We start from the raw sequence: 107,176 nt of genomic DNA, 5'->3' as shown, positions 1-107,176 counted from the left end.
CTTACCTGTCATTGAGTATTCTTACACTGTGGTATAATTGTTCCTTTTACTTTGGTAAATCATCTCAATATTTGTTAAATACATACTTGATAATCGACACTTACATATTAATTTGACATAATCTAGAAAAAATTGAAAAGTGAAAACACAAAATTCACATGCATTCAGAATGCCAGTTTACTATACTTAGAGATATTTATTTTAAGGTTAATGATTCAGTAGGATGGCATGCTTGAAGAAAAAAATTATATGTGCAGATTTGGAAAACAGGAGCATCCATTCCCTGAGGCTGCACAGTGACACTGCCTGTGTAAAGAGGCAGGTCTCTATTACAGTAAACAGACTGCACTATAGGTACCTGATTCTTTTTTTGTACTGGCTCAGATTTCTGGCTTTTCCACAACAGTTTTCAGAAAGAAATATGTTAATCATTATTTTCTTTGAATTCTAAAAACAAGAAACAATTCGGTCTTTTATCAGTATTCAACATGTAGGTGCTGCTCATCTCACAAGAAGCCCTCCAGCTGTTGCTTTTTGTTGGCTGCTGGAGTTTTGTGTTGTCTTGCTGAAGAAACAGCTTGTGTCCTCAGTGACTTAAACCTCCACACCTCCTTAAATCTTTTTAGAATTGAAAACAACAAACAGCACAGAGAGTAGCAACAAGAGGTGGTGTTACTTTCAGATTAGTTGGCTTCCATAAATAAAGTATTTCATTATTATTAAAACATTTAAAATTTAAATTTAGTAATGTATATTGTTGCAAAATGTCTGATTAGAGCCTCCATTGTTCTACTTGAGGGTTTTGAAACCCAGTATTACCTTTAAATGAAATTATGCACTTATTCACAAACTTTACTTTTTTGATTGGAGTATTTTATATATTAAAACCGTTTTGCCTGGCACATCAAATTATTGCTGCTCAGTAGCACAGAACCTTTTAATACTGGTAATAATACTTTACTAAATGTCAAATTGAGACATACATTTTAATTTAGCCCCACATTCTTAATCTTGTCAGAACATTAAAGGGGACTAGGAATACCCCAAGCAATTCACAATATTTCTGGAGATTTTCAGTACTTTGCGATGTGAAGAAATGACAGCTTAAAGCTGATTTGTATAAGTCAAACCATTTCCCCAGCATCCCTAACTATAAATAACCCATTTAGATAACAAGGCATTTAGATTTTGGGTCAATAGCTGAACACTTACTTTATTGCAGCATCCTACTTATGGAGGATATAAAATGACACCCCAAACAGCCTGCTGATTTGAAGGCGTGAGGGACAGGGAAGTAAATTATCAATAAATGTAGCCTATGGTTTTTTACATCAAACTATATTTTTTTATTTTTTTATTGAAACTGAAATTGTAGTAACAGATGTCTTTAAATGTATTTCTAACTAGTGTCTACTAACTAGTGTGATGGACCTTAAAGGAGTATTCAGTTACTAAATGATGAACTGCATGTCCTACAAAATATAAACGTACATGTCAAGAAAAATGTTTCAAATGAAGGTATTTTTTATTCCGTCATAAAAAATAATTTTAGCATATAAAAGTTATGTAAAAGTATTTCAACATCTAAAGAAACACATGCTCAAGTTCATTATTATACAGCAAAAAAAGAGATGTCAAGAGAGATGTTCATTTTGGAATGAAACCCTTCAACCAGACTGCCCTGTTTATATTATCTAAATGGCACAACTGCCTCCTTCAGGCACTTTACTTTTTAATTTCATACAAATCAATGCATTAGAGATAAGGCAAAAAGGACTACATTAAAATCATGTCAATATTCAAAAGATTGGAAAAAAGCATGTAACATATTCATGTAACTCTGCAATGTTCAGCAAAAGAAATAAAAAACATTGAATAAATGAACATTGTAACATTGTTCTGAAACAACAGCAAAGCTTAATTGAGTTGAGTTCTGGTTAGTTCAGCTAAATATACATTTAAACTATTACTTATACTATAACTGTGCTTTTGTAGGATTCTTTTTAATGAGAAAATGTTACATCCTGAGATGATAACTTTCTATAATACAGCAAAAACTGGAATACGCTTGAACTCTGTATACAGACGTGCATTTAAACACACACACACAGCTTTTATTCATGTGACTCCTCTTGTGCTCCATTTGCAGCAGATAGCTGATAGAATCAATAAAGTAACTGTAATGTCATGTCAAACTAACTGAACATTAGAGATGTCCATAACAGAAAAAAATGCTTCCTTAGAAAGCAGACACGATCAAATGTAAATTCTTAGCCACTGTGTTACAACAATGGCTACATTGATTCAAGTGTACATGTGACGCTGCCCCTGGCAAATGAGATGGTAACCAACTTATGTAACTCTTTAAAGGGGCTGTACTTGATATTCAAAACATCAATATAGAAGTAAAGAACTATTTGCTGTGTAAAGATATAGCATATGGCATCCTGAGCAGAGGATGAAGTCACTGTTCCTCTGTGTGTGTTGGGATCTGAGCTTCTCTGTTCAATATTTTGATAGCCGGTCTGGCCGCAGGTGCATGTTAGTGCATGTGAGTGCCTTGTGTGTCGGTAACAGACGCAGAGGGTCGTGACAAAACGTTGGTATTTGACGAGTAAGGGAACAGTCTGTGAGAGCTTTATGGACTCAATCCATGACCAATTTGTTTCTGAATATCAAGCACAGCCCCTTTAAGTAAGAATGCTGATGGCATTATACTGAAGGCGGTGTACAAAAGAGGAAGCTCCAGCAGCAGATCAGCAGTTACAGAGTAGGGGACTCTTAAAGTCTGCACCGTGCCTGTATGCCACCCTGTCTGGTGAGGTATTGCAGAGAGAATTGGGATGGAGCCAGACAGAGTGTCAAAGCTGAGGAGTGACCTTTGACCCCTACAAGGCTCTGATTCCACACCTCAAGTCTCTAGCAATGAGACTCTTTTTCATCAACAGGGAAGTAGCCATCCTTAGTGGGAGGGGATTTCTGATGGAGGCTGTCGCGGTCTGCTGCGAAGATGGCCAGCAGCTTCTCCTGCTCCAGTTTTGTCTTCGGTAAATCAGTGGAAGGAGTGGTCAAGAGAACAAGGCGCTGTAAATGAAAAATGTATAAAATTATGAAAAACTTGCCAGGTCAAATCTCATTTTTAAACCAAATATTTAATATTTTGTAACTGACATCTGACTGACAGTCTTACTAGTAACATTATTAAAGAGATTACTCAACATCAGTAATGCAATAGCCTATATGGCAGAAAAACTTTTGTGCTTATTTTATTAAAGATTGTGCTTATTTGGTAAACACCTTAACAACAATAATGCCCCATTTAAAATTATTTTTTTCTTTTAAATAATATAATTGCCATATTTAGGCTTTATTAAAAAAAAACTAAAAACAATACATAACTTTAACAACTGTTCTTACCTAAATTATTACTTGATTACTTGACTACAATATTGACCCATTGTGGCCTCATAAAGTTGTTATGGTGCATGTGTTAGTACATGTGTTAGTGAATGTGCTAGTTCGGCAAATATGGAGCAACAATAGCATTCATTTGGAGTTTCTGTTTCTGTCCACCTGACGAATGCAAGTTCAATATTCACCCATCATCACCAAGTCCTGAGGGAAATATCTGGCTCTTTAGCTGCTAAATGCTCCACTGTATTCATCTAGTTGCTAACTCAGTTTGTCTGCCATTTGGTGCTGGGCAGGTAGTGTACGGTGGGTTTATCAGAGCTTTGAAAAAGGCTGTCTGCTGGAAACAAGGCCAATGAGAGTGGTGACACTGAACCAAACAGTAAAGTTGTGAAAACAAAACAATGAGCTGAAAGATGCATACATGCTCAATAGTAGCAGCTGCAGGGTTGGCTGCTAATTCTCTGTGGGTTCATTACTAAGATCGACCCCTTTCACATACACATTATCGATTGATGAGAGCAGCCTTAACACAATTTATTTGCCAAGTATTTGTAATCCTGTGGACTACTTTCTTTTCTTACTTGATTCTTCTGAAATGACAAGTGGCAAAGCCAGTTATTTGCACTTAAAAAGGACAGTTTATAGGTAAAACATACCTCTCTCAGTGATCCAGGGGTGTAGTACAGTTTCATTGCTACCCAGAGAGGGATACACAGCATGGAGGACAGGGCCAGTATCCAGCCAATCCCATATCCCCACCATGGATATACATATTCATTGTTGTACTTCAGAGGTGAGTACTTGATCAAGGCGAAAGCAAAGGTTCCCTGATAACAGACACAGAGAGAGATATGTCATGGTTCTGGATGGGTGTTGACTATGTTACATACTTTATATTTGAAATGCTAATAATGATTTTAAGTAGATAGCTGATAATAATCCATCTTTAACCTTAATTTCAATTACTTTATTTTGTTTTGTTAAGATATAGATAAAGTAGGCTTTATTTGACCATTTGTGGTAGTTTGCAAATTAAAATGTATTTTCACTGTTGACCAGCAGAGGCTGCTTGGGAGGGCAGTGTGAAAGCATTCATGTTGAAAATGAATGTAAGACCCACAATGCATGTTGCAGGAGTGAAGAAAAGCCAGCAATATTTGATGACAGGGCTGGGGCGATAGCCAATCATGTCCTCTATGTTGTCATAGAAACGGTCGGCACCTGTAATCGGGGAGATATGAGAGAAACGCAGTGGAGACTTACATCGACATAAAACAATCATCTATGTCTAGACTCTATATGAACCGCAGAAATGTTTAAAGAAACACATTAGTTATGTTCATGATTGGCAGAAATGAGCGCTGAGCAACCATAAGATATGCTTTAAAACAGTAGGCTACTTTACTGTGATTTCATTGACTGAAATAACACTCAAAACACTCTCACACAAACTCTTTGACTCAAATGTGTGAGCCATAGAAAAAGGTTAATTCTCAGTGATTGGCTGAATGTAGAGGGCAGTGTGGACTGGGATGAATAGTGCCTAGTGAGAATAAAGCCTTTGTAGTTTAAATCCCCCCTTTTATGCATTCCCAAATAGTCTGCCTAACACACTCACCATAAATCCAAGCAATGCAAACAGTCTCAAAAATAGCCACGAAGAGCAGGCAGACCCCACTGGCTGCATAGTAGTCAAAGAGCTGGAAGATGTACATGCCACCCTGTGGAGACAGACATGGGTTTAAAACTAGGTATAACTACCAAAAGAAAACCTCCAAGCTGTCATATAATGAGGAAAAACTAAGACTGCATTAGCCACTCATTCATTTTGTACTTGAGGACAATTCTACAAAGTGTAACACAGCAATTATTTTGTGAAGAAGACCATAATCAAACAAGACACAGTTAAAGAAACAATTGGCTGGGCAGGAAGGGAGTATCTGCTGTTTATGTGGACTGAAGGCTGTTAACAAGAAGCTGTAGTAGGTAGAAATGGGCAGTTTCATTTTAAAATACTGTAAGTGTGGCATGCTTAAAATCTCAGAAGACAAGAAAGTCTTCACTGAAACACAAAAGATCTTCAACACCACCAGTCCAACCAAACCACCATTTGTTATCCTCTTTATTATCTTAGAGCTGGTTATTTTAAATGTAGGTATTGTTACTATGATTATCCAATATTATGTTGAAAATAAAAATTCTAAATGTTAATTCGGAAATCTGGTTTAAAATAAACAGGGTTTGCATATAAGCTCTGGATGTAGAGTTACCCTCCTTTGGGCAAGATTACATGTTCATTCTGTAAACGTATTGTGTAAAAACATTATGAAGTGAGGTCCCTGAGACCAACCTCTGTCAGCATGATGAGCCCCAGGAGGAAGGACGCCACAGCCACTGCCAGGATTAGGAGTTCTCTGCGGTTTTTACGCCGGAAGGTGGCCGGATACATGTCCACCATGGCTGTCACCAGGCTCTCCACACACACAAACTAATAAAGAAAAAGCAAGAACTGTGAGACATTATACATACAATACCAGTCAAAGGTTGGACACGCTTTCTCATTCACTTGAATGGGAAAACTTTTGCATGATACTGTAAGTGTATATGAGTGTATACATTTGTTTGTGCATGGGAGTATGTGTGGTGCTGACCTATTAAAGGTCCCATGGCATGAACATTTTTAACATTAATATGCATTCCCCCAGCCTGTACTGATCCCCCAGTAGCTAGAAAAGGTGATAGGTGTAAACCGAGCCCTGGGTATCCTGCTCTGCCTTTGAGAAAATGAAAGCTCAGATGGGCCGATCTGGAATCTCCTTATGAGGTCATAAGGAGCAAGGTTACCTCCCCTTTCTCTGCTTTGCCTGTCCAGAGAATTTGGCCCACCCATGAGAGAGAGACATCATGGCTTTCAAACGAGCAAAGTGGCAGTTGGTCAAGTGTTTGTGTGTGTGTGTGTGTGTGCGGGGTGCATATGTTGGTCTCACTTGACTGTCCAGTCCCAGAAAGACGATCATGATGAAGAAGCAGCAGGCCCATAGAGGGGAGAAAGGCATCATGGACACAGCACGAGGATAGGCTATGAAGGCCAAGCCTGGACCTGAGTTGAACAGAATTTACATGTAATTGTTTCATTAAAATTACCATTATTGCTCATGTGAATCCTATGAAAGGATGTCATCAATATCATTAAAACCATAGAGGCCATTGAGAGGCTGAAGGAAATCCATCAATCCAAGTGGGAGCTTTGCATACATCTGTTCTGACTTATATCTTTCAAAAAATAATTCTACCAAAGTACTGTAAGTCAAATAGAAGACCATGTCTCAGATAGAGTACCTTAAACTGTTTGTTTTTTAAACATTAAAAGAAAAACCAACCAGATTCAGCCACTTCTGAGATGGGCACGTTCTGCTCGTAGGACATAAAGCCCAGGATGGAGAAGATGGCAAACCCTGCAATAAAACTGGTACCACTGTTCAGGAAACAGAGGGACAGGCAATCTCTGGAAATAACACAGAGAGGGGCATTTAATGATTAGAAATCGCATGTGTAAACGGATTGAGAATGGTACCCAATATTGTCCAGACTAGAGATGTGATTCCCTTTTATACAAAGATAGAATGTCAACCATCAACAAAAATGGTAGTGTAAGGTTGAACAACAGGTTCAATTGGACTGTCATTTAAGACGGCATAGTCAGGTAGTGCTGTGCAGTTAATCATAATGCCTAGTGCGTTCTCATTACAGTCCTTACTTGTAGCAGTTGTTGTTGTATTTGTTGTAGCTTCCCAGAGCAGTGAGGCAACCCAAGCAGATGGCATAGGAGAAGAAGATCTGAGTCCCAGCATCCATCCATACCTTAGGACAGAATACCAACAAGATATTTAAATGCACAAAATAATAATAATTGAAACAATACATAAACTAAAATAGCTTTTTTGTTTCAGTTTTTTGTTATGTTGACTTTGGAAAATTAAATTCTATCTGCTGTTGAAAAAAGTAGCCTACATGCTGAAAGTGTTTTAAACTCTGCTGAAGATCTATACATGTACAAGAGTCAACTTTATAAATCTTTTAGAGAAACATTGTACATTTATTCATACTGATTCAACCCACAACTTACCAACCTAGCTTCCCTTATAATTGAGCTGTCAGGGCTTTCTGAGCGACATCAGCTCTCACATACAGAATAATTACGATATATAACTGAACCATCAGCTGATCATGACAAAACATACAAAGAATAACCGGTTACCACACTGTACATTTTCATCGTAGCCTGCATATTTACAACAGATTAATACAAATAAAAAGTGATGTATTGCTAACGCTCCCAGAAGACTAGGTTCACTCTGCTGTGTGGAAGCGGATTGCAAACCCATACACATGAGAAATGACTGTCTGCTGTTAGTTAAAATAACAAGGAAGGTGTAGCCTACCAGTGTGCATATTGACAAGGACCATTTCATTAACAATACAAAGGTAATATGATTAAACACCAAATTATTACTACATGAAGTGTCTGGGACTGCTCTCCTCACACAGCCTCCTATGTACCCTTCATATTAAAAGAGTTATCGCCACTCCCACCATCCCATCTCTTTTTAAAAACACCATCTAACACCCAATGCATCTATTAAATCCTGAAGCTCTTTACCCCAAAACTCACCCTCTTAACCCCTTCATCCTGACATTACCCATCCAGCAACCCCTATTTATCCATCCCTGTCTCTCAGAGGCATAAAGTGCAGCACTTTTTTACCCTCTCTTTGAACACTCACTCACACTCCAAAATTCAAATGAGGTTTGTCTTTATACTTGCAATTCTGGTGAAGTGCTCCCAGGGCACTGGGGCATGTTTTAGATAGCTGGCAGCAAGCCCTGAAGATCTGATTGACTGGGGGTCCAACCAACAACATAAGCTCTGGACACAACATGACACAAAGGCAGGTATTCCCAAGGCACCAGCTCCACCAGCCTAGCTTGTCTTGGCCTGCACACACAGGGCTTGTATTCATCCCCAGAGCCCTGAGAGGGATTTAAGAGGGCCCCTCTTTTAGATTTTCACACTGGTTGCAATCTAACGGCAAGGAAGGACATCATTGTAAAGTCCCTGTTACCACCACCATTCCCAATCCACTCTCTTCCCTTCAGAATGGAATATGTCCTTGACGTTCTGCTGGACAAATATTTAAATGATACTGTCCCCTCAAGACAAATTGGTGGCAGCACTGTTTATAAAAAAAAAAATCGTAAAGGAAGCTATGTTTGTGTTCAGTGCAAAAGTAGGAAGTAATGTGATGTTATTCCCATAAAATGTCACAGGAGTGGATAGATGGATGCAAAAAGTGTCCCCGGTGTTTAGCCTTGCATTGCCAGACCTTCCTCTACCGGTGATAGGATTCACGTCACCTTAAACCTGCAGTAACAATTTCTAGCCACTAAGAGGCAGGGGAAACAAGCTATGGACACAACACTGGTAATTATCACCATTCAAGTTGGTATGGCAAACCTGGTAGCAAACTGTTGCCTAGTTGACAAATTAAGTCCAATATTCACTCCCCTTTTAGCAATAATGGAAAGGATTTACAAGGACCTCATTTAATGACAGGGTAGCTTTTCTGAGCGATCAAATTCAGACAAGATTTAAAAAACTTTCAAGCAAATAAATACTAACTCAAATGCTGTGAAATATGTTGTTAATAAAAAGTTTTCAATGCCTTAACTTGCAACACAACCAATAAAAATCATTCCAGAAATATCAACTTCCTCCACATAGATGGTCCTGATTCAACCAGCAATTTTTGGGACGATGGTCAGCCACTGTATCTCTAGATCACAGTTACATTCAACAACTGTTTTGCTAGGCTAGCAGATGTCACCTGTTTTTGTTTGTGTTTCTGTGAATGTCCAACAAAAGCAGACTACCTGTGGGTCAGACAGCCGTCCCAGGTCGGGGTAGAGGTAGAAGTGGATTCCCCTGGAGGCTCCAGGCAGGGTAACCCCTCTGATCAGCAGGACCACCAGCATAGCATAAGGGAAGGTTGCTGTGAAATAAACAACCTGCAGGGAAAAAGCAGTACTTCTTAATCAGACATGTATGTCTACATGACTTATAACCAATAGTGTGTTCAGGCTAAAAAGTAATTTTTAGTTGATGAGTTATGAGGCTATTCAGCCATTGTGGTTAACACTGATTGTGCTAACAGCAGAGTTTGTGCATAATGAATTTCTTCTGCTTCTTTAAACTTTGCAACGCTTTCTGCTTGTGTGAAGACAGATCTAACCACACCGCAAGCGTATATGCCAATGAAAATCAGAGCAAAAAAGCGTACAAATGTTTTTAAACAAGGAGTGCTGCAGAATATGATCTACTAATACTGTCTTAATCCTATAGTGAATGAAGGAGAAGATTCACCCTGCCAGTAGACTTGACTCCCTTCCAGATGCAGAAGTAGCAGATGACCCATGCAACGGCCAGACAGATAACTAGGTCCCCATTCAGAGAGCCAATGTGATCAATACCTGAGGAAATTCTCAGCACTCTTCGCCTGGGGCAAGAACACAAACATAAGACAAACATTTGATTTTTTTTCTAGTCTTAGAATTCATTATATACCACAATCACAGACTTTATGTTCACAACTTTTCCAGTAGAGCATTTTGTCTATACTCCCAGTAGCAAAGAAGCTAAGGGTCTAAGCTATTCAAAAGGCCTTGTAGAAAAACCAGTAGTAAAAGTTGTATCTAGTCTAACAATCAACCATTTTTAAAACAGGATGGAATACAAGATTGAATTACTTGGTTGCATATTTTGTGAACTTGTTGGCACCTACAAGGCCATTTGAGGACATGGACAAACAAAAAGGCACTTACTCCCAGAACTCAATGACAGGAGAGGTGGTGTTCTCATGGTGATTGATGGAGCTATTCCCCCTCTGAAATGCCATACAGGAATCTTGAATGAAAGGAAAGACAGAAAGACATTCAATGCTGTGAAGAAATCCAAGCTTTCTCTAAGGTTTCCAAGTTACACACAGGCAAGTGAAACAATGCCACCACTGAGGCGGAGGAGTGAAATGGTGCAGGAACTTTCACTTCCTTAGGATACAATAAAACTATAAATTAATGAAATGTTGAAGAAAAACACCAGCAAAAAAACAAACAATATATATATATATATATATATATATATATATATATATATTTATTTATATATATATATATTTGTTGTTGTTGTTGTTGTTGTTGTTGATTGGTTTAAAAGAAACAACACTAAAAGTCTGTAGCCATGCTAGCGGTTCAATGCTACTATGCTGTATGATGTTTAGCGTGTATAATGTTTACCATCTTAGTTTGTGGTGTTAACATGCTAACATGTGCTAATTAGCTATGCACAGCTGGAGTTGATGGGGATGTCATTAGTTTTAAGGTATTTGGTGACGAACCAAAGTATTGGTCAAATTAAAATTTGTACCAATGATAGCAATAAAGTCAGGCACTTATGAAAGTTATTATAACTAAGGGGAAAACAAATATGACGGCAATCCATTTAATAGTTGTAGAGACATTTTACTAAAAATCAATCAATCAATAGGAAAAGACAAAAAATCACCAATGCAATGTGGACAATGCATGTATTTTTAAAACTCCATGGCAATCCATCAAATACTTGTTGTAGTTGTTGAAATATTTTAGTGTTGCCCAATGTGTTGGACCGATTGCCACCACTGCCACCCACGTGTGGGTAAAGATGCATAAGCATGTCAAGATGGAGACCTGATTAATGATTACACACGGAATATGTCTAGCAAAAGCACATCTATTGCCTTTGGTATAGGGCCTTGTGGCTCACCTGTGTTCCAGGTGTTGTTGCAGGAGGCCCAGGGCAGATCCCAGGTGAAGGACTGGGACAAATAGAAGACGGCCCAGGCTAACACGACGATGTAGTAGACGTTAAGCAGAGCAACAATCACCTGGGTGGCATAACCCACTCCTGGAACAGAAAAAAAACACCAAGATTATGATTAAACAGTAAAATGCTGCAATTATTGTAACTTCTTTTTGGCCAAAGAGAAACTCTGTCTCTGCATTATGTCTTTGACAATGCCATGAGAATAAGTGTGATTGTGTAACATGAGGCTATATGTTTTATTATAGGTATGCTTTAATAAAGCTGTACATCATGTATTGAGAAACTTGTCTTGGAGGTCAAAAAGCAGCTTTGATGCCATTAAGCGAGCACACCTGGAGTCTCAGTGAGCTCACAGTGTTGTATTCAACAGTAGTCAGAGAATTGCACGTGAATTCAAATTAACGTGCAATATACTTGTAGCTTCACATGTAAGCAATTAGTGTAGTTTATCCCAAATGAGAAATAATTTTGAATCAATGACAAGAGCTCCCTGGCAGTTCCATTCACTATTGACAAAGAGACATAATTTAACCTTGGAATTTCCAGCTTCATTAAACCCATCGCTCACCTCTGCTGCCTTTTCTAAATGACTGCATCAGAGTGCAGTAAATTAGATGCAGGGTAAACAGGCAAATTTTTTAGGTTAAGCTCTTGCTTCAACTCATAATTGCACACCTGACTCGACTCTTCACCAGCTGTCATCCTGTATGAGTTATGGTTATGGCTGATTACAGACTTATTTGAAGGCAGACAAATTCCACATTAGCCAGCATTGGTTGCTTGCCAGCAGTTACAGCTACAATCATTACCATGCCACATCTGTATGGCATTCATACTGGTTATTTGACACACATGGGTGCACACAAAATCACTTATATACTGTACAAGTGCACTGAAAAGTATACATGCACATAAAAACCTTATACAGTACACGTCTGACATTCCTTTTTCATCCCACATTATTGCACACATATATTTAGATGTATCCCATGTGGTGCACAAGAAACTCATTGTTTCAGAAATACATGCAAACTGTGATCATTAGATCATTTCAAATTTACATTCAAAACATCATGAAGATGGATGCTTTCCCAAACATACACTTTTACAAAGCACATTAAACATAAACAGATGTTGGGAGTGAACGACAGTAAAACTTGACTGTGGCTGATGAGTTTGATCTACTCTTGGTGCTTAAAAAGTGTTTTTAACATGATTAAACATCCATTAAATTATCTCTCTTAAGAAAATAGGTAGATTACCTTCAAACAAGGGGCAGATTTTCCTCCAGCAGGTGATGCCTCCCTCACTGGTGTACTGACCCAGAGCCGTCTCCAGGAAGAAGACCGGGATGCCACAAGCAAACAAGAAGATGAGGTATGGGATGAAGAAGGCACCTGTATAAGCAGCATGCAGATTAAATGAACAGTTCACTCAGATGCTTTCAATATGTCCTCAAGCAATGTAAAGTAGTAGAGACTGGTGCAAATTGTTTGAATTTAAAGAATTCTGCTGGTATAAGCAAAAGCCATGATACAGAGTCATGCAAATATTATGCTGGTAAAGTAAATATGAAATTATCCATACAGCCAAAAGAATCAAACTAGTTCACTTCCTATGGGACATTAAAGATCCAAGATTTTATTGTGTGCCAGTTTTGTTTTTTGTCAGTGAGCTCTTATGTGTCAGACATTACATGCCAACATTTGTCTGGCTATTTCCCTCTTTTCAGTGAACCATGACCCTCATTGATCAATCCTTAGAATAGATTACACATTAACCTGTGTGTTATCTCCTCTTAAACTAATTCAAAATTTCCTCTGAGAAGCTTAATTTTGCTGTCACACAATTGCATGCAAATGTTAATATGGAATTTCTATAAGCCTTCTGTGGAATAATTTAAGATTTGTTCAACCCTGATGAATAAATGCAAAAGCTTTTATGTTGAAAAGGCCAGAGATAAGTAATTCCAACACTCACCTCCTCCGTTCTTATAACAAAGGTAGGGGAAACGCCAGACGTTCCCCAGGCCAATAATTTCTCCGGCCACTGACAGAACAAACTCAATCTTGTTGCCCCACTGACCCCTGTCTGTCATCTTCTCCTCTGTACTGGGCACAATGTCCAGGGACCTGTTGTGCCCATTAGAGGGCTCCACCTTGGACGTGTTCTCCATGTCCCCTGTACCCCCAAAGGGTAAGAGTGGAGAAAAAAAATTACTAAAAACTAAAATTACAAAGAAGAAATGGAGCAAAAGACATCATAATTTTGTTCATCCTGAGAGGCATATCTGATTGCTTTGCTTTGTTGTTGTTTCAATGTCAATTGTAAGCAAAATCACAATTGATGACAGTTCAGTGTCATCACTGTTATGCATTGTGTTAATCAAAACTCTTTACATGTGTAAAACAAGAACTTTAGTTAGTGTTTTAATAAAAATCCAAATTATGAATATTGACACATTTTATAAAATGATAAAAGTATGACCATATCTTCACAATATGATTAAATGCAAGTGACAATCTCAATGCAATAACATATTAAATTACCTCCCTGCCCTTTTTACAGTTCTTTAGTCAAACAAAAATAAGTCTGGGGAAAAAAAGTTTTTACAAAGTTTGGAAACTAATTTCTATGGTAGTTATATATGTTTTTAGAGACTTCCAAACATCCAAAATGATTTGAATTAGCACCACTTGCTCAGTAGGTCTAAAATTGTATCCATTAAGAGGGCTCGGGCTAATTTATAATGCAGCTTGCAGTCTTCTGCACTAATATCCAAACATATTACCCCAGTACCTAAATCATCTTATTGGCTCCCAGTGAAAAACAGAACCATTTTCAAATGTCACCCCACAGTCCTTAAGGGACTTCCCAGTTTGGCTGCAATTGGACCTATCAGGTAAGTATAAAGGAGATCTATCTGAGGATTAAGTGTACTTAAGACTGGAGGGAGCAATTTCAGGACCTTGGGTAGTTCTCAAGAATAATTCCCACTTTGGAAGTGATGTTCCAAATATGGCTATGTTTGTTTACATGAGCTATGATTTATGTCACTACTTTTTCTGTATCGGATGAGATCAATAATAGCTTGACGTAACGTGGCCGTGTTAGAAGTTTAGTCAAGCTCTCGGCCAGACCCTGTTTAGGGGCCAGTACTGCTGAAAGAATGTCTCTCTGTGGAGGAAACAGACAACTCACTGACTGTGCTCACTCCTGTCAGGTTGCATTAACAGGCCTCTCACCAGTCCTTCTGTTTCCCTTTTCCCTCTCTCAAGCACATCATGATCGTTGTTGCAGTCCGAATTCAAACAAATTGTTCATTAGTCTGCAGGAGACTTGCTCAAGCTAATTCAGTTACAATACTACATGTGGACATCAAACCTCCTTCCCTTTCTTCTTTCACATATCCACACAAACAAACACGTAACATGATGTGTGACCTGGTCTCATGGAAGCAATGAAGCTCCCTGTTTTTTTTTAGTTCAATTCTGAAAACAACACAGGGGATGGAAATGTCATTTAGCCAAGCCTTGTGTGAAGCCACTTTTAGAAATGTGATCTTCCTGGCAAAGGGCAGAGGTGCAGCACAACTTTGACTCTGTGTGCTGTGTGCATGGGGTTTGAGGTTGGACCCATTTTAGGAGCCAACATCTTCAGCACTGGAGCCAAATTGTGGTCTGAGGTAAAAATAGAGCCCCTTGTTTTCAGAAGGTACTTGGTGGGAATGAAGGCTTGGTGCAACAAAAGCTGTGGAGCCCCACCGCTCTGTGCAGGCAAATGAGAATTCCTCACTGGCCTTGCAGCCAGATCACAGTTTACCTCACTTTTTCACAGTTTCTTTGTAGATGCCGGGAAGCGCAACACACAAGCCAAATACCTCACTTCAAACACAGTCCTTTTAATAGGTGAGACTAAATATTAGCATTATTTATAGTAGCATAGTCAGGCTGAAATAGATTTCATACGTACATGCTTATAGAATGCCAGAGAAGAGGCACACTGTGAGAAAATATGCCAAGATTGAGAATGACCTCATTGAGGCACAGTGGAGCTTTATCCCAGGGAACAGTGCCAACTTCACCTCTCACTGAAAAGCTGTGGACTGACTGAGCAAGTGACTGACAGACTGACCTGATGAATGATTGAATGAATGTGTGACTGACATGGTGCAAACTGGATAGTTTTATGAACATACTCTATAAAAATGGATGCAGCAAATTGTCTTTTTTATTTCAAGCATTCTTCTTCCTTGTCAAAACCTGGCGCCTACATTACCCACAATGCAACTCGGCTGATAGATCAATCAGACATTAGTACGGTACGGTAGCTTTATTCATAACATAAATATACGTAGGCACACAAGCCTGAGGATAGGAAATAATGGCATCTAATCACTTGCAGGTCATAGTTACATATTCCTAATGATGCTGACACTCCTACAGTTGGATTATTGCAGGCTAATGCATAACTGGATTAGTTACATAAGGTAGGTAGAATTCAATGTCACACATCTACCTGCACCATAAAGATTTACAGTCGCAGCATGACATGTTAAAAACTAATTGATGTACGTCTACATGAATGTTAGAATTAATACATCTGGTTGGTGAAAAAAAACACAAAAATAGAAAAGCAATGGCATAAACTGTGAATAAAAACGGCATACATGTTTTAATCTATGATTTATTAGTTTGAATCATGGACCTTTGTTCAATAATCTGCTTAATTTTCCTTCTAAATAATGTTTTAAGTGTCACATGTCTGAAATGGTGAGCATTGATCTTTTCGATTGCAAGAAAATATCCATGATCAAACGATAAAACTTCGTAGAAGCCATTTTCTCTGATAGACAATTTATCTCTGTGAAACAATCAATGCAAAATAAGCCACACATGCTTATTAATTATTTATGACTGAGGATGAATTACATTGTATACAAGCAACTTTTGTCTTAGATCAACAGCACATTTAGTCCCATTTTGTCTTTTTTCTGAAAACAGCATGGGACAACATGATTCTCAGCATGGAGTGAACTGTGCTGCATAAACATTTGGTGAATATAACAGCAAAGTTATAAAAGCCAAGTATTGATTCCCAGAACTGCACACAGTCTTTGCACTGGAGCATGTTAGTAATGTTTTAATACTGGAGGCCTTTCATTAGCTGGACAAAACAATCAGTGGGTTATTTCTCAAAGAAACTAAGTATGACAGAAATCCTTTAAACAACAGCCCTCACTGAGCTCTATGGCCAATGAATTCAATGAAATACATATTTAAGATATCTATGGATATGTTCATTATATCTAATAAATATCAATAAGTTCACTTATTATCCATATCTGACTGGAAAAGAAATCTAATCACATTATTGATAATCAAAGGCACTCACCTTTCATAATGTTGTACAATATCAGTTTCAAGAAGAGAGTGGGCCACCAAATACAGGCCTGCTGCTGTTTTATGTTTCACCATATAACATTCATGGAGGGGCGGAGATCTGAGGAACTGAAAACTTTGGTGCAGCCCGCAGTGAGATTTTCCCTCTGAGTTGCCCCTCTCTGAAGACCCCCCTCCCTTTATCCAATTCCATTCAGACACCCCACACACACACACAAACACACACACTCACTCCCCACAGCACACTAGAGGTCTGTGCTGTTTCAGCATGGTGGGCTGATTGCGTAACCTTTTGACACACACATTCTCCCAGGGCCTTTCTGTCCAGAGAGCAACCATGGATGGGGGAGAGTCTGGTCACACTTGTATTTAGGTGGCCACTCAGATTTTATGTCAAAGGCATGCACAGATGTGTATGGATATGAGATGTGCAATAATCTCAAATATGTCTAAAGGTTGGTTTGAAAAAGATTTAAAGATACAGGAATGCATCATCCATAAACCCTGTACATTTTAAATAAATTGTGCATTTAAATAAGAGCCTAAATATTTTAGTGGTCTTTTCTGACTGAGTGTAATTAAAATATCATTCTTGCTTCATGAAGCCCCTGCTCCAAAAACATCCTTAATTCAGCCCCCGGAAAAGAGTCTTTATTCCCCCCACAGACCCAGTAGCCCATTCAGAACATTTTCCCACAGCAGGGGTCCATAGTGGCCTGGTTCAAGGCATTTGTTAGAAGGTCACAATCCAGAGGGTCTTTATGGAGGTGGGGACAGGGGGAGTGATGCGCTTCTGCTTTTCCTGTCTGAAATCTCCCGTAAGCTCCCCACCCCCCACCTCAAATCAAATTATAATTCAAGACACGAACACATTGGCTTTCTATAAAAATGAAGCTGTCTCCCTGACTTTAGTTTTGTGGCAGTTTAGACTTTGAATGTATGGCGGGCCAATCTGTTTAGCCAGTTCAATAATAACTATAAAAAATACTGTAAGTCAACAAAGTCTTTTATTTTAGTGCATGTTCTCACCTACAGTAACTTGTTAAATTTTAGATCTCTCTGCAATTGTGTGTGTAGCTCTGGCCACATACAGTAGACTACATGATGTTGCAACCCATCATCACAAATACATCTAATTCCATTTGATAGTATATTCTCTTTACATTAAATTAATAGTTAGACTTTTTGGGAAATAAGCTTATTCCCTTTTTTTGCAGAGAATTAGATGAGGTGATTGATACAGCTCTCAGTATCAATCATTTCATCTAACTCTTGGAAAGAAAGCCAATTACTCTCTTTACCAAAATGTCAAACGTCCTTTAAGATAAGTATGGGACATTGGATGTGCCTAAACAAAATCCCTAATAACTTACATACTGTATACAGAACAATATTGGTTCAGCTCTGATTAAAAAATACAACTATTCTGGATGATAGGTACAAAGCAGGTAAAAAAAATAAATCCTTTCAGCTATTATTATTCAGTGGTCCTGTCATTTAAAGCAAAAGTCTACTTGTGCAGCTTGTGTTCCTTTCTTCCAAATCTGCTCATCCAGAGCCATTTTCATGCTTGTAAATCTCCATGGGGCACAAAAGAAGACAAAACAACAAAAGGGGGTTCATTACTGAAATGTATTTCTTCATTCTCTCTGCAGCTTCCTGCTGTTCTATGACTGTACTGTATGGCCACAGGTCACTGCTCAGATTGTAGTGTGCCTGCTCTAAAGGGTCCATCTTGTCTTTTCAGATCAATCTCAAATGTGCTGGTTCAATTAAACGTGTTAAAGCATCTGGTTTAAGATACACATTTGGAAAATCAAACAAATTTTAAAGCATTTGGATGGATGGATGACCAGATTACAGTTATACAGTACACCTCTACTCTTTACTCCACTTTTAGGTTCCTGCGAAATCAAATGATCAGTTGGTTGCATATGCAAATATTTACTCAAACCTTTTCCAAGAGGGGCCCTGTCAAGTAAGGGATATCCTAAAAAGTAGAATTTTCTTTTTTTTTTAAACATATCTTAACAGAAATTAAGCCACATAACAAAATACCCACATTTGTAAAATGTTGCTGACTGCTACTTCCTTTCATTTTGTGGTGGAAAACGTCTGTCTTTGACAGACAGCCAAGGATTAAATTGATTAAATCTTTTGATGGTTAAAGTAGGTAAGAGGTGTGTACACAAAGAACACAGTTTCCAGCTGTTGTCTCATCCATGTAATTCTTTTACAAGTGAATACCAGCCGAGATTTGGCTGTCATGTTACAGTTTCAATCATGCTCCACAAGAATAACCACATTTAATAACTATACGTAAAGAAGGTTCAGTTGCAATTGTATTTTGCTTTACTTTTGTTTCTATGAAATATGTTCTGATATGTGTAGTTATCCAAACATGATACTGACACACTATAGCAAGGCTGACAAACACTTCAAAAGATTTGAAATCAATAACCAGTGGTGTCATGTTATGATGTCATGAATATGGTAAATAATGATTTCAAACAACCAAATTGATATATTTAGTTATGGTTCTTCTACAAAACTTCTTTTATTATATTTAGTATAATTTATGCCAACTTTTACTGTGGGATGTCCAAGAAAAACCCAATACAGGCCAGTTAGAGAATTTCATTGTCATCTTAATTTTCAAACCTACAGTTCATCAGTCTGAGGTGAATATGTATTGATCTTTATTAATAATAATAATAATTCATTACATTTATATAGTTTTTTTTTTAGATCATAGACACTCAAAGTGCTTTAATAGGATAAATAACACCCACCCCTCTGGTACGTTGGCACAAAGATGTCTTTCAGCAGATACTTCAACTCAAATGTCTCAGGTGGGAGAAATGTTGTATGACGTGGTAACATGCTGTAGCATATGCTATTTAGACTTAAGGGGAGACACCAATATAATTTTCAGTGCTAATTTCCATCTATCCCTGGGTATGTATGCTGTGCACTTATAATATAAAAATGATAATTCCACATAACACTAATAAGGACACATGTTGGACACTCCAGTGCATATCCATCCAGAGAGGCATGATTAGCTTTAAACTGACTAAAACTAATACTCACTTAAAAATTTTTTGTGAAGAAAAGGAAAGGTTTTAGTAAATGTTTCCGAATGATCTTGTTTGTCTTATTTCTCCATGAGCTGTTAGAATAAATTGTTTAAAGGGTTTTGGAGCTTAACCATTCAGCATCTTCTGTAACAAGCATTGGTCATAAACAAAGAAATTCAATTAAAGCTCAATATGTTTTATTTTTCGTTTTCTTTTTATTTCTTCAGAGCTCGTTTAAAAGTTAATAAGGGGGTTGGATTGTTGGCTCTGTGTGCTCGTGACCTTGCAAGGTCATGCTCACCAAGAACACAAGTCCGTTCATTTTCTTTGGTATTTTTGTCATATAGCCTACAAATTAGCAGTGGTAATTGCTGGGTAACATGTTTGTTGATATTGTCCAATGTCAATTCTCTATTTGATAATGTGACAAGACGATATATGCTAGTTTATACCCACAATCTGTCAAGACTGACAAGCTAAGCACATCTGCAAGCCAAGTGAGCAGTCATGCCTTTCAAACATAAAAGTGGCAGTAACAAGTGTGCACTAGGGCGCGTCATAATAGCGAGCACTGGGGCCCCGTCGTAACTACTTTACGCCACTAAACTACAGATATTCTTTTTTTTTGTGATCTCATACAACTGAAACCTTTATGTCCCACATTCTGATATTTTTGGCTCTTGGACTTACATAACTACCTGCTGTAGATCTGTGTTGTTTGCTAGAATGCTGCTCTTTTTTTAGCCTTATCTTAAAAGTAAATAAAGTACAGGACTTTGGTCAACTTTGTTTTTTACCCTGGTCTTCAAACTGAGATAGATAGTGATCCCGGGACCATTAGTAGCAGATCAGTATCTGAAAAATGTTGAAAAAACACACCTGGATGGATACTTCAGCAAACCAGAGAAGTAACTATCTGCATGTATTTATGTACATATGATTTTGCCACATTCAATTCAAAGGGGCTTATTTTCAAACCAAACTTTATTTATAGCAGTAGTTGATTTCAAATCAGTTGTAAGTAACAATTTAATCTCTTTAAATATTGTGAATCTCGCATGAAACTCATAAACATCAACTTAACAACTTTGTCATTTGAACTGCGTGTTAAAAGCATTCATTTATTTGTGCTATTCATTTACTGTGAGCTAGAGCCCTCTAGTGTTCCACTTGAAAATTGTATTTTGTAAAATGTATTGGTGCTCGGGCAAAACATTAATATTCATCATGAAATGGGTATTCTGGATGGTCACTCCACCTGTGTTGAAACAACAAAAAAAGTGTTATGTTATTATTTCTGAGCATGATGATGAGGACGTATTAGTCTTTTATAAAAATGTTCTTGCATTAGACAATAGAAACAACACGACACATAATGTACACTACAATTAATTACATATTTTCCTATCAAAGCCCATACTTACATCAGCAGCTCTACAAAGCGAATATTTTTGTTCAGTGCTTCGATGGCTTTCATTTCTTCCTCAGTGAGTGAAAAATCAAATATCTGGAAGAAAATATGATTTTTTTTTTTTAACTAAAATGATTGAAATTAACTTATGTATACTGTATGAAATTAATTATGGCACCATAACTTGAATTAAACACTATTACAATGCACAGTTTATACTATAGTATGATACAAAGCATTTTGGTAAACCCACCTGGAAGTTGTGTTTGATCCTCTCTGGGCTGAAGCTCTTGGGGATCACGACAACTCCTCTCTGGACGTTGAAGCGCAGAGCCACCTGGGCAGTACTCTTGTTGTACTTTTTCCCAATGGATATGAGCAGCTCGTCCTCCAGCAGGGGAGGGCATTTCACATTCACCCTTAACCAGAGACAGAAGAAAATACAAATGATGTCAGGACACAGACTTTTATCAACGTTTTTATGTTTAGCATCCTAAGAGTTGAGAGTTTGGTAACAATAATAAGGTTGCAGTGTCATATAGGAGGCTGACATGTTGCAAAGATATATATATATATTTTTTTATTTGATTTTGGACATTGCCAAATGATAATGATCTAGGTTAGGTTCTTTCCATGACAAGGGTTATGTGACGTGTTACTTTCATTGCAGATTTATAGTCTATTGACTTAGCAGTTCAATTTTGTTATTGAACAATTCAGTTCTAATCTTAAAGCCGAATGAATCACCAGTGTTTCCCCTAGAGATTTTAGATTTCAGTGTTTTGTGATGTCTAAAAAATGAGTTTTCACCCTTCCATGTATACAATACCAGAGGGAACAACACATCAGCTGTCAGCTAAAAGTCATTTAAATTAATAGTGCATATCACTTTAAACCTACATACCAGGATGCATCTCTGGAGGAGCCAATTGGGCAGTAGCCAACAATCACAATGTCATTCTGACGACAGAACTCCAGAAGCTTGGGTTGTGTGAAATATGGATGGCATTCAACCTACAGGTAAGTGAGAGGAAAATAAATAATTTAAAAGAAAACTGTCCCAAAGTGGTCTGACATCACATCAGTGCGCTGTGGTCTTACTAGCCAGAATACATTTAGAAATGGAGAGGAAAGATCCACTCCTTTCAATACAATTAAAGCTAAATAAACATGTCTTTTGAGACAGTCTTTTATACTACTTTGTGACAAGGCGTGTCATCTAAGTATGTTGAGTATAAAACAGACTATTTAGGCAACTCTAAATACACAGCTAAGTACACAGCTATACTGCACCATCTAATAAAACGTGTTCCAATGTGGAAATGTTAGCAAGAAAACTTAGCCCTATGTAAGTATGAGAAGCTAAGCAATACTTCTTCTTCTTCTTCTTCTTGATTTCCAATAATACTACTATCATATACTAGTACGACATACACTATGCTCTCTCTGTTGTCAGTGGGGGTCTAAAGAGACATGTTGGGGTCACCTGGTTGGACACAGGCTTGTGTTTGAGGCCGGGTTTGTTCAGCAGCAGCTCCAGCTGTCTGCGGTTGAAGTTGGAGACTCCCAGAGATTTAACCAGCCCTGCATCTTTGCAAGCCTCTAAAGCCTATTGAGAAGAAAAGATTTACATCCTCTCAAAGACTGTTAGTGATTATCTTTACAGACTTACTGAGAGATTGGAGAAAAATATAGAAGCACAGTGAAGAGGAAAAAACAGATCTTTGAACAGAGCTTGGCTGTTTATGACACTGTCCTTGACAGTTCCTGATGCTGCAGCAGAGAATGTTCTGGCATCGACCTCTAAGTATGAAGACATGTGGTTTCTCTTGATTCATTGTTTTAATGTTACACTGTCATATTTGAAAGCGTCAGATCCTTTAAGTTGGAGAAGGAGCAACCAAATGTATGTGGCACACCTCAATTAACATGTTCATTGTCATGTTATTAGAAACTTCAAGTTAAATGTAAAGCATTCCAAAACAAGATCCATGCAATTAATCTTACTGCTATGAAGGCTATCATATTCAGTTTGTTGAGTCTGTGTCTAAACAGTGACACAGAACCACCAACTACCCCTACCAGTTACTGGTAGTATTGATTGTTTATTATTAATAGTATAAACCAACTAACTTACAAAGTGTATAAATGTTATTTTTTACGTACTTCATGTTTCTAAGTTACAGTTGTATAAACAAGAAGCAAATTTTTTTTTTTTTAATAAATATGTTAAGTGAGAAAACTAAATGTACCATATCCATACATTACAAACAACAAGGAGGAGAAGAGCGACGTCATGAAAAAGCAAGACCATCCACTGGGAACTCAACAGAACTCACCTCCCATGTTGCACACAGGTCTGTGTGGTAGTAGATGTATTTTCCATCTTTGTCTTTTGGATAGAACTCATTTCCAGGCTAGAATTTAAGCACCATTCAATATTTTGCATTAACACTTATTACTTAAATATTCGTGGCGTGATCTGGTCATGTATAAACTGTACAAATACTCTACAAAGTGAAGGTGTAGTTGGCTTCAACTTGACTGTTTAGGTTAATTTCACAACTTATACACATATATGAATATGGCCAAAACACTGATGTCAACTTTAAACGCAGTAGTTGCCCAATCGTAATCAAACATAAACCTAGCTGTCTGATCTTTTCTGAAACCTAAAACTAAACATGAGCGACGTTTTACACATGGGTTATGCAGCTACCATGCATAAATATAAAGTTTCATAAAATTGTTTTAGTATCTTATCTAGTGCATAACAAAAAAAAATGATCATAACTGTCTATTAGTTTGTGAACAGTCACGCAGATGTGTTGCATTCTTTTTTAATTGTATTCTTTTTTAATTTAAAAAAATGGAAGTATCTTACTTCAAACTATCCTGTTTAATAGAGTAGATCAATAATAATAGTACTATCCAAACTAAACACTGCCAGTGGGACATACATATCTAAGGGCAATGTTCAGACAAATGGCTGGCTGATAAGTGAACTGCAATCTATTTGTGCACTATATAGAAACCTTGAAGGCCATAGGAAGCTCAATGATGTAGAGATCCACATAGTCTAGTTGTAAGGCTTTCAGAGTCCTCTCCAAAGTTGGTCTCACCAACTCTGGTGGATGAAATGTATTCCAGAGCTGAGAAAGATAACACAGAACTAATTAGAAAGCATTCAAATTAAATAAAGATGAATAAAACACATGACATATGACAGAACTTATTACCTTTCCGCTGTAAAAGATGTCCTTTCTTTGAACGGTTCCATCGGCAATCTTCTCTCTAATGGCTTGACCCACTTCGTGCTCATTGAAATACACCAATGCCCCATCAAAGTGCCTGTAACCCACATCTATGGCCAGCTTGACACACTCAAGTGCTTTGCCTTTGGGTGTCTATCGTAAATCCACAGAAAATGGAAATATTATTTGACCTGGTGAAGATTGCGTTGTGCTGTAGTTTGTGGTAATATGCATTCCTGTTTGAATAATCAATGCATGTTCACATTTTGCTGTTAATGTTTATCAATCATTGCAAGTTATAAACAGCGGCACTCCTACATTACGGAGAGATCACAAGCCTAGCTCACATACAAATCTAGAAACACACAGATGATATTCTTCTCACCGTTCGAGGGTCCCCATAGGTGCCCAATCCCAGCAGTGGAATATGGTTCCCGTCACTGAGAGGGATACTGTGGCTTTCTGCTGTCAGATTCATGTGTGTAAAGTAGTGGATACACTGAAGTGCTCTCCAGCCTGCCTACTATTAATGAAAGACCATGAACTTTGAACCCTGACTTAACTTGTGTTAGTGGCTTCTTACTGAGAGCATTTGCAGATAAGTGCCTAAGTGCAGATAAGTTAAACCCTGAATATGCTGGACATGTGGCACATTGTGCTGTTTTAGAGGTTTTAAACAGTGTTTCCCTCACATGAGAGAATTGATCAAGTCATATTCCACCAGAAAGCTGAACCACCCTCTTCTTATGTAAATATTGTCCAGCTTTTCAGCATGCTGAGTTATATAACAACTAAGCAGGTGCGCTGTTATTATAGCTATAGTTCAAATATACAGAATTCAAAAGCAGTGCCAAAATAATTTAACTTATGCATGTTTTTATAAACAAACTAAGTAATGATTAACCTTATCAATCATAGCGTTGGGTGGTAAATTGTGCAATGTCATTACAATGCCAATACATGTGTAATATGGAATTTGATTGAAGATGATTTTTGCAGTAATATAATTTACGCACTTTCAGGCATATAGGCTGATATAGCCTAAAAGTCAGTCATTTTTAAGAAAATAATGAATTAATAAATGGAGAATTGAAAAATGTTACGTTAATTATTTTATGAGCACATAGGCCAAACGTTTTAGTAGTGGTGACGCCTGATCTCTACTACGCATTCAGTTTTTAGGTCAGACCATAGACAGTTAATATATACAGTCTATGGGTCAGACAGAAGTGCCCAATGTAACGCAATGAAGAGTAACGTTCCCCGACGTGTAACGCAGTACTAGTGTCTTATTAACTACAGTAATGATATTTATTTAAAAAAAACAACCTTTACTGGTTAGTAACGGACTAACTTGCAGAGTAACAGACATCAGTCTTTGACCGGTGGAGCTTGTTCTCCATAACTCTTATTAGAACGCGCACTGTTTAACCCCGCCCCTCTCGTGCCGCAACGAGCGCGTGCGGTGCAATTTGAGCAACACATCCTATCTCACAACATCTGCGCCACTACACCCCTACGCGGAGGTATTGTAGTCCATTTTTTATCTTTCGTGCTACAGGTTTGTGCTCCAGTCGATACATTGTCGTTTTACGAAAAGGTAACATATCAGCAGAATTTTTTTTTATATCAACATCGCTGTGTTTAAAAAAAAAAAACTGGCGAGTGAGAAGGAACATGCAGGTGTGAGAATATGCGCTTAGTCTTGTCTTAGGAAAATGACTCTTGAGCCTGGTCTGGTCTGCTCACCTGTGTGGGTGCATATCGTATACACAGAGAGATCCAGCCTTGAAGGCTAAAAGTGCAGCAAAAATGGATGGGCACACAGAAACACAGGAGAGGAGGGATGCTGCTGCCGTTGTCGTTGAGAACGAAGCTGAGAGCAAGCAAGTGCAAGAGGGAAAGTCCGATGCAACCGGACAAAATTACCTGGACACTTGCCCTGTTTGCCATTTGAACTTTCACAGTCGAGAGCCCAAACTTCTGCCGTGTTTGCACTCTTTTTGCAAGAAATGTTTGCCTTCGCCCTCGAGGAATTTGGCCATGGCAGAGCCACCAAACTCCCAGGTTGACGGCGCGACCAAACCACGTGAGTCAGTTTGTTTACAAACAATGATCATGGATCAATTAGGGCATCACTTTCCCTGCATGCAAGGACGTGACAATTCATTGTGGCTCTGTAAGGCTGTTGTGTTTAAGTGTGTGTAAAACATTTGATTTTACACACATGGACTGCCTTTTGACTGATACATATTTTGTTGCCATGTGTCAGTTATTTTATCAAAAAGCACATCCATTTCCAATTTGACTGATTTAGACCAACGTGTGTGATCCTGTTTGGTTCCAGTGAATGTGATCCGCTGTCCGGTGTGCAGGCAGGAGTGTATGGAGGTAGATGTGATGGAAAACGCCTTTGTGAAGGACTCAGTTGAGGCTCCCAGCAGCACAGTGGAGAGGCAGGTCCAGGTCAGTGACACAATGCTTTACCATATGGGGGCAGCCTTGTTACTGGTTTGTATGGTCATGGCTATACTATTCCTACATGATAAGCAATGGCATGTGCCTTGAGGGCTGAACTGCAAAAATGGAGGTAGCCTATACTTGAGGTGTGTCAATTACTTGGATATGTCTTTTGTCCACTCTGACACCCTTTTTGCCAGTTAATCTAATTTAATTTGCTTGATCAAACAAGGCCCAGCATCTCTCCCACACCTTGTTACCTGCCCACCTAAAATGTATCGGCCTCTGATGCTTGTCTCATCTACCTGTAGCTCTGTATGACCTGTGATGACAGCACTGAAGCTGCCGGGTTTTGTGTGGACTGTGTTGAGTACCTCTGTGCCACATGTGTGGAGGCCCACCAAAGAGTCAAATTTACCAAAGACCACGCCATCAGACAGAAGGCAGAAGTATCAAAAGGTATTCTAACCAGTGTCCTTATCTTGTTGTTTTCTTCTGTGAAATACATGTACTTGTGGTGTTTCCATGACAATAGAAAGCTATTATGGGATGAGTGCTGCAGATGTCACACTTTCATCTGGGTTCAGTATAGATCTTATAACAGGAGGGCCTTGGTAGCCTAGTGGTTATAGCTCATGCCATATAGCCTTAATTGACTCTGGCCTTTGGGCTTTTGTTGCATGTCATACCCCTCTCTTTAAATAAAAAACAATAAAACAAATAATTCAATGGGGTTAATACATCAAAATCAAATGTTGTTTCTTTTTATAGGGTAGTCCGTATAACATTATCTGACATACAATGTCAAACATGAAATCACCTGTGAAACATTGGCACTTGGTATTACAGCAATATTTTACATTCTTACACTCTTGACTAATGCTGATATTGTTCGAAATAATCTTTGAGCTTATCTGCCAGAGTATTTAATGGCCCAAATGATAATTATACATTTTACACAGCAAGCGATCATTGAACCCCATTTGAAAGCAATTTTGTGGAACTGGTAGCAATTTAAACCTTGGTTAAGTAATGAAAGACATTTCTCATTAAGTGCAGCAGAATTCAAATTCAATTAAAAGATTTAGATGTGCACTTTGAAAAGAAGCAAAGGTCAAATGCTTTTTTATAAAGGATGTCAAATGTTTGACTTGCCAATTACCCAGACTGAAGGGCCACATGATTGTTTTTTTCAGAGGTCCATGGTATGTCTACTCAGAGGCCGATGTTCTGTGACATCCACAAACAAGAGCCACTGAAGCTGTTCTGTGAGACCTGTGACCTGCTAACCTGTCGTGACTGCCAACTAGTCAAGCATAAGGACCACAAGTACAGTCACAATTTACAATATAACATAATATAATTATATTATATAAAGGTTCATACACCTATGTATACATTTCAGTTTGGTTTGACATTACACTTAACAATAAAGTGCCATTTAATGTGATTAACATGCATTTACTATCTGACATTTGAGTTTGCATAAAAAAAAGCCATATATTGATACTAAAACCATACTGTTATTGTACACTCTGCAGAAGTTTTACTGAATAGTTTTAGGAGTGCTGCTGTACATCCTTTCATCCGTATCACCCAGTTGAGAATGTTTATTTTGGAAATTGCCTTCTTTTCTTCCTTCTGGAGTAGTTACCAGTTCCTTGAAGATGCTTATAAAAACCACAAACGGCACATGGAGAGCATGACCCATCAGCTGCAGGAGAAAAAGAAACTGATTGAAGACATATCAAACTCCATAAACAATGGGTGTGTATATTTCCCCACACCACATGATTACACATATCAAGTACGCAAAGTGTATCCATCCAAAAGGTTGAACACACTCATAGTTTATAGAACTGTTTACATTTTTACATTCACAATGGCCTCCAAATCTCATGAACAATAAAACCTGTTTAAGGATAAAAGAATGCCAGTAATGATGAGATGTCTCCAAAATGTGATTTGAAATACTTATTGTTAATTGTTAATTGTTAATGTTTGATTTTGCATATCATTTGTCAAATTTGAATACCTATTCATAGTTGTAATGCATGCTTTTCAGACTTCTTCAGGTTGATCAGAACCGTACGTCTGTACATAATGAAATAAAGAAATCCATCTGCAGTTTGATTCTCGAGATTAACAAAAAGGGCAAGATGCTAGTTAATCAGCTTGAGGTAAGACAAACGCTTTTACAAAACAATGCTGTTTATTAGTTGCATGCTCTAGACCTGTAGCTTGCTGTGGTGTTGTTTCCAGAAGAACATTACTTGCATGTAAACTCAGTTGACTGTCTTACCCTGAGGCCCAGAGTGCATTCCCTCAAGCTGTTTGAACACTGCAGATGATTACTTATTCATGTTTTCCAGGCTGTAACAAAGGATCATGAGATTGTCCTGCGAAAACAGCACGAGGACATTGGCTATCTGTCCAGACACCTGGATCATGTCATCAACTTCACCAAATGGGCCACAGCCAGGAATGGGGGCACAGCCCTCTTATACTGTAAACGTTTGGTATGGCTTGTCTGATCATTCATTCACTATCACATCATAGTCTTGTTTTTTCAACATGAAACTCAGCTCAGCTTTGAAAGCCGGTTAGATGCATGGTTGTGTCTTGGATGTGATGAAGTGGGAGCATATGCCTTTTGTAACATACACACAATTCCTCCTTTAAAAATTATTAATGACATCCCATCTGTTGCAGATTCTGTTTCAGATTGGAAACCTCCTGCGGGCAAAATGTAGTACCTCGTTCATACCACAGAGCACTATACGCTTCCAGAGTCAATCCTCTTATTGGGCTTCAAATGTTGATCTGGGTAAGACATGAACAAATATTTCTGATACAGAGAATGGATTTCTTTTAGTCTTGAAACAGTTTTTACTTGTATTTGACTTGGATAACATCAACATGGAATAGTGAACATTACACGTGCTGTGTGCCTAGACAGCGCACCAGAAGATGTTTTCTTGGTTCCAGCCTTTTCATAGTGAGAATTTGCTTTTGTTTGTTACTGATTACTGTAAATTAAATATCTCTGTCAAATCAGGCCATTTAAAAACATCACATGGGTCTCTAGGAACGCGTGAGGGGCATTTTTCAATATTTCTTTACAACACTTTCCCAAACTTTCTACTGCACTACTGCCCACACTTTCTCTTTCCCACAGTTCTCTGCAGAAGTTTTGTCTGTAACCTACTGTGTATTCCGTATCCCTACTTGTTATGCACATCCTGTCTCTGTGTGTATGTTCCCTCAGGCTCTTTAGTGGTGGAGAGTGTCCCAGGCCACCAGCTGGGTGGTTTTCAGGGTATCCCTCATCAGCTCTCGCACGCTGAGCAGGGCCCCTCAGGCTCACCCTACAGCTTTGCCCTGGGAGCACCCCACAATACTCTGGCTCAGCTCCAGAGGCAGGTGGACCAATCACCCCCCACTATTTTTTTTTACCTTTAATTTTTTTATATTTTTTTTTTTCCCCCCCCCCCCCCCCACCCCTACAAGCTAAACTCAAAACCCCCCCCCCCCACATTAATAAAAATATTTTTTTAAAAAAACAAACCACCCCTCTTCCTTTTTAATATTTTCCTTTACAAAAATAAAACCCCCCCCCCCCCAAGGTTTATGGTGCCTCCTCCCAAACACGTCAGCCCAACTAGCAGCTTACCGAGAACTGGGTTTACGCCCCAGGTTGGTGTGCATTTCTGTGTGTTAGTGTGCATGTGTCGCTCATGTCCGTTTGACTGACAAGCCCTCTTAACAAGCACCGACAGTGGATGGCATTGTCCTAAATAGAGCTGACAGCCTTCACATCCTGGCTAATTCATGTCTTTCCTTGTCAAGATGGGTTTTAGTCTTAGAAGAACTTATGACTCAAAATCCTAATACAAAACAGCTAAATCTGCAGTGTAACAGGAGCCAACATGTGACAGAGGACGGACCCAAGATTCCATAAGAAAGGGTTGATAACATCTCGTCATCCAAGTTGTTTAGTCTAGTTCACAGGGTGTTTAGGTTCCAGCTCTGAAGTATAGGCTCATTCACAGGACAATACTGGCGTGTGAAGTGCACACATAAATTGTGTGATACTGATGTGAACAAGCTGTTATGGCTGCATAATGAACTCTCAAATGTTATCCGTAGTAAAGAAATATACCAGTAATTTTGCATGTTTTACTGTATACTTAAAGGAATATGCCACCGTTTGTTGAAATAGGGCTTATCACAGTCTACCCTGGCTGTAGATAGGTGGGCCAACACATTTTTTGTCTCAGTGCAAGTAATTAGGTTGTTTTTTTGTCTTTTGTTGGCTCACTTTTACTCACAACATGCTAACCGGCAACATAGGATTCCATTCACTACGCTAAGCTAACTAGCGGCGGCGCTGCCGTTGTTGCACCGGACTAAAACTATGCATGCACAAAAAATGCGTTGGCCCACCTATCTACAGCTAGGGGAGACCATGATAAGCCCTATTTCAACAAACGGTGGCGTGTCCCTTTAATGATACTGCTGACTATTTTTCAAAGCAGGCTGTAGTCATACTGCAGTAGGTTTGTATATTGTGTTCTGGGTACTGTCGCTGTTATTTTTCTTTATACATCACTATGGTACAATCAACTTAAAGATATTTAAGAATAACTGAAAAGTCTATAATTTAAAAATGTAGTAATAAAAACTGCTTTCATTTTTGTCAAGAGCTACTTTATTGTTATGTTGTAGTGCAGCTGTAAGTGCAGATTCATTTGAAGAATTACTTTTTAGCCAGGGGTTAAATTTGGCCGGGGCTGTCCGGGACTCAAACCTGCCACCACCTGCCACCCACCATAAATCGGAAAAAAGACAGACAGCAATCAGACAGACAGCACAGATGGCAGAGAGTTATAGATGGATGGCAAGGCAGGGAGAACAATGGGTTTAACAACAGAATGTTAATTGCTATGATATTCTGCTTAAACAATGTTTTGCTTTTACAAAATTATATACATATCAAACCACAGAGTCCCCCTCACATAACAAATCCCAATTTAACCTGCTCATAGCGTTGATAAATAGAAAAGCTGACATGATGAGGCAAGTTGATTTTATTACTGTTGTGAAATAAATTAAAATCAAACCTGGAAGATTTTTGCAAAAACAGTGACTGCTGCATTCTCTAAAGAGTGTTTAGTATTACAGCAACTGAAAACATCCTTTGAAATTTTAAGTATTTCTTTATAACATTCAATTTCCATGACTTTAACATACAAAAACTCAGTTTAGGTGTGGATTGATCAGATGTTATCGACATGTATTGACATTTTGTAGGAGGAGAAGCTGGACCTGAAAGGTTAAAGCTAATATTGAACAATAATAAGTCTCAGTCAGAGTCTTTTGTGTTATGAGTTTAGTCCTCTCTGTTCTGGTTATTGCCACGTGGTGTCGACCCACGCAGCCAGCAACAGAGTAATGAAAGCGCAATGTTTCCTCTCCACCTATATCATCACATGGCATGACAGGAATGTAGGATGAAAATGACTGCAGCATTTCTACCCATCTTTCTGTTTCTCCATCTTATAGCCTCTGAGGGGAATGGGAAGCAGCTCCAGCTACCAACCCAAACCTATGGACGTATTTTCCTCTTCACCTCTGTACACCCATACGACACCACTGGCCATCAATGGTGGCGTCAGTTCACCTCAATCAGGACAGACGGCAAGTGACCCCATCCATTTATGTAAACTACATTTGTGCACATTATATTTGCAATTAAGTAAACAACATGCAATGTTGTGTTTAGATTGAGCCTACATATCTGAATAGGAGGAACGATTCCGGTTGTCCGATATATATGCTGAAACCAAACTATCCCCAGAGCCTGCCACCTTCTTTGCTCCACAGAAATGGTCTGTATGTCTGTGCCATTTGTATGTTTGAAGCCTATATGTATTGCTGTATTCATGATAAAGGAAAACTGATTTTTATTTCTCTCTCAAGGACAAGGACAGCAGAATTCTCTAGGGTACGTTGCTGTATCCCAGGAGGAGAAAACAGGGTAAGGAAACAGCTGCACACACACACACACACACACACACACACACACACACACACACACACACACACACACACACACACACACACACACACACACACACACACACACACACACACACACACTCACAAAAGCACAGATGCTGTCCCTCTGAATGTTGTGTAGCTCTGAACAGTACTGCTTTAATATGATCCCACTCTCTTTGTGCCATTGGTCTCTCCAGTGAATTTGGCTTTATTCTAATTGGTTTATGCTTTGTTCCCAAGGACTTTCACCTGGAAACCGCCAGAAACACACCAGGCTAGTGGAGCAGTGGGCTCAGCTGTCAAGAAAAGACGAAGATCGTCCCCAGTGCCCATCATTGTCATTAAAGATGAGCCTGATGATGACAGTAGCTATGTAAGGAGACAGTAGGTTATTAGTACAGTCCAATGACTCTACCATATAAACTGTAGACTTGAATTTTGGTAGATGCAAAGCTGCAAAGCTTGTTACTGTAGCAAGATGTTTTAATAACCAACACAGAGTTTGAATTTAAAAGACATTTGCAGTTTATTACAATTTGGACATATTTTTGAAGTTTTGGCCATAACCACAGTAATATTGAGATGTGAAAACACAGAGACTATTGCTACAATGAAGTAAGATGGGGAAAGAAACATAAGCAGTGAGACAGGTTGTAAACAAACCTCTTTATTTGAAGGTAAAAGCCAAAGTCAGTAATAATCCTGCAGGCACAACTATGCCAATTACTCTAGAGTAAAGTTGTGTCCACTTACTACATATTGGTTATATACTGGAGCTGTTTTTTTTTGTGGATTTCAGGTACAAGCCAACCATAGAGCAAGCCTCCCTGACAGCACAGGTGACCAACCCCAAATCAGTGGCCAAGGCGAGGGGAACAAAGTCCTGACTCCTCTTCAAAGCACAGACGACAAACCCCAGAGCCCTTTACAACCCTCAAGCAGTCCATGGGTCCAGAGTGAGACTAAAGCTCCAAATCACATCCGTTCCCTGGGAGAACCGCAGGTAGACCAGCACCAAGCTCCGCTGAAAGGCTCTAATGAAGGCTTGTGTGCTGCGTGTCAGACTGGGGGAGAGCTGCTGTGCTGCCATAAGTGTGCCAAGCTTTTTCACCTTTCGTGCCATGTTCCAACTCTCCTCACATCTCCCAGGCAAGCTACGACAGGGGAAATGAATCAGTTTATGGTTTCAGATGAAAACCCCATAGCTCCTGTTTCTTTTGATTTTCATGTTTATACTAGAATCAAGGAAACAAGTTGTTTTCACATTTTGGTGTGAGGTTTTTAAATAAGAGCAGCATTACGCACTTGTTAATTTATTTTTCTGCTTACTGGTTTTTGTATTGAGTCTCTGGGCTGTTTCTTTTCAGCGGGGAATGGTTTTGCTCTTTCTGCCGTGACCTGTTAGTGCCTGAGATGGAGTATGATTTTGAAAGCAAACCTGAAACCAAATCAGTAAAAAAGGAGCCAGATTCTGAAGGAGGATTTCCCCCTTTGGACAAACAAGTCAGTACTTTTTATTTATTACAGTGATTTTGTTACAATAAAGATTAAAAAATTATAGTAATTATAGTAAATAGTACTAGTAAAATAATATTTTGGATAGTAAACACCCCACCTTACCTCTGTACCCCCTGTACCTCTGTAGTTGTATCCACTGTGAACACAGTCATATTTCTTATAACTATATTATGTAGTACAAGAATATCATTTAAGAATGATAGAAAATCTAAATTTGTGTTGTTTTTTTAACACAATTGTGTGTGAAGCAATATATTTTAAAAGCAATATGTTGCTTAATGCAGTGTTTTGTAGTGATTTAACAACAGCAGTATTTGGGCTGACACAAAGCAGATCATTGTCAGATTTTCGGTTCTGAGAGGTCAAACCTCACCAATGTGGAACTTGTGTCAGGTTCAAATGAAATAAATAAAGTAAGCAGATGCAATAGACTGTGGATTGGAGAACTGTATTTGGTTATTAGTTGTATTAAGTCAATTGTCTTTTTGTACCGCTGCAGAAGTGTGAGAGGCTGCTGCTGCACTTGTTTTGCAGCGAGCTGAGTTCGGACTTTCAAGGGTCTGTATCCCCCTCGGTGAGTCTAAAAGTTTGGCTGGCGACAGGCGAAAGGTTCACAGGATTAATGTCACATGGAGTTACTGTAACTGTAATTTTAATGGTGTGTAATAAGCAGTATTTCTCAGTAAATACTGTTACATTATGAAGCAGAGCAATTCAGTCAGGTACTGTAAGTATAAAGGGATTTGTCTTTATCACACAGAGTTTGTACTGTTTGCTATTGCAGTGGATTACCTTTAACAATTATACACTGTACATTACAGTACATACAACACTGTATTTATGTGTATTTAACACTTATCAGGAACTGCAGTGCACATTTTTGGCTTGAAATACCTCTGGTTATTATAAACCTTCATGTAACAAAATGGGATACAAATACTTGACCTCTTGTGCACAATGCTGACATGTAATACTTGTATGTATATATGAGATATTAATCATGATTTTACGTCAACATCTTCCCATGAAGTTTTATTGTATTATTATCTCTCCCTTTCTAAATACTGTAGGTACGTGCTAATAACAGGCTGACTATAAAAGGACCAATGGATCTTTCCGCTGTGAGAAAACGACTGGAAGCCAAGCAGAGTCTGTGCTACCAAAGCCCTGCAGAGTTTGTAGCAGACATCAGGCTCGTCTTTGGCAATCGAGCAGTCCTCAGTGAGGTATTCTAGAAATAATTGTTTTCAAAAAGCCATTTTTTTCCAGCATTATTCAGTGCTTAACAGCTGGTAATAAAATGCTTTGCCCTCATCCTTGCTTCTACTTGCGCGGCAGGCTGACACAGAGGTCGCCATGGCAGCCAGGAAACTTAAAGAGCTGTTTGAAGAGCACCTTAGGGTCATCTTCCCTGACAAGACCTTTCCAGAAATCAAACTGGAGATGATACCTACTGCCCCTCCTGACTCTCAACTCTCATCTCTTGACAATATATTCCAGCATGCAAAGCGCCAGCGCACATATTCAGACTCCCAGGATACCCCAAGCTGTCCCAGTGGAGAGGGAGTAGCATGAAAGCACACATCTTCTTAAAGTGCCCATATTATGGAAAAAAACACTTTTTCTGGGATTTGGGGTGTTATTTTGTGTCTCTGGTGCTTCCACACGCATACAAACTTGCGGAAAAAAACATCCATGCTGTTTTAAGTGAGATAAGGGTTTCTGAATGTGTCCTGCCTTCAGTCTCCGGGTGAGCTGGTCAAAATCAGCACGGCTTTCTACGAGGTGGCTAGCATGCTCGCTGGTTCTCAATGGCAAAACACTGCTAGCACAACACACAATAGTTCACCATAATCTACAAAAGAACTACTTGCATGTCCCTCAAAATACAATTATGAACCTGAAATGAGCATAATATGGGCACTTTAATTTGTGAAGATATTCAACAACACTGCCAGCACCAGGTAATATGTGGTGTGTTCCACTTTATTACAGACATTTATAATACACAATCACCCTCAGGTCACCTAAAATGTTTTGAGTGGTAAATTATTAAATTATATTGCAAGCAAACAACTATGATACAGGGCACCAAATCAGTTCTATTTTCTGGACTAAGCTGCATTACAGCTGTTGCATTTACTCTGAATCTGACTTATGCTAAAAGTGCATACATGCAACACATGCAGGTGTTTACAGCATGAAGCTGAGCAGCTATTATCGTGAGCAGTCTTTTGTTTTGGTTAAAGGTGCTCTAAGCGATGTTGAGTGACGTTACTTCTTGTTGACATTCAAAGTATTTTCAAACAAAACGAAGACTAGCTCGCTCCTCCCTCCTCCTCATCCCGTTCCCTCCCTTCTGTTCTAAAGCGCATTACCCCCATCCCCCTAATCCTTCTTATCTGTTATTGGCTGAACACTGGAACACGGTTTGTGTATGTTGGCATGGTCCAGGTTGGACCACTTAAATTGTTGGCGTGTGTGGACCCTAGGCAGTCTACAGAGACCGCGCTTTTTTACAGTGTGTTTAGGGGACCGGCAGCTCGCAGATAGCGAGATGTTTGCTGTATGTGACAAAACATTTTGTAGCCTAAAAAACGCATGACATCGCTTTGAGTACCTTTAAGTTGTCAATTCAAGTTGTCAAGTCTGCTCACAGTAGATACATCCATCAACACTGAGCTAATGTGGCCAGGTCTGGTGCGTTTTTCCTGTTTATTTCTCCATGTGTAAATATAGAAGTGATCAGAGGAAGGATGTTAATCCTCAGCTTTGATGTCTGTGGTCTATTTTATGGGGAATAAGATGTGTTATGGAGCCCCTCCAGGCCTGTAAAATTAAAACATCAAAGGAGTCAAAGCTGCTTGAATGAACCCAAGACTGTTTAAGATGTTATTGTCACACATCATTACACAATAGTTCAGCCTGGTGTAATTTGTCAGGCTTTTATAGTGCAGAACTACAGATCTAATGTTGTAAAGGGAAATTTTATGTGCATTTATTTATGTTTATTTAAAAAAAGAATAAAAAAAAAAGCTTTTCGGATTATATTGTGAAAGAGTGAGCACAGTGCAAATGTTATGTGAGACTCAGAGATACAAACTCTTTTATTCCTCTTTCCATTCAGGCACTCAACTCAACTAAGAGGAGGTGATAGCCCTTGTTTATATTAATGACCCCTTTATTTATTTTATCTTTATTTTTATTTATTGTTTTGAGTTCTTGTAATTCTGTTTTTACTTTCCTTATCACTCCAATGCAAATTTTTATTCTTTAACTCAGGCTCAAGCTGCTGTTTTTATTTGTGTTAATTGTTGTGTTTTGTGTTGTATATTCGTCATGTGATGTCTTCCTGCTGCATACTAATTGCCCTTTTGGGACAGAAAATAAACTGAACTGAACTGACTCTGTAACATTTCTTCCACACACTCACCATTGTGAACAGTTTTATTATAATATCCAAGAGCCACAACATTTAGCCATAAACCTACTTGCATGCAAATCAACTTTTATGTGTTTACAGGTTTCAATAAAATATGATAGCTTACATCTGAGTAATGATTCTGGGTAATAAATAATGTCATAAACCCCCTACACACTATAAATGCATGTAAATGGAGTCTATTAATGTCCTACTTAAGAATAAGAAATGTATTACTTCCCTCATTACAACAAAGCCACTTTCTCCTTTAACAAGTTTCTACAGTTGTGTTGACTAGCAGTGAACAAGTCCTTCGGGCCCCACCGGCCAGGCCTCTGACTGCCGGCTGTGTTAGTGGCCCTCTGCTGATTGACACAGACGTGGCAAGACAAGCTTTGTTGAGCTTCAAAGGAACTGTACTGCACCCCCCACAACAAGATTAACACTGTTTGAATGCGACCTCGGCCACTCCAATTTCCTCCACCTATGAGCTGAGAGGTCAGCTCACGCTGCTGTTTCTTGTTAAAGCCCAAATCTAGATTGGAGGTGGAATGGAGGGCTGGTAGTTTCTGGAAAGCAGGCATGATAAGTAGCCCTCAGATGTTCACTGTGCTTTTAGCCAGCCAGGCTTAAAGCCTGCCACTGGCCCGGCTCTCATTTCGGACATTCTTCATTCGTAATATGATGCCTATTATCTATTTTCTACATTACACTAAGACAAAGATAAGATTAAGGACAGCAGTAAAGGGGTGCTCTTTGTTGTAGTAATAACTGCAACATCACAGAGGGAGGTCGCCACATCCTTGACTGATAATGTAATTGTCTGCAGGAGCCATATCTGTGCTGCTATAGCAACAGCCGCCTACTTTTAACCTATAGGCCCTGCACAGTTTAAATATTCCAGGACCATATGCAGAAAACATGCTAATCCATTACTATAAACTCCATGTCTGCTTTTGTTGTTGCCAGGGTTAAATCGCTGTACTGTTAGTGTGGCACTGTAAGTGCAGATTAATTAAAAAATATGTTTTCACTTTACCGTGCAACTGTAAAGTAAAAGACATAAAATAAAGGCAGACATGTTCACTGTGATGGATTACCTCATCAAGCAAGTTCTCTGCAAGCTCATTTTTACACCATAGAGGGATGATTTTTTTCCAAATGGGTTTTATTGTGGAAAAAAATTAATCCTGGATACCTACATTGAAAAATTCAAATTCAATTTTCTAAATAAGGAAGATAAATAACGTAACATTTAACCTTAAATCCCCACTCCATATCCTAAGACAGCTCTGCAATAGTGGTACTACATAGTGAAATCAATGGTGACACGTAACACATTGCTGGTAACACATTGCTTGTAACATGCATAAATGCATATTAGCATCAAAACACTGGTGTGGTCTATTAAAATGTGGTTTTAAGGAAGATTGTTGACAGTACAACAGAAATGTAGACTGTATTGGACTGAAGAGCACAGAGATTGAGACTCAACTTGTCACACACTACACTTAAACAGTGCAGTTACCATTTATAGCTGCCATATACTTGTTGGCTTTCTTGTATGCCTGTGGTGTCCTGATATCAAGTCCTTGTAGATGTTTCTAGACTGGCTAGACTGTTGGTGGAGACATGTGGCTCTGATTAGAAGATCATTTAACCTCTCTCTGTCACCATGCCCAGAGTCAGTAGACTGATTGAATTTGCAGAGGGCTTTAGTTGGTACAAAATGTTTATAACGCAGTCTAGCAATTATTTCTCCGCTCCTTGCCAATTCCGGTAGACTTGTGTGTGTATGTGCATGCACGTGTGTGTGGCTTGTTTATACCCAGCTCCTTCCCACAGTTCATGATCACTTTGGCTCACAGTTTGCCTACATCTGTGGCATGTTACAAATGCTTTAATTCATTAACTTTGAGGGAAAATGCCTCATTTTCTTTGGTACAGCTGTGAAGTTAAGTACACAAAACATAGGCAAAGTAGTTAGCCTACAGGAACCTTAAATACCACTGTGCAGATACATTTTTAAGGGGGATTCAAATATAAGGGAGCATGCAACATCACAAAGCCAGTTTCCATTTTGATCTATCATCTTTCTTAGGGTGCAGCAAACTCAAATGTAGCAGTGAATACATATAGTTATTTGCAGGCAATGACAATTTTTATTTATATTGTTTTATTCTCCCTCTTTCCTCTAGAGAGATCCAAAAGGTTTCAAGGCTTACAGACTGGACATAGCCACAAGATATTTTTAAGTTACCCCAAAACTGGCTCCAGATGTTGAGTAATCAGTACAATCATTAGTCACAGAGCGAAAAAGTCTACTCTGCTATTGATGGCAAGACAATTTCCATGTGTGCATGCATACCTTGCAGCACAGTAGCCTGAAGTCACTTACAATTGCTCCTGTAGGCAGTAAAACCCATTTCAGCCCACAACTCCCTTATATTTCAGGTCTTATACTTCCAACTCACATACATGCGTCAATTATATAAAACCTTTTTGAAAGGATAGGCCACGTGTCAGAATATAGTCATCAATTACAGTATAAACTCACTTCTTCTAATCTAATCTTTTATGTGAAGCACTTCGAATTGCTGCTTAAATGTGCTCTATAAATAAACTTGCCTCGCCTATAACCAATCTGTAGCCTAAGTCTCAATAGCGAAATTATATTTTTTATTTGTAATATACTGTAAATGAGCTTACGATGAATGGCTTTCATTTTAAGTTCATACTGGGTGGGGGTGGCTGATTTGATTAACAATAAGTCGCTGTCTGTGGCCCCAGCCCGCCCCTCGCAGCGTCATAATTGGACGCTCATTCCTCCAGTCAGCTGCAACTGCGACTCACTCAGCTCCATCACATCTACGTCTTTTCCCGCGGACTCGGTCTTTCCTTTTTTTTAAAGGAACACTGCTGTTTATTTACACATCCTGCAGAAAAACCAGCATAGGCAAGCTCAAAGCTCTCGGACACCTTTTATTTCCCCCAGTTGAATCTCTCTTTCTCATTCAATGGCTCCGTGTGTGGTGCTGCTCTGCTCTCTGTTCGGAGTTCTCCTTGGCCAAGGTAAGTTACCTTTCTGTAAAGATCCCTACTACGTGACGACTTTTAATTAAGATGAACCACGCCAAGCCAAAGAATGTTATAGGCAGCTATTTTAAAGGCAGCTATTCATGCTGATGTGGGTGGATATTATATATTGCGTGCTAACTTTTCACATGGATTTGTCAAGGTATTTACAGTAAGAATGAAAGTGATGATAGGCAAAGAGTGAGACCCAGGGAGGTGATGAATTTGTCACAGGACTAGTTGGGGCATGTGATAAAAGCACAGTTCACAAAGCTGGGTGCTTCAAAGTGTTGCAGGTTTGTATTGAAATGAAGTAGGGTTAACATTGTAAAGGCTATATATAACAAAACGCCCTGATAACTGCTTTAGAAGGTTTTTCTGTTTCTATTGTTTTCCCTCTCAACTTACAATGAAGTTAATGATATTTAGTGTTATATAAAGTCATGTCTTAGCAGCTGTAAACTCTTTGCACACTGCATTGTGTAGGACAGAAATCCAGATGCTACATATTTACACAACTTGAAAATGTCATCTCAAAAAGTAAACTGTGTCTTTAACGCTCTCTTTCATTCATTACGTTTTTGTTTAGGCTATAGCCTACATGCAACTTGATTTATAAAGTGATACAAGAAGATGTCACATTAAGAGTGTTACAGTTTCGCATTTAAGTTGTATGAATGTATGTTTTTCTGCCCTGCAAGTCAAAGGCCAAATGCCTTGATATGCTGTGATGCTATGTCAGAACGACGAGTGTCTCACCAGGACAGGGTGGTCCCGACAGAGGAGTGTGATTTATACATATCCAAATGTGCATGGTGCCCTGGTCACACATTTCTTTGAAGGGGTTGGTGTCACAGATCAGTTTGGAGTAAAATTCAGATAGATAGATAGATAGATAGATAGATAGATAGATAGATAGATAGATAGATAGATAGAGTGAAAAACATCTACGTCCTGTGTCAAAGTCTTTTCATATCACTAAGATTGACAGAGACCTCCAAATAAAAGCCTCAAGTGCAGCCTGTGAAAGAGATGTACACTGCTGTTGTGATATCTGGCTAAGGCTAACTACTCTGCCTGGGCGGAGCTCCACCAGTGGGCTCATTAAGCCGTGTTTACATGAGGCGTCTAGACGCAGGCAAGCCATGTGCTGCTCTGCCAAGAAAGAATGGCCCTCACAACCAGCACTGCTATCCAAGATGGAAATCAGCCCTGTCCAGACAGACAATGCATCACAGAGACAGAGACTGTATTCTAGGCCGGAGCACGGCTGCGCATGGTTTGCCTCTTTTGATAAAACAGCACCACACAGTTTTAAGGCACTTCTGGTATTTCAATTTAGGTTTGCTAGAGCAGCAGACAGTGGTGGCGTTGGAATGACTCTGTGATGCCTTGTGGGTTAGAGTTAGTTATCAGCAGAGTGCAACTGTGGGGAGAAATCTCTGGGACAGAGCAGTGTGAGCTGTTACAGTATGAGACCAAGTGTCATTTAAAATATACAAACTGCATACTTCAATACAAGAGTATTTGACACCTTTGTATAAGGCCTTAATGGCACTCACTGCACATTTATATCCAAATTGTAATTACGTAAGCTAAATGTTTTGTCTCGTTGGAATATCTTGGTGTTACTTTGCAAACAGATAGAGGTCTTAAACATTCAGAGACAGAGACACTACAACAGGGCCCACTTGGTAGGCCCATGTGAAAAGCTTTTGAAATGCCATCTCGTTTCATCCAGCTGCTACAAGGTTTATTGGCCCGAGGATTCTGGGATTTGCCAGACTTCCAGAAATCAGTAGTGAGTCAGCTAATGTGGCTGCCTAGTAATAAATCCTCTGTCCATATTCACTCCTGTCTGCCAGTTTAATCATCCTTTTTGTAGTAGCAATGGTCACAATGTTTTAATTCTGTGCTTCGCTTTTCTGTAACCTACACTGGGGAAATGCCTTCCTTTCTTGAGGAAAAAAACCCACATATTTTGATTATAATAAACTCTTAGTCATTGTTATATCTTGCCCCTACTTAGTGCTGGGGCTGTAGAACTGGGTTTACACAAGGCTGCAAACTATTCAGAGAAGTTGAGGGTTTTATTGCAATTGCAATGTTATTACAAAGTTTATCAATGCAGAAAACTGTTTGTGGTGATGACTATTCCTGCTTGTGCTTCATATTTGATTTAGTGGTTATAATAAAATACCTCCAGCACCTCTGGGAGAAAGCAGCAAATCTATAAAACTGAGGACTGCTATTCCAGACACTTGTCCTCCCAACGTCATCTAACTTATTAACTGAGGTTGTTGACTCTTGCCAGACTGGTCACGGCAGACGCTGTGTCTCAAACAGATGGATTTGTTCAGTGCATTTCACAATCACTATTCCCAATAATTCAGAGCATTCAGTCACTAACCAGAAACAACTTGTATTATATTACAATTTTGTATTATATTACAAAAATTACAAAAATTATTTCACGGTGAGTTTGTTTTTGCTTTTTTATCTCTGAGGACTTGCTCTTAATAACAATTCGGCGCACTTATCCTGGTTTGAGCCGAAGGCAAAAAAAGTCCAAGGAGCTGATCTGCCAAAGCTATTTCACGTTTGGCAGATCACACAAACCACAGGCGAATGAATGTACTTGATGTGATTGGGACAGCTGATTGTTTACAGAGTCGAGGCATTCCTCACTCTCTAATCCACATGAATAAACAGCTAGATCACCACAGAGTTGGGTGTGCTCCATTTAAAAAAAAAAACAACAACCTCTCTTGTGTCTGCAACAACATATCCATCATTCATTGTCTTTGGCAAAAAAAGGCCTTCGAGCAATTCAAATTGCCAGACAGATTTTGAATTTTGTTTTTCCATCTTTAGAGGACAAAGGCAATATCCCTTTTTGTTCGGGTTAGATTTCCAAATTCGATCATCCTAACCCTTTTTAATCAACATTAATCACTTTTATTTTTGCCAAAAGAAAATGGCTGTCAAAGAAATAATGCTTAATGTCATAAAAGAATGCTTAAATCATTAGATATATTTTTTCATCATGAACAGCTTAAAGGGCTCAAAAGTAGCCTCAAGCGAGTGTGGTAACCACCTTGTAGATATGCAGGCAGGTGTGATAAGTGCAGAGGCAGCAGTACTCCGTCTGGGCTCTATCTCCTGCAGTGATTATGTTGGTGGGGGTCCCCTCACTGCGGCAAAACAGACACTGCCAGATATGAAAATGTCCCTCTGACAGTGCACGGTGAATGGGGTGTGCACCTCTTCACCTGTTCACACAGACTCACCTTGTGTTGTTTTTTAATGTTTGTAGGAGTGGAGCAGATCTCCATAGAGGACTGCTGTAAAGATGGCCAGAAGCGTGGCAATGATAACGAAGAGTGTGTGTCCCTCTCTCTCATCTCTGGGTCAGATACATGCAGGTGAGCAGGCGCTATCTGCTACTTTGCTCTCACTGATTGCAAATCTATACACCACAAGGTTTATGGTTGGTTGGTTAGGGGCTTATTCAGATTCACAAGTCAGTAACTCTTGCACCCTTTGTCACAATCTTTACATTTTCTATTTGCGCCACAGAAGCTCCTGCAATATTGGCCCCAAGGGATTTGGCCTGTACCATGTATGGGATGTCTGTAGGCCTATGAGATTGCTTTACCTTACTCCCGTAAATCTCCATGCACATTATTCACTTCACATGAGAGCAGGAAACACTAATAGTGATGGGATAATAACAGGTCTGCTGGTAACCCTAGAGGGTGTGCTGCCACAGGTTCAGGGCCTATAACCCAGGGAGATCTTCTGCTGTGAACACTGATGGCAAACACATTTACCGTAGCCACCCTAAGTGATCCTAAATTTGTCTAAATTATAGTGTGTGGGGAAGAAGGGAAAAGGGCAGAGGTTTGTGGGGGAGCAGGGTGGAAAAGGGGTGAGGGGGGTCAGAAGAGGGGCTGTTTCCAAACCCAGGAAATACCTTAGAGGTGAAACGCGACATAGAGGGAGGATGGAGGGAGGCAATAACAGGAAATCTGAACGATTTCTTCAGACACCAAAGGGGAAAAACAGTATGAAAGGAAAAGAGGGGAGAGAAGAGAAGAGAAAAGAAAAACAGGAGCACAACTGTGCCCTTAAAAGGTTCTGTAGAGGAGGTGTGCGCCTTGAAGTGAATTTGAGATCTACACTAGTTTATTTGGAAAGAGATTTCTGGTAAGAGTTGATAAAGAGGCTGGTTGGAAGCAGAGAGGAGAGGTGAGGGGGTGGCGTTTTATGCTTTCTGTCTTGTAAAAGTGCAGTGAGACAGATATCCAGACACCCACTCTTAGCTGATTGGACTGCACTAACAGACAGCAAATGCTAGACCAAACAATACAAATCTGATCAAACAGAAACATTAAGTAACTGATATTTTGATAATAGTGGTCTCATGTGAGTGCCTGTGCTTGTTTCAAATATTGCTTTTGACATTTAATCAGCCATCATAGTAATATACAGTCTTTTATTGATCTCTGTAGAGATATATATTTTATGATCCTCATTTGCACAGAGCTCCGAGGTCAAGGTTGCCTGGAGTACAACTTGTCTCTCACTTAACATTTTTAAATCTGTAACATGTCATCACTGATTTCTAAGGAAATGGTGGTGTGATCCTGTCCTGGTGATGTCATTTACCCCAAGCAAACTGTATGTACTGGCAACTGTTAGTCACCCAATTAGCGTGCAACTTTCTGCCATTCTCAGAGCACACAGCATGCTTATCTAAAGGGACCAATTTGTTTTAGTGATATTATACTAAAATACATTTCTTCAAAAAAACACACAATCCCATCCCGAGTAAGGACATGTGGAGGTGGACAAATGTTTATCATGGGACTGGAATGTTGGTTAAACAACAGAACAATGGCCTTGGGAGTGCTGCTCAACCTAGTTCAAGTCTAGTAATGTCAGCATTGCAAAACACAATAAACATCCCATGCCTTCCTTGGAATCCACAGAGGACTTACTCAACCCATGCACTTATTCACGCATTTTTAGCATGACAACTCTGAGATTCCCATCAGGCTTGCCTCAGGCTAATTTTAATGGGCTAAACTTGAAGGCAGAGTTGTACTGATGCGAGGAGATTATTGATAGAGCTGAGAATAAATGCAGCACCTGTGTTTTGTGTTTTTTCTTGCTGACAGGATAGTGCAGGAGCAGTGCTGTGTAACAGTGCTTGAGGATAACATGTGCACCACTGGTATCAACATGGCCAAAGACCAAGGAGCCTGCGACTCTTTATTCACCAACACCTGCGAGACCAAGACTACAAAGGTGTGTTTGTACCTGTATGTGCACATACTGTACATACGTTTATATTTGTGTGTGTGTGTGTGTGTGTGTGTGTGTGTATGTGTATGTGTGTGTGTGTGTGCCTTACTAGCTGAAAATAGTTTGAATAGAGACAAAAAGAGTAAATTAAATCACAGTGTGCACCAAAAATCTCCCTCTACTCAATCAATGTACAGTACATCACTCTGCTGGACAGCCAGTTTAGAGGCAAATGATTGATGAGAGGGATGGTGCGCATTTGTATGTGTCTTTGTCTCTGTGTGTGTGTGTGTGTGTGTGTGTGCGCGCTGTGAGCAGGATGAGGCATGTCACTCCAGGGAGGAATGGAGCTTGTTGCTGTCAGATAGATTATAAATTCAGCTCTGACTCTAGAATCTTCTGCAGGCTCATGTCCAAGCACTTTTCAGTCTTTTTATCTTTTTATTCCTTCAGCCCAACCCTCAGTGTGCCTCTATATTTTCACAACATAATCTGCACATCAGCACATCAACAAGATAAATTCTTGGCAAAATGTAAAAAGGAGGGGTTGCAAGTTGGTGCATTTGCTTAAAAGGATGAGATAATTGTCAGTGGGACAGCTTGTCTTTACTTGATCGACTGTAAAGTCATACTTAAATGTGCACAGGTAAGTTAAATAAGACAAAAGATATGTATGAGTAGGAGATGGCTTCACCTACTCTTACTGGATAAAATAATGTTCAAGTAACCACATTCAGAATCAAAAGGTTTCATTACATTGTGAAACAATACAGTTACAATCAGTCCTCACCTTAAACCCTTAATGTTTCTGTAAACTTAGGACAGAAACCGAGAACGAATCCAGCAGATGGTTAGCTTAGCTTGGCATAAAGACTGAATGCAGAGGGAAGAAGCTAGCCTGCGGTAAAAAAAAGAAGAAAAGAAAAGTCTGCCTACCAGCACCTCTAAGGTTTACTACATTACATTATATGTCTTTCGTTTACAAAAACCAAAGTGTAAAAGTGACAATTTGTGGTTTTACAGTTGTATGTGCGTGACTATTTCTTGGCCGGGCAAAGTGACTTCCTAAAGTGTAGTCATCATGCGACCAGCGGAGAGACATCATGAAGTCCCTGCAAGAGTTCAGCACATAATTTCCCTTAAAACCACAACCTGTAAACAAACAAGGTAAAAAAAAATATTAATAAGTGATTTGAGTGAGTTTAGAGATGCTGGTATGTCGATTTTGTTACCTTTGAACTAGTCTGGCTTACTGGATGTACGGTGCCATAATGTATTTGCCCTCTATTCCAAAATAGATATGTAGATAGGAAGCGGGGTAGCCAGACACTGACAAAGCGCTGTGGAGGTAGGTCTGGCAATGTGAGACTACCTTTTTAGGTGTTTCCTCCTGTTGGCATGCGAAGCTAAGCTAACTGTCTCATGGCTCCAACTTGATACTTAAAGCACAGACGTGTGGTATCAATCTGCTATCAATCTAACTCTCTTAAAAAAAGCAAATAAGTAAATTTTCATATATAAGTGTCCAACTATTTCTTTAACAATGAGGTTGGGTCAATTCATATGTTGTAATGCAAGTTTTTTTTTTAACTCATCTTTTGGCCATGATAAACAGAAAGGCTATCCAGGCACTGGTTTTAGCAACTACAATAGTCTTTATTCATTTTTTCTTTATTTTAATTTTTTCTTATATTTTGGAATGCCCGGATTGCCTTCCAGTTTATCCTGTTTTTCAAGAGCACCTGACACATGTTTGATCTACGGTTGAGTCTACAGAGCAACCGGTCATGTCTTTTCTTTTTCTCTGTAACCATAACACTGAGATACTATCACCTTTAAGTTGATATGGTGAACTTGTTGTGTTATTTATTTACACATCCAGCTGTCCTGAGGGAAATATCTGGCTAAATACTATGTCCACCATAGTTGCTAACCTTGTCTGTCTGCCGTTCAGTGCATGGCAAATAGTGTACAGAGGGTTTTGGGACAGAGTCAAGGCCACAGAAACAAACACACAGAGACAAATGGAGTGGGAGTTAACAACTATATAACCAATAGAGTTGTCATGTTTGAAAGACTTGTGGCATGTGTTCTGTCGCGCTATTACCATCAATACACAAATACACCACACATGGTTACATTTCACGCATATAACCTCATTACCCAAACTAAAACTAAAACACACCCATCCCCCCCACTCTGCTCCTTTCATCCCCTTCCCCGACTGACATTACCAGGCTGCCATAATGATTGATTAAGCATGCTTCAGCCAGAGGGGATGATGCCATCTCATCACTGTCTGTCTGTCCGTCTTGCTTACTGACTTACTGCTTTTCATTTGTCTGTCTGAAGCCAGTCAGTTGGCATGTCTTTTCAATCAGCCTTCTTTTTTTTTCTGTCTGGTTGATCTGTCAATCACATCCTCCTCACTTGTCACTGTAAAAGCCTGTTTCATCTACCTCCAGTATTTTACCAACTAACATCATCCCACTATCTCCTTTTTGGTTTCACTTCCTCTGGTGCATCAGAATGGGGGTTGATAATCATCTATGACATGTCGTGTGTGACAAGTGTTTTTCTCTCCTAAGTCTGCATTATGCACCAAAGTTTATTCTATTGTATTCTACCCTGCGTGCTGTAGATGTGCTGTGACTGTTGTCTTCTGGGGAAGGCGACCCAGGAGCAGGGCCTACCCTGTGACCACAACCTGTCCGTGGGCTACCAGTGTGGCCTTGTGTCCCGGGCCTGCTGCGTGGATGGAGCCCCAGACAACCAGACCACAGCAAAAACTGAATGTGAGTGAAAAACCTCAAGCATGAAGTAGGCCAAATATTAAAAAAATTGCAAAGTTTGTTTGCATCAAAGCAGGCAACTAACTAACTAAACTAACTACCTACATACCTACCTACCTAACTAACTAACTAACTACCTAACTAACTAACTAACATTAGGGTAGAAAAACAGAAAGCACTGTGTTCAAACACATGCAATATCTCAAAATATTGGAGGATGGGCATAAGAATGAACAAGAATTATGTGTAAAAATCAAAGCGCCACGGTTTTGACAAACATAAGCCCACACTGCCCCCTGCTGGATGTATGTGGTCATGGTGATTTAGTCATTGCTTTCAAGGGAGGTAAACACAGATTAGGGTTTTAGTGTGTTGCTCACATAGACCATAAAAATTGCTCATGGGCACTTCTATTTTCTAGTTCCAACTTTCCAGTTGTGAGGATTTGTGGTTTTTATTTGTCCAGTTTAATAGTAAATTGAATATATTTGGGTTTTGGACTGATAGACAGACAGAACAAGACATTTAAAAATGTCACCTTGGCCTTTAGGAAATTGTAATGGCCATGTTATTCTATTTTCTATCAATTTAATAGACCAAAAAATATTTACTTAATTAAGAAAGTTATCAGCAGTTTAATTAATAATGAAAGTAATCTTCAGTTGCAGCACCGGAAACAAACTTGCAATATTTTGAATGGTCTTAGGGGTGCTTCTTAAGATAGAGATGTAAGGTGTTAAGATGTGTTTTATTTCTCTCATGCAGTACCAAACAAAGATGAAACCAGTGACAGTGGAGATAATTCAGTATTAAGTGATCAGTGCAAAGGTATAGTATAATAAGTCAATGAACACAATTTCCTACACCTAACTGATTTAATCTTGCAAATGCAGGGATCAATTGTCAACATGTTTGTTTCTATTATAGGGAAATGTGCTCATAACTGTGTGGGAAATGGCACTTGTTCCTGTTTCAAAGGCTACAAACTCAAGCCAGATGGAAAGAGCTGTGAGGGTAGGTAGTACTCTTAAAACTTGAATGTTTCCATTTGTGTGACAGAAGAAATTAGAGCACAGAGAAAGCTTTTTTGATACACAAAACTGTAATACTGTTTGTCACTATCGGAAAGATCAGCACAGTAAGAGAAGCTCTGCTTTCAAACACTCTCAGACATCAACGAGTGTTTGCTGGGAGCCAGCAACTGTCGGGGAGGAGAGCGTTGTATCAACACAGAGGGCTCATTCCGTTGCCAGAGAGAGGTCAGCTGTGGGACTGGCTATGAACTCACTGACAACAACAACTGCAAAGGTTAGTCACACTGTGCTTAGTTTGCATCTTTGAATGTGTTTCTATGTGTTTAGGTATTTGCAGTGTTTTTAAAGGCAATTTTCCTGTGATTTCTTTATCCAGACATTGATGAGTGTGAGAGTGGCATCCATAACTGTGGCCCAGAGTTCGAGTGCCAAAACACACAGGGTTCGTTCCGTTGTCTCCCTAAAGTCAAATGTGGTGCGGGCTTTATCCAGGATGCCCTCGGCAACTGCATTGGTAAGCACCATACTACAACAGCCCTTAAAGTTACAGTTGGTTAAACCTATGTCATATTTGCTCAAATTGTCACTATATCCTGACAGTGCTACATATAAAAATATATTTCTGCAAACATTTGAGGCGAGAAATAGGCAATGCAGTAACATTGACTTGATTTATATTTGATGAGCGCTGCCTAGTTTTACAGTTTGACCGCAGTTCACAAACTTGTGCACGTTTTCACCGCAGTGTCAATCAATACTTGTATTGATTGACACTGCGGTGAAAACGTGCAAATGCCATTAAGAGCTTTAGAGGGAGGCAGAGGAACCTGATGTTTTCACAGATTAGCTGTCTAATCTGCAGCTCTGAGGATATAGTAACAGTTTCAGCAAATATGGCAAAATAAAAAAAAAAACTGCAAGAAAATGTTTCACATGTATATTCTAGGTGATTTTAGTCACTACCTGTGCATAACTACCTGTGGAAAAAATAGGCAGATTAACACTGGAAAGCTAGGCGGATGCACACTAGACAATCTGCAAAAGAGATGGACTGGTAAATAATGCAAGACCAATCAGGGAAATTGGGAGCAGGTGAGTAAGTGGGCGGAGATGATCAGGTAAGGGGAATGGCGGGAAAGGGGTTACAACAGGGCAGGAGAGAGCGGCTGGATCTGTAATGACAGGGAGAGTTGTATGTAACCATAGAGCAGGTAATCGAATACATGTTTAGGAAGTGCCTGAGGTCATGACAGTTGTAATGACTTCATGGCCTTTGTCTAGAGCCACCTTTAGGCCAAAGTTTACATTCAAATAACTGTATATTCAGTTATAAAAGATAGACCAGAGCAATCTTTTCATGATTTTAACAATGTCATCTGTGTCCGCGTTTTCAGATATCAATGAATGTGTCAGCCAGACGGGCCCATGCAACCGCGGGCAGATCTGCATCAACACAGTTGGCTCGTACATCTGCCAGAGGAACTCTGTTAACTGTGGTCGAGGATACCACCTCAATGAAGAGGGCACACGCTGTGTTGGTATGGCTGAAAAACTCACCATTCCTAGAGAACAATATTACTAGTCTATAGCCACAACGTTCCACTTCAGGGATTGCTCCGTTGCCGTCGGAAATTCTGCCAGATTTCACTCTTTTCAGCCGGATGTCCGTTACTTTCCGTTTTGTTTGTGTTGGAATTTTAAACTCCGGTGGATTTCTGAGGACTATGGTTAATTGCTCCTCAGATCTCTGCAGGGGATCAATCTGAGTTTTCTGTTGCACGACTAAATCAACTTTTGAACGTACACGATCCACCAAAACAAGTTCCTTCCTGGCTTTTCCCTGTGCTTAGTGCCGCCCAACCAGATTGGGATTGATTTAAAGAAATGCCAATAAACCAGAGAACGTTTTTCTCCCATCTCGGAATGCTGTGTGGACTAGCCGAACCCTCCTCCGCAGCGCTGTGGAGGAAGGTCTGGCAAAGCGAGACTACAATGTTACTAACCTACCTGAGGTCCTTATCATGGTGTTCACTGTTCTTCGCATGCCCCTCTGCAGATATTGATGAGTGTAAGGGCCCTGAAAAGGTCTGTGCAGGTCATGGTTGTATCAACCTGATAGGCTCCTACCGCTGTGAGTGTGAGACTGGCTACATCTTCAACAGCATCAGTCGGTTTTGTGAGGGTAAGCAGCTGGTCGATCTCGCTTGATGTTCTCATATAAGTATCTTAATCCAAGTGTATTGTCTCCATGTAAACAAAACAGACATACTGTCTATATAGTGGTACTGGTCAAAATGTGTATAAGAGAATTTTGTAATATTTGGACTTTGTGTGTTAGATATTAATGAATGCAGGCACTACCCTGGCCGCCTGTGTGCTCATAAGTGTGAGAACACTCTGGGATCCTACCAATGTAGCTGCACCACCGGCTTCAAGCTAGCTGCTGATGGCAGGAATTGTGATGGTAAGACTGTCCAACTATCTAAATAGCAACTGTTTATACAGTATACAGTATGTGTAGTGTACCCTGTAGGCTATACTGCATATATTCCCAGTGACTGAAACATTAGAAACCCCTGATCAGCTCTGAGTTGGACAACCTTTTGTCTTTGATTTCAGCTGACACAGATATGTTCTACTACCTGCTATGGCATCAAGTTGTTTTGGTTTGATTGGTTAATTTATAACATTCTAATTTTAATATTTGTAAAATATAATGTATCAGACTTTGCCAGGGATAGGACTATAAAACCCCAGATTTATTTCCATTGATTTCCCAGGTGTTTTCACAGTCTAACAACATTTATCAAGAGTTAGATTCAATGTCTGACTTAAAAAATACACTTCTGCATTTTACCAGCCATTTTGGTAAAACTAGCGACTGGTAAAACTAACAAATGGTAGGTACCTTTTGAAAAACGTCCACCCTCCAGGCACTTACTGTACAATCATGCTTTTTTCAAAGTCTGTTATATTTCAGCCCATTCTCAGTATCCAGTTTACATGCAAACCAAGTGCGTAACTTTGCAAGCAACTATTTATGTTGTCCATATTGAAATGAACAGAGGAGGATCCACCTCTCTGCAGGTGCATAGTTTTTATTCTTCTGATCACTAAGCTGTACCACTTAATAAACTACTAGGACAGAGCTCATAATGGTCTGTAATCATCTTTTCTCTGTGCAGATTTAAATGAGTGTGAGAGCAACCCATGCAGTCAAGAGTGTGCCAACGTGTACGGCTCCTACCAGTGTTACTGTCGCCGTGGCTACCAGCTCAGTGACATAGATGGCATGACTTGTGAAGGTAAAATGGAACCTTTTTAACAGATACACTAGTATATTGTGAAAACATGTTTTATAGATCAAGGCAATTAGTCCTGTATTCAGTATGTTCTGGTTGCTATGGTGCTTTTGAGCTTGAATATATTATGTGTTAATATGAAGACTTAGCTTATGTGTAAGCAGCAATCAATATAGAAAACTGTGTTATATATGAAACAAATCAATCATAATCAATCAACCAATCAACATTTATTTATATAGCACTTTACAGTAACCAACAGGTATCCAAAGTGCTTCACATCAGAAACCAAGACTAAAACACACATATAACATATCATACAGTAAAAAGAATGACAAATAGAAACAATAAAATCAGAAAAGGTTACATAGAAATAGGAGAGGGAAATTGTCACACCACGGCTATGTATTAAAAGCCTTTCTAAACAGTAAGTTTAGACCTAAAATATATATATATATATATATATATATATATATTTATTTATTTATTTATTTATTTATTTTTTTTATTTTTTTTTTCTTCTTAAATTTAATCTCTGTTTTGACTACTTTGTATCTGTCTTGTTACATTTTTAGATATAGATGAGTGTGCCCTGCCCACTGGAGGTCATATTTGCTCCTATCGCTGTCACAACACCCCTGGCAGCTTCCACTGTTCCTGTCCTGTCAGTGGCTACACATTGGCACCCAATGGGCGCAGCTGCCAGGGTAAGCTATCGTACATGTGAAGTCTTATGTCAATTTTGATAAAATTCATTTTTTTGGGAATGTTTTTTGAAATCACATTTTTTGTTTTTGCGCTCACAGATATTGATGAATGTGTGACGGGAACGCACACATGCACAGTGAATCAGAGCTGCTTTAATGTGCAGGGAGGATTCAGATGCTTATCCTTCGAGTGTCCAAACAACTACCGGCGCGTTGGAGAGACGTGAGTATCTGGATTCTGTACGCATTTTTGCTAAACTGGACACATTTGTTAATGAACATGACTTTTATTGTGTCCTCTATGCTCATAGGAAAATGATAATAGACAGACATTAATAATACATCATCAACAGAAAACCTCACACACATAAACACTCACAGAGCAAGGTCCATGTTCCTTACAGTCGAGTCTGAATGGTCATCCTACCAAGAGCTAGTAGACAATGTCAAGCCTTTTAAACTGCCCCCTATTCATGTGTTATTAAAGGGTCCGCATGTCCAGTATGCTCAATGCTGGAATGACTTCAGAAAAGATTTGGCTGTAGCATGTTCTGTTGTTTTAGAATGATGAAATGCACACGGGTATTTTTTTCCATTAACTCAGTTACAGTAGAGGCTGTGTATGACCTATTCAGGCACCATTGACACAACTTCTTGCATGATCCCACAGAGGGCACCATGCCTGGCCTGTGAAGTATTTTGAGACTGATGTTCCTTCCACTGCATGCCATGCACGGCAAATTTAATTCACACCTGGTCTCTTTCTCTCTCCTTCTCTTTGTGCCTGTTTTGTTCTGTCTTGTCCCGTCCTGCCCTGCCCCCCACTCTTCTCTCTTTGCAGTCGATGTGAACGCTTGCTTTGCAATGACTCTGTCGATTGCCCTGCCATGCCCCTGAGAATAACCTACTACTACCTCACCTTCCCCACCAACATCCCCGTCTTCACCAACATCTTCCGCATGGGCCCCTCCCACACCGTGGCCGGCGATGATATCCAGATTGTTATCACCTCTGGCAACGAGGGCGGTTTCTTCAAGACGGAGCGGGTTCCCACCGGCGGCGTGATGTCGGTGGCAAAGCTCATCAACCAGCCGCAGGACTTCGAGCTGTCTCTGGAGCTAAGGCTGCGTCGCTACGGCACGCTCAGCACATACCTTGCTAAAGTGCTGGTGTTTGTTACCCAGGAGGAGCCCAGAGTACCTTACAATCCCCTACTAGAATAAACACAGGAGTTAACGTAGGGTTACACAAGTTACTACACTCTTAAAAAGGATGTGTCATGTTAAATGCATCTTCTTGTCGAGAAAATAATTCATCCTCAACAAAAAATCCAATGAAGGTGACCATTCAGTATGTTTATAGCAAAGCATAGTGATGCAATGTAGACTACTACATGTTGTAACATATATGATTGCAGAACATACTGCATAGATATAAACAGGTAAATATAAATTATATAATTTCTAATTGGTGATTATTATTAAGACCAGTATTCATCCTTATAAACACAGATCATTTGTTTCTTTCATTCATTGATTTATCTGATTAGGTTTAAGCCTGCCTAAAAACTTGGGTAAACTGTATGAGCTAATGATCTGATTATGGGCAAAAATAAGCTGTGGGCCCCTATGAACCCAATACCCCTTCCAATCAGCGAATTACTATAAATATACAAATGTATTTAACAATGTGGACTTTGTCAAAAAAAAAAACAGCACATTTTACTTGATATTATGAGATCTGAGAAGTGCATATTCTTAAAGGAATAGTTTGGGATATTATTTTAGGGAAAACTATTTTGGGAAATAGATGAGAAGATTCATACCACTATCTGTATGCTAATTATAAAGCTACTGCCAGCAGCTGGCTAACTTAGCGCAGCATAAAGAATGGAAACATGGGGAAACTCTAACTCTCAGCAAGAAAGAGAGTGTCAGTATCTTCAAGTGTATTTCTTCAAATGTCAAACTGTTCCTTTTCACAAATTTCCAATGTATCAAATTACTACAAACCACAGTTACTTTGGGGCTTTCGGGGGGAACTGGTCTTTCAGGATCCTGGGGCAGAGCTGCCCCCTTTGTCCAACAAATTATCCATCCATCCATCGCCATCCGCTTATCCGTGGTCAGAAGCTCCAGCAGGGGACCCCAAACTTCCCTTTCCCGAGCCACATTAGCCAGCCCTGACTGGGGGATCCCGAGGTGTTCCCAGGCCAGGGTGGAGATATAATCTCTGCTCCTTTCAATGCAAAGGAGCAGCTGCTCTACTCTGAGTTCCTCACGGATGACTGAGCTTCTCACCCTGTCTCTAAGAGAGTCACCAAATTACCCAGCTTTGTCTATTTCACTCTTTTTTTTCTAAATAATTACCACAAATTTGACTGTTCGACACTAAACGTTTGCTAAAGATGACACATTTTTTTGAGAGTTGATATGAAAAAAACAAACAATACAACACACAAAATCAGAAGAAAAAAAGCACCGTTTTTTTAGTACTGTAGCATTTTACATAATCAACGTTTTAACACTAGAATTAGGGATAAATTAGTTCCAACTGAATGAATCTTCTTGGAGGTAAAGCATGTGATAGCCACTAGGTGGCGTTCTCAGTCAGGCTAAATCATAAAATAGTAACGACCCAAGTCTGCCTACAACTGAGTGTAATTTGATGATGGTTGCATGATAAAGTCTGACGTTTTGCAGTACTTTATGGTTTATGTGTTGGATGAACAGTTTTCTATTAAAATTGAAATAGAAATAACACATGTTCAAGTCAAATCCAGTTCTTGATAATGGTGCATTGTGGGGTTTAATCAAATACAGCAAAGGGAGCAGCTGGAATGTGAAGCCACATCACAGATGAAGGCATGAAGACTTCCTCACATAGTTTCATATTGCTATTATTCCAAGAGCCTCAGTGAAGAAAAAAATCCATCGATACAAGTCTCTAGTAATGTAGCATATACTGTATTTAAAGTTAAAGGTACAGGACTGTACACATCTACTGTATACACAAGGTTTTTTTTTAATACAACACTAGATAACAGCATATTGTATTAATAATTATAGTAATGGTCTCCTGATGATTTTAAAGTTTTCCTACATTACTAATGTTTGTGAACACAGAGGCAATCCAGTCCTGTATTTTAAGTCAGCCAAGATGCACACACAAGTCAAATGTCCCATCTATAAGTCAAACCCTTCAGTTATATATTATATGTGCAGATAGGTCAAATTTCACTATTTATTAAGTCCATAAAGTAATTCCACACCTCTAAATTCCAGTAAAAAATGAGCTAGACTGGGCCTTTTAATGTATTGTTACTCCCACTTCCCAAACGTCAGTTACCTTGCACCGCAAATACGTCTTTCTGTGGCAGTTATTTTCATGCACATCTCTTTAGCATCCATTACATTTTAGGCTTAATGTAAAATGCACAGATTTCCACTGCATACTGCGGGTGTAAACCCCAAAGCAGACAGATAATCCAAATGAAGGCTGAGTAAGTGACATGCGATGGGATGCAGTGGCAAAGGAGAGGGAAATGTGCACCAGCAGAGAGTATAAATAGTTTGACATGCTGTGATGCTGCTGCCCGAGGGCTGCGGCTTATAATAACTGTAAATTCAGATGTCCTAGGTTCCTCCTGTCCTGAGCTGTCAGGCCAGTAAGGATGCACTTGGTCCCTAGCGGGGATATCCTTAAAATAAGAACATAGTGGTGCGCACAACGTTTTTTTCCTCCCCTTTGACATTGAGTTATGGGGCTCTGGGCTCTGGCCGGTGGTCTGAACAATTTGTGGTACAGCAACATCACCGCGCACAGAATGAATGATGCCCTGCAGTGTTTGTGTTGGGGCGTTATCAATGTGCCGACTATAAATAATAATTACCAAAAAAATAAAAGGCCCTATGCTTGACCAGAGGACTTTCATCCAAAAAGTCTGTTTTTCTTTCTGGTCTAAAAGTATTGGGGTTTTTCTCCTGGGCTGGGCCACGTGAGGCATGGGGGAGATGAAGAAGATGTACATTTGTGCGCACACACACACACACACACACACACTCTGACACAGACTAAAGCACGTTTGCATGCACAAAGGCACGCATGCACAAATAAACATACACATGCTTATCGGTATTTCGGTGCAGACATGCATTAACACACACATGGAGCTGTAATTAGTTCCACTTGCTGCCCCTGCTTTCAAGTGCCCGTCTGTGTGTAAGGGGGCAGTTCATCCTGGGTCATTATCTTCTCGTAAATTTACTCTCTACCCCAACAGAGCTTTCACCTCGTCCTCTAGAGCCCCGCTCGGGTCTTTCTGCAGCTCAGGCCGTGGTATTATAAACTAGGAGAACATTTTGTGGGTTTGGCGCTGGCCAAAGCAAAACTTGGACCCACCCGCTAATTGCTAATTACAAGCCCCTACCCAGTGGTGGCTTGACTTTTTGTCAGGGGCTTCTCTCCTCGCTGTCCATGGAAGAAGCCCTGCAACCCAAGCCGGGCCTGGTTCTTTGAGCTGCAGCCTATAGGTCCCCTGAGGAGCGCCAGAGATCCACAGCCCATGACTCACTATGTGGCTATATGGCTGCCATGCACATTAACTGGACTTATACATGGCAACTTGGCTGTTTTCATAACCCAATATAACCATGAACCCACTTGTCTCCTTTGTGAAAATCAAGCTTAAATTTAACATCTTGGATTTCGAAGTCAAGGCTTTTATTTTGTTTCAATAGCTCTCTCGTGATCACAAGTTCCTCATCGTTTCAAAGACACACTCTTGATTTACGAGGTTGTTAGTGCCTTAGAAAACTCTCTTAAAGTCTAATGTAGCAGACAGGTAGTGAATAGCGATACTTCAGGTGGCGTTAGCCTTAGGAACCAGCAGAGGCCCTACATTCCCTCCGACCTGTCACTGATTTGTCTGTGGAATAAACAAAGCCCTAAATAATAGGATGAGAGCTGCCCTGAGGAGAGGCTGGGGAGTTGTCTAGTCATGTTGCTCACAATTTAGGAGTCTTTTAGAACACTCCCTTGCCCCATAAATCCTCCTCAAGAGATTATCTGATGTGAAGCCGGGGATGCTCAGCAAATCCAAATATTTTCCTGAGCTGGTTGTGGATCATTCTCTGTGAGTGTAGTAATTCATTTCCCACACAGCTTGAAATAGTGCATCAGAAAAGCATCAATGGCAGCGCTAGTCTCCACAAGCTACAAAGGTTGGCTTTAGCATGAGCTTTGGCCATTGTTGGTTTATTATTCTTTGAAACCACATAGAATTTGATTGTTTTTGATGTTGACTGCTATATCCAGTATCCCTGTAGTCTTGTTCAGCTATTGTTTGTGTAGCGGCCATTGGAGTTGCCCCACTGAGTTCTAGATTACGCAGTGGGCTGCTCCCAAGGATGCCCTGTTATTGTGAGCTTTATACACCAAAGGCGGTTAACTCTGAAGTCTTTATATAGACATTACCTAAAGGTCAGAGGCCATGTGTGTTTGTGTTTTCTTTTTTTGTGGGTGTGTATGTTTGTTCTCTCCTTTAGAGTGGCGAGGCTTGAACGCTCTGACACCATTCGCTGTATAAAGTCCTGTCAGCCCAATGACGTCGCCTGTGTTCTGGACCCAATGCACTCCGTGTCCCACACCTTCATCTCCTTGCCCACCTTCAGAGAGTTCACAAAGCCAGAGGGTAGGTACAAGTTGATTTCTTATGTGCATAATGATGGACATTTTGGAGTAATCCAGATGGGCAAACATGTAGCAAAAGCAGTTCCTTGGGGAATAAACATGTCTTAAAGAATAGTTTTGGGAAATACACTTAGGCTATTCCTTTTTTAGCCAAGAGTTAGATGAGATAATCGATACCACTCTTATATGTGTAGGGTAATTATGAAGCTTTAGCCAGCAGCTGGTTAGCTTATTTTAGCATGAAGACTGGAAACAGTTATATGTAGCCTATTATAGCCAATTTAAAATCCCCACCTACAAAAGTTTAGTTTGTGCGTGAACGCTATATTTAGAATATTTTCACCGCTTTACCTTGCCGTCAGACTGCCCTTTCCAGTTTCCACAGTTTCCCCACTCTCTCTTTCAGTCGTTTAGTCTCCCTCTGCAAAAGTTCTTGTTCAGTATACCTCCGTTCATCGTTGTACTCTTGTTTTCACAGTGAATGGCATTTCCTCATCGCTGTCATAATCACTCTTTTTTTCTTCTATTTGTTTATTACATAAACTACAGAGTCTGTCCCAAACAAGGGGGTAAGCAAGCATCTGGCAAGCCTAGCTCCTATGGCGCCATTTTGATGCTAACAAGCACTCACCCTGCGTTAGCATCCCGTTGACTGCCATTCATTTTGACAGCGAATAACTTTAAGTCTGAAGCGTTTAAAGACTCTATTTGTCCATTGTTCATTTCTAAAGAAACACGACAATGTATAAAAGGCTCCATTACCTTGTACCGTAGTAGATGTTTTTGTAAAAATAGGCCAATGATTGTGTCATAACCACGCAACTTACTGTCGCATAGTAGAGGAATTACCATACGGTACAGGAGAAGCTCACAGGCAGTTTCGACTTACATTAACCGTTTAAGTTTAATTACTAATGTTAACTAGCATGTTAGTTAGCAATAATTAGCCTGTGCCTATTTTATCTCCTTACATATACCTACACTCTCTGTCTCTGCAAGATTGGGAATGATTGAGATTTGAACTTGAACTGATATTGATTTTTTTTAGTTGGGCCTTTTTTTAGCTGGCTAAAATACATTTAGTGACTGACCCTATCCACAGCAGCGCTCGTGTCAGGACTCCTGCTGCTTCTCCAAACTAGTGCTGTACTAACTGTCATCTACACGTTATTATGGAACCCACGCAACTTCTAAGCAAGACTCGTCCTTCAATAGCATTCACACACTATACTGGCCAGGCGTCCATGCTTACGCAAGGTAACGTAACCCGATTTGTTCAGGTCCCCTGACCAATAGAGCTGCTTAGTAGGGCGGGACTTGCCTAGAAGTTATGTGGGATCCATAATAACACATCATCTACTGTAGGTAATACACTGACTATCAATAACTCATACAACATTTCAAAAAAGCCGAACTATCCTTTTAAGTAATTTATACAAAAACAAAGTGCAAAAACGACTATTGGCATGTGTGAATTATTGAGCTATTTTTTCCACTTTTGGACAGGCTATTTCCACCTGGTTACAGTATCTATGCTAAGCTAAGCTAACCAGCTGATGACAGTACAGTAGTTTCATATTTACTGTACAGCGATAAGAGTGGTAAAGATCTTTTCATATTGGCAATAAAGTGTATTTCCCAAAATGTTGAATTGTTTAACACACTGCTTCAAAAAATGACTTTTGTGTATCCTTCTGTGTATACAACGTCCTACCAAAATCTTTGGAAACAACAAATTTGAAGACAGCATAACAACGTATGTTTTGTTTTTTTAGTGTCATTGTGGTCCTCAGCATTTCTTTTCACTTTAGCTCTACTTAATCTTCCTTAATCTCTGATCTCCAATCAAATGCATTTCCCTGCAGTTGTCAGAATCTAAATGACTACCTCTGAATTCCAAATTAGTTACTCCATGATGTTCTTCATGCAGTCCGGGTTTGGCTGGCCCACACCAGAGAGTAAGTGCCATGCTGGTTGTATATGAGTAACTACGGCAATCACTCGCAGACAGTGACAGGTGACAAGCATCTATTGGCTGGCATGCAGTGCATGTTTCAGACACACTCAAGCTCAACGTCACGGAGAGTTAAGCTCTTGTCATTTCTCATAAGCTCTGAGTTGGGGTGTAAAGGACTCAAGGCCCTTCAGCTGAGCAACAGCATTGAAAAGCCTCAACCTTCCTGTGACCCTCTAAGTGTACAATAAACACAGACCTTTCCATCTCCAGTTTTATTGTCTTTCTCTTGAAAAAAAAAAAAAGGAAAAGCAAGAGTTGGCACTAGATTGGAGGCACAATCCCAGTGTGATTATGAGGGTTTAGACTCCAAAAGCTTTTTGTGTCTAATTGTTATCTTCCAACAGAGATTGTATTCCTGAGAACCACAGTCCCAGCTTACGGGTCCTATCACGTAGGCAGTTACGACGTCAAGTTTGACATCCTGGAGGGCAACGTGGACAATGCCTTCAACATCATCAAGCGGGTAGAGAATGGAGTGTATGTGGGTGAGTACAGGGATTTTACTTTGCTTTGTGTGTTATGAAATCGGGATGAACCAAACTAGTGCAAACATGAGAAAAAGCAGCTTTAATATGCAGCTTTAATATGCAGCTTGTACCACCCGACAGCCTCTGTGATATATATATATATATATTATAAATCAAACTCACATGTGCACATTGAGAAGGGACAAAAGCGCACAAATCTCCCATAAGGAATGTCTGGATACCCTGACATAAGTACATCTGACACAGCCCGTTACGGTCTTTGCAGTGTCTTGTGGCATCATGTAGCTGTCATCATCTTCATGGGGGCTCTTGGACTTGGTCTTTGGATATCTGTCCTCTGAGTGGCTCTTTAATACAGACGAAGGCCTGTTTCTGTCTCACCAAATATTTGGCATCAATTTCCACAGTCTTGTGGTTAAACAAAGTACCATTTAATTCACTTATCTAAGGCTATGCTTATTCCAAGCAGATCATTACTTTCCACAATAATTTATGGCGTTTGGGAATACAGTGCATAAATAGAGTGCATAAATCTACACTTGTGTATTCACATGCACGTATGCACGAGTGATTGCAGTTGACAAGCAGTTCATTATAACTACCTGTTCAGCGACCGCCAGCATGCAAAAAGAGCCCTGCACTAGTTCAAGTAGGAGCAGCAGATACCATCTCCAACACATGTTTGGGGAGAAGCCATTCCCATCCTTAGTCTGGTGGTGACCCAAGGCTGCTGCACGCCTGTGGGAGAGCTGAACTGAGCCTTGGCCCTGGGAGGATGAGGGTGTTGTGAGCCCAAGGATGACACATTGTTGGGCCCGTCTTGGTATTTTTGTTTTGGTTTTTTGCTGAGATGCAGGCAGGGTGGTAGTGTAAGGACAGCGTCTTCTTCTTCTCTCGCTGATGGATGAAGGGATGGCCTGTCAGTACACACATCTGTCTTTACAGAATGAAAGGGAGAGAGGGAGCAGGGAGGAGGGAGGAGGGGAGAGCATGTGACTGTCACTGGTTCAGGCTGGATTGTGGACAGCACGCACATCTTCCCTCTTTTGTACACTTGTGCAGAAACAGATGTGTGCTTATCAACCATACCCAAAATCACACACAACATGAGAGAAAAATGTTTATAACAGCAATAATTCACATAAGTCACAGTAAAAGCAGGGATAATTATATTGTACTGTCTTATAATGGTATGTTTTTGTTGGAATGCACAATGGTGTAATTCTGCATGTGTGATAAGCCTTATTTTGTAAAATAACGTCTACTGTGTGTGTCTGTGTGTGTGTGTGTGTAAAGAGGATTTAGAAGAAATTCCCTGTTTATAGTGGTTCTCATTCGCAAGGGCAAGTATGTATGTGTGTTTGCAAGGGAGGGAGGGAGAATAAAATTGCAGAGAGAGAAAGACAAAGTGAGAGACTGTGATTCAATGAAAGAGGAAAGAGAGAGAGAAAATATGTGCAGAAGTAATCCTGGGCGCTTTGCTTCATGTGGTTAAATGTATTGTTCCATTTCCCCATGCTAGGCCTCAGTGTCTCGCCGAGCATTAGAGCACTTAAACTGACGACCACATGAAAGGCCTGTTTGTGAGGAGCCACTTCTCTCCCAAACCCATTGGATGCTTTTTGGATGCAGCTCTTGCATGTTAGCACCAGTTGCCCATCACATATCCAAATTGAGGCCCTGTACACTGGAGCCTTTGGTCACTGACTGCTCGCTGTGAAGTGTGGCGTCCACGGTGCGATGAAGGCCTTCTTGGTTTTATTTAGTGGGTTGTTGCTGCTGTTGCTTTGGCCCACAGATGCTGCTGTTGCATAACCATTGTATGAGGCTCGCTGACGTGTCACTTAAGGAAGCTTAGTTTCCAGTATCTCCAGTGTCTCCAACAGTGGTATTACAGCTTGGTGGGATGTGAAAAGTAGCAGACATTGAGGCTCCACTAATGAACAAGTGCGTCAACTCAAACTAACTTTGGCCATTATTTTTGGCCACTTCTTGTGTTTTTAAAAGGGACACAAGAGGCAATTAGGAATCCTCAGAATCCGTTGCTGACTTAAAAAAGTGATTCTTAAAAGGTTTGATTGGCTGACACTCTTTTCCGTTATGCTCACTTATTCACTCTTTTAAAACCAGTCGACTGCACACACAGGCGTGCAGTGTTTGCATAGACATATGTGCGCGCACACACACACACACACACACACACACACACACACACACACACACACACACACACACACACACACACAAACACACACACTGTTGGAAAGAATTGCACCACTCATTCCTAGTTCCTGGTCATCCATCACTGGATTTCCCAGCACTGTCATATCTGGAAGACAACCCTGACAGCCTTACGCATCTGTGCAAACACAACAGGCCCTCAGCACTTGGAAAACATGATCAGAACCAATCAAACACTTACAGATTCCCATGACAACCACAGTAGCACAGCAGCGACCACACACAATCCCTACAGGTATGTACAGTAGACACACAGCGGAAGTGATATATATAACAAAGACAACATTTGCAACACATCATACACATATTTGGAAACACAAACAGTGGAGGAATGCATTACTCATGCTAACGTTGTCTTCTACTTTTGATTAGGGACAGGTTGTTTAAATAGGGTTGATAATGGGATGATTGATTTTGGCAGTCAGCAGGTGGATGGTCCTCCCTTTGAAAACACTGGCTCTGTGGTCTCTGCTGGAAGCATGGGCTGAGTCTGGTGCTCAGTCTCTAAATAAAATAAAATGCTGGTGGTTCCCCTGTTTTATTGTCTCTTGTACATTATAGTGGGGATCAGTATTATCTTTGACCACTCCCATTGGGGGTATCATAGGCTAGTGTTGCTTTAGGTGGGCTTGCTGAGTATACATGTGTTCTTTCAGCTTTGCTTTAGCCGTTACTTAGAAGTTGTCATTTTTATGTGGGGAAAAGATGTGACAACCCACCATTCTCATTTCTTCCTCTTCCCCATGCAAAGTATGAAGTTAACAAAAGCATCATGCAAATCAATAACTATCTATACAATATTTATACAATTATGTGATTATTGTGATTTTACTTGACTCAGTAGCCAACTGTGGAATCAAACATTCAGCACATGTTTAGTCATCCCTTGAATGTGTCCAAATGACTCCTCTTCATGAGTAAGTATTTGTCATGGAAGGATTTCACTGTACCATTAATCCCTGCTGTCTAATTCTTTTTTAGCAGGAACATGATTTATGTTGTATTTATGTTTATCTTGCTGGGCAGCAACAGATAATACAGTACATTCTTTTCATGAATTATGCCCATCCTCTGGAGAAACTGTAAGTCTAAGACGCCGCAGCTAAATACATTTCATTTTTTGAAAGCAGGTGGAAAAATGCCTTTGTGGTTTATATCCTGTGCAGAGAAAAAGTACAGTTTGCATTGCCATTGGCACAGGGCTGGCAGCCAGCAAGGCAGACAGTAAGATGAATGGAAGAGAAAGTGGACAGTTTGTCTCTATGCAGGTAGTCCTGGTCGTCAGTGCAGCCATCCACAGTGGCTGGTGGAATGTAAGCCTACTGTGTGAGACATGACTACTTTAGAGCCAGTGGAACTTGTGGCTCTGGCTTGTGGCTGTGCTGGTGAGGAGTTTAGGACAGCATTGGAGATAAGCAGACAACTTGCTCCGTTTGAGCGGCTGTCATTTGGATGAATCATGACATGGCAGAAGCGGGCCCACTAGAGCGCGCCAAGCCCATAAGGAATCCTTGTCTGCCCCACAAGAGATTAGTACAGCTAATCAAAACAGGGTCCTTTCCACCCAACAACCCACAGTCAAACACACAACGCTCTCCTCGGTTGGTCCTCCACCACCAATGTACTGATGAAGAGATGGTGATGCAGATATGTCACGCTCCAAAAGACACTGGTATGTACACATATAGTACATATTACATGCAATAAAACTGTCTTAATAATTCATCAGATACACTTATCTTCCTTGGTTTAGTGATCTATTTAATTTATCCTCATCATTACTCTTTGCTGTCTTGTCACTGTGATTTCACGAAAATGTAACTCTGTTTAGGTAATAGCTCAATTCATAAAATGAATGCTGTTTTTTTTATCCAAATTCATGTAGTAACATGCCAAAATAGATAGCAAAGTACTTAAACAGCTTATCAAGATGCTGTATACTTTCTTCCATTTATAATGTATGGAGAATAGAATATAAAATCCTGATTTAAAATGCAAACAAAACAGGTTTTCATCTTATATCCTTTCCATTTAGTCTACATTGTCAAGTCTATTTTCTGCTTAGTTATGGGTCTTCGCTTTGAAAGGTCACTTGTAACATAGTGCAAAGGTTGTGGTAAAGATAACGGTGCATGTTATGTCATCTCAGCTGCTCAGGCCCACAACTGCTAAAACAGAAAGTCCAAGAAAAGAACCAGCCAATTCCCTACGGCTACTTTTCAATGATGTCACTAACCAGTTTGCGACACTATCCAACAATGACCCATGGACCATTTGAGAGATTTGTAAGTATGACTCGCTGTTAATTGACCTTAAAATATCAAGCCACATGTGCTGGCCTTTCAGAGCAGGAGTGGGCAGGGCTCCCAACCCCTCTTTAGTAGTCAGAGTTGTGTTTGGATAGCCTGACCTGACTGGCCATACAGTGACCAGTGACCAGGTTGTAAACACAAGATCAGGTACCCAAGGTGCCTGCAGTGCCTCAGTCTTTGTACAGTGGGTTATGTTGGCAATTTGAATGGATTATATTTCAGCCATGCAGACAGGTTGTCAAAACTGAAATTGGTTGCTTTGCTAATAGGGTAACAAGGGAGCTAGTTAGCAATTTCTTAGGCATGTCTCCTAGCTTTTACGGACTTTTTGGTTTCAGGCAGTAAAAAACAATCATTGAATAAGAAACCACGGTTGGCTGTGTTTATGTTTATGCCAACAGTGCTCAGCTTTACCTCATTGATATAGTTAGATACCAAACGTATCACAGTTATAGCTGTAATGATGGTGAAGAATGCCCTCAAATACCCTCTTTTCATACTGGAACTTTGTATACCACCACGACACCTGGACACTCTCCAAAGGTTTCACTGCAGTGAGCATGCATAGCGCCACAACCAGTGTGTCATTATACAATACTGTGGTGAGGCCAATGCGTATTTTTCATTTGTCTCTGGTGTTAAACCCATCCATTTTGGATTTTGTCATACACTTCCTCGCTGAGTTGTAAAAACCAGAAAACCCAGAAATTGTACTGTTTACATGTAACCCTTCAATATTGCAGTGCTTGTGGGCCATGAAGGATGACAAATGCCTGCTGGCATTTGGTTCACTTTGTTTTGTGGCAGTGTCTCCGCTACTAGCATGCATTTTTTAAAGGCTATTTTCTACTAAAGGGGCTACTTTATGGTGTGGGGGAATGTTTTGGAGAGTGGACAGATTGTACAGCTGTTTGTTTGATGGTTGCTGTTCAAGCCAGCACAGTCACCTTTGCACCCTGTGGCAGATACCTCAGTGAGATGGAAAGACACCACAAACCTTTCCAGCGCTACAACTGGATCTTCTGCTCGGGAACTTCAGGCCTCAGATTACATGACCTTGCAACCCAGTCACAGGGCAAATTGTCAGTTGTGGGGTTTTAAAAACCTCCCTATGTTTATTATATGAATCTCAGGTGGTATGGTAGCCAATCAAAGTTAACCTGTTTTGTGGCTGTTGGCTTTTTGCCTTACAGCCCGGATGCAATGTTTAAGACGAGTATGCAGTTGTGGTTTCACCTCAGGTTCACTGTGAGAATGTTGAGGCCCAGCTGTTAGCTGATGCTTTCCCTTCATTGAGGATACCACTGTGCTTTTGATGGGAAGCTTACAGAAACACAGAGTCGTCATGGTCACATACACTGACTTTAGTATCAAGCTCCTTTGTGCAGAATTGGGCCCACATTGTAATAACATAATTACCTATTTCTCGCCCTCAAGGCTGTGCAAAAAATAAGTTAAACAAAGGCTAGAAGTTGCATTAAACATGTTTCGACATTTGAGGTGTTTCTTACGCCACAAATCACTACAATAACTGTGATACATCTTACATGTTAACATACATTCATTGGTTTGTTATCATGAGGTGAGGAAAACTGCACTGTGTTTTGTTAAGTGAGCTCGGAGGGAATTTGGGGATTTGGAGGAGCTATTGGGCACTATACCAGAATTTCTGCTCCTAAGAGCACAGTTGCATGTGCTAATTAGACCACAAACACATTTACAAAACAAACAAACACATTCCACATATTGCACTATTTAGATGTCCTTAATACATTTTCAGTTTAGATGCGATGTGTCGTGTTTTCGTAAATTATTCAATGCGGTTGTTTAGATTGTTTAGCTTCTTTTTATAAAATAATTTTTGGGGATTTTCAGTGAAAAACAGAATCACAGTTGACCCTGATTATAGAGTGTTAAGCCCTCATTAGAAATAGGCCACACTAAACTGCAATTAAAAAAAAAAAAGCCTTAATGTGGACTGAATCCCATCTGTCTTTGCAGTGGTCCATATTGTGCTCATAATATCTTACTCATCTTCACTGTGTGCTTGCTCAACCCACCAGTGAAGCTTTTGAACTGATTCTGTTTGATTTAAGTACGTGGACAAATCATGAACCTTCTGAACTCACTTTGAGTTTGCATTGGTCAACTGAGAGTTGCGTGCCATGTCGATTGGCTCATGTCTAACAACTATTTTCAGTTTCAAAATTCAAACTCTTTTTCCACGTCAGTTATTCTCTTAATGTTGCGGCTGTTGTTAGGTTTAAGCAAAGGTTAGCTCTTTCAAATGGTGCTGACGCTTTGGAAACAATAAAATCTCAGTTCTGCTCCCCTCCGTGTAGTGTCACTACGCAACAGAGTCCCAAAACACCAAAACAAGGGGGCAACCCTGGTCGAAGTGGGCCCCATTCCACACTCCTCCAAGTGCTTATCGCTGGAATCTGCTGGAATCTGCTGGAATCTGTTGTTTGCCCACAGATCCGACTCGTAGAGGGACGAGAAAGCAAAATAAAGTGACAGGGAGAGAGAGACAGCAGTTCAAGCTCCTATAGCTTGCCCCTTCCAGAGTTAAAGATGGATTCCTGGAGGAATGCCTCCATGGCTGTATCGCGTGACTGCGACTGCTCCCCTCCATCAAACACATGGGATTCATTTACCCTTGTGGGCCACAGTGATGGTGCCACAAACACCAGGCCCCCTCAGGAAGCGAGGAGAGGGGAGGAAGAGAAGGAGGAGAATGAGTGGGTGGGGGGCGGTTCTGCCATTAACAATGCCCGTGTCCCAAAGGACGCAGCGGATGGCGCATAATGGATCATCATCTGCCCTGTGGTGAACAACGACCAAATGGGTTGTACTGCTTTATTACAAGTACCACAGAAAGGAGCCTCATAATTCAGACCGATCGCGGCTGTGATCTATCGTCATTTTCATCCATGTAAAGTTAAACTCTAGAGTCATCATACTTGAAGACTTTACTGACTCACTTATGAATCAGAGAGGAAATGAGAAAAAGAGGATGGTTGAAGGTGTGATAGGAGGACAGTGTGGTGATTGTGCTGCCTGACTGCACTCTGGCGATGGCTGTTCAAACAGGCAAGAGCTGAAATGTCACCAGCCCTCTGCAGAGAAAAGGTCTGCTGACAGCCTGTATAAACACTGGCATTTTCCCCCCGTGTAATCACATGTTCACTTAAAAAGAGCACCCAATGAATTCCATGGTGATGCTCTGTTGTAGTATGTTTATTCTCCTATCTGTTTTACTATGATAGGAGGGTGTCTGTTGTCCCTAGAGCGGGTGGAAGGTGGGAGGGAGGAATCAAATTCCTTTTGTTCAGTTTGTTAACACCATAATTCATTTGAATGCTCATCCAAATGTCCCAGCTGATACCAGCTACCAACAGCTGTTGTTATTGATGTTAAAAGTCTCCTTTAGCGCCATATAATGCGCTTTATCTAAACGCGCTTGGTCGGTAACTATTGGCGTCCCACTGACGCAGTTATGTTAAGGAAAAGGTCGTGGGTGGGCTTACATTTCCGTGACACGCGGGAATAACGGGACGGTTGGGTTTAGGAAAAGAAGAAAGCGACTTTAGGAAACGTGACACGCAGGACATGAACCCCGGTATTCTGGGTGAAAGTCCTGTGTTTGACCCATCCACCACACCAACCAACCTCCTTATGCGGAATTTCGGCCTTATGTACTACTCGCTACCGTAGTCGCTCTTAGTGTTACGTCATTTTCAAACCCCGTGTAGCTGCTGCTCTCCCCGGTACGTTATACAAACACGCTGAAGGGCGCTTTTTTCGTCGCTTCAGACGCTGAGTTCAGAGTGAGAACGGGTTGCAAGAAACACATCAACATCGAGCAGCCTGTCGTCGGGACATTGTTTTTGAAAAGATACTTGCTGTTGAAAGACAAATGTAATTTTTCAAAGCGCTGAGCACAAACAAAATTCCATTATCCTCAATTGTCTTGGTGTGGCAGTGAAATTTCTAAATCAAAACCTCAGCACTTCAAACCAAAACTATCTGCTCTGCTAGATCCCACTAGGGGTAAGTGAGAAAACATGTTTTGGGCGACCCTTTAAATCAAATATCAATGCATAAATAAAAACATAAAAAATCGAATCAAAATGAACAAGCACAAAAACAGTCTTATCTTTGCTAATTGCTCCTCTCAACCATTTTGTTTCCAATGAAATGACAAAATCGACAAATTCATATTGTTGTCACTAAAGCCAACCGTTATACTGTGTTCTATTTATGGTACTTAATGTGACTGACGTTGTTCTTCTTTGTCTCCTTCAGGTGTTGTTCGCCAGGTAAAGTCTCTGATTGGTCCATTGACAACAGTACTGAAACTGTCCATGCGCAACCTGACAACTCAGGGCGACTCTGGCCAGAACATCATCAACGTTCACGTCTTTGTCTCAGAGTTCTGGTTCTGAGAGGTGGATGCCAAATTATACCACATGTATTAAGACATCCATTGTCAACACTGTACACATTGGTTTTGTTATATCAATGCATAGATCAGTGTCACGGTTTTGGTGTTATGTTTGATTACTTTTGACAGTTTCTGAGATGAAAGGCTACTAGCTGCTTCTGATGACAGCACTACACTTTGTTTTGATGACAAGCTCAGCCTGGCGTGCACTCCTGCATTGCATCCGGCATAGTAGAGCTAAATATGGAGAAACTTTGTTATAAAAAAAATCTCTTAAGAAATGAGACATGCAGAAAGTTTTAAATTGAAAGTGCATGCATTTAGAAAAGTCATTAAAGGACCATGTGATTCAATTCAACAATATTCTTTTCATGACAATAATAAGCATTTGTTTTTGTAACATTCACTTTTTCTTTCTTACTGTATGCATTGGATGAGGTATTTTTTTCAATGGAATAAACACTATTTTAGTTAAGTGTTTGTTTATTGTATTTCTTTCCAGTCACATTTAAAGACCATTATTTGAATTTATTATGTAATTTACACTTATGGGTTCAGGAAGTTAATGAGAAAAGGAGAAATATGTGTATGTGTACGTATGTTTTACAAGCCATAAGCACAGAAACATTGAGAGGAAATGGGGAAGGTGAAGAGATAGCTGCTGCATCTTTAATGAAAAAAACCCATCAGTTCTTAAGACTACTTCGTCAGGTCTGCAGATTGCAATAACGTTAGCTAGCGCTACTCGCTCACCAAGCAAGCGGTCCAGTTTTCCACATATTCTTCTCACACCACAATTCAACTTCTCATTGTGCTCTATTATTACAAATTTGGCAGGCTCAAAATTAGAAGGCTGCAGTTCATCAAATGTGTAAGTACTTATTTAGTATTTTAAACCTCAACTTGTCTGTGCTTGCTCCCTCTCCCTTATGTGACAAAAGTCATAATGTCTCCATATAGAGGTATATTCCCAAATTCCTAAATGATGATGATTCCCACTGTCTCAATCTCAATTTACTGCTCGCTGTGTGTCAGTTATATATGCAATAATAAACAAGTTTACATTTTATTTTGCCAATATGCTAACCTAAAAAATGCCCTTTGTAAAATGTGTAATTCAGTAACATTGTAGTTGGTGAACCCTGGTCATAAAAACATCATGACTTGTGCAATGTCCTGAATAAAGTCAACGACAAGAAACTTGATTATGATAATTCGGACATGTCAATATTAGCTAACAAACAGAGACGTGCAAATATAACTATCTTAACCAGTTTGCTTTTATTCATGGCGGTCTTTGGAACGTCTGTTTCTATGGTGACATTTAGAACATTCTGTTTACTTTGCACCCAATGATATCTGTTGAGGGGCAGTAAAGTCGTACTCAATATTGACAGCTTGTCCTCAGAATGCCCTCAGTTGAGTTACTGTAGGATGTACATAAGCTTCTACTCAAGATACTCTGTGCATGCATGCAAACACGTTGACTGTGGGTTTCACTTGTGGTCTTTTTGTCATTCTGGGAGCTGGGGGCTGTAAGATTTTCAGAAAAGCCTCTTTGGTAGAGTAACTGAGGAAGAGGAACAAGGTGGCAGCAGTAGTTAAACTACTACTAAGAACTCCCCTCTCCATCAAACATGGGGGGACATCATAGGGAAAGTGAGCTGAGCACATGTCAGTAATGGCCTAACTATGAGACTGTAATCATCACAGTGGCCTGGCCAGCCAAAGCCTCCCAATGCTTCAAAGACAATAGAGGAGGCGCATACATCAGGATCTCAAGTCGGCTGCCGTGATGGATTTTAAGGCTCTACTGAAGGGGGATATCCTCTTCAGAGGAAATAGAGGCCAGCAGGTCAGCCTTGTGGTCGACATGAAAAGAGGGAAGAAAGCATCTGTGTTTGTGTGTGTGTGTGTGTGTGTGTGTTTACTCCAGAATCTTAAAACCACACTCTTAGCCAATGTTTGATATGGTACATGTTTTCTAATGCTTCTAATACAATTCTCTTACTTGTAAGCCTGAGTAACCTAACTTATGTGATAATTAAATCCTAAATTCCAAACGGCCATGGTTTGAAAAATAGTTGGAACGACTTTTTTCCTGGCATTTTGGCACATTTTTATATCTTTCAAATGCTGTGCTAATCAGAAGAAAGTAACGTGTCCATTTTGATCTATTTTGAAGGAGGAAAAAGCATACAATTTACGGAAAGAGCTGTACATACCTAGCAGATTTAGGGCCACTTTGTGAAAGTTAAAAGAAGAAATGAATCAGTACATTGTCTATGCTCTCTTCTAAAAAAAAAAAAAAGCAATTCTATTTTATCAGCCTCAAATGAGAGACTGTAAATTTCATAGTTGAAGAAACACTTTGAATTGGCTCTGAATTGTTTGCAAGACGAAACAATGCTGCATACCAAAATCAAAAAAAACAAAAAAAACATTGTAAGGACGTAAACAGCTGAATATGAACAAGAAAAAAGCAACATAGCCAGACTGTGTGGGAGGACATTACCCAGGAAAGGCCTGGCTGGCTTTGAATCTGGACAGTAAGAAAGGCTGGGGCAGCAGTCCCTAGCAGCGTTACCAAACCACATACATGTGTGGGGACAAATGAGCAAATTTCTTCTGCCAGATTCTCCATCCAAAGCCAAGAGGGAGCTGCTTGCACTGGAGGCCTATGGTATGACTAAGCCGACAGTGGGCTTGATGAGTCGACGTAATGGCAGAGGAGTAGACCTGTGTGTCTACTCTGTTTGTTTGTGTACTCTGCTGTGGCACAATGGTGGTCAGGCCTCTCAATACAAGTGGTCATGGTGGTGTCTGGCCCAGAGTAGATAGGGTATGGGGCTGATGGGAGTCTAGCCCAGGGGTTGGTGAGGTGGACTGATCCCAGACAGAGACCAGAGGACCTCAGGAGGCACGTGCTCGGCCGACTTCTGCACTCACCCACTCCCTCTTTTTCCTGGCGTCATACCCCGGCTCCCACCGCAACACATGTTATAGGATATAAGTGAGTTCTTTTAATACATTTTGGGGTATTTATTTTTTTCCTCTATTTTACAAACCACTGTTCCTCATTACCATGAACACAAAAAAAGGTTTCATGTAGATGGGCACTACCAACATTCTGTGGTTTTGCTCACGTCTCCCTGAGATTCTAATCGTTGCAGTACATATCATAGTTGAAAAAAAAAAGATAATTTACATCTTTTAAATTTCAGAAGGTGATACGTTTTGTCTAGATGCCTACTTATTGCAAACTTGGCTCATGTGTTAAGTATCATGCTGTAAATGTTAATAAACCATAAACAAATTACCATTGACTATCTCCACTGATAAGCACTTTTTAGACATATTTCACCTGTGTCAAAAAGTGTTCACTCACTGCTTTTAAAGAAATTTGCAAAGTGGTGTTTCATAGAAGTCCAATAGATGGCAGACACACACAACACAACACTGCACAGCCAGAGTGTTTTAACAATGTATTTCCCTGGACAACTGTCACCACCTTACATTAAAATGGCAGAAACAGTCAGCTATAGACCAATGTTTTTTTTTACTTTTCCCCTCATAAATTCAGCCTTCTATCTAGTAGGACAGACTTTGCAATAAAATCTGAACTTACTGAAATTTATGCCCATCATTTTTAAATATATTCCACTTGGACATATATAGTACATTAAAAGCCTATAAGATTCTGACTTAAGCCTGACAAAGTGTTGGATTGCACAAAAACCAATGTGGGAATCTGATGTGAATGTTACAAAAAAGTCTACTGGGACCTGGGACCTTCACCCAAAATAGGATCATAAATGATTGGCTCCACAACTCTATATTTCATGACACGTTCTATACAGTCTTTGTGATATGGGACGCCTATTAATGCCTCCCCTTAAATCAATCAAATCTTTTGAGGTTTAGGTTGATAGACAGTCCACCAATTATACAGGGGCTCCACCTTGACCCAAAGAAAAACACAAAGCACACAAGTGTGCCACTACATAACTTACAGATTTCAAATGTAACCATTTACAACCGCCACTGAACTCAACCTGTTGCCAGAGTACACAGTGGATCAATCACATTTGGGAATATAGGCCGAGGCTCTACTCATGAAAATTCAGCGTGCAGTCTCTCTGTTGTTACAAGCAGCTCAGAACACACTGTGACGTCCATGGTGCTAAAGTGGATGCATATCATCGGCAAGGAAGGGAAACAAATCCAACCACATATGAACGTGGTGTGATGGCCACCTAAAATAGTCACTGACCTTAGACTGTAAAGTCATCTTTTCTCAAATAAAATGGGTAATTTTAACGTGGCATTTATTTGTTCTATATTTGCTCAACTTTTATTGCCTGTTGTGACATTTAAAACAAGTGTGTTCCTAATAAAGATAAAAAGTGAATTCTTTATTGAGGAAACTATCCCTATTCCATGAGACATAGTGAGATTTAAATATGCAGTAATGGGAAATAACACTTCAAAAAGTGGTTTCTTGAAAAAACAGGAGCTTTTTTTCTGAGCTTTCCTAAAAGTTAAAGCAATGATATTTTATTTTTAAAGAAGTAAATGCATTGAATTGCTATGATAAGGCGCATATGCCGTTTTCCACAGTTTCAGTACAGTTGAAGGATTATAAGGGGATTCTATATGCATATCGAACCTACGTCATAGCTGTCTGCACTTTGAAAAACTGGTCCAGCAGTGAGGCTTGGCCCTTGAGGACTTTAGCTATATAATCTGACAATGACCATGATTTCACAGCGGACTTTCTGCGAAAGGCTTCACTGACATAAGTGGCCTTCAGACCTCGAATGTTTGAGCTTTCATTGTATTTGAAAATGAGCTGGGAGCTCGCTATGTCTGCCAAAGTGTTGTTTTGTCTGTGGCTGAGTACACACACCCAACTGTCACCCCTCAGTGGACACCTTTGCACCATCTCAGATGTCTTTGGGTCTCGAAGCAGTGACCAGACAGGGAATACATGAGGAAAAAGGAGATTTGCTCTGCAAACATAGGGAGTTGTCAGTGGATTTTGTTAGTGTGGAACCATTACGTACTGTATGTTTTGTTCAGAGGTGTCAAGTATGGAATGGTGGGGAACTCACTTGCACTTGCCCTTTGAGTTTGACACTTAGAATCATCACTTACAGTGGTCAGAATCAGTCACACCCAATAACTCGTCATCAAATCACTCAACAGAATCTGTAATGAACCAAGCTTAAACTGCGGCGTTCCTATTAGCCGAGAAATATGTTGGGTAGGACATTACAAACAAAATCTAAGAAAGCGTCTGGCTTTGGAATTGCCACAATCATAACACACATGTGTGAAGCAGATTTGAATAAGACAAAAAGGAGCCTGCTAACATACTCAGTCTGAACCAATCCCAGTCTTAAAAGGGAAGTGAAGAATAAATCAGCCGCAATGAGACAAAGTAAAAGCTATAATTGATTTTGCCTGAGCTCAATGAGAAAAAAAAGTTTTTTGATAGAAATACTATTTATGGGTTTGTAATGGCAAGGCTCAATCTTCCAGAGCACATCTGTATGTCATTGTTTCTAAACCACTGTCTCTGCGTACACTCACATTTTAAGAAAAGAGATTCAGGGAATTAATTATCCAATTGTTCAGAGGCATCATCATGGGGAAAAGGACTTAAGGCGTCAAAAGGCACATTTTCAATTTGGTGACAGCCACAATGCTTTTGCCTGCTTTCCCATTAACATCCCTGTATCTCTGCCTGCTCAATGCTCCATTTGACTGTGTGCACAATTATGGGGTGATTTAGGTTCCAGGAACCACAATGAGACAAAGGTCATCTGTGATATTAATGAGTGGAAGGTCTTTGAATCTGGCACACTGGCATGGAGCTTTACTGTGTGACTAAATGTAGCTTACAATTGCCAAAAATAATTAATATGTCACATTTTGTTTTTCAACAGGGTGTTTTCTGCCTTTGTAACTTCAGAGCGTTGGGGATATCCATCAAAATGTTTCCTGCATTGATACTAGGTTATTTGCACAAAGTAGGTTTGGTTAATGGTTACCGGCTACAGTACGGACGCCCGTCAAGCAGGTCTGTGAACTTAATGCCACTTCATCACCATGACACACTCTGTACACCATACATCTGTTGACATAGCAGTCACCCTTGTGAACACACACATCTATTTCACAAAACAGAAAGAAATGCCTACTTAATGGACATATGGCCTACATTGTTGGTAGACCGCTGTGATGATGTATTTTTCTGTTTCCTCTCATGTCTGGGTGAATTAAATAGATCAAGCCTTCTTCATTCTGACCTATTAGTGTAAAGTTCAGAGAAACCAGACTGGTTGTTAGACACCGTATCCTGTGTGTATGATGATGTTATACAAACTATGTATCAGACAGCCTTGACTTGTTGTGTGGTAAGGATAAAGCAGATGCTACAGATAAGATTGGGGTTAAAATGTAGTTAAGCAAGAGGAGACTCTGGAAGCCATTGAGTCATTTAACTCAGGGTTCTCCAATCCATACTGAGCCCCAAGTTATTCTCTATCCCCTCACCCTCCTTCCCTTTTTACCCTTTGTTGTGGTCACTGGGACAATCGGTTACAGCCCAGCGGAATGGAAACCACTCAGTCAGTCTCCTGCTACAGCAAACTATTAAACAGAGGATCCAGTTACTATGATCAGTCTGGGAGAGAAGGCATCTTTAGGGGAGATTTAGTTCCTCAGAATACTTCACTATAATCCCAGAAAACATTTTCATACATGTTACCGGAATTCCTTCGGAACATTTTAACCAGTGGAATTCCTGAAATTACTACCAAGACTACCAACAAATTAGCGTTTACATGATAATCACTCCGAAGATCACTTCCAGAGTCTCTGCTGTGTTTATTTTAGTTTAAATGTTGTGTTTTAACCAACTGTTCCCCCAGTATCTCTTTGCATTTGGGATTTCAGGTCGGAATGGACGTGGCTTCATTCCCAAAACTATCAAAGAAACAGCAGAAGACAAACACAACAATGATGATGAAGTGGATAAACAACATTCCCCCCGGAAACCCAATACAACTTGTTCCTGTGAATTGGTCTGTCTCTGTGTCTCGCTGAGGCAACAATGGTGATTTCTGTTTGAGTCTTGTGGGTTCCAACCCCAGACCCTGTCTCCCACTTGGAGTGGCAGAAATGGAGGGCCTTGTTCACCACCGATGCTTTGTTTTCCACAGTCGCTTCTCACTGCTGTCCCGCCTGCGATGGGACCATCTGCCTTCTCAATTAAAAGGCATGTTTGTGCTCCACATTTGTTTGTGCTCACAGGCTTTGGGCTTGTGGCTGTCTCCCGTGGAAAATGTAGCTTGCAGAAACTACTAGCTGTTTTCTGGTGTGTCTGTGGGATGAAATGAAGAATAGAATGAGTCTTGCTGATGTTCTCCTTCCCACAATTAAGAGCAGACGTTGTGTGCTGGGGAACGCACAAGATGAATAAGCAGCCTTTGCCATCTCCTCTGAGACATGAAAACAGGGACGGGAAAGTATTTCAGCCCAGAAAATGTAATCATAATAGTCTGCTTCATTGTTCTGTCTTATCATCACAGTCACTGAGTTAATAATCATCATAATGTAAAAATAGTTTTTTTGTGAGTTACATTTGAATGTGAATCTATTTGGACTAAAGACACAAATGTTTTCCTAATTGTTGAAAATTGTTTCTTATTGTATTTTGGTGGCACAAAAAGTGAAAAACAATACTTTGACAGGGACCCTGACACATGCACAATCCAATGAAAATACTTACGGTATATTCTAGAAGAGTAGATGTCGTTCTGTATATTCTTCAAATTATGATTTTCCAAATTCAAGGAAATGTTATTACGTTTTTACGTACATTGTGGATTTGGCATTGGCATTCTTTTGGACAGCACTGGACTTTCGTGGGAGCTCCATGGACCACACACAGCCCTTTACACAGAGCACGTTCTGGCCATAGACAGCAAGAGTGGGAAGAGGGTGGTACCGACTGTGACCACCGGTCACCCGTTGAATCACTACTATCCAACAGATGGACCTGCCAGGAAGCCATCCATTTGTTTCTAGGAAAGGCTGAGAATAAGTTTTAAACCTATGAGAATACATTTGACATTAAGATTTCTTGCTGATATTGGGTCAAGGACTAAAGTGTGCATGTTTCAAGAGAGAAATCACCTGTAAAATATATTTTGATCTCATCAGACTGTCAATGTTACCACTTTTGAATGACCACTTGAGCAAAAGTAGGTAGATTAAAGAGATCTCTTTATTTGAAAAAGAGCTCATTGCCAATCAGTCAATGGTTTCTACAATTTATGGATGCCGGCTGTGTTTTGAAATGGACTGCGTGTGCGGTATTTTGTAATTGAAGAGGAGAGTGAGAGGGCCCAGTTTGAACGCATTGTGGATTCTGAGAAGCCATCGTGTTTGCTTGGCCTTTGCTTAAGCGCACATGCAGGCCTCTCTAGCTTAATCTCAAGGATGTGCAATTGTGCTGCAGGGTGATGAAGCAATAGTAGTTCACGCAAGAGTCTGTCACCAAACCTCCACTCAGTGAGCAGCAGCATGGATAGATTTCTCGTTAGGGCATGGTTGCAGTGGTAAGGAGTCTTGTACGGTAATGATTTTAACATGTGATTCCAGAGCTGTGGCTTTTTGCTGTGTTTTCTCAAGACAGTCACGGGTATAAGACCACCCTCTACACTTCGATGCTTCAAGTCTCCTCTCCACCATTATGAATGAAGCATGGCACCATTTGGCATAGGGGATTATAACTGTAATGTGATTTCTCTCCATTGTTGTTAATTTTCTCCCCAAATTGCACATCTCCTTAAAATCATAATTTTGATATCCTTAACTGTCATTTATCAGCAGTCACTGACCAAAATTTATAAACACGCAGAATACTTGGCAAATTCAAGACTGTGTTATGGTGCTAACACTGTCTTCTCAAAGGCCTGATGAAAGCCTCCCTGGATGGTTCAATGTATTATTGTTTTTTCCTTAGGCAAAACGTAGAAATAATACTTTTAAACTTACATACATATGTACATTTTGACAGGCATTCTGTTTATTGGCTTCTAGGCAGATGAGGAAGGATAAAAACACTGAAGGGTGCCATTCCCATTAATTTTGATGTACATAATGTGTTAAAGATTGCACGCTGTGTTGTTTATCTACATTATATGTATAAAATCTACATGACTATTATATCAGGAAGATCTACAATATGCTGATCTTTTTCTCCCTCTGACATGAAACCGTGTTAACCGTTAGCTATGTCAAACACCTTTAAGCCAAGAAACATATATCTATGTTAGCTTTGAAATTGCCATCTGGGGCATCAACTTTCATCTTTGCATGTAGTAAGTCCTTTCCTTGGAGGATCTGCAGTTATATAAACATGGTGTGTTTTGTGGGGTTTTATAATTGTGTTATTCATACTGCATGATACAATCAACCATAAGCCAGGTTGGGTGCAGTGCCATGGATGGTAGGAAGAATATGTGAGCAGTAAACATGAGAAGGTCTGCTCCATTGACAGGAATTCCACTTTCTGCTGCTGCTGTGAAACATGGCATACCTAATTGTACAGTGGTCACCCACTAGGTCTAAATAGGGTTCAAGACCACACAGTACGATGCAGGCCCACTGTAGGAAACTCTAAGAGACACAGGAAGAAACTGTGAATTTTCTTCACTGATTGTTTTACTTTAGGGTGATCCATCTGCGTAAGGTCTCAAAATACACCATTCTCCATTTATATCTGTTTCATTGGAACGCCTCTGTGTCATGTATACCAACAATGGGACATGCTATGCACTTTGGAGTATGGACCCATGTGACCAAGGTCTTTGCTTTGTCTTTAAAACATGAATAAAGCAATGCCTTTTGTTGGAACACCTGCAATAATCTCTCTCTTTTCAAAATGTGTATTCTTTGATTGAATAAGGACAATGTGGTAAATGCGACTGTGTGACAATAACACCCATCAAGATTTGGATTATACCAGTCCACTCTTTCGCATTTGATGGTGATGACCCAGAGCAACAAGTGATAGAAGTCATAATAGCTTCAAGAAACAACCGTTTCATGACTTGGTCAAGTGATGAGGAGGTGAGAAGATTTATGAGGTGACAAGTAGTGTGCTTACCCTCGAGGCTTTGGCCTCTATGTTCCCCCTAAAAATCTCTCAACAAAAAAAGGAAAAAACAAGTGGTGTCTTTGGTAGTATGTGGATTTCACTCTATCACTGGCCAGCCCAAGTTTAGATCACCCCCTCCTGCTAATGACACATTCAAATTAGCTGTGGTTGGGGTTTTCTTCAAATACACAGCTAGATTCACACAAATTCTTCTCCCCACCTCACCTCTCTCTGGTCTGGCCTAAGAAAACCACATGCCGGGGTCACTGCGCTCTCCTCAAGCCAAACCAGACCCATAATTTTGCTTTTGTTTCAGATCTAGCCTCAAAGCCTGAAATATAAAGACCCAGGCCAGCCTGGGAAGGTCAGTATGTAGGAAGGAGCGAGATAGAGAAACAAGCAAGAAAGCAAGAATGAAAGAAAGTAAGAATGGAAGAGGGGGTAGAGAGAGAAAGAGGAACTTAAGAGTGCTGGTGAGAGCGGAGTGGTTTCCAATCTGTTGAGGAAGTCTTTATTATACAGTATGTGTGTGGACAGGAAGAGCTGTGTAACAAGGAGCTGATCTTGCCAAACCACCGGCCATTACTGACCATTGCTGACCATTACACCCAATGAGTTTTAACTATTTTGGATGCGTGCTCTCTCCAGGTTAAGAAAGTAGATTCACAGTTACAGTAAGTGTAATCTCTCGATGTGAATTGAGAGCAACATACAACTCTTTAATTAAGCTTAGAAAAATATAACGTCTTCTCATGGATGACCTTATAAAATGAGATGACTCAATTTTCTTTCTTGTTTTTGACCATACTGTTTATCAAGACTGAAAATGACTTTTCTGTCTCATTTTGTCTCAGTGGATGTTGAGAGATTTGTTAGTTTTTTTTATTTCTAAAGTCAAATTATGAAATATGAAATGCCCCCCATGACCCTACTTATAAACTTCTGCATTGGCTGTTTTTAAATTGTCTGTCTTTGCAAAAATAATTACGTACACTATGCTGTTTATTCTGTGTAATATTCTTGCACTTTGTATGCTGTCCACTCTTCACCAAATTTATACACAGCTGACATTTAGGTGGGCCAAACCAGAGCTCCAGTCACATGAAACAAGTTTTCTGCCAATCACCACCTTGGGTTAAAATATAAAAGGTCAAAATGCACACACCATAAGGCTTCCATTGTAAAAAACGGAGAGGAGTGGAGGTGGTGTGGTGTGGGGGTGATTGACGGAAACCCAAAAACCTCAACCTCCTTTTAAGAAAAACAAACCAGTTTTATTTGAGAGCAAGCTAGTGCATTATACTCCCCTGACCTCAGAGAGCTTTCCCTTTCAGTCCAGCTCTGGACACACTGTTCCATCATCAGGGGATTGGGTATATCTATGACACATGTGATGGCCAAACTGCAGTGTGGCCCTGGCCACAAATCCAGCAATATTTGGCCTTTTTAGGCTTGTTTCCTGGGAAGCTGACGCTCTGACCACAGCTGGACAATAACATGGTTTTTGTTTGGCGCACATTGGTGTTTTGTAAATTATGTGACATTTAACTTGACTTACCATTACCTATTGTAAAACTATCCATAATCATTCAACGTCATGGGGAGATGTTGAATAATGGCAGGCAGCATGAGGATTTAGAGTGACATTTATACAAGTATTTTAGGGTAATGCAATGGAATGGAATATCGCGAGAAAAAAAAATACATGGAACTTAAAGCGCCCAAATTATGCTCATTTTCAGGTTCATAACTGTATTTTACGGTTGTACCAGAATAGGTTTACATGGTTTAATTTTCAAAAAACACCATATTTTTGTTGTACTGCACAGCTCTCTCTCACTGCTGCAGATCCTCTTTTCACCTGGTTTCTGTTTTAGCTACAGAGTGAGACCTCTTTTCTTCTTCTTCTTCTGTACTATCTTTGATTGCACTCGCACATGCGCAGTAGCTCAGATGTAGACCGTGTCAGCTAGCTAACTCTAGAGACAGTAACAGAAAGCCTGTTTCTCCAACTTTGGTCAGTTACAAGGCAGGATTAGCTGGGAGACTTCTAAATGAGGGCGCGCATGTAAGTAGTTCTTTTGTAGATTATGGTGAAATTGTGTGTGTTGTAGCAGTGCTTTGCTATTGAGAACAAGGTAGCATGCTAGCGTTAGCATTAGCGTTAGCATTAGCGTTAGCATTAGCATTAGCGTTAGCATGCTACGAGCTAACGGTTATGGTTAGCCAGCTCGTTTCGGATTGTGACGTCACAATCCGGGCCAATTTTGAACAGCTCACTAGGAGACTGAAGGCAGGACACATTCAGAAACTGTATCTCACTCAAAACAGCATGGATGGATTTTTTTCAAAGTTTGTATGTGTGTGGAAGCACCAGAAAAGAAAAAGTGTTTTTTTCATAATATGGGCACTTTAAATACAAACCACTGCTAATTCGGAATGTCCTACAGTATACCACACAGTATAGCAGCAGCATTGCAATGCTGCCATCACCTGCTAGTGGGGATGTGAGTGTTAAATTGTGTATGTCATGACAGGAATCAGACCTTAAACCGTAGCACATAGGAGGTTTTCTCTCCCATAAGTCTTAGAATCTTAAAGAAAACGTCTTGTCAAATGAAGTAATTCTTCAGAATCAACTGGTAACAAATACCTGTTTTCATGGTGACCAAATATTCTTGCTCTTTTTGTTATAGAGCGACAGTTGTATATGAGCATCAGGTTTTTATTTCAGCAACAGTTTTGTTGGGCTATTCTGTTCCAGGAAATCCATGCATACCTCTCCATCAGACATGTTTGTACTGATTTTATCTCCTGCTTGACAGAAATGCCACTGACTAAAACATGTTTTTTTTCTCTGCCTTGTCCAGCCTTGTGCTGTTGGATCGAGCTCATTGGAAACCTGCTTTGTAGAAAGACGACATCTGGAAGCCTTGTTGTCTACTGCTTTCATAGTAAATGTTAATGTTTTCAGACCACTGGCAAGTCTAATCTTGTCTTGTTTTATTAACACCTGTATTAAAGAATCTGCAGCAATGAGTCCATGACAGACCTGCAGGATACCACCGTGGGGAGTTTTGTTGTCAAAACTAAAATGCACTGCAAAGGAATTTTCTGTGCTCTTACTGAATGTAGTCTACACATGGCCTTCGATATTGAGCATGAAACACAGACATGTTGATATCTGGTTGGTCAGGCCATGTGTTATTTCCAAGGTCAGTGAAATTGCCAAATCTCAGACATGTTATTGTGACGTACCATGCACACATTCACTACATTGCAAAGTAAACAACATTAAATGCAGCCCAGAGGGCAACAGTTTAACCCGAGTGTATTGCTACCTCTATTGTGAATTGTTTATTTCTAAGAAGAATGTTTGCTGTACGTAATTGCATCTGACAGAGTGCCCTGTGACAAGAAACCACACAAAGACATTATATGCTCGTAGATTGGAAAGAAATGTACGTTTGTCAGCATTATGATTTATTTTGCCTAAGTACGGTAAACAAGGCGAGACAGGCAATTCCTTCCTCTCTGAAACCAAGCATATCAGACTGGATTCCATTCTTCTCCCGTTTCATTTCATATTTCGTTCAGCCCATTTCAACAATTGTGTTATTATGGCAGTTTAAATAGAACTTTGAACTGGGCAAGACTTCAGGAATGCTGATGATGTGTTAGCTGACACTATTCTGGCCGCAAGAAGCTAAAGCATCATTTATTGTAGATTGGTGGCTCTTGTGATAGGTGGGTGGTGTTTATTGCCAGCCAATCGTCTGCATAGGCCGTCACAGAATGATTGGTAAAACTGTATCAGTGTCGGCATGAATTGAGTATAATGACCAGCTTGGAATTGCAAATATGCACATTGCTGCGTTCAAATAGTTGCCCATTGAATCCAGTATTATTTTTTCCATTAAAGCATTCTCCAATCATTTGTATTTACAATGTAATGTAATGTGCACCTCTTATTCAAAAAATACATTTCTGCCTACTTACTGTGTAATAACACCAAGAATATTATAGTGACAGGCCAGGTTCAGATTAGAAGATGACACATTTTCAGACCATGATGCATCGCATGAAAACGGTAAAATGTCACACATTATCTACAGTCAAATGGCAAAGTTTAAAAATATAAAGCTTTAGTAGTTCTAGTATGGTGTAGCTCAAGCTTGACCCTACATTTGCTTATGTACCGCAAACCGCAGGTCAAAGCATCAACAGTCATTCACTCCCCTTTGCTATGCCTTGCGAAGCTCTGCCGCTTTGAGTTATGTTGCTGCTTGCAAAATAGAACTGTGTCCTATTTTTTCAGCATTGCAGCAATGTAGCTCGTGAATCACAGCTTAATGTGAAATAAACCACTTGGTGTTTTTTAAACTCAAGAGAAATATGGTGACAGTTGTATCCTTTTACTTGCAGTTTGTTGTGTGTTTCTGCTACAAACGTCTCCTCTGGTTCACTCTGGATGCCGTAAAGTTACTGTCCAGATTCTTGCAAAAGTCAAGTTTAAAATGATACAGCCACAATCAAATTGCAGGAGGTTAATAGGGCCTAGATATTGTCTGTAAACTGTTCACATTTCCAGAAATTCTTTGAACATTGGTACCATCAAGGCTATGGACCATCATTTTTCACCTCCTGAATTTCGCTTACACAGCTCACTCAAGCCACAATGATAGGGGCCAACGGAATATAGCTAACCTGGATCATGTGCAGGGCTTGGCTTAACCCCTTCCACTGCCTCCTCCAGTGCCCTGGCCTTGGCTGCCCTCTTCAAGCCCCCATTAACCTCTACCTAAGACCCCAGTGGAATCCAGCCAAATAATACAAAGTGTGTAAGAACAGCTCACCTCCTGATATTTTTTTTTCTTGTTTTCCTTGTGTACTTACTTTCCATGTCCCATGTGTTTATTGCAGATGTTTTTGTTGTGTCTGCGCAAGATGAGTCACTGCAATGTAGATGCACATTTGAAATTTCTGTGAAGCTACTAATATGATTTCATACCTTCTTTTCTTCTTTCCCTTTTGTAAAAAGTCAAAAATATGGGTTTGTAAGCATAGAGGATTTACAGTAATGCAGAACTCTTATGGTGTACCTGAAGGACAACCACAGTGTAAATCTTTCCCCCTGAGGATGGAGATTCAGGATGTGGCTTTTAAGAAAAGCAGAACTGTGTGTGTGTGTGTGTGTGTGTGTGTGTGAGAGTGAGAGAGTGAGAGAGAGAGAGAGAGAGAGAGAGAGAGAGAGAGCGCGTTAAGTCTTGCACTCAACATGTTGGTGTGAGTGTGCGGTGTGTGTCTGTGTGTATGTGTGTGTGGTCCTCTTAGTGAGGTGGAAAATTATTTTTAAGTTTTAGTTCAATATTTGCTTTTCCTTCAAGTTGCCAATGACGTTTTTAGAACTAAAGCAGCGCTTGACACTGAGGCAAGTGTGAAAACGAATACTGAAAGTGAATGTTAATGTGGGTTCCTATGAATGAGCATTACACAATATGAGGGAAATCCTTATGGCTTATTTACTACATAAGAGGACAGCAAATTGCAAGCAATTAAAGTCATGTTTATTTTCATCACAGGAGTATCTGAACCTCTCTCCGTCTAGGATTTCATTTAGAACATACAAAGACACAACTGCAGACATCACAAATGAGTAACTTGGCATCAGTGACACTATGGCAAAACCTAAACAAAAACCCAGGTTTGTTTAGTCAACCTGACCAAGATTGTGTATCGTGGGCAACTCTGTTTAACTGCAATACAAAGTTTGATGTAGTCTTCCAGCCTTGTAAATTATACAGTTTGGGGATTCCACAATGCACAATGCAAAGGCTTTTATTTCATGCTTTTATTCAGAAGTTTCACTGGGCTTTCTTCATCAAACATTACAGGAGACATATCCTGCTCATTTCCAGGTTCATACTTGTATTTTGGGTTCCTACACTGTTTCCACACATACTATATGTCTGAATATACGTACCTGTACCAGGTATTCACCCACCGTCTGAAATGCTGTGTTTTAGCACCTGTGTCTTTAAGCCCCCCTCCCAAAAAGCCCAGTCTGCTCTGATTGGCTTGCAAGAAAACTATGGCACACCTTTGCAAAGGTAATTCTCAAGGTATATTCTTATGAGCCTGTATGTGACATAAACGGGGAGCCAAATCTGAATGGCTTGTTGAATTTCATGTTTACTGAGCTAGGCAGCCGACAAAAAAATGACTGAGTTGTCTAATTTCACAGTTTGTGGGTTGGTAGCATAGACTGTATATAAGGATGAACGATGCATCTCCACTTCCTCCCAGTGTACAAAAGTGAAGCCAAAATATCCGGGGTATGGCGCTGTCATCTTGTTATTTTGGAGCCAGAGTCTGTGCAGTAGTGATCGGGCAGTGGAGCAGTGGTATCAAAGTCACGCCCATACATCAGCTTGAACAATCACAGCTGTCAATCATGAAGTTTCTTCCTGTTTTTATAGCATCAAATAACTAATTAAAACCAAACGTATCAGAAAAATGAACACTTGATCAAACATCAATGTGATAAGAACTACCTAAAATGACAGAAACCATCTTTGGGAAAAATTTCATTGAAAAACTGAGTTTTTCCCCTTCAAATACTATGCATAACTTATTCACTGAATATACAGATTGTTTATATTATTATTATTATTATTAGTATGAAGGTACTTGAACCAAAACGCAATCATTAATAAAATTTGTGTTGCTTGTGTATGCAGCGGTTTGCACAGAAATTAGCAAAAAAAGTGTGGAGGTGAGAAAGTAAGCAACATTTGAACTTCTCTCTCAGGCTTTTGCTTTTCATTCTTTACACAACTATTTCTGGCATTTTTGTGTGTAAAACAGAGCAACCCTATGAATGCTTTCCAACATAGACTGTCTAAAAGTGCTCACTATTATCCCCATATTTATGATGATTAATTCATCTTTCCCCTCTCTATGAAAGCTGGCTTTTCAGACTTCTTGGATTGTGGCCAGTCAGAAAAGCTATACAGCAAACACTGCTGCCCTCTGACGTTGGCAGGTAACATGTCGTGTGAATTAATTCACAAACAAACTGCGTAAAAAGTAGGGGTAATCAAAAGAACTCTTAAGTCAATAATGCCTTGTCCTAAAAGTTGAGCGTGAAAGCCATCTTGACCATGAAAACAATAATTTGACAAAAAAGAAAATGTTGCCCACTTACTAGCTCTCTTGACCAAAGATTGAATGAGTTCCTATTCAACAACACTAAGCTTTTTACATGCATTGTGACAGCATTTCCATTGGAGAGCTAGTCTGCAACCATGTCCACAAACAAACAGAAGCAATCCTGCAACACGTAAGATCTCTGTGACATAGCCACTAGGAAAAAGCAGATATGTAGCACTGAAGAACTGGGCAAATCTTACTTACCAGTGGGTAGATTTATAGGCTACACTGAACAATGTGTAATACAATTTAAACAGTTTCCTCTTGATTTTGGCCAGCTAAAAAAAAAAATTAAGTTGTTTTAAGCAACGTGGAAAGATAGAATTGTCAATTTATTCAAACAGAATAGTGGCGCCAGTCTTCATTGACTTGATACAAACAAACAGGGTTGGAATTATGATAGGTCACTTGATTATCATACTTCATCTTGTCTCTGGACATGTCTAGGCATATTAGTGAGCTAATGGGAACTACAACTATTCATTGAGCGAATGTTTGACTAATTTTAGTTTTAAAGAATGAACGTCCTGAATGTCCCAGGTCTTGATAAGTTTGATTCAGACATGTACATTGTCAGAGAAACAATTTAAGGTGCAATATTACTGAAAGCTAGCGTTTCAAATGGTAACTGCAGTCCAAATTCGAAATACTAGTTTACGGGGTTGCCAGGTTGAGAACGCTGATTATGTCTCATAATGTCAATGTTAGCTAGATGCTAGTCTCGCATTGCCAGACATTACTCCACAGTATGCTGGCTATGTTGACAGTCATAAAAGCCCGTGCTCTCGCAGAGCTCTGTACTAGAGCTGAAGATCTTTGCCCGAACCGATCCGGCCGGGTCGGTCGGGTTCGGTCGGGTTCGGTCGGGTTCGGTCTTAATTTCTATTATTTTACACGGGCTCGGGCCGGGCTCGGGCTTGCGCTTTGGGTTGCATGGTAAATGAGCGGTCAGCTGATGCGTTTTGATTAGCGTGAAAATGGATCCTGAGGAGGTGAAACAGAGGCTGGTCTCTGGAGGACTTAGCCTGTTTCTTTGTTCCAACTTCCAAGTGGCCTATAGCGTCCGTTAGTCATGAATAAATGATGTTAAAACATGTATAAATGGCTCATTTTTTACGAAAGACAAAGGAGCTGTGTGCGTGCGGCGCAGTCTCTTTTATCTTTCTCTCCCTTTTTGTGGTGCGTGTGCCCGCTCGCGGTGTGAAGCGTGTGTCCTCGCTATTCTCCGAATAGCGTGCAGAACGTTGTATGTTATTTCAGAAGTGAAAGAATGGCTTTTGTTGTTGATTTGCTTTACCCTGAGCTCAAGGAGAGACTTCACTCGCTCGTCTGAAACCATGGTCTGCGAGGCGAACCGAGGCAAGCTTGCAATGTTTCCTGCTCTGAGTCTGTACGTCTGGAAGTTCCTAGAAACTGTCTTGGACTGTCGCTCTGCTCACTAGGTCGCTTGAGTTGACTTGTGAAGTTGTGGTTGCCTACGAAATTTTAAGTTATAAAGCTTTTGGCAGCTAAGATGGCTAGGACTAATAGTAGCTAATGTTGCAATTGGTTTGTGTGTGGCGCTGTTATTATTTTAGATTGAATTGTAGTAGGGCTCAAGTGAACTGGGTTAATGATACTAGAGACTCACGACTCATGAGTTAATTTAAAGAGTCGGGTGAAAGATCCGAGTGAGTCACGACTCAAACAGGTTTAGTGTCAAGTGGTATATACTATTATTGGATACCAGTAATTCTGTCCAAGCATTACAAAAACATTGAAATTACAACGTTTTATGTGTGTTATCGACCTCTCTGTTCATTAGGAACAAGTGTATTGAATATATTGCTCTTAAAGTCGTACGGTCATATAGGAAACAATATTTTCATGGAAGAAGTAGCCCAATGTTATATATTTGTTATGTTTCTTTGCATTTTTTAAAGCTATAGTGCGTAGTTTCTATTTCCCCTATAAGGAATCCTAAGTAATGACAAACTGTCGGCGCATCCAGATGATATAATACAAGTCTTCCGTGATTTATGACTCCACAAAAACATAAGTTATGTTTACTAATAATTTTAAGTAATGGCTACTAATGTAAACTTGATTTGTCTACTACATCAACTTACCGCTCTGTGTTAATACAACTTGACCTGTTTTACCTTGTGTAAAAACTTAGCGGTTTCTATCATATCTTACATTACGTCTGTCACAGTAACAAAAGAAAACAAGGTTTGGAATACAGCAAATGTTTGTTTCTAACTCTATAATGACTTAAGAGTTGTTTGTTTGTTTCCACAGTTTCCTTGTTGAAGCAGATCAACAATCTGTCACATTGTGAGTGAATGTTTGCTGTTAAGCCAGTACCGCTGGTTCATACAGTACGTTCAATTAAGAGTGGTGGCTGGTTGGATTGCTGTCTAAAATGATCTTTTAAAAAGAAAAAGAGTTACTCAGTATTTAATCCACAGACATTGTTTTGGACCACAACAGAAAATCCCATGTCATGCAAAATTTTGAGACAGGAATGTCTTTCCTAATGAGTTATTCCTGACTTAAATGTCATAAAACCAATAAATTATCACTTTTATTACATAAGTCACTTTTGTTGTGTCCACAAAGTGAAGTAATGAATTGTATACTTCCCCTACTAGAACAGCATCATTCTAACCAACAGATAAATAATGTAGCTAACATTACTGAATTTTTCGCCTGTTAATAAATGACATATTTACATTGAATATTCACATTATTTGGCAATAGCCATTGGTAAACTCAAAACTAAGCTAAATCTACTCTAACGCGGTACATTATTGTATATTTGAAGACTTACAATATGAACTAAGTATTCCTGAAATTCCTGAAAGCGGCATATAATCAACCATTGTTACTATAATGTGCATAATAATGAAGTGTGATAAATTATAAGTTATGTATATATTTGTCACCCGATTGCCTTATCTTGTTTAAACTGAACTCTGTTGAGAGTTAATTAAGGAAGTGGTCAGATCTTATCAATATTACCTCTGCCATGGAGGTTATGTTTTCGTTTAGGTTTGTTTGTCTGTTTGTCAGCAGGATTATGAAAGAATCTGTTGGCCCGATTAACATAAATTGCGGCAGTTTGTAGTATGGGCCCATCACATTTTGGAGCAGATCCAAATTACAGGGCGGATACACAAATTATTTTTTACTTTTGTTGAACAATGCAAGATAGGGCATTTGGGCTTGGCGGAGGTCTGCACTCTCTGAGTGCCCTTCTAGTTTACTATACTGTGGTTAATTCAGAGTTAGTTAGCAGTTCTTGATTTCTTCTTTAATATTTCTTGGTAAGTATGCAACATTTTGTGTACCTTATTGTAAAATGGGGTATGAGTAAAAAATCAAATTTTCCAGAAAACAGATTGTATTGTCTATAATGACATTTCAATGGAATCTCACTCATATTTATCATGCTCTTCACCGCAGGTGTCAAGTTGTTTTGTACAGTATTTTTAAAGATAATAATCAGTGGAAGCAGACGAGAGAAAAACCCACCAGCCTTTGTGTCGTGTCACAACTGAGATCCCTTTGGCAAAAATGCTTTCCAACTGCCCTTTAGTGGCTGGAGCACCTTTCCCTCAGCTCTCCCTGAAATCCCCACCCGCGAGGAGAGGTACCAACATCTTCTCTGCCTACCTGATGCCAAAGACTCCCTGGCTCCTCATTCCAGCGCATCTCTCAGCACTGACTCTTTTATCCTCCTTTACTCTCTGCCAGAAAAGCACCTGAGGGCCTGCACTCCTCCGCAGGTATTTCTGCTGAAAGCTATAATAAATCATTTGCCTTTTGTGTCTCAGCTTTCTGCCTATTTTGCTAATGTGTTTTCTCTCCTCCATCCTGGTTTCGGAGTTGAAAGAGGCCTGCTTTAAATAGGTGCAGGACTGTGCTGAGACAGATTCAGTCCTTGCAAGTGATTCTTTCTCCTTGTCATCACTCCAATGCCCCATTTCCCCAGGCTGAATAGCATAGGAAGCATAGTGCTGGAGACACATTGTGACAAATAACAGGTAAAGGAGAAGAAGAGGAGGGGGAAAAAATAGGCTTTTGTCAAAAATGTCGTAATTGAATATTTGATTCATAGTCCTCTGTTGACTTTTTTTGCTGTCCACAAGTGTTTTGACCATAGCCCTATATCAAATGCCAGTGACTTTGGTTGTGGTAAAGTGACTCTGCAGGGAAGAAAGCATAGTGTTTATTCAAAGGGGAGAATTTCACATTCAGACCAAATTGACTTTGTATAGAGAACAGCTCAGCAGGCCATGTAAATATCAAAAAAGGTTTAATGAAACCATGAGGGATGACAGTTTCCAAAGTACATATTATCTATGGAGAGGTCACAGTGGGAAACCGGCCCGCCATCCGTCTGCATTGCTTTTGGTGGCCAGAAAGTCATGAGCGATCAATGGAATTTTTTGGTCAGAGCTTTGTGTTTGAGCCCAAGCCTTCCTGACAACCCCTTCCTCACTGTGTCACCCCCCATGCTCACACTGACACAGACACATGCACACGTGTACGCACACTTGCACACATACTGTAATGTTACACGTCAACACACAAACGCACACACATGCACACTCTGCCATCCAGCTCAGTGGCTTGGAGCTCTTGTAAAGTTCCTAAATCCACCTCCTGCATTCGGGGTCGGTGGGAGCGGACTTCCTGAAAACAATGGAATGGACTAATCTGCGGATTTGCCAGTGGATTTGATAAAGGCCCATGTTCTAAGCCAAAGTTTCTCTGACCTCTTGTTAAAAACTTCTCATCTCTCCCTGCCCATCCCTCCCGCCCTTGTTCTTTTTGTGAATAAGGTAAGAGTGGATTACCAGAGCTGCTGTGTCTTTGATTAAACTCTTCTTTCTGTTGCATCCCCCTTACTTCCTCCCTCCATCTTCTGTCCCACATGCACCCACACAATCCTCCCATTCTCTCTTTCTTTTGGCATTTAGGGTACAACCGTTAGTTTTAATGAAAAGGCTCATGCTGATGACTCCCAACAGGAGTAAGGCGCAGCGGTGTCGGGGTCACAAGTCAAAGGTCAATCCTTAAGGGTCATGCGGAGGTTAATAAGGTGTTTTGTCACTTGAAGAAATGTCTAATCTCCCTGAGACTCAAAAGGATGCATCTTTCCTTTGGCAAACTTCAAAAGTAGCTGCCTACCCCCCTCCTCATTCTCCATCTAACTTATTCTTTCAAGTCCACTCCTCTTTGTAGTCCATCCTTTGTAGTCCTTTTCAACAAGGCAATACTTTCCAAAGCCATGGTTTATCTCAGGATTAATTTACGGCAACATTTTCTAAATCCCCTCTTTCTATCTGCTCGTCATCTCTCATGGAAAGATGTCCTGCTCCAGCCTGTTTGAATGGCTAACTAGTTGATTCCCGTGAAACAATTAAAATTCCAGCCATTGGCCCTCACTCCGTGAGCTGTCTTGAAGCACGGAGCTCGGTCGGGCACAGATGCAACTTTGCTGACAGGAGCCCACTTGATGAGGGTATTATTTTAATGGAAAAGAGTTGCCTATTCATTACGTGCATGTGGCCATCACTGAGACACAAAGCACAGATAATGACAGGAACCAAAAGCTGGCGGAGTGCCAGGTCTGCTAAAAACACTGCCCACTCGCCAATTTACAGTGTCAGTGAGTCAACCAGACAGCTGTAGACAATAAAGTGGAAAACTGGCCTCCTTTATGGTTTTAACAGAGCTCACAAACATCACATTTACATATTATTGTCACTGATTAGACTTGTCATTTATTTGACTATATGATTCAATATAATTTCACTCCAAAACAAGGAGTAGATTTTTTTTCTTACAGAAGTGATAGCCTGCTGGCTGTTTTCACAGTCTTTCCCAGAAATAGATGCTGCTGTGTTGAGGACAGACTGGAGCTGAAACTGCAGAATGCATTTGGCATTCTTACGCCCATGTTTCCTGTTTACCATATTATTTTCTTATGTGGTGCTTACCTCCTTATGGGTGGGCGGTTAGATCTTTGGATGCTTTCTGTGTGCATGTGTGTGAGTTTGTGTGCTTGCCTTAAAGCATCATCTTTAGGAATTAACCCTACTACTTAATAGATAATATTTCCAACAACTGTGTTAACATTCCACAGAAATTGTTTACAGAAACATATGAGTGCAACACATGTTAGTGTGAAATGAATGTTTGTGAAATATGCTTGGCTACTCCTATGAGGAAACCCACAACATTAGGTCAAGGCCATGTGGTGTGTTTTGCCACTGATGGTGAAGAATGTGACATATTGAGGACAAACAGGCTTTTCCACAAACAAAAATATGGGGAAAGCCCACATTCGTGTTTTAACTTGTTTGTGAAACAACCGCACAGTTATTGTTTTCCTGTCAATATGAATTACAGTTGTGTCAGACAACCTTCAGGCCTTCTTTATAATTGTCCATTTCTCTGGGAAAGGAATCCCCGGACATGTCCGACTTTGCTGAGGGAGTAGTTTATTGAGTGACTTATGAATGTCCATAATCATTTTGGTTTCCGAAGAAGAGTCTGCTTTTGCAGTTTAAGCCATTTCTCTGTAATGTAATTCTGTATGCAACATTACAGCATAAAAATAAAAGGCACTTTAGGGCAATGCACATAGTTGTAAGTATCAATTCCACATGAGCTACATTAGTGTTTTGATTACAACATTTGTTTGATTGCAACATTGTAGACACATAAACATTAACTGTATCCTATGCACAGGCCACCTTAAAGGGATGGTTTGGAGTAATTTCACCCTAGGGTCCCAGGGCACCATGACCTCGAGCCAAACACCCCCCCAGAAGCTTTTTTTCTCTTGGTCTAACATTGGTCGAGTTAGCGCTATCAGCGCTTTCTTAAATAAACTCCTGGTGTACTTACAAACTTTCCAATGCCTCGTTTTCTGAGTACAGAACCTATTTGTACTAGTGTAGAAGTTTGGTACCATTCCGGGCATTGTTAGTGGGGTCATTTACAAAATACACCTTTGGTTCCATTAGCGCCTGCACTAAGCCATTCGGCTGATAGCGGTAACTCGAATGTTAGACCAAGGGAAAAAAAGCTTCTGGGGGGGTGTTTGGCTCGAGGTCATGGTGCAAAGGACCCTAGGGTGAAATTACTCCGAACAATCCCTTTAAGATCTATAAAAGATCTCTTGCTATGCAAATATTCTTTGCACATACACATTTTCTGTATTAAGTCAAGTCAGCTTTTGCCTGTGTTCCTCTTATAATAATGCTAAATCTGTTTTTGTTCAGAGAGGATGACACAGATTTGTATGCTCAGTGGTTTATGATATTTCCATGATTAAAATACTTTCCCGTTGCTGAAATATCTGTGACTAATGCACTAATAAATAGTAAACACTTTTTCTTTACATAAACCTTGAAGTGGCAGACTAAGACTAGGTGCAGCGGACATTTAAATCGTGAATATATCCATTATTTTGGTTAAAAAAAGAAAATGAGCTGTTACTAAATGTCAAATTTGTTGGGACACTGGGAAAGTAGAGACAGACACAGTAGAGAGAATTCTGAAGTGCTGAGCAATGGGAAGTTCACCACACCCAATATTCTATCAGACGTGAGAAAATTGCGTCACACTAGCCTTTCAATTGTCAAGCAAATTTTAAAGGGATACTCTACAGATTTTAAACCAGCTCTGTGTCATCTTTGTGTGGGCAGTGTGTTCAGATGAATGTTGTTTGGCTTGGTAGGCCTGTGCACACTGATGGGGAGTAACGCGTTAGAAGTAACGCGTTACTGTAATCCGATTACTTTTTTCAAGTAACGAGTAAAGTAAGGGATTACAATTGCAAAAACAGTAATTAGATTACTGTTACTTCCCCGTAAGCAGGCTGCGTTGCTGCGTTACTTAACCGTGATTTTGTTTCGTGAGACTGTCTCGTGAGTGACAATGACGTATGAGCGCCGCGAAGTCAGTGGTTAACACCGACATGTGTAGTGTTGAACAAGAGACAACATGGGGCGCGGGAGAGAGCAGGACCATGCAGCGTTTAATGCTTGGAAGTACCGACATTACTTTGAGTTTGACTCGGTTAAAGGTGACAGAAACATCAGCGTCCGCTGTACACTCTGCGTGGGAAGAAAACTTTTATCTACAGCGAAAAATTCCACTTCAAATCAGAGCAAGCACCTAGCAAGCCGGCACAGGAATGTGAAAATCACTGGAAAAAAAACCTGAACCCCCAACTGACATGACTGCTGCGGCTACATCCAGCTCTACCGGGCGAACCTCCGTGGGCCCCTCTCCTGCTAAACAGGTGAAAATAGACTTAAAAGCGACAGGACTTAGTGCCGCTGAACTGAAGAAGCTCGTCGCTGGCCATATTGTCGAGGACATGCTGCCAATTTCCACTGTTGACTCTGAATCGTTCCGACGCATGTTTTTGAAAAGTAACTTAGTAAAGTAACTAGTACAGTAACAAATTACTTTTGAAAATAAGTAATCAGTAAAGTAACTGGATTACTTTCTTGGAGAAGTAATCAGTAATCAGTAACTAATTACTATTTCCAAGTAACTTGACCAACACTGCCTGTGTACTGAGGAGCAGAGCAGCAGAGGTCTGCCCAGATCTTGGCGGACATCATACAAGCTTCCCACCGGTGTTGCCAAATACCATTCATTTAACCACACTGCCTGCACTGTCGTGACACAGAGCTGGATTTAAATGAGGGAAATATCTCTTGAAGCAAACTTTTGAAAAGTAGCAAAAAATAAATACAAGTTAGGCGCATTTCCATCAACTAGTCTGGAGCGAATAAACTAGGCTCCAGCGTAGTTTCATAAGAAGTTGGCGCTATAGACCACGCATGGCTTTAATCCGCCAGTAAACAGAGAAGAAGTAGAGGTTGCTAACCGGAAACAAAACAAGTCGCCTTGGTCATCTAACCCATGTATGATAGAAAAATGAAAAGAGGCCTTCATGAATGTTCTTTGATGTCAGCTAGTATTGGCCAAACCTTTTTTGTGCACTTGAGGGAGTTTAATTGAATTTTGCTGTATGCTTTTCTAATGCAATACTTCAAATTTGGGAATGAAAATATGTGATTGAAAACATGGCTAGTGTGGAATAGCACGGGGTGCAGAATTGACCAGGAACATAAGAAAAGCTTTTTAAATGTTTAACTTTATGCAAATGAAGGAACATTCGTATCTGTTGTGATTTGCCAAGAAAGACAGAAAAAGTGATGCAGTGGTAGGCCAGGAGGTTTTGTTTGCACCAGGTGTTTGGAAAAATGTTGGTGGAAGAGAAGATCGTCATGGTTGTTTCTGGGATTCTTCTTTTGTATGACACATGACTCCAAGATTACAGATACAGAAGAATCAAGTGCTGCTTGCTTGGCACAAGGTGACAAGCTCAGAGCGACAGAAGAGAAGTGGCAGAGACACGGCTGTGGGTCTTTGTAGTAATGGTAGTTTCTTGCTGGTCTACACCGTGGCAATTCCAGGCTTCAGAGACAGTAGACATAAACATTTCCTGGCTCATATCAGCATTAAACAACTAACCCCAACAGTACATGTTTTACAGTGACAAAATGTTAATGATTAACTGTAGTACCACAGATTCTTACACAATACGATGTGGTTTTCTTTCTGAACGCTCTGTCTCATTTGGCAAAAAGCCTTTAATGACATCTCTTTTCCCCTGAATTTGCATGACTATTTTAATACCACTGAAAAAAATGTTTATACTGAAAAACTGCCTGAATGTCAACCAGTTGAAAAGTGCTCAGCAGAAGCAGTCGGTGAATCCTTTGTACGTCCTCTATTGCATGGTTAAAGTGTAATGTATAGAGTTCCCTGCTCCTTAAAGTCAGTGGTGGGATGGTTGTTCTTCGCTGACGTTCTCTGTGTGGTCAGTTATTTCAACGGTGGGTTACAGCTGCTCTGCTTTTGCCGTGGCTCCCAGGCTTCTTGCGCGTCCTGCGGTTTGGTATCACCCAAAGGTGTCTGATGCATTTGGCTGTCGTGCTCGGGTGGCCTGCCCTGCGGTCGCCCTTTGTTTGGGTTTCTGCTTCATGCTCAGATTAGCAGCTATCTCCACTGGGCTCTGGCTTTTCCTGGAAGCTGGCTCTTTCATTGAGTATTTGCTTATGTTTCAGTGTGAACTGGCACACTTTTCGGCGTTCCTGAATGGTTCAGCTCGGTGCCAGGAGTCATAGTGTACTTCTCTAAATCTCTAAACTATTGATTTACAATTTCAACTACTGACGCACAGCCACTTAAACAGCCACTTAAACCTGTATCTGGTCTCATTGAACATAAACACATTTCTAAATGACATAATTAAGCATACTAACATACTATACTTGAAACTTGATATTATTTTGTTTATGAATGTAAATTATACATTTTTGGTCATTGTGTGTGTGTGTGTGTGTGTGTGTGTGTGTGTGTGTGTGTGTGTGTGTGTGTGTGTGTGTGTGTGTGTGTGTGTGTGTGTGTGTGTGTGTGTGTGTGTGTGTTTGTGAGAGAGCTCTGTTTTGTGTCCGGATGACTCACTGTGTGTTTGAGCAGTAAATTTACTGTCGTCTGTATTTACACCACTCATTGTGTCTATATGGAGTTTGTTGTGTTTGTGGGAGACTTGTGCAATTTACAGGCTTTTATTATCAATATATCCTATTGCATATGATTGCATATACAACAACCTCCAGTAATAATGAGGAATGCCAGGCTCGGAGCTTTGCATGAGATGAAGCAATATCAGTTGCACTGCCAGACTCGAGTTAGTGATACCCCTCTGGAGGTTTCACCACACAACTCAAACATGATCAATCCCAATAAAGCTGTCGCATAGTACATAAAGATTTCTTCCTCACAGCCTGCTCATCTCTCCTAAACATTTTGTCAAAGATCAGTGACATCTCTCCTTATGATGAATACAACTTTACAGCATGCTCTGCTTGTAAGGTTATTCCTTCGCTAATGAGTGTATCTGGTTGCCCCGAACTGCAACGAACAAATTAGCGGAGATGATTACACTGCCTTTTTGCAAACTTTATCTGCTAATCTCTTGTTCTCTCGGTTTCATTTACCCTCTCCCTCTCTGGCTACTTGGTGGGAATACATCATTGTCTCAGCAGCTAGTGTGTTTCAGTCTCTCTGAGTGATAAGTAGAACCCTTTAGACGTGCCAAGTGCTGTTTCCCAGAAGTTTACCAAAGGACGTTGCAGCACCTCTCTCGCTCTCATAGCTTTCATTGTGCTTATTTGCATTCATGATTAGTCTTGCTCTACTGGAAGTGTGGCTTCATCCCCACGGCATGAGTCCAGGGCCTTTGTTGGGCTGCTTATAATAAATGCAAAGCCTTGCTTTCATGATTGGCTCTATCATTGTCTCGTTAGGTGCTCTGTGGTTTCCTCAGTTTAGACTTGGAAACAAAGATGCAGAGGCTGCTACTCTTCTCCAGGCTGAAATAGATAGCTGGAGAAGCAGATTGCTGAAGATAGGTGTGAGGGGGATACAGTTGCACAGATATTAGTTACAAACCAAGGCTAGAGTTTGGTATTCTTGGAAATTTTCCAAATGAAAAGAAATCATATTTGATACTGATCTCCAACATTATTTTGCATGCCATCTTCTATGTAATTGAAAAAAATTAAATTGAGGTATTTACATCAATGTGGGTGAGGCAGTTGCCTGGCAGAGGTGGAGGTGGGGCTCACGAGAGCACTGCTGGTTTACATTTGGAAGCCAGGGCAAAGTGCCAGGGGCTCTTTTCACCAGGGATGAGCCACTAATCTGAGTTTGTGTCCCACTGATGGGGCTTCCTGACCAGTTGAGGATGTTGTCATCATTGGTTAATGTTGAACTTGCTCATGGGGGGTCACAAGAGACTCTGCCAAGCAGCCACTGCAGGCAGTGCAGGGAGGAGGGGAGTCTACTACAACAAAATTGGTATTGTAAATAAAAAAAAAAAAAAAAAAAAAAAAAAATGTATTAAAAAAAATAAATGAACACTTGTCAAGAAGTCACACAGCATCAGCAAAACACTCAACAATACAATCTATAACAACACAATGTGAATCACACGACTTGGCAAAAAAAACAATATTTATTTTAGACAAACATAAGTGTTAAAGACTACATGAACTACTGTGTAACAAGTTTATTTGTGAGTGCCTTTACAGTGTGAAAAAATCAACATCCTTAAACAATACACTCTAAAACAACATAAAATGTGAATCACACCCATAGGACTTTGGGTACAAACATTGAAGCTAATCTATCTCAGACCAAACCCTAGGGATGCTTCACTTATTTGGAAAGAATGGAAATGGTCATGGAAACAAGTTTCATGTTCAACCAAAACAAAAACAACTTTCCCATTGTGCAAAATGATAGAGGTTAATTTACTGAACACTGGCATGTTTTCATCAGTGCTTGTGCAAACAAAGAGGCCCACGTATTCAACTCCACAATTTACCCAGTTTGTGAGGTTGACAGTGGCTTGTGTACAGTGCAGATATGCAGATATATCTTCTGCATATTCTAGTGTCTCAAGTAAACACAGTTGACTGGACCAGATTCAACTGCTTTGAAGTTAAGCATTCCCAATGATAAGCTACTGCAAATTGGTGTTTCTTTGCAAGTGACACTGTCAAATTCTTATAGTTCTTCACACAATCTTTGAAAAATTTGTGTTTGGCCGAATCTCATAGTCCAGATATGAATGAGTGGTCCATTTTTCGAATGCACCTTGGATAGTGGACCATGAAATGATGTTTTGGTAAAATTTGATGGATACAGTCTTTGAAGAGTTTGTGATGTCAATAATCAGGTGCTTTAAGTACACGATTCAGTGATTGAGTATGAGAACACAATGTTTATAATGTTCAGCAACAACAGCAACAAGTGCCGTGCAAATCATCCTCTGGTAGGTCACCAAATACAAAGTATGTTTGTGACAAACACAGTGTTTGTGATGCATTTAACCCTATTCCATGTCCTGCAGAGTCAAGGTTAATATTTGTGGCTTGTTTTTCTTTCAGATAGCCATAGTTAAAGGCATACATCCTATTTAACAAGCCTTTAGAGATGAAATGTTCAATCAAATAAAAAATAGCAACTTCACCTCATATTGACCAACCCTTCCAAAAATCATGCATTATGTCAACTGCATAATTTTCTGCAATATTGAAATATTTCAATGTATTAAGTATGCTCTTTCTCTTGATGCCAAATGAAGAAGTTAATGTCGGATCATATACCAAACTCATATAATGCGATCATTCAGAACTTGTGATCTTAAAGTCAAACTTGGGTCATCTTCTGAGAAAATTGACTGAGCTGAAGATTTATCAATTAAAATACAGAAATCAAAACAACAAAATGGTATGCATACCAATTACAATAATGTGCAAAGCAAATACAAAACAAAATGGTACTGCAACCATAGCCACAAGTCTTACTAAGGGTCCATACAACATAATTTGTGCATAACAATCAATGAGAAAGAGAACTGGGACTAAGGATAAGTAAAAGACCAACTTTATGTATACCTTTTTTAGTGTTTGCACACCAAAGTCGTATAGTACAGTTTTGAAGCAAAAACTACGAACAAAAACACACTATAAACTGTACAGTTATCATCCACATACTACTTGAAAATGAACTGAGCAGTATGATATTATGACTGATTGATTGACTTGTATAGGTTCCACTCTTACATACTACCTAGGCTGTCACTTGCAATACCTTTCCTGAAATACTTCTTATTCTATGTACACTGGTAAAAGGTTGTTTTAAAATCAGGGTAGGTTGCTGAAGTAGTCTGTATTTCTCAAATCCAAATTTAATTGTAAAAAACTACAGTATTTGGTACCGCTCCAAAATTGCTATGATGGACACACAATTTGTGGTGATGCTGGATTATAATTGAGGGTTGGTACAATTGTCTATACAAATCTTGAATCAACAACAATTTGACACTATCATAAATACATATGAATTAATTTGAGGTTAAAAAGTAATGTACAAAGATGACAAAAATACATACAGTTTTACAAATTATCTGTAAAGTTGCATCTTTTGGCTATACATATTTACAAGTACGACAACCGACAGGCACACATACACACTGAAAAATACACACAAGACCAAGAGAACGATCTACCACTAGTAGAGGTGAAGTGGTCCTGCCGCGAGGGCTGGGCCACGAGCCACTGGCAAACAACACAACATCCACAAAATGTAACAATGAAAATTGTGCAAACCTGTGAAATTTACAAAAGTTGTCTCCAACACGATTTTTGGGCCTTCCAGCTGGTTGAGGAGTTAGCAGATGGAGCAATACAAGAAGAGATGCCATGTGCTGCCCACTCTGCAGACAGGGTAACACAATTTAATTAAGAATGATTTCTTCACACCTACTCGTGGAGGTCAAGGTTACCCATCTTCTGCTAATTTAACCTCTAACAATAGAGTAAAAAACATGTTTTGGTAAATCACTAAAAAATACATATTAAATCGATTTATTTTATATAGAGTCAAACTATCACAGACTCAATGAACTGCAACAACATACACCTACAAATGTGGTGACCTGTAGCAATTGTACTGTATGTCACTGAATCAAATTTAGTTCTTTTATCAAAATAATGTTAATGTGTTATCAAATGTATTAAGAGAAAGAAAATAACAGTAATTCTTTGTAAGAGTTGAATTTTACAACTCATTACTAACTAAGAAGTAATGTTGTATACTGGCTCATCAGCAGTTAATTCTCATTAGCAATAGCTGAGGAGAGACGGCCCTGGGTTTTAATATTTCTGTGTCGCTGATGATCTCTGCCACCACAAGAAGTCTTGCAAAATTGATAAAATAAAACCATAAACTAAAGTAAAGCAAGTAGATACATACACTCAATTCACACTATTACTACCAGTGTCCAAAAGAGAAATTTGAAGTATGTTGCCATTGCTGTGGAGGAGCACCATTGATCATCTGGAAACAAGCACCAGTAATGTGTAACAGTCAACATCTTTTGGTCACTAGACCAGATGTCGACGATGTGGGACCCCTCACACCTTTACGAAGTGGGATTACTACATAACCCACCAAGCTTGTTTGCAGCAACTGAGATAAAGAGTATTTTGAAGAACAAACAATGTGATGGATGTAGTGTATATATGTGTATACACAAAAATCAACAAACAAAACTCAACATTAGTTACAGTATGGCTACAATCAAACTCACATATCCCTTTTTGAGTATGGGTCTTTCAAAGAGACCCAGCTCTGCAGATACTAAGGAAGGACACAAAAAACCAAATTTTAACCTCGGCGCATATGAGTGGTTAAACACCTTTGACCGAATTACAAATAACAAACTGGGGATATGAGAAGGAGCGTGTTTAGTCCCTTGCTTGAAGGTCGAGCAGCAGGTTTCACCAATGCATGGTCATAAATACACAGACCCGAAACATGGTGCACACAACTTAACACGTGGGTGACAGACACTGCACTACAAACACTTGCGCTGTCTTATGTAAGCACCATGTTACTGTACAATACAAAACCCATAACAACAAAAATATTTTACAATTACAAATTACAACCAAATTCAAACAAACAGTGTAAAAAAAATTGAAACAGCACCAAAATAACACCAATAACCCCAACAACAACGATCAAGATCCCATTACCAAATATGCTTACACCACTTTTAAAAAAAAAAAAAAAAAAAAAAAAAAAAAAAATAAATGTTGGAAAAGCAAAACATACATCATCCCCACTTTTAAAATAAACCCGTACAATGAAATACCATATTAACTTACACCACAACATATACTAAAACACACCCTCACACCAACAATACATGCAACCAACACACATAAAAAAAATATAAAAAACTTATTAAATAAAACTACTACAACCATGTACAAACGAACAATTATGAATCAACACATAGAACACAAAAAAAAAATATAACACCACAAAATATTACAAAACCTGTATCTAATTAAAAATAAACCAAAACTAACACTTAACACTTTTTTACCTATAAACTCCAGAAATTTGCTGTGTAATGTGCTAGTGATGCGATGAGACAGAGGTGATAGGCCTGGGTACTGCCATTTTCCATCATCAAAAGGTCTCATTTATGTTGTACAAAAAAATGTGTTTTAATGGATCTTTAATTCAATATTTCAATTCTATTCTTTGCTCTATTAATAACTTTGTTGTTATGAATCTTTCTACATTTTGGGGAATGAAAACACATTTGCTCCATCGCCAAAAGTTAGACAAGAAGATCCACACCACTCTCGTGTCGGTACAGTAATTATGTAGCTGTACCTTATGTTAAGATTATTTTGTTGAAATTCCTTCCTCTTGTTTCCATTATGTTTAACATAACAGTGCGACATGCAACACATGCTTTATTTTCTGAAGTGTTATACATTTGTCACTACATTTGTGGTGGTAGATATACTGAAGAATTTACTTTCATGGTGGCAAGTGGTTTGTCCCTACTTGAGAACATCATCCTGTCTCCGACAACCTGCACTAGTAATAATAAATTAGTAAATGTGCGGAAGCTTCCTTCTTCCATTACAGCTTTCAGTGCCAACATGAGAACACTTTATGTAAATCTGCTCTACAGAGCAGACCTGATATTAGACTTGTGTGTATTTAAACAGTCATAGAGACCCAGGTGGCTGGGGTTAGCCACATCAGGTCAATTCAGATAAGTTGTCATTGAAAAGTGTAATAAACATTCTTCCAAGCACTTTCTTGTGCTTGTCTAAACAGCTTGGATTTACTTATTGTCCTGTGTGGCAAATCCAACAAATCTGGCACCTCAGCAGGCAAAAACAAACAGTAGAACAGTATTTTCAACACTGTTTGACTTAAGTCTGCTCCAGAGGAAGAGTGGCTACAGTAGAAGGGCTAAATTTACTGTACTGGTTCCAGCTGAGAGCTTCTTGAAAGCAACCGGCTCCTACACCACAGGAAAGGTGTCACGGTTTAGCAAGGTGTGGGCACAGCACATTCCTGGCATCGCATGCGAACCCACGGGAGGAAGCCACCCTGCTACTGGCCCTCACGGATGGCGAATGAGAAGCTTCAGGGATGGGTTCATGTTGAGGTAAACAGAAAGTGTGACTCACTGCTAGTCCAGACAAATGCCACCGGAGACCACAGACAGATAAGTCTGCTGCACTGTCTGTCAGCCACAGATGATGTAACAGGAATCAGAGCACCCCCACCCCACCCCCACCACCACAACACCACCACCCTCCTCTCCTTCACTCTGCTGTGTTTGTCATCTGCCTCTTTGCTGACAGCTTGGTACAGGCCGGTTAGACCAGGCCAGTCGCCACAGAGCTCTCAAATCCCTCTCTGTGCCTCTTAGTCACCTCCCAGACTAAACCAGCTGATTTCTGCTTGCCACTCTGATGCTAAAATAGTTGCATTATGTGATTGCCATCTGCCCAGCCAGACATGAGCTGTGTTCAATAAATTGCGTTCTTCCTTTCAGCATTCCAGACATGCTGCTTTAAGATGCAGATGTGAATTCAGCCTGATGTTTGTCACGCACCATTTTCGCTATGTATTTAGGAAACAGCTAAGTGAGATGCACAGCAGCCCAGAGGTGTGGTTTAGCAGCACTCAAATTACCTGCATACTTAACATTCATCAGTCAGGGAATGTGTTCACGGCAGTCTTAGCTCATTGCACCTCAGATATCACACCACCACCATGCCTACCAGAATAAACATTCAGCAAGAAGGGAAACATGCTGCTGTAATTCCCATGGGAGAAAACGAAGGAGGAAAAACCTCTTTCTGTGGTTGTGGTGGTGGTGCTGACCTCATGGAGGACTTCATGGGATGATCATTGAAGGAAGGAGGAGGTCAGCTTGGTCATTTTATGGCACCTCATTATTGTGGGTGTATATTGATATAAATTAATGCATGGATGGATGTTCATTGCCTGCTTACCACCAGCTATATAGTGTACCATCTCCATTTTCATTTTTCATGAAGGGTTTAACTGCATAACCTTTGGAATGGTCAGACGTGGCAGGGGAACTTGGTACCTGACGTAGTAGAGGCACTGGCTGCAATTACATATGGCAATATTGTTCCTTCTTAATGTAATCAGTTTGACTGACAAGTTCACAGAAGTGTTAACATGATTGCTAAATAAAATAATCAGATAAGTTATATTGTAGATATAATTCACAATAGGCAAACAGAGAAAACGTGTCCGATATGTGCAGTACACCAAATCTGTCATTGCACCATGGCCACATTCATGAAATGATTTGAAGTGCAGAAATGTGCAAGAAACTCCTGCCACTTGTGTTGGTTTACGGAAAAGTTTTCTACCGATGCAACAGTTACATTTGTATAACAAAAGAGAAGCTCTCTGTTTC

At 39.9% G+C, this 107,176-nt stretch overlaps 4 protein-coding genes across 6 annotated transcripts; 2 read left to right on the top strand and 2 right to left on the bottom strand.

Annotated features, from left to right (window-relative positions):
* Positions 1-1,506: 1,506 nt before the first annotated feature.
* On the bottom strand, positions 1,507-16,931 carry slc6a13 (solute carrier family 6 member 13). Of its 2 annotated transcripts, none has more exons than XM_039807765.1 (15): positions 16,727-16,931; positions 13,313-13,522; positions 12,595-12,729; positions 11,273-11,413; positions 10,294-10,375; positions 9,836-9,968; positions 9,346-9,480; positions 7,172-7,275; positions 6,795-6,919; positions 6,402-6,514; positions 5,765-5,902; positions 5,033-5,135; positions 4,535-4,635; positions 4,071-4,241; positions 1,507-3,084 (listed from the first exon to the last, which is right to left on the bottom strand). In XM_039807765.1, exons 1-15 carry the CDS (start codon positions 16,731-16,733, stop codon positions 2,920-2,922), a joined length of 1,863 nt encoding a protein of 620 aa, XP_039663699.1. In that variant the 5' UTR covers positions 16,734-16,931; the 3' UTR covers positions 1,507-2,919. The 2 variants fall into 2 exon arrangements, with proteins under 2 accessions (XP_039663699.1, XP_039663700.1); XM_039807766.1 differs by having other exon boundaries at positions 2,920-3,084; positions 13,313-13,513; positions 16,727-16,930.
* Positions 16,932-20,780: 3,849 nt separating this feature from the next.
* Positions 20,781-25,161, bottom strand: LOC120564580 (aldo-keto reductase family 1 member D1-like). The gene is made up of 9 exons (XM_039809709.1): positions 24,865-25,161; positions 24,465-24,632; positions 24,261-24,377; positions 23,565-23,642; positions 22,712-22,834; positions 22,130-22,239; positions 21,479-21,644; positions 21,239-21,321; positions 20,781-21,072 (listed from the first exon to the last, which is right to left on the bottom strand). Exons 1-9 carry the CDS (start codon positions 24,955-24,957, stop codon positions 21,030-21,032), a joined length of 981 nt encoding a protein of 326 aa, XP_039665643.1. The 5' UTR covers positions 24,958-25,161; the 3' UTR covers positions 20,781-21,029.
* Positions 25,162-25,955: 794 nt separating this feature from the next.
* On the top strand, positions 25,956-36,903 carry LOC120564579 (E3 ubiquitin-protein ligase TRIM33-like). Its single transcript, XM_039809707.1, is given in 18 exon segments — positions 25,956-26,568; positions 26,827-26,945; positions 27,251-27,398; positions 28,136-28,268; positions 28,590-28,706; positions 29,005-29,119; positions 29,312-29,458; positions 29,652-29,766; positions 30,208-30,635; positions 32,505-32,639; positions 32,725-32,830; positions 32,922-32,979; positions 33,243-33,375; positions 33,802-34,151; positions 34,370-34,505; positions 35,020-35,094; positions 35,591-35,746; positions 35,859-36,903. Coding segments are annotated over 18 exon segments (2,985 nt in total). The 5' UTR covers positions 25,956-26,291; the 3' UTR covers positions 36,096-36,903.
* A 3,840-nt stretch (positions 36,904-40,743) lies between these two features.
* fbln1 (fibulin 1) lies at positions 40,744-71,832 on the top strand. Of its 2 annotated transcripts, XM_039808895.1 has the most exons (17): positions 40,744-41,013; positions 44,333-44,441; positions 46,200-46,329; positions 48,968-49,121; positions 49,884-49,946; positions 50,046-50,132; positions 50,289-50,426; positions 50,529-50,666; positions 51,547-51,690; positions 52,209-52,334; positions 52,491-52,616; positions 53,338-53,457; positions 54,030-54,161; positions 54,261-54,384; positions 59,708-59,853; positions 62,214-62,354; positions 71,219-71,832. In XM_039808895.1, the coding sequence occupies exons 1-17, from the start codon at positions 40,959-40,961 to the stop codon at positions 71,356-71,358; spliced, it is 2,073 nt and encodes a 690-aa protein (XP_039664829.1). In that variant the 5' UTR covers positions 40,744-40,958; the 3' UTR covers positions 71,359-71,832. The 2 variants fall into 2 exon arrangements, with proteins under 2 accessions (XP_039664829.1, XP_039664830.1); XM_039808896.1 differs by lacking the exons at positions 59,708-59,853; positions 62,214-62,354; positions 71,219-71,832 and adding an exon at positions 55,003-56,923.
* The last annotated feature ends 35,344 nt before the right edge of the window (positions 71,833-107,176 follow it).

Source organism: Perca fluviatilis, chromosome 8 (assembly GCF_010015445.1).
Source record: "Perca fluviatilis chromosome 8, GENO_Pfluv_1.0, whole genome shotgun sequence".
NCBI classification, from domain to species: Eukaryota; Metazoa; Chordata; class Actinopteri; order Perciformes; family Percidae; genus Perca; species Perca fluviatilis.
The sequence above is the reverse complement of the archived record's forward strand: the minus strand, read 5'-3'. Positions and strand labels throughout refer to the sequence as shown.

Coding starts and splice junctions, on each gene's coding strand:
- slc6a13 (XM_039807765.1), bottom strand. Junction 5,903..6,401: donor TTCTGGGACTGGACAGTCAA/GTGAGACCAACA, acceptor TTTCTTTATTAG/TTTGTGTGTGTGGAGAGCCT. Junction 4,636..5,032: donor TTGCATTGCTTGGATTTATG/GTGAGTGTGTTA, acceptor CCCCGATTACAG/GTGCCGACCGTTTCTATGAC.
- LOC120564580 (XM_039809709.1), bottom strand. CDS start 24,957: ATGAATCTGACAGCAGAAAGCCACAGTATCCCTCTCAGTGACGGGAAC. Junction 23,643..24,260: donor AGCTTCCTATGGCCTTCAAG/GTTTCTATATAG, acceptor CTTAAATTCTAG/CCTGGAAATGAGTTCTATCC. Junction 21,322..21,478: donor GGATCAAACACAACTTCCAG/GTGGGTTTACCA, acceptor ATTTTCTTCCAG/ATATTTGATTTTTCACTCAC.
- fbln1 (XM_039808895.1), top strand. CDS start 40,959: ATGGCTCCGTGTGTGGTGCTGCTCTGCTCTCTGTTCGGAGTTCTCCTT. Junction 49,122..49,883: donor GACCACAGCAAAAACTGAAT/GTGAGTGAAAAA, acceptor TCTCTCATGCAG/TACCAAACAAAGATGAAACC. Junction 52,617..53,337: donor TGATGGCAGGAATTGTGATG/GTAAGACTGTCC, acceptor TTCTCTGTGCAG/ATTTAAATGAGTGTGAGAGC.